Below are 144,179 nucleotides of genomic sequence, written 5' to 3'. Positions count from 1 at the left end.
TAGTAAAACAAGTACAATCAAAAGGGGGCCAGTCTATGATCTCCCATGTGATCCTGGTCACATTTCACTACTGTCTTCAAATTTTATAAATGAAGCAGCCATTATGGGACACAGAAAACACAATAAACTACGATACTATCAAGTCATATTATTACTATGCAATTATATTATCTCTTTATGTACAGTTTGAAAAGAAACAAATTACACACATATATTATTCAAGATGGCGAACAGTTGATTCTTTGACAGAAAGTTTAGGAAGCTGCCTTGGTTAAACCTGTGCTGAGAATTTCACCATAAACTTAATCCATATGCTATATTTGGGGGAGAGAAGTACAAGCCCAAAGTAACAGACTGTTCAGATTTCCATCGTGAGAAAAGAGCCACCTACAAACAGACCAATGAACCAGCTAGAGACGGTGCATCACCGTTAAAGGGGAGCATTTAAAATTCAAGACAAAGAGAAACTAGGCCACAGTCATTCACTTGGTCCTGAGACCTTGATTTCATTCTGATGCTAATATTACAACATTTTCAAAGAATATTCTTCTAACGATTGTCTGCTTATAAAAGTGTCACCGAGTGCCTGCACAATGGTTTCATACCCACTGAATCCTATTGCGGGTGCAGTCCCCAGAGGACACTGCTGGGGTTGGGTCTCGGTGTAGTTCACAAGCACGTCCTGGCTTTCTTCCATTGCACTCAGCCCCGTCTGACCTGCACTGCTCTTCCTTGCTATTCGAAGTACAAGAGTCACAGGGTTTCAACAAACCAGGTCTTTCTCCGAGTTCAAAACCTAGGAGGAGCGATTTAGCCAGAGATTGTAGTTCCTCACAGTCAGCCCGAGGTAGTTCATTTCCACAGCTGCCAGCAGAGCCAGAGAGTACGCTGAAGTCACCATGAAGCTTGTGAGCCAGGCTGCAGACAGTTTCAGTACAGCTTCTGAGGCAGTGCAAGTCACTGGGGCACCCTGCGCAAGAGGGGAGGGAGAAAGGGGGTTACATGTGTCAGCATGTTTTATCACATGACTCCAGTGGTCTTTTAGGAAAAGGAACCCTACACCACAACTCCAGCCTGCTGAAGGTTCTTCTGCTAAGTGCCTCTCGGACGGACAAGCGCTTGGCTTCTCTGACTGTGTGGGCAGAGGTGCTGACTTGTGTTCGGCAGCAGCAGCCAGAGTTCCTACACAGTAACTAATCACCCCGGTAGTTAGTAGTAGAGTAGTGTTGGGTGGACTGTAGTCACAGCTCGGGCCAGGAGAGAAAGGGAGCCTGTCTGAGCCCTTGGATTATACAGGTCTAGGCGCAGGTCCCAGTGGGCTGCTTACCTCTGAGTGCAGACACAGTCATCTCAATGGTCCGCTGCAAGCAAGACTGCAGCTTCAAGAATTCTGATGCAAGGGTCAGGATCTTGGAACCTTGTTGTCTAGAGCCTTCTTGTACTTGAATTCTGAAGCTTTTCTGTATAAACAAAATCAATACTTAGGATATATATAAGAGGCTAAGTGGCAGTAAACTTAGGTCAAAATGATTCTAACTGTCCAGAATTTTATCATTAAAGTAGTTTTTGCTCCACAAGGAAACTACATCAACAACAAGTTACATTGAAACATTTAATTTTCTCACCAGTACATAACTTCATTTCTATAAACAAGATCAAAATATAAAATTAACAATGATTACTTTTCGAGAGCAGCAAGGATTTAATGTTCATTTTAGCCACAGTCCTAACATCCTAGCACATATAAACAGAATGACATAGCAGCATAGAATCAACGCCATAAAAGGCTAAGATTTAATTTCAAAGAATTCAACTTCACGGTATTCGTTTAAATATTTACTTTGCTTAAATATTTCAGCCACAGGCATCGCCCTCCTTTTCCGTGCACGGATTTTATGCTCCACCTATCTTTTTCTATGAAGTGAGTCTGTGGCATGAGAATATTTTAATTCGCCTCTGACACTGTTTGAGCACCTCAATATTAACCGTGCTTTTTAGCTTCTAATGACTTGAGTCAGGCACAAGCCGGCAGCTCCTGCACCGGTAACTAAGAAACAGAAGACGCATTAATAAGCCCCTGTGCCACCATGAACTACCACTAACAAAGGAAGAGTAGAAACAGGCGTGCGTGGCTAGTGCACAGGAGAGCCGGCTCCGGCTGGGGCTGCAAAGGGAAGTGGCTCTATCTGCGAGCGACCCGAACCCGGTGAAAGCCACCCAAGGGCTCTCCTACCGTCCTCCACTTAGCGATGGTGTTTTCTAGAGACCCGGCCAGGTCCACAGCATTAGCTTTCATCTGCTTGGCGGCCTATAGAAATGTTAAAATATTTCATTACACAAGTAATCACCAGGAAACACACATTTTTAGGGCCGGGTGAGACCAGACAGAAAGTTCTGGTCTAGAACCCAGAAGCAATAAAAGTTCCAAGTGTTAGTTACGCAGAAAATGGCTTAAGGGTATTGAAACCATATAGAAGGGATTCCTTCTAAATATATGGCATTGATCTCCATACAGAAAAGCTGAACCGCGCTTAAGTTGCTTGTAGCACGAGCCTGTGGACCTAACGTTGATCCTGGTGAACTGACTCCCCAAAGTTGTCTCCTGACATCCACATATGTGATGTGACACATAGGTCTCCACATGTACACATACACTGAGAATAAAATGTGAATGTAAGAGAGGATACACTCTGATGTCTAACTATCTCAATATGGGCCTTCTGTTTAAATATTTATAGGTGTGAAACTTCTCTCAGAAGAAAGCCAGGGTTTGAATTATCAAACAGATATGAGATGCTCTGAGGAGGTTACACATGTTATGTGTTTCTGAGTCAGGATCTGATGCTGCACGTGGCATCTGGCATCTTACCGACTGACAATCGGATCCCGATGGTGACTGCTAGCTCTCAGAGCGGTCAAGTCCTACACTAAATCCAAAGAGAAGCCTTCCCTGGTCCACTGCTCACTGCTGCCCCCTCAGGTGGAGGCGGGCTTCTGCAAGGGGGCTCTGTTGTGCGCTTAATTGGATTTATTCCTAAGCTCTTGTCTGGGTCGGCTCAGACCTGCTGTGACAGTAAGAAGAAAGGAAGTAGGCCATGGTAGCAACACCTCCAATCCCAGCCCTCAGTGTGAGAGGGACTAGACCCGCTCTCCTGTAAGGTTCCGTCAGGTCAGACAACAGCACGTTCCAGGCCAACTAGGTCTATGTGGTAAGATCTGCTCTCAGAAAGAAGAAAAAGTACACTTAAATTCGTGATTGCATGAACCCAGCTTTGAAATGATAATTTCAGTGCCCTCTATGAGCCTATCATATAATTCTGATTCTATTTATTTTTTATGTGTGGTGTATGGTGGGTGTGTGTGTGTGGTATATGTGTGGTTTGTATATATGTGTATGGTGTGTGTCTTTGTGTGTGTGTATGGTATATGTGATATGTGTATGATTGTGGTTTGTGTGTGTGTGTGATGTGTGGTATGTGTGTGGTTTGTGTATATGTGTATGGTGTGTGTCTTTGTGTGTGTATGTGTGGTATATGTGATGTGTGTATAATTGTGGTTTGTGTGTATAAAGTGTGATGTGTGTGTGTGTATGATCTTTTAGAGCTGGGGTTACAGGTGGTTGTGTGCTGAGTGGGAACAGTCCTGGGAACAGCATAAACACTCCCACCTCTCTGCTCCTGCTCATAAGAGTCATAGGCTCTTATGACTGTTAAGTAGGAAAAGCACAACCAGAAAGAAAACAGCTGAGATGGCGCAGGGAAAGCACTTGGCATGCAGTCACAAAGGTCCAAGTTCAAGCCCATGCTCAGCATGGTGACATGAGCTGGTGACACCAGTGCTGAGGAAAGAAGACAGAGGGCTTCGAGGGCTTGCTGGCCAAGCCAGTCTAGACGCATTGACATAACAGTGAGAGACACTGTCTCAAAAACTGAGGTGGAAAGTTCTAGAGGAACAACATCCAAGGCTGACCTATGACCACTCCCCCACATGCACATAGCCACACATACACACACAGAGACAGACAGAAAAAGGGAAAAAGAATACAATGAATAAAATCCCACCATGTAACAAACTACAATGTCAGAACATAGAATGACAAAAGGAAAGAGAACAGAGTCTACGTGAAGAATCCTCTTTCATTTCCTTCTATTTATGTGGTGTGTGTATATAAGGTATGTGTGTATGTGTGTGTGTATCTGTGTGTGTATAAGGTATGTGTATATGTGTGTGTGGTGTGTATCTGTGTGTGTATAAGGTATGTGTGTATGTAGTATGTGTGTGTGGTATGTGGTATGTGGCGTGTGTGTGTGTGTGTGTATGTGTGTGTGTGTGTGTGTGTGTGTGTGTATAACAAAGCTAACACACACACTTGCTTTAACATTAGGATGAGCACTTCCCTCTGTCACTGCGTCTCCATTCATCACTGTGTGACCCCACACTGTAAACTTGGTGCCAGCAGACATCTTACGGACAGAGCCCCAGCGGGAGAAACAGACGTCAGTGATGGATCCTGAGCAGACCCGGGGGCAGCAGCGCTTGGACTCTGACCTAACAGCCCAGTGCATCCCTCTGCTCGAGGCCCCGCGACAGAGCCCGCATCCCACAGACCCTGATGGAATGACAGGATGGACTCCTTTGGTTTGGTTCATCTTGTGAAACAGACGAGCAAAAATATAAAGTGAGAGAGGCAGACGCATTCAGAGAATGCAGCACATGCAAACAGGACGAGTAATTCAGCATCTCCCAGCTGCCATTCCTAGTTTTTAATTTTGTTTTGTGTGTGTGTGTGTGTGTGTGTACCACATATGTGGCTGCTACCCTCAGAGGGCAGAACAGGGTATCAGATCCGCTGACATGGGAGTCACAGCCAGACCGCTGTGAACTATGTGGGTGTTGGGAACCGAACCTCGGTCCTCTACAAGAACACTCGCTGCAGTCTCTCCAGCCTTCATTTCTAGCTGTAGTGAGATTTTGGTTTCTTTAAAAATCCAGGCATATGGAGGCTGGAGAGATGGCTCAGTGGTTAAGAGCACTGACTGCTCTTCCAGAGGTCCTGAGTTCAGTTCCCAGCAACCACACGGTGGCTCACAACCCCCTTCTCATGGTGCCCTCTTCTGGCCTCCAGGCATACATGCAGGCTGAACACTATAAATAATAAGTCTAAAACCAAACCCAAACCCCAGTCATATGTGACTGTTTTTGTTTTACTCCCAGGTGTGGGCCATGGGGCTGCTTCAGACTGTCCACAGCTGCTAACTGTGATTGTCTCCTGCTCTAGGAGGGCCGTGGTTTTGCCAGCAGTGGAGAGTTTACATTTGGAAGTCTGGGGACTCTCAAGAGGGGATGAGCTCCAAGGGGGCCTGTGGTGGCTGCTACTCCCTGGCCGCTTTCGCTATTGCTGGACCCCTGGATCGTGGAGATCAGAGTCACCCCAAGGAACCTGACACCTCTAATCATTGGGAAGTAGTCTAAAGATGTCTACAGCCCTCTTCTCCCATCTAGTGTTGGTGGGTTGGAAGGGAGGTAGATATGAGAACCCAGTAACGTAGCACAAGAAGATCTCGCCCACAGCTTGTGAGTCAGGGTTAGTCATCGGGAGGGCAGGGCACCCGTAGAAAGTGCTGCCGTCTTCACTGGGCCTGTATGTTGCTGTGAAATCATTGGTGCGAATGCTCCTGGACAATCATTTCGTTCGAGATGACTGGATCAGCAGGTGCTTGCTTAGGTTTTTTTAACAGGTAGAGAAGTAAAGACCTGACGGAAAGGTAGGAAAAGACATGCAGGGAGCGAACGGTAGGTGTCGCTACCACACTCCATATGGCTTAGGAGCTTGACAGGGCACCATCAGCTTCGTCAATAAAAAATAATTCATCACAAACTAAAATACGTAATATATAAACTCACCGCGTTACACTGTTACTTGTACATTTTAAAGTATTTTAGACAAGATACATCCTGAAATAAAGCCATTTTTAAGATCAAGTGTGTAACGGGAACCTTCCTTACCCTTACCTCGTCTTGGGCACTCAGCCTGGAGAGGTCCTGCTTGAGTTCCTGCACCGTCTCCAGCCCGCAGTCTAAGAGACTCTTCATCCCAGAGGCTATGCCATCCTGGAGAGCAGCCACGAATTCCTGTCAGGAAGAATTTCTCACATTTAGCTGGTAAGCTCGGGTTTCACATGTTAACTGTATTAAATGTGTGTGGGACACAGAGAGCAAGCGAGTGTGCACATAGAGGTGTCACAGGTCAACTTGTGCGAGTTGGTTCTCTTCTCCCACCCTGTGACTAAGGGACAGCACTGAGGACGTCAGGCCGAGGGCTGGCACCTTCACCACTGAGCCACCTCATTTGCCTGGTTTTACACTCTTCAAAATAAGATGCTGCTGCTGCAACTCATTCCCAGTTTACTAAATTCAGCTAAAGTCAGTATAAAAAAATCTATCGGGAAATAAGATTAATCACATTATAATGTAGCACTCTACATGTGTTGTGTTGGAAAGAATGTTCATTTTAGGCAGGCCTTTATTTGCTAGAATACGATACATCTTAATATAGCTCTTAGCACAAACAAAGTAGGCAAATATAAATATTCTACAATTACTATGATTTCATATATAGACGGGGTGAGGGACCACGTTCCACAGTTAATGGCAGCCAACAAGACGGAAAGGACATTTTCCTTTAGTTTTTGAGATGGGTCTCACTGTGTAGCACAGTTGTCCTTTTCTCAGTCCCTAGGTACTAAGGGTACAGGTGAGCACCCTACCCTGAGCCCCAAAAGGATTTTGTGTGTGTTTTCTGAGACAAGGTCTCTCTGTCCTGGAACTCCTTATGTAGTTCAGGCAGGTCTCGAACTCACACAGATCTTCTTGCCTCTGCCTCCTGATGTACTAAAAGTGTATCCCACCATGCCTGGCTCCAAAAGGATTGTAAAGATGTATAATCCGGGGGCTGGGGAGATGGCTCAGTGGTTAAGAGCACTAACTGCTCTTCCAGAGGTCCTGAGTTCAGTTCCCAGCAACCACATGGTGGCTCACAATCATCTGTAATGGAATCTGATGCCCTCTTCTGGTGTGTCTGAAGACAGCTACAGTGTACTCATAAATAAAATAAATAAATCTTAAAAAAAAAAAAAAAGATGTGTAATCACCCAATCTTATTTTAACCATTTTTGTTTATTTGTATTTGAGAAGGTTATTCATGTAGGCTGGCCTCAAATTTGCTTTACAATAAAAAATGATCTTGTGCTTCTGCTCCTACTGTCTCTGCTCTGAAAGCTGGATCACAGATGTGTGCTCACAGCGATGGAGATCCAACTCAGGCCTGCTGTGCAAACTACCAGCAGAGGGACATCCCAGCCTTACCTGATTTTGACCAAAAGAAAATTAAGATCGCCAAACTACTAAAAGTACCAGTTATTTTGAGGAAAAAAATGCACTTGTTTTGTCGTTCTGCGGCGATGCTATCATCGGAGCCTCTGATGCCCCCTCGAAAGTCTTTCAGAACTAACACTGTGCATTACCTGGGCACTGGAGATCTTGTTGCTGTTTTCCAGAACACAGAGCTTGCCCCCTTTCAGAACAGCTAGCTGACCCACACACCGAACAGCTTGCCATATAATCTCCATGACTTTGTTTTGAGCCTCTTTTACCATCGATGAAATATCTGAGCTGCATCCCTATGAAGTAAAAACGGATCAGTCCATGTATCTGTCACATGCCTGAGATTTTAAGGGGTGATAAAGCAAAGACAAAGGGGACAATGGGTGAAGTCATCAGGCATGAGGGGCTGGACTTAAGCCCCCAGTAACAGCACTAAAAATAACAAGGGGGCTGCAGAGATTGCTTAGTAGATAAGGGTGCTCTTCCAGAGGACAGAGGTTTGATTCTCAGCCCCCACAGAGCAGCTCACAACCATCTGTCCATCTGTAACTCTAGTTCCAGAGGATGCAACACCCTCCCTCCTTCGGATCCCGAGAGCACCAGGCACGTATGTGATGCATAGGCACACAAACAGACAAAATACCCACAGATCTAAAAGTAAAATTCATATAGTGACCACTGAAGTGCCCGTATGAAACAGGAAGCACCAGCCCCGAAGCTGACTGTTGTGACATGAACAGAATTCAGCCGCCTCCTCCCTTAGATTTAACACAGGGAGACATGATGCAAGGGTGAAGTTAAACCTGAGACAGGATTAGAAGTAGACATCAAAAAGAGACTAGACGGTATACCTTTGACCTTTCAGCTTTAACTGTCCTAGTAACATCCAACAGACAGTTACTGAAACTATACCCTTTCCCTGGGGGGAGGGGAAAGGAGAAGAGGAGGAAAAGTACCCCAGTTACTTTAAACAACAGCCTTCCCTAATGACAGGGGATACAGCTCAGGATGCTCTGAGGTAGAAATGAAACAGAAGCAGTTTAAAAGGTGTGTGTGTATGTGTGTGTGTGTGAGAGAGAGAGAGAGAGAGAGAGAGAGAGAGAGAGAATGAATGGGGTGGGGGGGAGATGGAGGATGGAGCGAGTATATACCCACAAACCAAAACCCACTGTCAATATATGAAAATCTGTGTTTAACTCTATGCCATGCTAATTCGAGTCCTTAGGCAAGCTGCTTAGCTTTTTGAGTCTCCATTTTCCTCCCTTTCTGATACAAAGTAAGCAGAAAACAAAATCGCTTTTCTCACCTCTCTAGCAATAGCTTTGTTACTAATTCAGCGGGAACTGGAACTGAAAGCCAGCCCACAGCCAGAGCAAGACCGCCTTCCTTTCAGTACCTTAACTGGGGGCTTGCAGAGTATAACTGACCAAGACTCTGGGCATTCAAATCCACCCCTATTATCCTATTACCCAGTAGTTACACAGCACTGGGTGAGCCGGCCATTTCCCAAGCCTCTACTTCCTCATCTATAAAATGGCAGGAACATATATCTGGGGGTTGTCATGAGGACAAAATGAACCAGCACCTGCAAACCTCAGGACACAGAGAACACACAAGCCTTCGATCAGTAAACTAACTGCACCCACAGTCTTAGGACCTCAAAACAGGAAGCATCCAGAAATCCTCAGATGTAACTTCAGGAAAGATTCAGGCGGCAGGAAGCTAACAAATGAATTCTTCAAACATAAGAAATCAGCTTACCTGCAAAAACAACTGCAAATAGCCTCCTAGCGTTTTAATATCTTGTCTCAATCCATCTTCAAGCCTTGCCAAGCCGGCACAAGGTGGAAAACCATCCAGCCAGTGTTTCAACAAAACCACAAGCTGCTCAAAGGCACAAGCAACCTGGATGGTAAGAGCCTGCGCTGCCCGGTCAGAGAACACTTGGAAAGAAGGAGGAGGAAAATTACTGCGAATGGTCTCTAATGAGAGAACTCACGTACAGTTGCCTTTAAAGCATCTAACCATGGCTGAGAGATGCCGGCTAGATGCATCAAGTAATTATTCCAGGTAAGGAGCGAAGGGTGGAGAGCCGTCATAGTGGGAGTTGGAAGAAGGAGAGGAATTGCTTACGGTTATCTTGACTTTCTTCATCCTGTTCTTCATGGGCTTTGGAGATGGCAATCACCCCATTATAAAGTTTAAGAAGCGTATGTATCAGGCTATCGGCTATCATTTCTTCTTCATCGAAACTCTGCCCGAGGAGGTCCATTGATGAGCCAATCAATTCTTTGCAAATTCCAGGAAGAAATGATTCTGATGAGTTTGAATAAATGGTGCCTGGTTTTTTCACTAATCCTGTATCAATGGAAAACAGCCAGCGTAAGCCTAGTTTTTTGATCACAATATTTTCAGACAAATGCACGGACGCAGGTTACCGAAGAATCAATGGCCAGTAATTCACACAGGCTATTCTTGTTTTAACGCGTTCTTATTTCTAGACACCACGGTGAAAACACAATTCCACACAGGGACCAATTAACTTCCGACCAGCATGAGCACACAGGCTTAGTCAGTGGCCCTTTACCCTCAGTATAAGTAACTAGAGACTTAAAATATCCCACTTAACCTTTCCCCCACCCCCACAGGTTCTCTCTGTAGACCAGGCTGGTCTCGAACTTGCACAGATCTGCCTGCCTCTGCCTCCCGAGTGCCACCACCCCCAGTTCCACTTAACTTTCCTATACTTGATAGCAATTAATTTTTCCAAACACCTAAGGAACTTAACTCAACCTTCCCTCCATAACGGCTCTTCCCAGGGCCAATCAGAACCGGCTGGAGCCAGCTGGTTGCCTGCAGCTGACAGAGCACATTTCTGGGAGATGAGCTTCCAAAGTTTTGACAGTGCAGAAGTAAATGGAAAGAAAGGTGACCGCACTCCTTCAGATCCTCAGCAAAGAACCACACGTACACTGGAGCATGGTTCCCACTTAACACAGCGTCTCCTGCTCTGGCCCGCAGGAGACTAGAAGCACAATACTATAAAGAAGGCAGAGTAAAGGTTCAGGGTGGGGAGCATTGAACACCCAGAACAGACGAGAGCCTGACTCGAGGGAACAAGAGGTGCACCTGAAGCTACGCCAGCACTGGATATCACGGTGACATGACCCAAGACGGTATGCCCTCTGAGACTGCTGTATCCTAAAATTCAACATTAATATTTTAGATTTCCAAAGCTAGAAAATGTCCTAGGTGCAGAAACCCTTCCCCCTTAGGCTCCTGTTGAATGTACATGGAGCATCTCCTCCCCCCTCCCTTCCTTTTCTCTCCTATCTCTTCCCACTGTTTCACTAATAGCCCAGGCTGGCCTTGAACTAATCACCTTTTTGTTGCAGCCTTCTGACTGCCTGCCAGGATTACATGTATCTGCCACTATGCCCGGCTCCATCTCTCCCACTGGAAAACTCCAAATAATCAGGGATCTCATCTCTGGATTTCTCTTAGAACATTTGTAGAAAATATCTGACTCCCAATGCTAAACCGATTTTTCCTGTGTGTGTGTGTGTGTGTGTGTGTGTGTGTGTGAGTGCTCACGCTCATGCCTATCATGTGCATGTTTGTGCTCACACCACTGTACACGTAGCCAGTGGATCATATTAACAAGTCCTAAGAATAATCTCCCAAGCTAATTTTGAGAAAATGAAACCAAACTTTGAAGAAGAATTTTTATTCTTTTATTCCTGCTCATAGTCCATTAGGACCTTCACCAAATAGACTAATACATCAAATAGTAACTTTCAAGCTTTAAAAAAAATAGATTATCTTATTATTTTATGTATGTAAGCGTTTTGCTTGCATGGATGTCTGTGTACTCTGTGTATACCTGTGTAATGAGGGGGCATTAGATCTCCTGGGATTGGAGTTTGGTTGTGAGCCATCACGTGGGTGATGGAATTTGAACCTCAGTTCAATTAAGAGCAACAAGTGACATTAACCACTGAGCCCTATCTGCAGCCCAGTCACTTCAAGCTTTTTTTTTTTTTTTTTTTTTTTTGATTTTGATTCCTGGTTTTATTATTCAATTTCTTTTTCTACTAAAAGTAGTCTTCAGTGGCTGGGAAGCCTGGCCTCCCAACACCAGAGTCAGTTGGAGCTGGTTTTCTGTTGAGAGGAGTGAGTGTGGGGGGGGGACCCCCGCTCTGCTGGTGGTCTTGTGTGGAGAAGACAAACTACACTTGACAGAGCCTGGGGGGCGGTGGGAGGGGGTGGGGCAGGAGTGACAAGCTGGGGAGGGGACCCACCTCAGTCCCCTGCTTTATTCTCTAACGTTTCTCCACTGGTGGCGTTCTCTGCAGTCTTGGAGGCCTTCGTTTTCTTCTTTTTCTGGGTTTTTCGTCTTGCAGAGCTCTGGAGAAGAGGCCTCAGCTCGGCACCCTGAGCTTCCATCTCAGACTTGTACAGGTCAGGCTCAAAGCGACCGCTGGTTATCCGCATGGGGCCACTGGGCATGAGCAGAACTGTAAATTCAAACTGGGCAACAAACTCACCCTCCTTCTCATAGAGAACATTAAATGGCTGTAGTAACTCATGTTTGGCACACTCCACCACTTCTTCTCACCTTCAAATGCTCTCAAAGTAAAGGGCATGGCATCAAAACGCCTTTCCACCTCACTGAAAAAGGCACGTGAAGTTTTCGTTTTCAGACCATATTGTTTAGAGGGGTCTCGCTTGTAACTGGTGGTCCTCTGTCCTGCATCTTTGGCCTTGCCTTCTCCTGAGCTGATGAGGACATCCACAGCACAAACCTCACGCACCTCAAATTCTGCCTTTCCACGGTCCTTCTGCTGGTCTGTAGGATTCTGGACAATGGTTTTCTCTCCATCCATCACGTGCTGCTTCAAGTGCTGTGACAGCACACCTTCAACTGGTGTGACAGCACACCTTCACCTCCTATTGGCGTACAATTAAACGACTGAGCAACTTTGTTCCAGGCTTCTGTCACTTGTGTGTTCCAGGTTTGACCAGTAGTAGTAAAGAGCTTCAGCACCTAGATGCCTTAATGACATCTGCCTTCCGCCCTGTTACCTGGGTCCCCTGAGCTACACCGATTACAAAGGTGTGAGCCACACTGGCAATGAAGCCGTTCACATGGACCCCCCAAGGTCGATTTTTACCAAGTCATCTTCCTTGAGTATATAGTCCTGGTCACTCTTCAGAGGGGAGAAGTGACACACGGTTATTTACGGAAATGCTGGTAGGAAGGGCAATACCTTTCTTCATCTCCGTTTCCTTCGTGAAGACCTTCCCTGTCTCTTCCATAATCAGAGTCACCTTTATCACACAAGCTCAGCACAGACACACTTGAGCTGGAAGCTTCCACCAAAGATGGAAGCACCCGGTTGGCGATGTCGCCCCCCATCTTATACTTGGTCACGACCAGGTCCTCGGTGATAGTTTGCTCCTGCTGCTCGTCTTCGCCGACATCTTCCCGCTGTCACTACTGCAGCTTTCCTGTTCCCTGAGCTGCGGCCTCCGTCTCTCTTCCCGGCCACAAGCAGTAGCCAGAGTCTCTTCAATCCTCGAGGAAAGCGCGAGCAAGCAAGGGAGCGGGAGGGCGGGCAGAGAGAGCGAGAAGCTGCGAGCGCTCGGGCACACTGGGATCCACTTCAAGCTTTTTATAAGCTACAAATTATATACCTTAAGTGCACACATCTTTATTTTATACTTTGTTCTTTACACATGCCTCTGGTGCTCCCACCTAGATCAACACATAGAACATTTCCATAATCTCTTCTCAACAGGTCTCCCTGCCTTAAAGGCAGCCCAGCCAACAGGGTCTGATGGTACATGTCTGTAGTGAGTAGTATGAGTTCTTGGGAGGCAGACAGGCCACATGGTAATGTCCTGTCTCAAAAGAAAAAGATCAAAATGCAATCAGAGTAGCCCGCCTCCCAACTCTAACCTGCCTGCAGCTCTGTTACAACAGATTAGCTTTGAACTGTTCGTTCTTAGCTCTGGCTTCTTTCACCCAACAGTTTTGAGGGCTCTTCCAGGTTGTACGATGGGCCATTTCTTCTTCTTCTTCTTGTTCTGCACTCTGTATTGGGATTTAGTGAGTTTGCTTTTGTGTTTGGAGTTGGGGGCAGGGTTCGGATGAGGGTCCTATGTTTCCTAGGATGGACCGAAGTTACTCTGCTCAAAGGGACGCTGTGCCTCAGCCTCCTGAGCACTAGAGGACAGGTGTTCACTACTGCACTAAGCTCAGGGCAACTTTTAAACTCTGAATTACCATAGGGAGGTAACCGAATGGTGAAACATCCCTTCTAAGGTACATTAAATAAGAAAAACTGGCTCAAGAGGATCACTCAGGGGGACACTTCTATAAGCTTTAAGTGGTTTTTTTTTTTCTTTTTTCTTTTCTTATGCGAATGGCACTCTGCAGGGTCTTGAGCATAGCAGGACAGTCCTCTACCACTAAGCTCTGAAACAGTTTCTTCTGTTAGAGCGATTACTGGAGCAGGTGCTCAGTGCTACATTGTGTGTCTAGAATTCTTAAAGCCCTGAGTTCACACACACACACACACACTCACATGCATACACACACACACTCACACACACACACATACTCACTCACACACACTCACATGCATACACACACACATGCATACACACACACATGCATACTCACACATGCATATACACTCACACACACACATGCATACACACACACACTCACACACACACTCACATGCATACACACATGCATACACACACTCACTTATACACACATGTATACACACACACTCACATGCATACACACACGCATATATACACTCTCACTTACACACACACACACTCACACACACAAGCATGTACATACTCTCACATGCATACACACATACACATGCATATACACACTCTCACTCACACACACACACACACACACACACACACACACACACACACACTCACATACACCCTAACTCTGCCCCTGTCTGACACATGTTCACAGACAAGCAGTACTCTTGAGCTATCAGCCTGTCCTTTAGAAGGTCTTATTCATCCAAACATCACACACATGCTTTCTTTTTTTCCTTTTCACACACATCACAGTGTATAATATGTACTCTGGTTTAGTTTGCTTTTTTTTTTTTTTTTTTTTTTTTTTAAGCATAAGGAAGTGATTCATATATTACTTTTCTTCTTTCTTGGTTTTGGTTTTTGGGAACAGGGTTTCTCTGTGTAGCCCTGGCTGTCCTGCAACTTGCTCTGTAGACCAGGCTATCCTCAAACTTACAGAGATCTGACTGCCTCTGCCTCCCAGAGTGCTGGGCTTAAAGATGTGCGCCACCACATCCAGCTGGGATACATAGCTAAACATATTTTCCCAGATCTGAATTAGCCACTCAACTAAAAGGCTCTAAAACAAATCAGAGCAGACTTTGAAAAACAGAAAGGCTATCCAGTTCACACCTTCGCTTTATAAAGGAAACACAGCTGCTAAGAAGTAAAGTGGTTTTCACAATTGCCCACGGACAGGGAGGTTAGGACTACCTGCCGAGCCTTACCAGATGAGTGTGAAGACTGCACATTCTGAATTGGACGGATGTCATGCAGACAACCAGAGACTCTCCTGTTCTTCATCAAACTTCTGCTCCTGAACCAAAGACAAGCCGCAAGATGAGTTGCTGTTCACCACAGGAGTGTTAAGAATGCTCCAGCTTCCAACAAACACAATCCCAGCACTCGGCATGCTGACATAAGACAGAGCTTGAGGTCAGCACGACCCACAGACCCAGCCTCGGCAATATTCTCACGCAGGTGTGGATGTGTGCTCTTCCCAACAAGGACTAACTCACTTCAATCTCTGAGCAAGAATTTTCCTACGTGAAGGCATTGCCCTAATATATTCATGAAATGGGATAAGTATTTCTTGTGCACCATTCCTTAGGCTCCTGGCACTTGCCCAAAGGGAGAAGCCTGCCACATAGCTGAGTGAGTCCTACAAGGGCAGAGGGTGCTTCGGTAGTCTGGGCCGTGGAGTTGGCAAGGCCTCTTGGAATAGTGACCCTGAAGGATGACCACAGGTTAGCCAGGCCGGGGCAGACTTGGAAAGCAGGGAATGGCTTCTGAAACAGAGGCATGGAACACAGGAAAGCTTGGAGGGAAAACATGGGAAGAACCAAACATGGCGCTGAGTGACAACTTCCATGAAGTATGGGGGGATGGCAAGAAAGATGGCTGGGCAAGTGCCAGCTGCAGCTTCTTATCTAGGGGAGGAGTTTAAACGGGGAAACGTCTGGGTAGAAAAGCACCTAAGTGACCCCTGCGAGCAAGCCTGTGAAAGCAGGGCCCATCAAGAGAAGTGCCAACGACCTTTCGCTTGGCCTAGAACACCCTAGCTCACCGTGAGAAGGGAACTCGCTGAGCAGTGATCTGCCTCTAAATACAGGAGACCTGTGGTGTCCTCCTAATCAGACTTTCTACTACAGTTGACTTGCCAAAGGAAAATACTACTTCTTGAAGAGTATACTCACAAAAGCATAAATATAAATTCCCCCTGTAAACCCTTACAAAAAAGAAATGAAACCGCAGAAATATGACCAAAGAGAAAGGGAAACTATCACTTTCTAAGCATTTCTTTTTCTACAGATAAAAAGAAAAGTAAGTCAAGCTAGGGAAAGTAGTGCTCTTGCCTCACCGGCATGTTAAACAGTATTTAAACACGGAGATGCTTGTCACACTCCTTTCAGTGAGTTTTCACTCACCCTGAGAGAACAATTCACTTTTAACTGTCAACAGACCATAGGATTTACAGGCAGCAGGAGCAGCCTGTTTTATTGCGGAGCCCTGTGGTCCAGCAGTACCGGCAGCAGCTCTATAACAATCTGTCAGCATTTCCATTACCTGCAGGCATTCTCAGAGTTTGTAACTCTGTCATAAACATTCCCACAAGGCTGAAACTTCATGCACAAGGTCTCAGACTAAGAGCAACTCACTTTAAAAAATATGATATCACTGAATTACACAAGTTCTCCAAGTATCATTGCCACATAAAACACCTGACTTTTTTCTTTCCGTTTTTCTCTTTTCGGTTTCTCTGTGTAGCCCTGGCTGTCCTGGAACTCACTTTATAGAGCAAGCTGGCCTCAAACTGCCTTACAAGTCCTGGGACTAGAGATCCACCTGCCTCTGCCTCAGAAATACTGGGGTTAGAGGCATGTGCCCCCATGTCTGACCTGAAAAACCTAATTTCAAAATCTTGCAAAATATGAAAGGGGATTTTGGTTTCAGGGTCACGTTGTTTGTTTCTTACCTGTTAGCTCAAACTCCAGCAGGCATAGGATGGAAATCACCAACATTCAAAGGGCTAAGGAGTGGTACTCACTGATTCCTGCTCATATTGCGATCCACCATGTATGTATGTATGTGTGTGTGTGTGTATGTATGTATGTATGCATGCATGTATGCACATATGCATGTATATATGTATGTATGTATGCATGCATGCATGTATGTGTGTATGTATGTATATGCATATATGCATATATGCACATATGCATGTATATATGTATGTATGTATGCATGTATGTATGTATGTATAAAGAACTGCCTTCTGTTAAGAAGGTAGTGATCCTAAAACCCAAGAGGTTTCATACATCACTCTCCAGTTTGTTGGTCTGGCTGAAATTCGGGGAGGTCATTATCACTCTAGGTTGACCTACTTTTCTCAAGCCCTATACATCCAGTTCATCAAGTCATCAAGGACCGCCCCAGGTCACGTGAGTAGCACAGCCCAGGAGTGTGTATCTCTCATCCTTAGATCAAACCACCTGTAGACATGACTGTTTACTAGCATTGGATCAGAAATGATATCTTCTCAAGATTGTAATATTTACGAGATTATTTTTGCAGTGCAGAGGATCGAATGCATAGCACCTCACAATGCTAGACGGGAACTTAATCTGAGATGCATCACAGACCTACGATTCCATTTTACAGTACGTTAAAGCTCAGCAGCAGTCAAAGCCCCCATTACTGAGAGGCTCACACACGTCATCTCCAGCCCTTGTGACAACTCTGTAGCATCATCGCACGCTGAACCTGGAGCTCCCCGAGGCAGCCAGGATGGCGGCTGCTCTATGAGGAACCAATGCCTGGAGATGTGTGGTTCTTGCCCAACACTCCAACATTAGGGTCTGTGATCTTTCACTGCACTATTGCAGAGGGTGGAGATATACCTGCTCTCTGCATTAAAGGAGCTCAGGGTCTGTGTGGAGATTCTGTGCTGCACACTTCTCTCAGAACATTCTGGTGACATCACAGCAATTTCTTACTAGACATTAAATTAACATAATGTTGCAAATGCAACAGAAGTAATGGATTGTTACCAAAAAAAATAGTTCTATCTCTGATGATAGAAATAAGCTTAAAACAAATATGCATATATGTCTTGAAGCTTGACCAGCAAAAAAAGTTTGAAACAGAACATGGTCTGCAATGGAAGGAGATGAAATTTAAAAAATTAAGTAGAAGGGGTGGAAAGATGACAGCTCAGCAGTTAGGAGTGGCTGCAGCTTGTCTTATGGTCTGCTGTGACGAACACCATGACCAAAGCAGCTTGGGGGAGCAAGGGGCCAGGATAGGAACTCAAACATGGCAGGCACCTGGAGGCAGGAGCCGAGGACAGGCCATAGAGAAGTGCTGCTTACTGGCTCACTCAACCTGCTTTCTTATGGCACCCAGGCTCACTAGTCTAGGGGTAAAACTACCCACAGTGAGCCAGGCCCTCCCCAATCAACCATCAATTAAAAAGAAAGGACAGACGGATGGGTGAATGGAAGGAAGGAAGGAAGGAAGGAAGGAAGGAAGGAAGGAAGGAAGGAAGAAAGAAAGAAAGAAAGAAAGAAAGAAAGAAGAAAGGACCATAGGCCTGCTTATAGCCCAGCCATGTGGGGACATTTTTCTCAGTTGGGGTTTCCTATTCCAAAATGACTCTAGGTTGTATCAAGTTGACATAAAACTAGCCAGCACACTGCTCTTCCAGAGGATCTGAGTTCAATTCCTAACACACATGCCAGGAAGCTCACATCCTCCTATGCCCTATAACTTCAGTTCCAGGGCATCTACTCTGTCATTTTAGACTCCACATCCACCCCACACATGCCACACACAGACAGACACACACACACACACACACACAGACACACACCACACACACAAATTGAAGCAGAAGGATGGATGGTCCTCGGTCATGAGCACTGGGGACAACACTTGCTACCAGGAAAATCAGGAGCCGTGCATCCAACCAAACTGACTCAGGTGACTGACAACTCGTTCTATTATTAGCTCCGTGACTTTGGACAAGTTATCCGATCTCAGTCATTGTAAAGGTTCGATTTATTCACTTGTAGAATCTGTGGTCATAACAACATCTACTTCAGAGGCCTGTGGTGAGTAATGAATGACACCATCTTATCCAGTATCTAATAAGTGTTCTGTGTGTGTTTTGAGACAAGGTCTCTCTATATAGCCCTGGTTGTCATGGAACTTGCTATGTAGAACAGAGAGGCCTTGAACCCTGAGATCCTCTTGCCTTTGCCTCCTGAGTGCTGCCACTATGCCACGCTTGACTGGTGTTTAAGACAGCATCTTGTCCAGTGGTGGCAAAAGTGTTTAGTCCCAGCACTCAGGACAGGCAGATCTCTCCGAGGCCAGCATGGTTTACACAGAGAAACCCTGCCTTGATAACTCCCTCACTCTACCCCCCAAAAAGGACACACCCTTACTATGCTGCCTAGGGAACCCTCAAACCCGTGCTCCTCTTGGTTTGATTTTCCCCTTGCTGAAATCCCAGGCAGGCCCCACTTCACCAGGCTCCAAAGTGTTCATGTGCCCCTGTGGCGAGGGCAATGCTACTGAGTTGACGCCCTGAAAACTCCCTCTCGCAACACTGCAGACTGAACACATCCTTAACGTCCTGTGGAGATCTCAGTCGTCAGCCAACAGGAACAGCCATCTCAAACACGCTGCTTTCCCCAGCTTAAAACCAGGAACAACCCTGAGCTTTTCACTGCCTCAACCCCACAACCAGCCACTGAGTCCTACTGATTCTGCATCTCAAATATGCGTAAAATGGTGTTTTCTTTCTCCAGTGCCCAGGTCGTGAGGACAGGGAGAATTTTCTTCTCTCTCTCTTTTTTATTTTTTAAAAGATTTATTATTATTTATTTTATGTATATGAGTACACAGTAGCTGCCAGACACACCAGAAGAGGGCATCAGATCCCATTACAGATGGTTGTGAGCCACCATGTAGTTGCTGGGAGTTGAACTCAGGACCTCATTTTTTTCCCCTCACAACTTTATTTTAGAGAGAGAGAGAGAGAGAGAGAGAGAGAGAGAGAGATACATGTACAGATTTTTAAAAGCATTTTGGCATAAAACTATATGAATATATTTTTGTCAGTACTTGATTTTTTTAGAGGTTTGACAGTATGCATTGAAACCTTACCAGTTACCATAAGCATAAAGTACATGTAAAACAAAATGTAACATGGAAATAGTCAAAGTTTTCTTGGTGTGTATAGATTAAACATAATGATTTTTAAATACCAAAAATCAATCTTCTTAGCTCTTGAGTTATTAGTGCTTTAAGGTCTAGGTGTGCCCCACTCTGAGAGGGTGCTATAACACTTGTTTTTATTTTCTAAAAAGGACTGAGGCTTCCACTTTTTGGCCTTTCTTTTTTTGAGCTTCATATGATCTTGTGAGTTGTTTCTGGGGTGTTCAGAGCTTTCTGGGGCTAGTATCCAATTATCAGTGACTGCATACTATGTAGAACTCAGGACCTCTTAACCGCTGAGTCATCTCTCCAGCCCAGAGAGGATTTTCTTACCTGGGATTCCTCAGGCCATGTCCAACAGTAGCAGACATAGAAATATTTGTTTTTAACAACAACAAAACAAAACTAAAGAGCTGGATGTTGCAGGCCAGAGGCTTTCAATACCATTTGCACCTGTACTCTGAGCTTCTAAGATCAAAGCAGAGGCAGGTAGATTCTATTTATGGAAAACCTACTGTGGATGTTTTTATACTTTGGTTTCATAGACAATACTTGCCGTGTACAGGTGTCTTGTATCACAGATTCATTCTTTTGTGGTGCTCATACTAACTTGACTGTATATGTAACTTACATGTATAAAATAAACATGCATAACTTACAATAAAATATCATAGGATAGATTCTTGATATGTTAAAAGCAACGCTATTCCTTTTTTATATAGGAAATTAGATGTATGCTATTCTAGGTTGCTCTTAAAACTAGTATGAAAAAATACTGAATGTTGTTGCTTATAAAGCAAACTGATAAACAATGCAATACTATATGCCCTATAATTTGATCAGTAACATTAAATGTCACATATTTTTTTGGTTCCCCATTACAAACATTATGACAGCAGATCTTCCAAGATAATTTTATGTATGTTATATATATCATATAAATCTGTAATTTATATACTTGCATATACACACAGCACAAGAAAAGCAATAATTAACAACTCACCTCCTTCTAGAAAGGGAAGAAACTGGTGTGCTTGTAATGTCGGGTTCCCATTCATCTCCAGGGTCACAAAAGACATCCTCACCCCTGTTACCACTGTTACTCTAAGAAAATAAAAAATAGCCTTCACATTAAACATGCGTGGAAGATGTTTTACAATTCAGTAACAACAAAATAAAAAGCTTAAATAATTTAATTACTTTAAAATATAAAACTGAGGACCTCCTGAGTCAACTAACCTGGGACAATGGGGCTCACAGAGGCTGAACCACCAACCAAAGGGCATGCCTGGGCTGGACCTAGGCCCTCTACACATTTGTAGCAGGTGCAGCTTGGTCTTCTTGTGGGCTCTCTAACAACTGGAGTGGGGGCTATCTCTGATTCTGCTGCTTGTCTTCCCTTTCCCCTTGCTGGACAGCCTGGTTGGGCCTCAGTGGGAGAGGATGCACTTACTCCTGCTGTGACTGGATATCCCTGGGCGGGTACCCAAGGGGGAAGGCTTTCCCTTTCATTGAGGAGAAGAGGGAGTAGTGGAGAGAAATTTGTGGGGGAGAGACTGGGAGGAGAGAGTGGGGGCTAGGGTTGTAACTGGGATGCAAAGTGAATAGATAAATGAATGAAAAAAATATAAAACTAGTTATTAACAGGTTATCTGATTAGGTTTTTTGGGTTTTTTTGTTTGTTTGTTTGTTTTGTTTTGTTTTTTCAAGACAGGGCTTTCCTGTGTAGCCCTGGCTGACCAGGAACCTGTTCTGTAGACTGGGGTGGCCCTAAGCTCACAGAGATCCATGTGCTTCTGCCTCCTGAGCGCTGGGACTAAACACATGAGCCACCACAACCTGGCTTATCTGATTAGTCTTAACAGATATATTATCAACTAAATTAAAAACTACCTATACAATTATAGTCATAAACGCATGAATGTAGACACCATTATGAAATTAATTAAACTAACCAAAAATAGCAACAGCAACAAACTATGCTCACACGATGCTGGAAATTAAAATAAGTCTCATAAAAACAACAAAATATTTCAAAAACTGTAGCCTGGACAGGGAGATGGCTTGGTCAGTAAAACCCTTACCTTGTCATCGCAATGCCTGAACTGATCCCTAGACCATGTGAACAACGCAGGGTGAGCTGGCACACCTTTGTAATCCCAGTGCTCGGGAGCTGGGGTGCTGGATCTCCAGCCCAGTGTAGTGATCTCCAGGATAATACAGTGAGCTCTAGGACAGTGGGGAACAGTGGACCGTGTCTGAAGTCCGAGACTGAGGCCGACTTCTGGTTTGTGTGCATGCACACACACACATACACACACACGCACCAATCACTTCTAGGTTCAGTATCCTGATAATAATCTATATGTTAGATATTGAAGTGCTCTCAATGAAAAGTCTACTTGATACCACGGAGCTTGATTCAGACGGTACAGCACATGTAACAACTAAGAAACGACTTCAATAAATACTCAATGGCAGGAAGTCTAACAACAAGCTACTGAGCAGGGTTTAGAGTGTGCAATGGCATGAGAATGGTCAAATGCCCTCAAGGCTGTTTTAAATTCACTCAAACTTGATACTGTAAAATCAGAAATTATTAACGGTAGAGGATGAAAGGAAAACCTCCCACCAGCACACCATACAGAGAGACACTGTCACTGCTCTGATGTAAAACTCTCAGGATCTGGGACTTCTCTCAAGCACACTTTGCTGGGGCTGGAAGGCTGGCTCAATGGTTAAGAGTCTTGCAGAGGACCTGGGGTTGGATCCCAGCACCCATGTGATAGCTCACAACCATCTCAGTTCCAATTCCAGGAGACATAATGCCCACTTCTGAATCCTGAAGGCACCAGGCAAGCATGTGGTATGTACATACACACACAGGCAAAACACAGACACACAGACAGACAGACACACAGACACAGACAGACAGATACACACACACACACACACACAAAAAAAAAAAAAAAAAAAAACAGAAGAAGATACTTTGCTTTCCTAGAACAAACACTGATGGCTCATGGTAGAAATGTGTTTGTTTGAAAAAACAAAAACACCAAAGAGGTTCAGGTTTGGTTCGGTGGGTTTCATTTAGGATTTTCCCAGTGTTCATATAAGATTGGTTTGTAATCTGATCATGTTTTCAGCTTTTTCGTTGGTTTTTAGAGGTGGTTTGTGACTTGTCTGTGTGTATTGTTTTGTTTTGGTTGTTTTGAGAGCAGAGTCTTTCTGTGTAGCCCTGGCCGGCCTGTAACTATCGATGTAGACCTCAAACTCAGATCCACTTGCCTGGGACTTCTCCCAAGTGCTGCAGTTAAAGGTGTGAGCCACACACGATTCTTAAATGCTTTTAGTTGCTTTGAGCATCGTAAGATGATTTGTGAAAGGTTCTTCTCACAGAACAGGGCTTCTCTTTTCCCTGGCACCCTGAAAGTGCTCATAAAGTTGACCAGAACCAGTATCTTTTTTATCGCCTATTTAATCCTTCTCACCCCCATTTATTCCTCTGAATTTTTAGCACACATTCTTATGTGTTCAGACTTCTCTGTTTAGCACAGGCTAGCCGGGAACCACTGATCTGAACCTCCGGCTTCCTAAGTGCTAGGATTACAGGTGGGAGCTACAAAATCTGGCTTTCCTACCTTGTTTTTATTTTATTTTATTTTTTCCAGTTCTTCAACTTTATTTGACATTCAACAGTTTTCACCTACATTGACTGTAGATTTCTTAATGTGGTACCAGGCATAAGAGTTACCACTGTGAAGAGCTTGTCTGGCGAATTCTTATCCTCATTACGTTTTCTGCACAAATGTACTCGGATGCGATACGGAACTTTCCTCATTCCTTTGGTCCAGATGGTGTTACTGAATGGGGTGTTGTGCACATCTCAAGCCCCCATCTCCTTCATGTCAAATTTCTGGATTTCTCTGAGTGCCCAAGCAAGGAGCACGCTTCTTGAAGCCCACTCCATGGATGCTCTTGTGAATGCTCATGGTGCACGGTTGGGTCACCGTGTCACTGATGGCACTGAAGGCAGCACGGCCCTTCTCAACACCCTTCTGTGAGCGATCCATTCCGCCAGACCCAAGCTGGAAGAAGCTCCTACCTGTTTTATAAATTGTTTTTAGAATCTACTTCATTTATGAACGTTTAAAATTATTACATGGTTGCCCTTCAGGTGACTCAGCTTTTATAATTTCTCTTTTCCTAGAATGTCTTCTCCTTTCTAGAAGTCTCAAATAAATAGCATAGGAAAGGCTCTAAGGCAACAGCCCATAGAGACACTTCCATAGCCATGTTTACTAGAATATTTACAATATCGCAGTAGCCAGGAGATGGAAAATAGCCTAGATGTCCATCAAAGATGAATGTTTAAAGAAAATGTAATATACATCCACAATGGAATTTTATACACCTGTTTTTTGAAATCATAACAGCTGCAGAGAAATAAACGGAACTGGAAACCATTACATTAACAAAATAAACCAAATTCAGAAAGACAATGGTGTTTAGCTGTTTCCTCTTGTATATGGAAGCTAGATTTGCAACTAGGTGAGTGTGTGTGTTGCAGAACACGGTATCATGAGAAGGGAGGAAGGGGAAGATATGGAACATGGGTGAGGGAAGGGGGCCAGCCACAGAGGCAGAGGCCTGCGAGCCTCTGAGTCTGAGGCCAGCCAGTGGGACGGAATGAGGTCAGGTCTGGGAAAACTAAAGAAGTCAAAGGATACTTTGCCAGGAAGAAGAAGGTTAAACCTTGGCTTCACTAGTTACTAAAAGAAAAATCAAGCAAGTTCCTTAACATTGTGACAATACTTAGAGCAAGCAATAATCGACAGCAAACAAAAACTCATATTTTGCTATTATTTTTTTGAAAATGTAAGGCGAGAAAACAGATGTTAAAAACAACAAAAAGATGGTTTTAGTTAACTGTGGTCAACGAAAGCAACAATTAACACCTAGAAGACAAGAGTAGGAAACTCTGTAATAGCATACATTAGTCAGGCACAAGGAGAAAATGCCAAGCCGTGTGACCTGCTGCTCTGTTGATCTTCCCTGAAGCTGAAGGACAGAGCTGGTGGAGCACACAGCAACAGACAGATTCAGCTCTGAATGGCTGCCAAACTTGAACGACGTTGAAGCAAACCAGAGACTCCACTGACATGCACAAGGAAAGCAGAGTCACGCACACGGCTCATGCTGGGATCTCAGTACGTGATGGGTCCCCTCTTAACAAGAATATGTCACCTCTAGATTTTGTTTTATTTTGGGAGGAGCGGAGAGCTTGACAGTGTTTCCTATAAACCAGTTCGGCCTCAAACTCACTAGTAATTGAGGTGGGCCTCGAACTCCTCATCTGTCTGCATCTCAAGTGCTGGGCTCACAGGCACACATGGCCTTTCCCAGCTGCATTTTTAAGAGTTTATAGAGGAGCTGAAGAAGTTAAGAATACTGGCTGCTCTTCTAGAGGATGTGGATTCAATTTCCAGGGCACACATGGTGGCTCACAACCCCTTGTAACTCCAATTCCAGGGAGACCCAACACCCTCTTTTGGCCTCTGAGGGTACAAGGCGCACATGTTAGACACACAGACAACAGACAGACATTCATGCAGGCAAAAGACACATAAGTTTTTTTTTTTTTTTAAGTTAGAGATTTTTAGTGTCACAAACCTCATAAAGCTCCTTCATTGCTGCAAGTTTAGATTCAAACTTTTCCAGACTCCAGAAAGTTGAGATTCCAAGCTGGAGGTTACGAACTCGAACAGAAGTATCAGTATGGCCCTTGTCTGATGCATCATGTCTGGAGAGAAAGAAAAATGCTTAAGCTAGAACACAGAAACATCCAGTGGGGCTCTTAGTGGCAAAGAGCACATTCTGCTCTTCCAGGGGACCGGCGTTTGCTTTCAAGCAGTCATACGGTCTGGTTCACAAGCACCCGTAACTCCAGTTCGAGGGGCCCTGACACCCTCTTCTGGCCTCCAATGGCTACTGTGGTGCACATGCATATACAGTGTAAATAAGTAAATCGTTTTTGAAGAATTGGGATGTGAGACTGGGTGGTGTGGCTTGGTGACACAGCACATGCAAAGCAGCAAGAGTCCACCAATACAGGTGCAAGACAGAAAGGAGCAATTGTGCTTCTGTGCCCTAAAGACACAACGTATGCATCACAGAACCAGAGCTGTGGGTGGAGCTCCATTGGAAGTGCTTGCCTAGAAAGCACACAACCCCCAGTCCCATCCAAGCACACACACACACACACACACACACACACACACACACACACACACACACACATTTGTTGATGTACAGATCAACAAATGTAAAAGCTACTCACCTGCCAAAAGCATAGTATTTTTTAAATTTGTCACTGATGGCATTGGCTTCTTGAATCATGGTGGAGAGTTTCATAGAGCTCCAGTTTGGCTGAACTAACAAAAAGCATACAGATTAGAGCCAAAATGCATGTCTGACCTCGAGCATTTATCACCAGTTAGAATAATCCCATACTCCTGATGTTAGGGGCTGGAGAGATGGCTCGGCAGCTGAGTGTATTGGCTGCTCTGTTCTGAGGACCCAGGTTTGATTCCCAGCACCCACACGGTAGCTCACAACCATCTGTAGCTCTGGCTCTCTGAAGATCGGACCCCCTCTTCTGGCCTCTGTGGGTACCAGGCATGCATGTGGTGTACAGATATACATGCAGGTAGAACGCCCATACTCGTTAAAATTATGTTAAAAAAATTAAAATGACATTAAATGAATGTTTTTAATCCTGTATCACAAGAAAAGAGCAATGTATGAGTAACTTTTTTTTAATTCTTAAAAGTCAAGATAGTCTTTGCATAAAGTGGGTTGTCTTGTACTTGGTGGAATGGTATAAAGCAGAGAAAAAGGATACTGGAAGAGAGGAACACCGATTACCCTTTTATTATTCCTCTAATATGTTTAGAGGGTGTTTTTCTTTTATACTATTAATTTTTAAATGTTTTATTTATTTACTGGGGCATGAGGACAAGTCATGGGAATCAGTTCTCTCTTTGTGCCTTGTGGATCCTGGGACCTCGGCAGCAAATGCTTTCACAGGCTGAGTGATCTAACTCGCCTCAATTAGTTTTCTTTACTATCGAATTTTTCTAAATCAGCATGTAAGATATACTATAGGTTAATTTATTAAAATCTATACCCCTTTTAAATTGTCTAGACAGATACAAAAATTAAAAATGGTATCTAGAAGTATAGGTCCACAGAGGAAACACCTGCTTCATATAGGGCCTTGGTTTAATAACACACACACACACACACACACACCTTATTAAAAAATAACCAAAGTAAAAGGAGAGTGAGTTAACATGCAGCTCCATTTTTCACCCTGTAAATTAAGGATTTAACTCAGCTTTTCAAATGTCAGGCGCTTTCCTCCCACAGAGTTATAGCCCTCCACCCTAAATCTGAGGTGTTATCATAAATATTTTCTCTATATTATGTCAAACAAAAAGCCATGTGTAACCCATGGGTAATATTCACTATTTGTCTTCAGTGGTGACAAAAGCTTTCTTCTGAAGACCCAGGACGAGGTAAGGAGCCCATTCTTGTCACTCTGTTCAACAAAGCATCATGAGTCCCAGGCAGAGACATTGACAAGGGAAGAAATGGGATCCGAACGGAAAAGGAATAAAATCGTCTGTGTGGAGATGAGATGGGCATTAAAGAGTGCACCAAAACAGGTGCAATATAGAAGAGCAATTGTGCTTCTGTGCCCTAAAGACACAACGTATGCATCACAGAACCAGAGTGTGGGTGGAGCCCCATCGGGAGCTGCTTGACTAGAACACACACAGCCCCCAGTCCTGTCCAAACACACACACAGGCACGCACGCACACCACCTGCACACTGACATACAAACCAACTTTGATGAAAGAAACTGGACATAAACAAAAGACACAGTGTTCGTGCGTTAGAAGATTAAACCTTACAAGAACTGGCTAAAGCAATGTATAGCTTTAATGTTCTCCTTATCAGATTCCAATGGCATCTTTCACAGAAACAGAATATCAACCCATTTCAGTATTAAGACTCTAAATGACTCATTTGAGTATTAAAAACCATTCATATAACTGTATTGACACACACACACAAAACCAGCATCTAGAATAAAGCCTTATTTACCTATTTACTTACTTAACATGTGTATTTATTTGGTGCTAGGGCTTTCTGCATGCCAGACAAATACTTTTTACTAAATGACATCCCCAGCCAAGCATTTTAAATGTGTAAAGGCAGCTAAAATAAGGACATAGACCTTCAGAAAGTATATGTTAACTTCAGGGTATACTCACCGGTGAAAGTTTTATCCCTGTTTCCCCGATTCTCCTGAAGAATTTGTACTTCTTCAGCGATCTTTTGCTTTTCAATTTCTAAAGCTTCTAGGATCCTTGCATGTCGGATTCTATGGTCTTCTAAGGCCTAATGGATATGCATTTGTTTAGATCAGCACAGGAGGATGTGGAGAGAGAGAATTTACAAAGTCAGAGAAGCTGCATGTGTTTATCTGTATCACTGTACTAGCCACACGGTTATTTATATACGCCTTACAACAGTGTTACTTATCTTACATCTACATAAGACAATCATTTTCAAAGCAGGTTAATCCAGCCAGCAAAATGGCACCTGCCACCAACACTTGACGACCTGAGCTTGATCCCCGGGACTCACATGGTGGAAACAATCACCCCCCCAAAAGTTATCTTCTGACTTCCACATACACACCATGACATATACAAAGAAATAAGTGTTCTTCTAACCAAAGAGATTAGTAGAGGCTGGGCAGACAGCTCAACAGGTGAAGTCCTTGCTGCACAGTATGAGGACTGTGTTTGCGCCCCCAGCATCCTCATACACATTTTGGAAATAGGGTTACAGATGTAACCCGAGCACCATGGGAAGGAACCAACAGATGCTGGCGCTCACTGGCCAGCCAGTCCTGCCAAGGACAGCAGGTTCTGGGCTCAGTGAACTATCCTGTCTCAACAAATAAGGCAGAGCAGAGACTGAGGAAGACATCTGATGTCAACCTCTGCCCTCTACATAATCGCCCCTGTGGGCAGGCATACCATGAGTACACATGAGTACAAACACATGCATAGCATCCCCCCAAAAAGATCGATCACTGTAACACTACAATGAAATTCCATCTTACCAAAGTCACTTCATTAAGAACACATGGTTAACATTTTATTAAACACAAGAGTTATTTTTAGCCCTTTCCTGTTCGGCGCGTGCGGTTGAGGCAGGCATTGCTGCCGGTGGTGTCTCGACACTTCTACTGCAAAGATGGTCAACGTACCTAAAACCCGAAGGACTTTCTGTAAGAAATGTGGCAAGCATCAGCCTCACAAAGTGACCCAGTATAAGAAGGGCAAGGATTCCCTGTATGCCCAAGGAAAGCGGCGCTACGATCGAAAGCAGAGTGGCTATGGTGGGCAGACGAAGCCGATTTTTCGAAAGAAGGCCAAAACCTCAAAGATTGCGCTCAGGCTTGAGTGTGTTGAGCTCAACTGCAGATCCAAGAGGATGCTGGCCATTAAGAGATGCAAGCATTTTGAACTGGGAGGTGACAAGAAGAGAAAGGGCCAAGTGATCCAGTTCTAAAACTTGTGTTCTCTGAGGAAAATACTGAAGCAGTAGAAAAATGACCTGCTAGAAAATAAAGTTATTGTTAATGAAAAAAAGTTATTTTTAAAAAGGATTTATTTATTATACTTATGTGAGTATACTGCCACTGTCTTCAGACACCCCAGAAGAGGAAATTGGATCCTATTACAGATGGTTGTGAGCTATCATGTGGTAACTGGGATTTAAACTCAGGACCTCTGGAAGAGCAGTCAGTGCTCTTAACCGCTGAGCCACCTCTCCAGCCCAAACACAAAAGTTTTTAAAAACTGATTTATAAACTTTCTTAATGATTTTTCTCATAAAAAATCATTCTAAGAGTTTATTACTATTATTACTACTATTATTATTATCATCATCATGTCTGTATGATTTTGGGGGGTGGCTGGGTCGCACATGGTGAGTGTAGTTGTAGAAGCTGAAAAACAATTGTGTAGAATGGTTCTCTCCTTCCACCTTTATGTGGATCCCAGGGCTCAAACTCAGGTCACTAGGCTTGTGAGGTAAGTTCTTCACCTGCTGAGCCGTTTCACTGGACCATCACAAGGAACTTTTGATGGCATAGATTAATATTTTTCTTCCCATTGCTAGAAAGTAAAGAATCTGCAGAGGTAAAAAGGGGTGGGGGTGGGGCACTGCTCAAAAAGAACAGCAATTAAGAACATTTGCTGACTCGAGTTAAAAGACATGACGTAAGAAGAGTTCCCGGGGTTTCAGTGGTTTGTTGCACTCCCGATGTCTCCACCCAAGTTAACTGGCAATGTGCTTACAGCACAGTACACCATCGGGGTGTGAGTCACTGGGAGCATTTCCTTCCACCCCTGACGTCAGTCCTGCTCTTCCTCATCCCACAGACTTGGGAAAAGAAAAGAGAGAAAATAAGGCTACTGTGGTGCACTGCGGCGCACACCTTTAAACCAGCAGGAGAGGCAGAACAGGCAGATCTCAACAGATTCGAGACTAGCTTGGTCTACATGTGTGTTCCAGACCATCTTTCCAGCCCCAGAAGCTGCATTTCTAGCAGGTTTCTAGAAGAAACTAATGTTTTCTCACCCAGAAAACACACTTCAAGAACCAGCAATGTGGAGCTGGGAAGATGTCTTGGCAGTTACGAGCACTGGCTGCTCTTCCTGCAGACCTGGGCTTCGCTTCCAGCCCCCACATGGTGGCTCGAAACCATCTGTAACTGCAGTTCCAGGGGATCTGATGCCTCTTATGTCCTGTTAGCACACACATGCACACACATGCACACACACACACACACAGAGACTGATATAACTGACAGGCAGCTGTAGACTGGAGAAAAGAAAACATTAGAATGGAGCTAAGGAAAGAGGGCTATGTGCCTTCTAAAGTGTCATGTGCTGGCACACGAGCAGAAGCTGGACAGGTGTGTGGGCAGAGGGTGACAGTCCCACAGGCTCACCTGCTTTGTGGCCAGGGTCTCCATCTCCAGTCGCCTTTTGTTCACGTACACCTCCTGTTCAAGATGCTGCTTCGCCTTTTCCAACTCCTCTATCTTGTGACTAGCTTTTTGGTTGTTTATTTCCTCCAATCTCTTCCTTTGAGACTCTTCCCTCTTTATTAATTTGTTAACAGTTAATAAGAATTAGCTGAGGCAAAAATGCAAAGACATTTTTCAGAGACAGTGGCCCTAGGGTGTAAAAGTTCCCCTTGTAATGAATGACCAAGAACACAGCAAAGTTGCGGAGCACTCACACGGGATAGGTGACCTAACCAGACTGGAATGTCATTGGTCCAACTTTGGAGTTATGCCCTCTAAAATGGGTTTCTGGGGCTAAAGTGTTACCACTGAATCACCATGAGGAGTCACAACCTCTGTGTTGGGAGAAAGGAGTCTATTTTCTTCTACTAGAGGCTAAGATCTACTATTAACTTGTTACCTGTAGCTCTAACCTTGTTTTAAAACACTTCTCCAGCTCCATTTTAAGTTTTTTCTTTGGCTTTTGGATAGTGTTTTGTCTCATGTATCCCAGGCTAGCCTTGAACTTAACTGAAGATCTGACTAAACTCTCGATCCATCTGCCTCCGCCACTCAGTTGCTGGGATGTCCACCACCACGCCCAATTTATAGATCACACCCACGGGTGCACATATGGTAGAAATCACCCTATCGACTAAGCCCCCTCCCGAGGCTGTTGGAGCTGTCAGTCCCCCCTGAGACCACTCTGAGACGCCCTCAGAGAACGGTGGAGTGTCCTCACCAGCTCGGCCTCCAGAGCCCGGATTTTGTTCTCATACGCAGCCTTTTGGGCAGAAAGCTCTTGCTGGGCCATCTCCTTTGCAATTTGAATTCCTTGCATCATTTCTTCCTTTGCCTTCAACTGCGCATCTTTTATTTCTGCTTCAAGCCTACAAAGAAGCAAAATATTTTTAGTACAACGATTTTTTAGTAAGATGACCTTAAATCTTAAAACGTAATTTCTGGTATTTTATCTACAGTATCTTCCATTTTTTCTCTGGTTTTGAATACATTTTGCACGTACAAAAAGATAGAACAGGATGGAAATATGATCATTCCAAGCTTGGTGATGCCTGCTCTTAGATTAATGTAAGGCATGGAAAGGAATTGTAAAATATAAAATGTCACAGTAAACATTTTAGTAAATATTAGAGGTAACACAGTGAAACAAAACAGGGTATTTTATGGTACGCGAACGGTGTTCCAATTCCATTTTTAGACACAACAGCCTTTGAGATGGCAGCCCAGGCTAGCCTTCAACATGCTATATACGGAAGGTCCGCTCAAGTGCCCCCTTTGCTTGTTTATTCAGCGCTTCAGGGTCTGTGAACTGGGCCGTGTCCTTGTGAGCCGAAGGGTTAGCCTCAGAACCTGTTCATTCCGCTGCATCTTTTGCTCACACACGTCAGACAGTGGTGTCACTTACCGAGATTTCTGTGCCGTGAGTAACTCGTTTTTGGCAAACTCAAAATCTTTCGGACCTTCGCTTGTGAGATTATTTCTACTTGATGGTTTTTTTCCTTTCTGGACTTCAACTGGATGATTAAATCTAAAGTAATGATCTCCACCAAGAACCACCCGATCACCCTAAAATACACACACATACCAAAAAAAAAAAAAATTACAAACCTTTCTTAAAAATGAAAAAAATACATTTAAAAATTTGAGGAGAAAACACTGACCAAGGTTTCCTGTATGAGATAGTTTTATTTTAAAGATTTACTTATTTATTTATTTGATGTATACGAGTGCTCTTTTTCATGTATACCAGAAGAGGGAATCAGGCCCCATTACAGATGGTTGTGAGCCGCCATGTGGTTGCTGGGAATTGAACTCAGGACATCTGGAAGAGTAGTCAGTGCTCTTCACTGTGACATGTGGACCATCTCTCCACCTGTCAGATATAGTTCCCTCTGCTACTGCTTTAACTCCACAGTTCACAATGACACAGTGTTATCGATGACAGACATTAAAACCATAGCAACTGTCACATTTGCTAAGTATTTTCCACATGCCAAATGATGATAATTTACGTGTGCATGTATGTTTGTGTATCTCTCACATCTCACACCTTGTTGGGAAAGAAGGAGGAAAGTAAAACAGACTTTACTGGAAAGCAGACACTGAATACCTCTCTTTGCAAGCAACGGTATAAGAACTATGCATAGTTTTCGGTTAACTCTCCACTACTCTTGGAGAGTAGAGTTCATAGAAAATGACCATTATTCTGCGTTCGACTGCAATGGTTCCTGCTGGTTCTCCTGAGACGCCTGCTGGTGGCACTCTGAAAGTGTCCCAGCCAGGCGGGATGGTTCCATCATCTAAGTATCGTGACAAAGGTGGCGGTACAGGGGATGGGCAGAGCGAGGATTTCAGCCTCCTGTGGCTTGATTCCTGTCTTCCCAGGACACACAGCAGCGAGCCCAGTTCCTGGTTCATACCATTATAGCATCTCTTTGAACAAGGGAAGGCTACTAATGAGTTAGCCGATGGAAAATTTGTCAACTCAGGTGACTTGGGAGAGAAAACATAGATGACAGACATAGATGACTTGCGGGCGCCTAACGGCTCCTGCCGACTCACATGATGCAGTACTGTGGGCTCCGAGATGTGTACCCCATTCACATATGTCTTTGCTTCTCCGGCTGGGACGATGCTCACTGTTCCTCCAAAATTTCTGATAGTGCTGTTAAAATAAAAAGTACATTGTTATAATTGTAGGACACTTTAAGAAGTAAGAAAAAGTTGAGAGGAATACATCTGCTTAGATTGACCCTCTGGTAGTAAGCTCATACCAATTTATAGGAACAATAATTTTAAATTATTTTATTTCTCCCCGCAAATATGCTTTGAGGTTTGATGAACAGCAACAACAATAAAAAATCACCAGCACATCCAGCAATTGTATCTGCTGGTGTGGAGGAAGTTTTCATTATATTTAATAATTTATTAACTCCTGGAAAAACAAATCAAAATACTAAAACAAATGTTTCTTGAAAATGAAAAAAATACACAGAAAAAGAAGTCCAAGGAAAAGAACAATCAAATACTGACCATGGTCTCCTCCAAGAGAGTTTATGTGCTTTGATTTGTCTATGTTTCTGCTTTTGTAACTGACCGTATAACTTGCCCTATAAATGGGCTTTCCTAATGGGAAAGCAAGGCGTCCTACAGGAAGGAGAAGGCAGGGAGACAAAGCGTATCCTTAGCCATCTAACTAAACAGCAATCACCGAAGGGTCACTTACAAACGCCACACATGCAGAGGAGACTTTTATTCAGAAATTTCAAAGGCTGCCTGGACAGAAACAGAAAACCGCAGCAAAAGCCAAGTCCTAACTCTAGACCTTTAGCGCTGATTAGGCTCCGAGATTTGTAATTAGAGAACAAGAGCTCAGTTAAAGCACTCCAAAGTGTCTGAGCAAACCGCTTCTCCACCGAGTGACATCTCTCCTGCCAGAGGCTTAGGCTTAAAGATTCCCCTTGTCCAGCTCCCCCACGTGCATTCACTCCGTCCCCACAAGCCCACATTCCGAGCCCCATGTTTCAGTTTTAACCACAATCTCCTTCACGGGCCACTATGTCTCCATCTGAGGCCCTCCTCACTTAGGCAACCACACCATTAACTGCCCTTCTCTGGGGCCTTCCTTCAGGGAGGGAGCTCCTCTTCCTTAGCAACATCATTCCTCCAACCCCAACTTCCTTTAGGAAGCTTTTCTCTGAGAAGCCTGAGGTGGAGTCCTCCCACCGAGCATGTAGGACTTGACTGAAGAAGTCCCCAACCCAGGTGGGTCAGCGGTGAAGACGGATGGGAAAGCAGCTCGCGTGAGCATCGTGGTCTAGAGAGGAAGGCGCTGAAGCGTGGACTAAACGGACTGGACAGGGTTCCAGGTAAGCAAGAGACTCCCAACCCCACCACTCTTCATGCTTTGGTTTAGTTCTGTATCTTTGCCACTGATGGGAAGATGCTGAACTTAGGTGATACAGAAAGCAGTTATCAGGACAGTAAAAGGGCCTGGAAAACTGTCCTCCCTACTAGATTAAAAGACTCACTACAGTCGGGTGGTAGTGCGTGCCATTAATCCCAATTCCGGAGGCAGAGGATGAAAGGTTCTCCCTGGGAAAGGGAAGTAGAGTTTTCAGGAGGTCTGGGGTAGGTGGGGTTGTTAACAGGGGAGATCAGGTGCTGGGGGAAAATACTAGAAGAAATGACTGGAATTGGGGGGCATTACAGGAGTGAGAGAGAAACCTAGATCAACAGAAACTCCATGGAATCTACCAGTCACCCTAGCAACCCTAGTAATGGGGGACAGGGAGCCTGAACCGGCCATCTTCTGTAATCAGGTAAGGCCACAAGTGGAGGGAGTGGGACACCAACACGGCCGCAAAATCTTTAATCTAGACTGTCCTGCCTGCAGAGGGTTGTGGGACCAGAGCCTGGCAGAATCGTCATCAAAGACAGCAGGGAAACTTCATTTATCAACTGATGGAAGCAGATGGGGAGTCCTGTTCCAGGGAGCCCTGATAGGATCCACTGTTGGTGTTAGTGATGAGTTACGTCCTTACCCTAGTACCCTGATGGTCATCCTCCAGATGCTAGGGATTTGCTAGCAATTAGACTTTAATTAGCAGCTGCTGGGCTCCCCTTTGCATCCTGGCTGCCTTGAGCAAGAGGCCTGTTAGTCTAAACCAGCCAGACCATATCCTATGTTAGCAATTATGGACACTCCACGGACTGAGAACACTTCAGAATGATGACCACTGACTGCCAAGCTCCTTGTGGCGGTTGAATGAACGACCCCTTATAAGCTTATATGTCTGAATTAGGGGGTGTGGCCTTGTTGGAGGAGGTGTGTCACTCACTGGGAGTGGGCTTTGAGGCTTCACAAGGCTCAGTCTGGTTCCCTCTCTTAACTACCTGCTGCCTGTGGACCATAAGGTAAGCTCTTAACTACTGCTCTAGGACTCCTGCCTGCCTGCCTGCCTGCTGCCTGCCTGCCTGCCTGCTGCCTGCCTGCTGCCTGCCTGCCTGCTGCCTGCCTGCCTCCCTGCCTGCCGGCTGCCTGCCTGCTGCCTGCCTGCCTGCCTGCCTGCCTGCTGCCTGCCACCTGCCTGCCTGCCTGCCACCTGCCTGCTGCCTGCCTGCTGCCTACCTGCCTGCCTCCTGCCTGCCTGCTGCCTGCCTGCTGCCTGCCTGCCTGCTGCCTGCCTGCCTGCCTGCTGCCTGCCACCTGCCTGCCTGCCTGCCACCTGCCTGCCTGCCTGCCTGATGCCTGCCTGCTGCCTGCCACCTGCCTGCTGCCTGCCTGCTGCCTGCCTGCTGCCTACCTGCCTGCCTGCTGCCTGCCTGCCTGCCTGCCTGCCTGCCTGCCTGCTGCCTGCCTGCTGCCTGCCTGCCTGCTGCCTGCCTGCCTGCTGCCTGCCTACCTGCCTGCCTGCCTGCCTGCCTGCCGCCTGCTGCCTGCCTGCTGCCTGCCTGCTGCCTGCCTGCCTGCTGTCTGCCTGCTGCCTACCTGCCTGCCTGCCTGCCTGCTGCCTGCCTGCCTGCTGCCTGCCTGCCTGCCTGCCTGCCTCCCTGCCTGCCTCCCTGCCTGCTGCCTACCTGCCTGCCTGCCTGCCTGCCTGCTGCCTGCCTGCCTGCCTGCCTGCCTGCCTCCCTGCTGCCTGCCTGCCTGCTGTCATGCTCCTTGCCACAGAAGTCATGGCCTAACCCTCTGAAACTGCAAGACTCAAGTGTCTCCTTTTGTAAGCTGCTTTGGTCACAAAATTTCATCACAGAAATAGAACAGTAACCAAGACACCCCTAAAGATGCAGCCCCAGTCAGGACTGGTTCCATCTAATTGTATAAGACCGTGTTAGGAACAGTAGCAAACTTTCCCATCTAAGCCAGGTAGAGCATTCTCCTGGTGACCTAGCAGAGCTGACTGGCGCTACAGAAACAGCTGTGACTAGTGCAAACTCATACCCTTCTTTTGGCTATATACAAGCAGGCTCTTCAGCACATTGGCTGATTCGGACGGGAGACATCCCTTCCTGTTTCCTACCCTGGAGTCTCAACAGTTCCAGCCCGTTAAAGGCTTCTCCTCAGGGTTCTTTTCATGTTTACTTTAATAGGCTGGAATGAACTGCTGACAGGAAGCCTGGGAATGACAGCGACAGACAAGCAGTCGGCAGGCCACATGGCAAAAATGGGGAGATGGCACAGAAGATGAGGCAGCTGGACAGTTCAGTAGAGCTGCCGGCACAGGAAGGGCGAGGGGACAGAGACAGAGAGCTAAGGCTGAAGAAGGGTAAAGGCTGTAAAGAGCCAGGGACTGCAGACCCTGGTCACTGGAAGAGGTTCAGAGAGAGCTATAGTCAGGAGCCTCAGACACTCCAGGCGTGGGGGACAGTTACAGTGGCCACTGTCAAAGGCTAGGGAACCCTAATACCTCAGCCCACCCAGAAGCTGCAATGCTAGCTGGGTAAAGGACTATGGCTGTACCAACCTGTACCACTGGAGAGCTAAGGGTGCCACAAGACTGGGGGGTGCCAACCACTGCCAGCCCACCACCCGGCCGCCCGTACTCACTGCTGCAAAGGTCTGCACTAGAAACCCTTTCCCTTGCCTATGGTCTCTCTCAGCAGCCCAAGCGGACCCAGCCAGTCCACTGGTGAGACTTACGAGCACATTAGGAGAGGGAGAAAGTAAAAGCTACTCAAATGTCTACCAAAAACTAACTGCAATGATCTGAGATAAATTCAGGTAATGGGATTCTTCACACCAGTGAAAATGCGACTCTTGAAGTGGAGAATTTAAAATAATACAACATAAAGTAAAAAAAAAAAAAAATGTTTACAGACATTATTATCCCAACAATACACACAAGATCATTCAGTGTAGGTGAACAAATTCACAGGAAACAAAAAATAATTCGTCAATCCAAACAAAAAGTCTTTCATATAAGATGGATAGTTTACTTTGATGTTTACTACTTCAATTCTAAGAAAAGAAATTATCCTTTAAATAGTAGATCAGGTACGCCACAGAGTGTCATCCTGAACCTTAAAGAGAAACTCATCTGTTGTTAAACACATTCAATGTTTTTCCTCCTTTAAAGAGAGGGCTGAAGTGGGTGACGGTGGCACACACATTTGATCCTAGCTCGCAGGAGGCAGAGGCAGGCAGATCTCTAAGTTCGAGGTCTACAAAGTGAGTTCCAGGACAGCCAGTGCTACACAGAGAAACCCTGTTCCAAAAACACACACACACACACACACAAAAGGGAGAGGGTTGAAGAACTAAGAGTCAGTATGAATGAATGAATGCCTTGTATGGACAACACCCCATTAACAAGACAGAATTCTGCTGACAGGAAGGGGCGGTGCCCCGAGGAGACTGACATACCAGTGATCATCAGCAATCAGCACTCCTGATAACTGGATGTCGTGCCCTGAGTTTGGAGTGTGCTTTCCAACTGTAGTCACGCCCTCCTTCACCATGTAGAGCAGCATCTCTGACAGCTGCGGGTCTTCATTGAGATTGACGAGGTTTGGCAAGTGGTTGTCCATTTGAAATGTAACTCCTGCTTTCTGGTAGAAGCGAAAAGAAAATCATGAAATTATTAAAATCACCTAAAAGAAGGTGTCTTAGGGTTTTACTGCTGGAACAGACACCATGACCGAGGCAAGTCTTATAAAAGACAACATTTAATTAGGGCTGGCTTACAGGTTCAGGGGTTCAGTCCATTATTATCATGGTGGGAGCATGGCAGCATCCAGGAAGCCATGGAGCAGGAGGAGCCCAGAGTTCTACATCTTCATCCGAAGGAAGCCAGAAACAGACTGAGCATCCTCAGGCAGCTAGGAGGAGTGTCTCCACTCCTCTTGAGTGACACACTTCCTTGAGTGACACACTTCCTCCACAAGGCCACACCTCCTAATAGTGCCACTCCCTGAGCCAAGCATTTGCAAACCATCACATTCCACTCCCTGGCCCCCATAGGCTTGTTCAAACATATGAGTCTATGGGGGCCATACCTAAACATAGCGTAATAAAAAGTACACTTAGTCCAGTTTCCAAAGTCCTCATAGTATATAGAAGTTAAAAATCCAAAGTTCAAAGTCTCTTCTGAGATCCATTTAATCACTTAACTGTAATCCCCGAATTAAGACAGGCAATGAGTTAGGCAAACTCCAAACTCTGCCATCTCTATGTCCGATGTCAAAGCATTCTTCAGATCTTCAACTCCTTTTTCATCTTTGTTGGCTGCAACAAACTTCTTTCTTTTCTGAGCTTGTTCCACTCCCTATTAGCAGCTTTCCTTGGTATCCCATGGCTCTGGCATCAACATCTTTGGGTCTCATAGGCAGCTTCAAAGTTACAGCTCTTTGTTTCAATGTCTGGAATTCACACATGATCTTCTGGGCTCCTCCAAGGGGCTGGCTTCTCTTCTCCAGCTCTGCCCTCTGTAGCACTTCAAGCTCAGGTTTATCCACTACACCTTTGCTGTTGCTCTTGGTGATCATCCCATGGTACTGCATATTTAATATACTGGGGTCTTCCGTTGCAACTAGGCTTCACCAATAGCCTCTCATAGGCTCCCTTCATGGTGTCAAGCCTCAAATCTTTTGTATGACCCCTTCAATCCTGGATTGTCAACTACAACTGAGGCTGCACTTTCACCAATGGCCTTCCATGGCCTCTCACAGTCCCAAGCCTCATCTGTTCTTCATGACGCCTTCATGCCTTCAAAGCCAGTACCACATGGGTGATCCTTACACATTACCAAGTACAGCTGCAGCATGAGGTACAACCTTGGCTATCTCTGGAACACAGTTTTTTCTCCTCTCAGAAAACACTTCCCAGAAGATTTCACCTCAGTGATACTGGTGTCTTCTTAATCACCACTAATTTCTTACCTCCAGTTAACCAGCATCAATTGTCCCAGTGATTTCCTTCTCCTCTTAAATATAAGGCCAGAGCCACATGGCCGAAGCTGCTGAGTTCTGCTGCTTGCAGGAGCTGGAACATGGCCCCTTGTTCTATTACATTACCACTAGATTCCTCATTTCTAACTCCTTCACTACCTAAGCTTGGCTGTCCTGGATCTTTCTCTGTAAATTGACTTTGAATTTAGAGATCCATATGCCAGTCTTCTGGGATTAAAGGTGTGGACCACCACACCTGTATTTAAGCTTTTCTTCGCCTAGAACTTGCTCTGTTCTAGGCTGGTCTTGAACTCAGAGATCTGCTTGTCTTTGACTCCTGGGATTAAAGTTTGTACTAAATTTCCTAGAGTTCATTTAGCTGGGTGGGGTCTTGAACCAAAGTCCTTACTTCCTCAATTCAATTTAAAATTCTTGAACACAGGATTTAGCTCCATTTCACTTCCTGGTGTCCCTTTAATACTCGAACCATATATTTTGTATTTTTCCTTTCTCAACTTGCTCCTTTTCATTAAAATGCTCTTCATAAGGGTGAACTTTAGTAACCACATGACAGAATTTACACCAGGCTGTTTTGAGACTTCCTTTTTCAAAGCAATTAATCTAAATCTCTTCATCTTAAACTCAGGCAGACTCTTCAGACAAGGACAAAAAGCAGCCATGTTCCTCACCAAAATACTACAAAAACAGTCTCTTGGCCACATACTGAAATTCTCCACTGAAACCGCTTGATCCAAGTCAGCACATTTCAAATCACTCTCAGTAACAAAGTCTTCCATATTCTTACTAGGATAGCCCATTAAGCCCCATTTAAAGCCTTCCACAGCTTTCCAAATCCAAAGTCCCCAAATCCACATTCTTCTAATCAAAAGCATGGTCAGACCTACCACAGCAATACCCAAATCCTGGTACCAACTTCTGTCTTAGTTAGGGTTTTATTGCTGTGAACAGACACCATGACCAGGACAAACAATCACAGAAGGGTCTATGTCAAATATTAGGATCACTTTATAGAGTTTCATTGCATATAACTTCATCGAGATTAAAGTTCATTAGTAGAGTACATGCATGTGAAGCACCCTGGTTTTAATCCCAAGCATGCTCAAGCCCTCACATGTACAAACACTCACATGCACACATGTATATGCTCATGAGCCTACACACATGCATGCACACACACATGTGCACATGTACACATGCATAAACAGTATACCCAGGCACACATGTATGTGCATGTACACACATGTACACACACAGACAGAGACATGCACGCATGTGTGCACACACAGCTCAAAAGCCCTTCTTTGTGGTTTCTCTATGCCTGTCACCATGACACTCCTGAGCTCTTGGTCTCTTTCTACAGAATTACTAGAAAATAAAGATGGAAAATGAAGGGCTGGAGAGATGGCTCAACCTTAGGAGCACTGACTGCTCTTCCAGAGGTCCTGAGTTCAAATCCCAGCAACCACATGGTGGCTCACAACCATCTGTAATGAGATCTGATGCCCTCTTCTAGTGTCTGAAGACAGCTACAGTGTACTTATATATAATAAACTAATTTTTAAAAAAGATGGAAAATGAAATTGACAGGTGCACTTTTTCTATTTTGAGTCAGCTTAAAGAACTGAAATGATACCTGCAACTCCTTTGTCTCTTGAAGTTTTCTTTTTTCAGCTTGTTCAAACTTTTCCTTCCATACTCTTTCCAGAAAAAGAAAACATTGAAGTTAAAAATCCATTTGTGGAAGACTGAAATTAAGAGACCACCAGAGAAGCTTGCAGAATACCGACAACCAGTTACCATCTGACAACCGGTAACAAGCAGCTCGATTCTAACCGAGGTGGTGAGAAAGAATCCGATTCTCTCCCGGCCCCCCCAGTCCCGGAGCAGTGCCCTCCGGGGTGCGGCTCTGCGGGCCTCACCTTTGTATCTCTGCCATGTCTCTCTCCTGCTGGTGCAGCCTCATCCTTAAGGAGGTTATCTCTTGCCGACAGAGTCTGTACCGTTCAGGGTCAATGTTCTGGTTGTTTCTCTGGGCGGCTCTTAACTTTTCAATTTCTGCCTTCAACTCTGAAGATTTGTAAAAAGATGTGAGATGAATGGCTAAGTGTGGAGAAGATTCCCATTTGCTCTTCCCTTAGCCACACTCTTCTCCAACCCTTTCCTGACCCCCTCTCACTTCCTCTCCCTCTCACTGTAGATTTACCTTCCTCCATCACTGTCAGGTTTGAAGCTAGGCTATGTTAGCAAACAGACATGGAAAAATAGTTTTCCTTAAATTATCAACATTAAAATTAGAATTCATAAATGAAACCTAAACTGTGGAATATTTTATCATCAAGAAAATGGGGGCGGGTGGGTTGGGGGGCTTGTTGTACGCTCTTGAGATTGCAAGCGATACCTATGTAACCGCTGGGTGGGCAGAGCAGTCTGTCTGTAACCCACTACTTGCAAGGCAGACACAAGGGACTCCCCAGAGGCTGGCTAGCTTAAACATATTGGGGAGCTTGAGGTTAATTGAAAGAAATTGCCTCAGTGAAAAAAGACGGACTACAATCTAGGGAGACTCCTAACAATCTTGGGCGTGCACGATACAGCATGCAAACACACATACATTTGAACACATATTCAGTGCGCACACACATTTGCGTGTATAATGAATAATATAATTTGAGACAACAGTCACCTCTGATTAGCTTTGCGTTCACGTCCTCATTGACTTTGGCGACGTTGACGATCAGGCGGGCTTGGGTGGCGTATCTAAGCGTGCTCAGTGTCTCCTCTATGTTGCTGGCAGCGGGGCTGATGGTAGCGATCATTGCTGTTTTCGAATTTCCACCCAGGCTTTCTTTTAATAGCCTTGAAGGGAAAGAGAACAACAGTAACAGTTAGACTTTTGGCCTATAACCACCTGGTAGCTGTAACTGTCTAGAAAACACCAGTCAACAGAATGGGGAAAGATTTTTCATTGACTACACACCTGATAGAGGGCTAACATCCAAAATATATAAAGAACTGAAACAAACCCTCAATGTCAGGAAAACAAATTACCCAACTGAAAAAGGAGTTCTTGAAAGATAAACCACGAATGGCTGAGAAACACTTAAAGAAATGTTCCACATCCTTGGCCATCAGGGAAATGAAATGAAAAACTGCTTGGAGATGTCATATTACTGCGGTCAGAATGGCTAGGACAACTAGGCTGTTTCCAGCTCCTGGCCATTCTGAATAGGGCTGGTGGGGATGGGGATCTGCACAGCCACTGTGAAAATCAGTGTGGCAGTTCCTTAGGAAGCTGGAAGTAGATTTCCCTCGAGACCCCGCTACACTGCTCTTGGAGTCAAAGGACTCAGCATTGTGCTGCAGACAAGCTTGCTCACTCTCTCCACGGCTGCTCTGGTCACAGTAGCCAGAAACTGGAAACAGCCTAGATGCCACCGACAGAAGAATCGATAATGACAATGTGGTGCATTCACACAACAGATTAGTCAGCTGATGAGAAAAATGAAATTATGAAATATGCACAGAAATGGGTGGGGTTAGTGGAAATCTCTCCATGTGAGATAATTAGAGGAAATCACTCCATGTGAGCTAATGTGCTATGTGAAACCTCTGCATGTACATTGCAATATTCACACACAAACATGCACACAATCAAGCACACTGCAACATGCACACATACAAACATGCACACTGTAACATGCACACTGTAACATGCACACTGCAACATGCACACATACAAACATGCACACTGTAGCATGCACACACAAACATTCACACTGAAACGTGCACACACATGCCCTGAAAACAAGGAGTCATTTTTTTCCCCTGAATGCTTATCATCTCTCACACCATCGTGAAGCAGAACATTTTCAAGTAAAACTATTGGAGGCTGTGGACTGTCTACATTTGTGTTTATTAGAAGCTGAACATCGAAGGCAGAAGTAAATGTACACTCACTATAAAAACATGGAGGACTCTGTGCAAGCTGCTACATGCTAGGCAAACCGAAGTATTCGATCCACTTTACACACAGAGCAAACCTTTGGTGACACACTAACAAGCTTTCCATTCGGAGTGTCTTGTCACAGCGATGGAACAGTAACTAAGACACAACCTAGGCCCCCAGTGCTGAGGGATTAGGTGGGTCCCAAAGACCAGCCAGACATTCAAACCACAACATTGAGCTCCAGATTCAGTGAGAGATCTTGTTTCAAAACATCAGGTGGAGAAAGGTTAGAAGGCGGCTCCTGAATTCGACCCCTGACTTCTACATGTATACACACAGGCAAACACACCTGTACATGTATGTGCACAAACATGCATACACCACAAACATACAATGAAACCAAAACCAAATGTAATTACTCATACTTGCCATGTGAGAGTGGACTCCCGATAGGGAATAAAAACCCTCTTTCCGTTTGCTTGCTCAGAGAGTGCAGATATGACCTTCCCCAAAGTTAGCAAGGACTTGTTAATGCTCACACCTTCCTGTGCATGAGATTCAAAAATGATTATTTTTCTTAACTTCTCAGCAACACATTTACTTCACAAAATATGACTTTCCCCCCATACAGTTAATGAGTAAATAATATCCTCCACAAACTATCGACATTTTTATGGCTCCACATTAGTTTTCTTTGAAACCTAATCCCAGCGCAGTATGTAAACCACAGCAATCTATAAACTCAAGGTAAAGATGCTTTTTCTGTTGTTAAGTATATTCAATTTGCACTTCCTTAAAAGTCATGTCCTCAAAGTGAGTTTCATTATGAGAAAAGGGAGGGGAACTCTGGGGTACACCTGTGGTCCCCGCTACTATGGGGACTGAGGCAGGAGGGTCACCTGAGCTAAGCTTATGGACACTTCAGTGACACAGCGAGACCCCAGCACACAACAGACAGGGGCGGAGAGAAGTGCCCAGCGCCCTTCTTACCTTCAGTCGCTCCCCACTCGAACGGGCTGTAGAGCAGCGCTCACTGCCGGCCAAGTCGATTAGGTTTATGCGGCTTGTGATCCTGTGGTCATGTTCCTCCCCCTCTACAAACTCTGTCTACAGCCGCATCACAGGAAGATAGTTAGTTATTTATTACATGTAAGTCCACTATCAGTGTCTTACACACACCAGAAGAGGGCATCGGATCTCATTACAGATGGTTGTGAGCCACCGTGTGGTTGCTGGGATTTAAACTCATGACCTCTGGAAGAGCAGTTGGTGCTCTTAACCGCTGAGCCATCTCTCCAGCCCCCAAATTATTTAAATTATTTATTTTTTAAAACTACCTCTTACTGTGTAGATACATATGTATCCATGAGGTGTACTTAAAAACAACACACTGAACAGTGTTTAGAGCTTGACAAATATAAAAAAAAAAACTTCAAAGAAGCTAAAGTCTTTTTTTTTAGGTTAAGTTTCTTTTTTTTTTAATTGAACAACTTTATTTTAAAAAAACAAAGATAAATGTACAGATTTTAAAAGCATTTTTGCATAAAAGTATATGAATACATTTTTGTCAGTACTTGATTTTTTTTAAAGGTTTGATAGTGTGCATTAAAATCTTACTAGTTACAATGAGCATAAAGTACATGTAAAACAGGATGTAACCTGGAAATAGTCAAAGTTTTCTTGGTGTGTAAAGATTAAGCATAATAATTTTTCTTCTTTTTTCTTTTTTGGCCTTTGTTTTTCTTGAACTTCTTATAGTCTGTGAGGTGTTTCTGGGGTGTTCAGAGCTTTCTGGCGCTAGTATCCAATTATCAGTGACTGCATATTATGTCTGTTCTTTTGTGACTGGGTTACCTCACTCAGGATGATATTCTCTAGCTCCATCCATTTTCTTAAGAATTTCATAAGGTCATTGTTTCTGATTGCTGAGTAGTACTCCATTGTGTAAATGTACCACAGTTTTTGTATCCATTCATATACTGAAGGACATCTGGGTTCTTTCCAGCTTCTGGCTATTATAAATAGAGCTGCTATGACCATTGTGGTGCATGTGTCTTTGTTGTATGTTGGAGCGTCTCTGGGGTATATGCCCAGAAGTGGAATAACTGGGTCTTCAGGTAGGACTATGTCCAATTTTCTGAGGAACCGCCAGACTGATTCCATAGTGGTTAGAAGCAAAAGTCTTAATGACTTAGTTATCTCAAACAGACAGCTATGAAAGGGGAAAAGTCGATCATCTCAGCTGTCTAGTAGCAAAACATTTTAAATCAATATAAATGTCTCATGGCAGAGAAAATCCAATAATAATAGTAGAATAAAACTTTAAAAATTAACTCTACAAAGAATTTCTATGGCATATGATTGTTAAAAGTTTTGTGAAATCGGATTATGATTTTAACCAACTGAAAGATTTTTATCTATGTCTACTTTCAGATTTACAGACGTAAATAAGACAAACGCAGGACAGACGCATTCACTCTTGTCTCTGAAAGTCACCACCACCACCAACAGACGCTGGACTAGGATCCTAACCAGAACTGACCTGAAGCTGCCAGGATAGGCAAAGCCACAACTAGTCCTACTCCGCCATGGTGCCTATGAACCACAACGGTCACCAGCAGGCAAGACGCCACTCAGGTGCAATATTAGCACTCCGATTTTGGTGGTGACCAACATCTGTATAAGAAACCCCCCCTTAATAGAAGAGAACCATGCCTTGTAAACCTGGCCAATTACCCGGAGCTCATGAGGGCATGGATCTTAAAGGAGAAACTACTACTGGCGCTTCATTAATTCCTAGCTGTGTCTTAAGTACATATCCTTATAGGCACTAAGTGTGGCTCTCATTCTTCATCAAAGAAGCTTCTCTTTGATGAGAGACCCTCGCAGGAAACAGAGGCAACTAACTGTTCACAGGATGCCGGCCCCAATAGGTATGTGTATGATGCGCTCCTGCACTTAAGGCCGCGGGAACATCTAGGGAGAGGAGGCGGAAAGGCTGTAAGAGTCAGAGGACCAGGAAGGACCAGGAGACCTGCTGTGAGATTTTGACTCCTAAAAATGCCAGGACAGCCTCACTGAGGGTATCTCAGTGGTACAGTTGCCTAAAACAAGACCAGAGCAGGGACAAGACCAAGAGACATGCTAATCTAGAAAGGGGAAGAAAACCTCATGGGACTCCACTGGTAGACCGCAGGCAACTGAGAGGGGCAGAATTAGTGTTCCTCAGGGATAAGACCCATAAGTGGCTATCCAATGCCAGGTGGGCAGCCCCGAGATCACATACATACGAACACATTGAGTATGGTGTGTGTGTGTGTGTGTGTGTGTGTGTGTGTGTAATAATTAAAAGAGGTCATACATTTGAGGAGGAAGGGAAGATCATTGGAGAAACTGGAGGAAGGAAAGAGGTGAATAATATAATCATATTTTCATTAAAACGTGAAATTGAGTTACAATAAAAGAAATACCTTGGTCTGCGTCATCACCAGGGTGAAAACGGAATGAGAGCGGGAGCTTTTGTCGTTCATGCCGGTGGCCGCAGTGGCCCTCTGCTTATTTCCCAGTTCCAGCCAGCTCTAGTAAGAAAGAAGTAGGCCAGAGACTTACTCAAAATGATTAAGTAACAAAAAAGAAAGTGCAGTTGATTTCCACTTTTACATTTACACACATACTTACTTAATTTATAAAAAGAAATTATCTTTCTAACAATTTTCATGGTCACTGCCTCTTTTGATTTTTGTTCTATTTGTTTCTCTCACAGAGACGTGCTCTAGGAAATGAGCCAGGTAGTGGTGGCGCGCACACATGCGCACACACACACTCATGCACACAAACACAATCTTTTTCTATTCTTCTAAAGTGACAGCATGTTCTGAATTTTAGTGAGAAAATCACCTAGTTTGGTTAAAACTTAACATGCACATGCAGTTCACAAGATTTTCTCTTTACTCACACCAATAGTTAAGGAGAAAGAGTCTCAGAAATCCTTATCATGTGTCCCATCTAGTTAAAACAAGATAAAAGATAACCCAACTTACCTGAATATCAGAGTATGAACTGACAACATTCCTGTTTTTAAGAAGTAAAAAGACAAAAACAATTTTACTAACAATTTTATTCTTGTTCAATAGATTAATGATCTTTTAATAACTACCTCTGAATAGGATAATGAACTAATTCACTAGCATTATCCCATTAACTCCCCCTAAGCCATTTCCGTTTTACTAGAAATTATAACTTTTTTCCCTACTAAAAAACTTGGAATCTTAACATTATAATCTCCTACGGCATAACATATCAACTCTTACATACATGTACAATAGGCATATTATTAAACAGAGCTGAATTTATATTAAGCCATTTCCCTTTTTCCTAATGAAAAGCGCTAGAACGCAGAAAGACGGTGACTCCTGGCAGGTGCGAAACTCTTACCCTCTTATAGTAACAGGAGTAAAGGTGAGTTGTAAAGACTCTAAGCTGACGGGGGAAAGAGGAGAGTAAGAAGGAAACCGGCATTTACAGTCAGATTAGTCAATAGCCGGCATCAGAGACTTCGAAGACATTTTGAACGATATCGACAATACAAGAAGAAAGAGCTTGTTTGGACCAAGAGGAGGGAAGTGCGCGGACACGGGTTTCGGCGCTGAGATATGAACGCAGCGTGGTAAGGACCACGGGCGAGCACACTTTCTCTGACTGCTGCTCTCCCTCATGCTGGCTGAGCGACACTTACATTGACAGACTTTCAACATACGGTCCGGAAACAGGATGCTCCCTCACTCGAAGCTGGGGGGAAACATAATATCTTAAAGAACGTGACAAATATTTAGTAGAAAATACAATTCTGAATCTGTTTTAATATATATATATTAAATTAAATATAAATATCAAGTTTGAGATATTTATCTTTACTCTATCCAGAAAGAAATAAAGGTTCTCACAAAATGTGTAAAACACTAAGAAACATCCCCACCAGAAATACTTTAGTTGCATAATGTACAAACAGACTATACATGTCTTTTTATTCTTAAGTTAAATTCTACAGTAGCTATTACACATGCTTTTAAGTCTCTCTAAAATAAATTCATTGTAACCTTCAGAGGTTAAAATATTCACCTATATGGAGCTATGGTGACACACACTCGTAATCCCAGCACTGAGGAAGCAGAGGCAGGCAGATCTCTGAGTTTGAGCCAGCCTGGTCTACACAGTGAGTTCCAGGACAGCCAGGGTTACACAGAGAAACCCTGTCTCGAAAAACAAAGCTTTATCCAAAATTTTAAATTTTATAGAAATCATTGAAGAAAATGTGATTTTAAGTTTCTCAGTGTCACCAATGGCAAACTTGGGAACTTTTTAAAAAAAAGATTTATTTATTATTATATTTATATGAGTACACTGTAGCTGTTTTCAGATACACCAGACACACCAGAAGAGGGCATCAGATCCCATAACAGATGGTTGTGAGCCACCATGTGGTTGCTGGGATTTGAACAGAGGACCTCTGGAAGAGCAGTTTTAGATTTAGAAGAGAAATTTTAGACTTTCATTTCTTTATAAAATTAAAGAAATTTTTGCAGTTTTGCTTTACTTTCTTTTAAACTGAAAATCTTTTTCATAGATGGCTGACAAAGCATCAGATAAGTAGATGCTGGAGCAATAGCCCTGGACGTAGGAAGACCCGGGTTCAACCCCAGGCTGGGGACGTGAAGGCAGGAGACTCACTGAGGCCTGCTGACTAAGCCAGTCTAGCCGAGCTGGTGAGCTCAAGGCCAATGAGACAGCCTGCCTCAAGGGGTAGACAATATTCTGATGACTTTTGAAGCTGTGTTTTGGCTTCCACATACGGGTAGACACACATGCATGTGGGCCCCCTCACATGCATTTTAAGACGTCAATGTATACTCTATAAGAACACTGGTTTTAAAACATCTATTTTTTGGCCAATTAGAAATTCCATATTTGACTCACATAGTCTTTATAAATCATGGGGCCAATATATATATATATATATTGGTTGTATTTGTGGCAGGGTTTCTTTGTCCTGGCTGTCCTGGAACTCGCTCTGTAGATCAGGTTAGCCTTGAGTGCAGAGATCTATCTGCCTCTGCCTCCTAAGTGGGATAAAAGATGTGCACTACTATGCCCTGCCATTTGATAAAAATTTAAACATAAGCTAAATCACAACTAATTTAATTTTCACTCGTGATGTTCAGATTCTTCTAAATAATGCAGTTAAATTGGAGACTCAAAGGATTTGTTATCACATGAAAGTATTTTTGTAAAAACTGAAGCCATGTTCTCAAGGGAACTCACAAATGTATGCAATTACATACATAGAAATAAAAACAAATGATAAATAAGGGCAGATGGCCCAGAGGTAAAAGTGACAACAACCCCCAGTCTGACGACAAAAATCCACACTGGAAGGAGAGAATAGTCTCCATGAACCAATCCCCCTGTCTCTATGAACCCACAGCCACAGCCAGGACACACACACACACACACACACACACACACATACTTTTAAAAATTATTTAAGGACAGGAGAGATGGCTCACTCAGCGGGTAAGGGCACTTGCCAGCAAGTCTGATGACCTGAGTTCAAACCCTGAGAGCCACCTAATTCCAGCTGAGTTGTCCAGACTTCCCCATGCATGAGCCACCCTTGCCCATAAACAAATAAACAAACATAGGGGAAATTAGTTAAAATCTTACTGGTTGCTTTCTCTGTCCATTTCCCCCTTTACAAACGAGAAGATCATGAATTTTTTCATTATAAACTTCAAAGAAGCTCATTTCAAGATGGTAGCTGACCTGGAAGGGAACAAAGTATCCGGTTTACTTTAAGAGTCCTTGCATCTTTGCAAATCATATGCCTAACATGGATACAGATCCAGAATCCATGAAGGACTCTTACTGCCAACACCAAAAATATAATTAAAAATCATGCAAAGAGCTTGGACAGACATTTCTCTGAGAAACACAACTGGTAGAGAAGCACAGATCAACATCACCTGTCAGCAGGGAGATGCCAATCAAAACCACAATAAGGGCGGCTATAAACAGCAGTAAACTGGGCAGGCGAGATGTACCTCCGACAAACACCACCAAGTGAAAGAAGCCAGACACATAAGTTACACATTGCGTGATTCGATTTATGTGACAATTTCAAAGCAAACAAAATCAGACACATAAGCAGATTAGTAACTGCCCGAGTTTGGAAGAAGTAATGATGAGACATGAAAATGTATTATGTTCAAAGCCTTCTTTGGGGAACTACATAGATTAAAAGAATTTACCACCTGAAGCTGGACAGTGGCGACACATGCCTTTAATCCCAGGAGGCAGAGGCAGGTGGATCTACAAAGCAAGTTCCTGGACAGCCAGGGCTGCACAGTGAAACCCCAGCTCAGAAAACAAAAAACAAAAACAAAAACAAAAACAACAACAATAACAACAAAAAGGAGTCTGCCACATGGACCGGGGAGGAGGGTCAGCAGGTAAGGCCATCACTGCTAAGCCTGATGACCTGAGTTTGATCTTAGGGACCCACATGGTACAACTAAGAACAGATTCCCGCTGCTGCCTTCTGACCCCAGCACACTGTGCCACATCTGCCCCACAATAAATAATTTTAAAAATTGTACCACTAAACTGTTCACTTTAAAACGGTTAATGTTCTATAAATTTTCTCTCCATAAAACAAGTTTTCTTCTAGATAAAGTTCTACCAAGTTAACTTCTAGATAAAGTTCAATTCAAGCCTGTAAGTATTTGAAGTACTTACCTACCATGTGTTTGGCTTCAGCATATTGCTAAGGATGTAAAGAAATGAAGTACGAGGCCTCACCCATGTAGAGACACTTTCCAATAGATAATGAATTGTTGAGGAAATGGGAGAAAACCTTGCCAGCTATACATCTGACAGAAGATTCGTGTACAGAACATATATGGAGCTTAAAAGAACTAATCCAAGAAAGTGAACAGGGCTGGAGAGATGGCTCAGTGGTTAAGAGTACTGACTGCTCTCCCAGAGGTCCTGAGTTCAAATTCCAGCAACCACGGTGGCTCAGAACCATCTGTAATGGGATCTGATGCCCTCTTCTGGTGTGTGTGAAGACAGCTACAATGTACTTACATATAACAAATAAATCTTTAAAAAGAAAGAAAGTGAACAACCTGACTTTAAAAAAAAACAAAAAACAAACAAACAAACAAACAAAAAAAACTCTACAGAACTGACCAGACAGTTCTCAAGAAAAAGGACACAAACGCTTTTTTCTCCTAAGTGTTATGTACAATTAGACGTCAAGGAAATGTAAAACACAAATCTGAGATTTCATCTTCCAAAGACAAGCGCTGGCAAGGCTGAGAAACGGGACCTTACTGTTGGTAGGAGTAAGTGAGGATTGGCGGAGGGAGCCACTGTGGGAATCAGTGTGGAGGCTTCTCAAAAAGCTAAAAATGCAGTCAGGCGTGGTGGCTCATGCCTTTCATCATGGCGTTAAGGGGGCAGAGGCAGGTGGACCTCTTTGAGGTAGCCTGCTCTACAGAGAAAGTTCCAGATAGCAAAAAAAAAAAAAAAAAGAGGTGCATGGTATAGAGAGAATCTTATGTGTTGTATGGAAACACCACTTGTCAATAAAAAGCTGATAGTCTATCAGCTGAGGCAGGAAATAGGAGGCGGAAGTTCCGGTAGAGAGGCGGTTCCTGGGATAGTCGGAGGCAGGAACAGATATGCCTCAAACTCACACAGAAGAACTTAAGACTATTTTAAGCAGGATAATTAAGTTCCCAGCTAGTCTGGCTTGAATTGCCTCATTTCCCCAGTGGCATGGCTAGAAAGGCGTGGCTTTTAAAGTGGAGTCAGGGTTCCTACTCTGGCCTCACTGTCCTGTTTTGTGGGGTCCTGTTTAGCTGTGTTTAGTCTGTGCATCTACTTGACCACTGAGATACATACATACACGGGCATTTGTAGGCTGCTCCACAGCACCAAAGGAGAGAAACAAAGGAACCAGGCACGATGGTGGAGGCCAGGGCAGAAGAACTGAGAATTCAAGGGCAGCCTAAGCTACAGACCAGAACGCAGCAGCATAAGGTGGGCTCTACCACCCCCCACCCCCAGGCAGAGTTGCTCCTGAACGTGGAACCTCCTTCCCGCTCCCTCTCCCCCCACACCAAAGACGCGTGATCTGGAAACGAGAACGCCATCTTTTAGACCTTGCCATGGGTCTGGGTGATCATGACTGATTTAAATTTGAACATACCTCTGAGGTTTGTTTTTTGGCTATTTGAGCAAAGAGATCTTCACAAAATCTTGGAATTATGCCTGGTTCTTCATTAAGCCCCATCATCCTAGAAATACATCGTGAACAAGAAGGAAGCAACACTGATTAGTTTAGGAATCTTAAAAATTTTCATTGAGGAAGAAAGGTCTGGGAAGGGAATAGAGAACACAGAAATCGAGATCCATTGCTGATATCTATGACTCTAGGCTCGGGAACCAAACCTGCCTCTTTGAGGCCTTACTTCTTCAAGCCAGAGTCTCACATATCCTCACAGTGGGCCTCAACTCCCTTTTTTAGGGGGGGTTTGGGGAATGGGAGCAGGGCTAGGGAATGAACCTGGAGTCTCACATATTCTATCTAAGCAAGTGTTCTACCATTAGGCTACAGCCCAGGCAGGTCTTGAACTTGGCTCTCCTGCCTTTCTCCCATGTTCTGAGATGACAGGTGTGAACCACTACACAGGTTTTATGTTTCTGAGTTAGTCCTCTGACCTCCCATGTGATACTGAACCCCACTAAACGTCCACTCAGGCCTTAAAATGGGGATGTCAGAAGTGCAGTGGAAAGGTTACTGTGAGAGGTATGAGCACCTTTCTTCAAACCCTCCTGCTTAAAGTCCACATTAAAATATCTTTAAAAATACCCCACTTCAGCAAAATACAACCAGGTACTTTTTTTATGACCAAAATGTCTAGTCATTTAGTGTTTAGCCAGTAATTTCACAGTTGCTTATACTGGTTAATACAAGAAAGATCAAGGTGTCTTGATCTGTGAAACATGAGAAAGACCAAGATACCTTTTTTTAAAAAAAGATTCATTTATTTTATATATATGAGTACACTGTCGCTGTCTTCAGACTCACCAGAAAAGAGCATCAGATCCCATTACAGATGGTTGTGAGCCACCATGTGGTTGCTGGGATTTGAACTCAGGACCTCTGGGAGAGCAGTCAGTGCTCTTAACCACTGAACCATCTCTCCAGCCCCTCTACCCAAGATGTCTTACTATCAATTCTCTTAGTGTATACACACACACACACACACACACACATATACACACATCATCATCATCATCATCATCATCATCATCTTCTTCTTCTTCTTCTTCTTTGGACTAGTTTACAAAAGAAATACAAGTTAGGGCTAGAGAATTGGTTCTGTGGTTAAGAGCACTTGCTGCCCTTCCAGAGGACCTGGATTCAGCTCCTGTCACCTACATGGTGATCACAACCATCTGTAACCGCAGTTCCAGGGAATCTGACATCTTCTTCTGACCTCCTCATGGTACACAGACGTACGTGCAGGAAAAACACTCATACACATAAAAAATAAAATCAGCTGATCGTGGGTGGCTCACACTTTAAATCCCAGCACTCAGGAGGCAGAGGTAGGCAGATCTCTGTGAATTTGAGGCCAGCCTGGTCTATAAAGCAAGTCCAGGACAGCCAGGGCTACACAGAGAAACCTTGTCTCAGATAGATAGATAGATAGATAGATAGATAGATAGATAGATAGATAGATAGACAGACAGACAGACAGACAGAAGTTATAGCGAAACAAAGACATTTACAAGGTGAATTACCTCATGTGTAAACTAAAGCCTAGAGAATCAGTGTGTGCCTATATCTAGATCTGGTCTAGAATAAAAGATGAGTCCTGAGCCCAAATCTGCATGATATCAAAACCATAATCTTGGGAAGGCAAAATGGTTCATCAGGTAAAGGCAGGTAAGCCTGGTGACCCAAGGTCAATTCCCAGAACTTAAAGGCAGAATGAAAAACCCAACTTCACAAAGCTGTCCTCGGCCCTCCACAAACAGGCACGTGTACCCATGCACAAACATGACAGCACACACACAATATCCTTTTTTAATTTCAATAAAAAAAAAAAGCTATATTCTTTCCACAGCCATGATGTTCCTGACAGAAGGAAACGTAAACATATATGATCAATATTACTTACGTATAGGACTTCCCAGATCCAGTCTGTCCATAAGCAAAGAGACAGGTATTGTAGCCTTCAAAAGCTCTGTCTAGGAGAGGTGCTGCCAGTGTCTCATACACAGCTGTCTGGCTCGCATAGCCAGGGTGACATTCATCAAAGGACCAAAAAGAAACATCGTAAATAAAAGAGTAAACTTGTTTCATATCGGGATGTTCCACGGTTATTTCTTCCCCGTTCATGAAGACGACCTGGGATGCTTTCTCAGTCTTCTCTCTGTGAAAAGAATAAAGTCGGGCTCCACACAATACCTGCGAAGCTTAAGGTCTTCATGCCTTTGGGACAAATTCCTTAGCTTTATGTAGAAAATGAAGGAACCAAAATGTACTACTCAAAGGGAAAACAATATTCCAAATACCTTGTACACAGAAAACCCATTTTTAAACTTTTATAAAAAAAAATGTTTAATATTCCCCATCCTATTATGATCTCTGTTTCAGTTAATGTCATTTCTTTAAATTACAAAATAGCGTGGGGATTAAAAAAAAAATCTATATTCCGCTGGCATAAAATATAAACAGAGTCTTAATGGACCTGAAAAGATACGGGAGTGTCCGCTGGATGCTGGCTGTCACTGTTAGTTCAGGGGTCTTTCCTTGCATGGGGTTCCCTTGCTTGAAGCCTCCTGTCATTTGCACCCTTCCTCCCACTAGTCACTTACGCATCAGAAAAAACACCACTGCTGGCCCAGCTGTCAGCCTCTTGCCTGAGAATCTGCTTTAAAATGTGACTTAGTCTCCAACCCGTCTGTGTCATCTACCAGGTGAGTGCAGTCCCATCTCAGCCCAGCCCCATCCTTCAGGGCTCCCAGGAGTCTGGAGCCAGGCCCTTCCACGGGCCTTACTTCCCTGGGTCTTTGAGTTGTGGTCACCCACCCTGGGCTTTGCTCCTCCCCTCCTCTCTCCATGCCTCTCTCCTTCATGGCTGTTTAAGCTTTTGTTAGTTTGACTGTTTGACTCTCAGGACAAGCTCACCAGCATCCCTTTCCCTAATTATTTTTCCCACCTTATTTTTGCTAGAGAGAGAGAGAGACTTTTATAGAACTTATTGACTTATCCCTCACTGAAGTAGTGCTCACCATCTAGGCTACTCAGATGCATGTCACAATAACAACTACTTATCCTTAAAACACTTAAAAGTAATTCTATGTATGTGGGCACACCATCACCCTCTCCTGACACACCAGAAGAGGGCATCAGGTCCCATTACAGACGGTTGTAGCCACCATGTGGTTGCTGGGAACTGAACTCAGGGCCTCTGGAAGAGCAGTCAGTGCTCTTAACCACTGAGCCATCTCTCCAGCCCTTATTTATTTATTTATTTATTTATTTATTTATTTATTTTCAAGATAGGGTTTCTCTGTGTAGCCCTGGCTGGTCTTACATTTAGGGTTCTGCCTGTGACTGCTGGGATCAAAGGCACAGCGTCCACACACTGCTGACTTTTTAACGTCTTCTTGATAATCTGTGACTGTCCCAGCTGCAGTCACTTTTAAAGAAATAGTCCATGCCTTCAAAATCAAGGATCCTATGCCTCTGCATCTATGAGCGCATGCACCAAATGCAGGTGATGCTGCTGCTGACTGCCATTCTGGAACATTCTCTGGGGAAGCTACGAGCCAGCCTGGATCTTTTTAAAGGGGAGAAACAGTCCCCATCACTACAAATCAAAAATCGGAAAGGAGATTGCATTAGGGAATTAAATGACTCGCTCAGCAGCAAACCCCCTCCCCCTTCTCTGGCCACATTAGGCCCAGGAACTTGCTATGTAAACCAGGCTGGCTTCAAATTCAAAGATCCACCTGCCCCCTCCTTCCAAATGTTGGGATTAAAGGTATGCACAATCATGCCTGGCTCGGTTTCTAAAAGCACGGATACAAATAATGATTTTAATTTTCTATCCTATTATAAAAATAACCAGTATAACTACAATTAAGTCTGAATATTGGTGGGCTGGAGATGTGGCTCAATGGTACTCACACATGGGGCCTTGGGTTCAATTCCCTGTACCAAGAGAAAATGCCAATGACTTTAAAGGCACTGGCTTTCTAACCGCAGAGTCTTAAAAACACATAATGACATGGGACATGTGAGAGCTAACACGCCTCGAGCGTACCTTTTGCTGAAAGGTCTTACTCTCACGGCTACTGTCACTTGACTGTTCTCTACTTTCAAGGGGTCTGTTTCTGTAAAGGTATTCTGAACTGTACTTCTTTCTTCGGGAGGCAGCATACTTTCTTGTGAGCTTTTATTTGCAAGGAGAGAACTTTTTGGCCTTGGTTTAACTCGAGGGCTCGCCATCCTGTTTTTCAGTGTGGATAAAGCTGGGCTTTTAGGTGGAGGTAGGTCATGCCTTGGTGTCCATCTGTGTTCTGGAACACATTTCACCGGGGTCCTTGTTCCTGAGCTTCTGAATGTACTGATGTGTTTTCCAGTGTCCTTCCCAGCATTTCCATGGTGTGGGTTTCCCCCTCTTGACACTTGGATATCTGGCTTGCTCTCAATTGGTTGCACCAAGTGTCCTGATCTCATAGCTTCAGTGTGATGCTGAGGACCAACAGGCGCTCTACTGTTTAGGTTCTTAACGGTCACCTTTTCATTAGAGGCACTGAAGGGAGGACACGGGTTTTTAGATGTTGTCAACCCGGTATCATTTGAGTCTTTCACAGAAACTACACAAGACAAGACATGGGTGTCATTATTTACAAGCTTTGCTTCTGCCCTGGCTTCCTGTGAAGCACAGTTACTTCCTGTGTTACCTCCCACAGGACTCAGTATCTCCGGCTTTTCCACAAAATCTGCTCTAGCGTGCCGACGTTGTAACCTAAGACTTGTGTCTGCTGTTCTTCGAGTAGTGTCTCCCAACTCACTACCAAGTAAAGACGATTCTTTGTTCCAAGTAGCCCTTCTCTGAAGGGTCAGTCTCCCGGGGTCAGGGGGAACAGGTGTCTCTCTCGTTTTTTTACAGGCAGAGATAACATAAGTGCTATTTATGTCTATGGTTTTAGCGCCAGCATTCACCAACGGATCATGATTTTCACACTCTGACATATCTGACTTCAAGTGCAGTTCCAGTCGGCTGCTGTGGATGAGGCCACTTGAGGCTGAAATGTTCTGTGAAGAAGAAACTTCCAGGCTACCGATGTTGTGTCTGCTCTGCGAAGTGTGTACTGACATCTTGGCAGCAGGTTATTTTAACAAGGCCGTGAAGAATTTAAGCGCTTCAGACACTTGCTGGAGCTCTGGACAATTTGTACTTTTCAGTTTCCAAAAATAAATATTTGACCGACTATGAAAGAAAAATAAAAAATGGTTACTATAAATGTTAAAGAGAGGGCGGTCTTTCTACCACAGAAGTAAATTCTTAGAGGATGCATTAGACTAAATCTCCACTTCCCATTGCTCCTCCACACAGCTTCCTACCTGCACCCTCAAAGGACTTCACCTGTTACTCAACAAATATCTCTACTGGGGGTTCCATTATGGGCCCCCACAGACACTTCAGACTTCAAAGACAAGACCTCTCATCCCATAGTGTAGGAGGAGCTTATAGGTGACCTTTAGGTCAAGACAAATGAAGTGATTTATGTCAGCCTACTGTAAATACCCCCAGCTTGGCATCACAGCATCTAATCAGTCTGAATACTTATCAGTGTATGCCAAAACAAAGGAGATTAGCACTATGTCACCAGGGAGCCTATTCTCAAGTAAGTACCACAGACATTACACTGCACACATAGCCAGGTGTGATGGTCTGTGCCTGTAATCCTAGCCTTAGGGAAGCTTTGGTGGGAGAATGGAACTTTCAAGGCCAGCCTGAGCCTGTCATCGACGCCCACTCCCCCCTCAAGTTAGACAAGGAGATTATCTGTCCTTTATCCATCATACAACAAGCTAGACAGGTATGTGTTTACACACATATAGGTGAATATAGGCCAACAGTATCTACCGGGCATCATTTAAAACAGAACAGTGCAAAAGCCATTCTTCATCATACACCTTAAATGGACGTAATCAAGTCTTTAAAACTGAATTATCGAGTCTACCTTACAAAATGACACTGATTCAAACTATCTCGGCATTGTTACAATCAAAGAACATCAGAGGCATCGTAGGAAGGAGTCCGAGTATAAGCATCTACTGTTAAACCTTCAATAAAAAATACAGAACCCGCCCATTCTGAGGTGAAATTAAGGACAATAGATCTTTTGTCTTAGAAACTAAAAGCCATCCGCCCTTTGCACGAATCAACAGGATTTTTATTTGCAGAGTTTCGGCCATCAGATAGATCTCCAAGAGAATTGGCAGGAGTACTAGAAAAGTCGGTCAGGACCACAGGCCGAGACTCCTGGCGACTGAGGCAGTCTCGCCAGGCTGTGACAGTGTACCTGGACCCCTCCCAGCTCGCTGCTCCACGCTCCGCAGCGCTGCCCTCGGCTTCCGGGTGGACGGAGCGGCGCCCCGCGCCCCTGGCCCGGGACCCTCGGACTGAAGGGGACCGAGCAGCACCACCCGCCCGCGCACCACGACCCACCGGCTGGCTGGCTGGGCGAGCAACCTCAGAGCCCTCAGCTCGGAGCCGCTTTCCTCTCCCAAGACCCTGGGCACTCACGATTTCTCAGAGCTGGCTCCCGCGGCTGCAGCAATTTGAATGCGCGCCTCGCTTCCTGATTGGTCTCTGGACGCGCGTCAAGCACCGCGCCTTCACTCCTCCCCACCCCCGGAAGCGCAGCTTCTGCGGCGAGACACGCCCCGCCCCATCTCCTAGGTGACGGCCGGTCCCTCCTCTGGGCGGAATTGGAGTTTAGATCTCGAAGCTGGGCGGTGCCACCAAAAGGGGCGGGCACTCTGGGATCCCATACTCAAGTTTGATGTCTTAGACTAAGTGTTTAGGTGAATTAAAGTTTTTCTAATCCTGATTTTTTTTATGCAGTATTAATGGTATGTCAGTCTGTTAGTTTGTGATTGGGCAGACTAGTAAGCAGCGAGTGGTGTGGCTGGAAGTCTAAACCTGTTGCCGAAAACGTTACAATACATTTTGAAACCTGAAAAAAAAAAAAGGTAATCACTACAACAACCAGCCCAACAGAATAATTCTAGCCAAATATTTTTCCAAATTAACAGTATAGAGATAATGGAAATGTATTCAATAAGAGAGCAAAGGAAACCAGAAGTAGCTTTAACTATATGAAAAGTTATGCGATAAAGAAGTCAGTTTTTAAGATATTTTTATTCATTTAATTGTTTTACGTTTTACATTTCTTTCTGTTTTATGTATACATATGGGTGTTTTACTTGCATTTATGTCTGTAAACCATTTGTGTGTGTGTGTGTGTGTGTGTGTGTGTGTGTGTAGGGAAATTCACCTCCACCCCCCAAAAATATAGTTTATCAGATCTATTGAGAAAATGTTTATTCAGTTAGTAGAAAGGGAAAAGATTAATAAACTCAAATAAAAAAGGAATTTTAAAAAATCAAGTATAACTCAGAAACATAAGGAAATATGTAAACTTTGATAGATATGTAAAAAAATCTCAACATATGATAATAATTTTACAATAGATGATAACCTGGGTAAAGATAAGTCATTCAAAAAAAGAATTCACATACATATATGCATACATACATGATTCATATAAAACAGAATGCAAACATTCCAGACATTAAAAAATAGGTATGTGTAAAGGAATTCCTTTTAAATTAATTTGGGGGCTGGTAATTTTGTACGAAAATTCAAAGTCTAAACTGGCAAGTTTCTTGAGGTCAGAGGTCCTGTCTGGTCAGTCAGATCCTCTCTAGTGCTCAGTATATGGCCTGATATATATTAAGAGCTCGATAAATATTTGTCAACGAACCCTTCTAATCTATAAAATAAATATATCTATACATGCAGTAACTGTATGAGAGCAATATATTCTGAAGAAGTTCACAGGAATAGTTCCTATTTTCAGTAGCTCTAAACCTGGCAAAGTCTAAGCTCCCAATCACAGTAGGACACTATGAAACCTTGAAAGATGAGGGGGGAAAGGAACAAATTATAGGGACTGTGACCACCTCAGCTCCATATTAATTGAGTTGGGTGTGGTGCTCCTGTAATCCCAGGAGTTAGATGGAGGCAGGAGAATTGCTACAAGTTTGAAGTCAGTAAAGTGAATTTCAGGGCAGCCTAGAGTAAGATCCTGTCTCAAGAAAGAAAAGAAGATCCTAAAAGGTCACACAGTGATTAAACATTAAATAGGAGCAGGCAGTTGTTAGACTGGTAAGCCATGTTGTGTACGCTTGTGAGCTTGACGTGAAGGAGGGTCTTGTGGCCCTGGTGACTGACAGGGAATCCTCAGGACACTAGCCACACTCTCACTTTCTTCTCTTTACATTTGAAATCCATGACTTAATTCCGCCGAATTATATTGTACAGGGCCTGCCTGCAGACACCCGTAGCTTAGATGAGACAGATTTGGATATTTTGGCCTGTTGACTGAGACATCCTTTTCTCTGAAGATCCTGTCCCAAGCCGGCTAGCAGGGCACTCCAAGTGACTCAGGCTCTTCCTCTGGAAACTGTAGATGAGGTCGCTCCCCATCCTAAAGAGTCATAATGAGGATTAAGTCAGTTAATGTATGATAAGCATAGAGTGCGGTACAGGATTAATGCTCTCCAAATGTTAGCTCTTAAATCATATGGCCTAATGTAACTCTCTAAATTGCTAAAAGCCATATTCAAGGCCAGCAGTACATTTTGGGGCTTTCTAACGATGATGACATATTTATGAAACATAAGGATTATGAACTTAAGCCCTAGAGATAAACAATGAGAAATCTTTAAGTCCTTCTATCATGGACTCACTAGGGTCCCTGCACTGGCTGGTTTTGTGTCAACTTGACACAAGCTGGAGTTGTCACAGAGAAAGGAGCCTCAGTTGAGGAAATGCCTCCATGAGATCCAGCTGTAAGCCATTTTCTCAACTAGTGATGGGGGGGATTCAGCCCATTGTGGGTGGTGCCATCCCTGGGTTCCATAAGAAAGCAGGTTGAGTAAGCCAGGGGAAGCAAGCCAGTAAGTAACATCCCTTCAAGGCTATGCATCAGCTCCTGCTTCCTGACCTGCTTGAGTTCCTGTGGCCTCGGGTGACAGAAGTAATCAAATTCTCTAATCAAACTTGAAAACACAGAGCCTGGTAAACAGCTGCTCTGCTGGTCACAGCGAAAATATCCCTCTAATCTGTCGGAGTCTTGAATGTTGGAGAACTGTGCCATGTCCCCAAGTCAGGTGGGAGAACCCAGGCTTGCGGTGAGTTGGGAAGTTTCAACTGGTTTATCCTACCCATTTGTACTGGTCAAATGTTTCATTTTTTTCCCCTTCAAAGAAACATGCAGGGAACCTGTGCTTCCTAGAAATGTAATTGCACAGGAGCAAAATAAACGAGTAGCATCCGACAGCATTTTCTTGTTCTCTCTTAAGAGACCTGTCTTAGTCAGGGTTTCTATTCCTGCACAAACACCATGACCATGAAGCAAGTTGGAGAGGGAAGGGTTTATTCAGCTCACACTTCCACATTGCTGTTTATCAGCAGAGGAGATAGTTGGAGAAAGTGCTGGGGGCGGGTTTTGAAGTCTGAGATGCTCATACTAGGCTCAGTGTGTTTCACCTGCTCTTCCTGCTGCTTGCAGATGCAGTAATAAAACCCTCAGCTACCTTTCCAGCACCACGTGAGCCTGTGTACCACTGCCTCCCACCATGATGCTGATAGACTAAACCTCTGAACTATAAGCCAGCCCCAGTGAAACGTTTTCCTTCAGAAGACTTACGTTGGTCTCTTCACAGCAATAAAACTCTAAGATGCCTTCTCTATTTTCTATGATGCCAGGGCGGGCAAACTTCTGCTCCACCATGATCCTGTCAGTGAGAGGAAAGTGAGAACTTCAGCGTTGTCGAGGTTCTGCTCTACAAAACTGAACATGTGCCCCACTAATGTCCCCGAGCTGTATTGCTAGCTCCGGTCAAACTGCCCACTGTGATGACCTCTCTGTGACCTCTGTGGTGACCTCTGTGGCATTTGCTGCTTTCCTCTGTTGTTTCTGAAGTATCTTCTCAGGTCCTGGCCTCTTCCGAGGGCTCACATCAATGCCTTCCTCAGATAAGGCAGAGGCCTCGGGACCGAAGAGGAAAACAACTTTGAAGTTGGTTATTTTTATTTTCTAGAAGAATGGAGTTAAACTGCTTGTGTAGATGTCCATTTGGACACAAGGATACCGTGACTGGTTAAAGGCCACACCCTAGGGATGGAAGGCTGGTGGAGCAGCCTGGGTCTCTCACAACAGGAAGATCTGTATCAAATCCTCAGCAACCGATTCCCCGACTTTTAAAAAACATAAACACACATGTCTGCTTTTTTTTTTCCTTTTTCAGACAGGGTTTCTCAGTGTAGCCCTGGCTTTCCTAAACTCACTTTGTAGACCAGGCTGGCCTTGAACTCACAGAGTTCCTCCTGCCTCTGACCCCCAAATGTTAGGATTAAAGGCTTGCACCACTATGGCCGGCTATCATATCTGCTTTTCAAAAGCCTCTTAGGTAAGTTTTTTTTTTTTTTTTTTTAACATGCACACATACACACATGCATATATATGCTTCCCAATCTAAGTAATACAAATTCCATTATTTATAGGGTAAATCAAACTCAGTAGGCCCATGGTCTCCCCAACCCCCACCCCAGTTTCCTCCAAAGCCCTCGGCACTGTGTTCTGAGTACAGCATCTTAATGTGCGTCTTGGTTGCCAGGTAGCAGATATACTCACCTACTTCTGTCCTCCCTGCAAAGACTTCCGCTCAGGCCAGTCAGGTTTTAGGAACTGGGCTGACACCAGATGAACTGTTTTAACTTAGGAAAAACCTATCCACACAAGCATGGTGGAGCACTCCTGTAATCCCAGGATGGGGGAGATTTCTGTAAAGTTCAAGGCCAGCCTGATCTAGGCCTAGCCTGTCTCAACTAAGTGGACAAAACAAAAAAAACGAAACACCTCTGTCCCAGATAATCTGCATAGATTCCCCAAAATAAAAGGAAGCAATTCTTCGGAAATTCCACTAGGGGACGCCAAACGGAAAGAAACGACGGCGCCTAGCAGCGAAGCCTAGATTATTAGCCTTCGTCTGTTAAGACACAAATCTGTCCATTTGAGTCCATTTCACAGTTTTATTTTCAGCGCTGGAGATCAGATCCAAGCCGTTGCTCATTCTGTTCACGGGCTCTATCCCAAAGCTGCATCGACAGCCCTTGCCTTTTTAAAACAAGACTCACTATGCTTCCCCTGGCTGATTCATAACTCAGGGTCTTTCTGCCTCAGCCCCCTAAGTGCTGGGACTGTGGATCGGGCATCAAGGCCAGGTACCATTTTTCACTTATTAAAGTGCCAGAAGAATTTCCCCTTTGTAGGCATCTGTACTTACTATCCTTTAGAGGGTATCACAGAAGATGCATTTGGATGGTGGCTTACAATCTTAAAAGTCCTGTGTTCAAAGGGAAGGCGCCGACGAGCACCGCAGCCTTTGGAGGGACCTTGAGCAGTACCAAACAGGATTACTGCCTAACATAATCGCTTCTGTAAAAACACCGGGAGTCCGGCTAAATGACTTAGATGGCCTCATTAAAAAAAATCACAGCTGAACTCACGAAGACCTCATTAAAGTAGGTGTGGTGGTACAGGCTTGTAATGCCAACATTTACGAAGCTGAGACAGGGGGATTGCTACAAGTTCTGACCAGCCTGGGCTGCAGAATGAGACCTGGTCTACGGTGAGCCTTCTTACAGTTTCCTCAGCTGGGAAACAGAAGGCTGGAAGAATGGCCATGTTAGTAAGGATCGAGTCCCTTCCCGGTGCACTGCCAAAAGTCACCCCGCAGCCTGGTGCGGTAGCTAGCCGTATTTGATGTCCTACAGACGCAAAAGGCTGAGCTCTCCACAAATAGCTCACCTGGTACCTTATGCCTGTTAACCAGGACACCTCCAACTGTCACTTTCTGTATTCCTCATCTTGCCTGGAACAGATGTTTTCAGACTTTCTGGATCCCAGGTTCCTGCAGCAAAGGAGTCGGTACATAAATATGAGTCAAACCGATGTGCGTAACAATACACTGAAAACTGCTGGAGGTGTTGTCTAGTGGGGTGGCAGCTTCCAATTGTTTGCTATAACACACTTGTCCTTTTCCATCTAGTCTGGTGGATGAAGGCTTTGTTTGCTTTTGTTTTTTGAGACACAGTCTCACTCTGTAGCCCAGAACTTGTGGCAATTCACCTGCCTCAACTTCCCTAATGTTGGAATTACAAGCGTGTGCCACCACACCTGGTTTAACGAGGTCTTTGTGAGTTCAGCTGTAATTTCTTAGTGAGGCAATCTAAGTCATTTAGCTGGACTCCCAGCGATTTTTAAAAGAAGCAATTATGTTAGGCAGTAATCCTTTTAAAGACACAAATAAAAGAGTGCAGGGACTAGTAAACGTTACAGAATGCTCTTTTGCTGTTTGAATCGTGGTTAGGGATCATTAGTAGGATGAATATGTATTTTTAAAATGTATTCTTCTCTTATACATTACATCCCAACTGCAGTTTCCCCCACCCCCACCTCCCTTTGTTGCTGTTTGTTTGGTTGATGGTTTGCTTTTGAGACAGGATTTTTCTTTCTGTATAACCCCAGCTGCTGTCCTGGAACTTGATCTGTAGACCAGGCTAGCCTCGAACTCAGAGATCCACCTGCCCATACCTCCTGAGTGCTGACTTTACAGGCATGTGCCCTTACCACCACCTACTCAATTAGGAAGATTTTAAAAATATGCTTAGCCCCAAAGCTTAGTGGGTAACATCTGAGTCTTCAATGAGTTCAAGTAAGAAGGACTCTTGGGGATGTTGTTTTGTTGTTTGTTTGGTTGTTTGGTTGGTTGGTTTTTTCAGTTTTTAAAAATGTTGTCCTTTGTGCATGATGTTGGGGGATCTCCGTGTGTGTAGAAATCAAAAGACAACTTTGTGGAATCAGATCTGTCCTTGAACCTGAGGAACTCAGCACCACCTTGAAGGGCTGCAAGTGTCCTTACGGCTGAGCCATTTCTCTCACCCTAGAGCAACTGCCTCTAAGGACCAGCTGATACCTTTTAGCGGACACCTTCTTCCTCACATGCTTTGCAAGCATGTCCAGGACCATGTCTGACGTTCTTGCTGTCAGACATCATCATGTTGAAGATGTTTCTGACTGTTAGCAGTGCCACCATTTGCTTACTCACATGACAAAGGGCCATACCTCGGGTCACTTTCCTGGCCAACAGATGTAGAAGGGAACCTCGGATAATTTCAACACAGTCATAAACCGTGTGTAAACCATTCACTGTCCCTTGAATAGTTTACGATCTCATTTCTTTATTTGTAACACTCCTTGTCTCAAATGTCGGAAGGCGCGTACAATGACACACACTTTGTTGTGTTTATAATCATGGTTTGATTGTGTGTTCATGTGTCTATGCTCTCATTTAAGAAACATCGTGAAAGGGACTCTGTCCAGTAATTTCCCCTCCCACTTTTGGTTATAAAAGGACAGCTGCCAAGCACGAAGCCACCTGTGTGGCAAAAGTTGGGCATTGTGTCAGCTTTTGTGGAGGGGAAAACAAGATATTTCTTCAAACTTCCAGCTTGTCAAATAATTTTGTATCCACCCAAAAGCCTTTTCCCATTTACACAAGGTTTATTTGTCTATCTTTCTGTCTGTCTGTTTATTTATTTATTATTTAATCTAGACCATAGTCAGTTCTCTGACTCACCCAGACAAGAAAGAAGTCCCCATGGCACGGAGTGAGGCTCAACAGAGAGCTCTGTGTTCTCTCTGCCCCCTGTTCCCTTGGTCTCCTCCAGCAGACAAAGATGAATACCGGATGGCGTGTCTTGGATGATGAACAGTGTCTTCAGAAGCCATGGTGTGGGTTTAGATGAACTGCGTGGGTTCCTCTCAGTTCATATAGTACAGCCAAAGAATCGGTCTCTTCTCCGTGCACTCCAGTTCTCCCAGCTGTGTTTCTTAGACGTTATTAAGTGTCACAAGTACTCACTGATCTCACACTGCCACACTGACCAACAGCTGGCCTGAGGAGTTTGGGTCACGTTTCAGAGAAACGAAAATGAAACAAGCATTTGGCTTACCAGGTGTAGCCCACCCCGCCCCCAAAAAAAGTTCAGGAGAGGAGAGCATGCCAAAAAAAGTTCACGAGAGGAGAGCATGCCCTTTCTATTCTTTGAAAGTGTTGAACACGACCAGCCATGAAAACATGAGCTACAAGCTCACAGCATCCATATTAAAAGAAAGAAAGCATCCTTTCTAAAACATAATTTAACCCAATAGATCAGAAAAGTCATCTCGACGCATGATCCACATGCATTTTCTCCTCCTCCTCCTCTTCTTCTTTCTCCTCTTGTTGCACATGAAATAAAGGCCAGATCTTGGGACGTGGGTTCCCAGTGTATGTAGCCAATCATAAGCCAGGGCAAGAGGCAGAATTTCAGATTCCAATGTCCCTCTGGTTTATATCTCTCCATCTTCCTATCCCTCTGTTCAAGTTTTGGTTGGCCTTAGCTGGTGGAGGTTTAAAGCTACTTCAGATAGAGCCCACCAAGGTCCTACAATAACTAAATCTCAGATACCTGGCTTGGCTCAAGTTAATGTTAAGTTCAGAATTACCCAATGCCCATTCCAAACCAGACATAGTGACACATGCCCGTAAGCAGAGACTTGGGACTTGGAGGTAAGAGGATCAGAGTTCAAGTCCTCCTTTGCTGGATAGTGAGTTTGAAGGCAGTCTGGGATGTCTGAGATTCTCCATTTCCTAATATTCTCAGCTTAACCCCCTTGCCATCTCCCTGCGATTAATCCAAAAGCCTTATATCAAAACATACATCAGTGACAAGTGACAAAATTGTACCAGAGTGACGACAAAGCATAAAAAGAACTCTAGGGCATCTATGTGGCTGGTATTCATGAGCCTCAAGCCAAAGAATGCTTCTCTGTGCTGCACGCAGGAAGAGAGGGGAAATGCAGAGTACTGTGGCCAGGTGTGGGGGTACAACCCTCCAATGGCAGCTGGACGGGCAGAGTCAGGAGGGGTTGGAATCTGAAGTCAACCTGAGCTACACCGTGAGTTAGAAGCATGTCTGTGCTACAGAGGGAGATCCTGTCTCCGCAAACAAACAAACAAACGAATGATCATGCCGTGTTCCTGAGCCCCAGAGCAATCCTTCCTTTTCTTGATTGCTCTCTCCTTAGCTAGATGCTGTTTCTGGGTAGCAAGTCTGGGAGTGCACACGGGTGCTAAATGAGATGTACCTGTTGATGGAGAAGCCATCACCCCCCTCGATTCAAAGTATTATCACCTAGCCCTAGGGCTCCTTCCTCACTCTCTTCTGCAATTCTACCTATTAGAGCACCATCCAAATGTACTATGGGCTCTACCCTCGTGCAAGACCGTACTCTTTGTGAGGCAGAATTTCATTAGCCTCCACTCGGTTCATTTTCCTAAACTGTTTAAATCTTTAGTGATCTGGCCCATTCCAGGAACAAAGCAACTGATACTCTTCATCAGAGCTTCATCTGCAAGCTTAGCTTCCTCCCAGAGGACACAATGAACTCCATTCTCACTGTGTGAAAGGTGCTAGTAAGGGATGGCTGCCCCGGCTCAGAGAGGACAGGACCTGCTTCTCTGAGAGATTGCTATGAGCTAAAGGTGGGGGCTGGGCCTGGCCCCTCTCTGGGATACTTCCTGGGTTCCTTCTACTCTGTGACTTAGAGCGCTGAGGAGGGAGACAGTTTTCAGTCAGATAGTGCTCTCCGATGTCCAGCCTTCTACCCTGCTATCCGTGGGTGTTGGCCCTGACTGAGTTTCTGTTTCCACTTCTAGGAAGGACGAACAAAGGTTTTCATTAAGGAATGACTGAGGCAGTGGTGTGGGTGTTCTCTTCCTACACTGTGTGTGTGTGTGTGTGTGTGTGTGTGTGTGTGTGTGTGTGTGTGTGATGAGTAACCTGATTGGCATGAGGGGCAGAAATGAGGCTGAAGAAGAGGAAGTGATTACCTGTCTGAACCTGAGACCACTGAACAAAACAAAACAAAAGCGATAGCTCAGCATTTAAGGGAGGGCTTTGAGCTCTGATCGTACAGAGGCATAGCGTAAGGGGACAGGAGTTCGGTTCCCAGAGCCAGCCAGGTCAGGTGGCTGTCCACCATTGTAACTCTAGCTCCAGGAAACCTGGTACCCTCTTCTAGCCTGGGTGGGTGGCCTCTCTTCTTCACAGTAGACGTTAAAAGTGAAGTTCTTTCCAGGATTGGTGGCAGGTACATAGAGGGTTCGAGGCCAACGTGGTCTACAAAGCTCCTGAAAAGGAAAAGGGAGACTGAAGGGTGTTGCCTGGGTTTGGATTTCTGCTGCAGCACTGAGCTGCATGGTTTTGCATAACCTTATTAAGCCTTCTGTGCCTCAGTTTCCTCATCTACAGAATGAGGATAATAGTGCCCAGCCCACAGAGCTGTTAGGAGAATTAACTGAGACAGCACATTTGCCTGACAAACAGTATTTAGCAATCCACATTTCCTGTTTCTTGATCCTAAAACTCTACCTTCACCACTTGTCAAAATAGCTAATCGCTCTTGCTGAATTGACTCATCAGTTCTCACGGAGCTGGGGCCAAGTTTGATCCAGCTGGGATGATGGGAAAAAGTGGCCCGAGAAGGACAGGGATGACGGGAATCTAGAGGAGGGAGGAGCACAGAATGAGGAGGGTGCTTGCTCAGCAGGCACTGATCCACGTGTCCAGAGTTCTGAGGAGAAATGCCACAGTACTGGAGAAGCCAGAACACCCACTTGTGTGACATACACAGACACATGCATAGATATAAACACACAGAGAGACACACAGGCATACAGACACACATAGATACATACACACAGACACACATATACACAGACACATACACCCGGGGTGGGGGTAGGAGTAGAAGCTCAACCATTCCAGTTCTCACTGACTGAAAAAGAGCAAGTCAGATCATTGGTGGCTGCTGAGGGGAGGAGTTAGGAGCCACTCTGAGCAGCAGCATCTGGCACCTCGGGCAGCTTGCCTTCCTCCTCACCCTGACAAGAGAGGATAGGGGCAGAAGAGCAACTCACAAGCCACAGCCCATAGCTCGGCTTCCCAAGGAGCTTCTGAGGACAAGGCTATTCTTACAGACTTCGTCTACATGTATCCAAAATGGGGCTTTCCCAGAGAGGTGCTCACCCCAGGCCCCTGTGGACAAATGAGACAACACAACTCCTCTGGAGGTAACTATGTCTAGTTTGTCACAGTTTTTGTTCCTGGTAACTCTAAATGACCTTTCTAGGTAGGTGTGTCTGTTTACGAGCCCCATAAAGACAACATCTGTCTCCTCAGATGTGGTTTGTTGTCACTGAGGAGTTCTTACAGCTAATGTTCAGTTTTAATATTAAATATGTAAAGTCAGAAGTTCCATCTCCTATTTGGTGTTGTTTTCCTGACAAAGAAACACAAGCCAGGCATGGCATCTCATAACTGTGAGTCCAGAGACTGAGGCAGGAGGATCACCACAAACTCAAAGCCACCTCAGATTAATTACATGGTGAGTTTCAGGCCAGCTTTGGCTATGTACTGAGACCTTGTCTCAAGAAATAGGAGACTAAAAAAGACATACACTGTTATTTATAGGGCATATTACATTACTTTGTATGTCTTTCTAATGCGTGTGTCTGATTTTACTCTAAGCCTTGTTCTTTGTAACTATTTCTTAAGTGTTCCCTGGGAGCCAACACTGAAGCAAAGCAGGTACAATGCATCCCAGAAGTCCCAACCCTCCAGCAGACTGCCTAGTTTCCTTTGGGGGAGGTAACAGGGAAGGAAGAAACCTCCCTATCTACAGGTCTCGCTTCTAACAAAGGAAATGGTCCTAGCTTGGAGAAGAAAGAAGAAATATTGAAATGTCACATGCATGGAGTCGGGAGTGTGTATCCTGTCCTATCGAAGTCACAGCTGAGCACAGAGAAGAATGTCTATGGAAGATGTAAGGCCCACAGGAGCCTGGAACCATCTTTGACCTTAGGCAGGAAAAGCTAGCAATGTGGTTTTCACTGCTAAAGTGTAGAAATCTGGTTTATTGGTTTGGTTCCTTTAAAAACAAAACACTGAAGGTGCAGGAAAGACGGCTCAGTGGTTAAGAACACTCGCTGCTCTTGTAGAGGACCTGGGTGCAGTTCCAAGCACCCACACTGTGGTTTGTGACTTCCTGTAACTCTAGTTCCGGGGATCCGATGACATCTTCTGAACTCCACAGGTACTCAACCATGTGCACATATGTACATACATGCATACATACATACATACATACATACATGCATACATACCTGTATACATACATACATGCATACATGCATACATACATACATACATGCATGCATACATACCTGCATACATACATACATGTATGTATGCATATATACATACATGCACGCATGCATACATACACGCATACATACATGCATGCATACATACATACATGCACGCATGCATACATGCATACATACATGCATACATACATGCACACATACATACATGCGTGCATGCATGCATACATACATACATACATGCATGCATGCATACACACATACATGCATACATATATGCATACATGCATGCATACATGCATACATACATGCATACATGCATACATACATACATATAGTTAAAACACTTACACAGAAGATAAAAATAATTTAATTAAACCTGCTAAATGAATTTTAACTTATGTAGATCCTTTTCTCTTAGTAGACAACTGTTATCTAGTCAGAAAGGAATTCCGACTCTATTATCTTACAAGTAATTTAATCATTAGCTTCGCCACAGCCTTTAAATTATGTGGTTAAAAACTGGCCTATTTAAGAAAAGGCAATTACCTCAGCCTCTTCGGGCCACTGCGCCCCATTTGGATTGCATCTTGCTTCCCCCTCCCTTAGGATTAAGAGTAGACAATCAAAAAGAACCCGGCCACCCTCCACTCACAACAGTATCTCTTCAATGTGCTCACCAACCACAGTGCCATTAAATTATTATGTCTTATTAGAAGGTGCCCCCCAAGTGACTGGTGATTGTTTGTTATTATTAAGACTCTTATTAGACCCATAGTGCTGTCTTCATAATTACCGTTTTACACTTCACCCGATGCTTTGAGATGAAACAGGGAAAACACCGTGTCTCCCACCACAGTGCAAACTGCCCCTTCGTCACCGTTTTAATGGAATAAAGCACGTCTTTGTATTTTTTCATGAGAATTCTGCCTCCTCTCAGAAAACCAAAACAGGATCAGACCTTGATGCTCATGAAATCACGAGAAACCTCCGTGTTTCCCTTATTGTCAGTGGCCTGCCCTTTCCACCCACACTTGCCTGCAGCCGCAGGGACTCACCAGCATCCTGGGCCTGCTCAGCAAGCTGGGCTGTGCTGCAAGTGTAACCGGCGAGGGTATCGGAACTATACCCAAGGGGGCTCAGAGAGGCCATGAGGTGGCTGTAAGCCAAGTCACAGCTGCCCAGGCCTCAAAGACTATGGGCATCACCTACTATTTGATTTCTTCCTTCCTTCCTTCCTTCCTTCCAATGTCAGGGTTTTTTATTTGTTTGTTTGTTTTTGTTTTGAAAATTTATTTATTATGTATACAGCATTCTGCCTGCATCTATGCCTGCAGGCCAGAAGAGGGCACCAGACCTCATTACAGATGGTTGTGAGCCACTCTGAGGTTGCTGGGAATTGAACTCAGGACCTCTGGAAGAGCAGTCAGTGCTCAGCTGAATTGCCAAACCGTTTCTCCAGCCCTGGTATTTGATTTCTTAACACAGTGCTATCTTTTCCTCAAAAATAAAGTCAAAACGAATTGTTTAGAAACAGACAATCAAAGTGCTAGCCCCCGTTCCATCTGCTTATGGGAGTCTCAGGACAGGGAGGTCTGGCTTCAGGGAGACCCAAAGAGCTTAGTCTAACCACTGAACTCCAAAAGCAGATGGTAAAGGAAATGGTGATGGAAATTGATCCATTGTGACCCTGTGTGTCAGTGAAGGGGTCAACATGCCCAGCTCTGTCTCCAGGAGGGTACTGCCAGGACTTTCAGGTTAAGCAAGGAAAGATTTGGAGCAGGAGCATGAGGCATAGTTAACCAGTCTTGGCCAACTGTGGTGTTGGAGCTCTATCTCAGACTGGTTCTTTGAGGCTCCGGGGAATCCTTATCACTTACACAGGCAATTTGGTCCCCATCTCGGGATGACTGTTCCCTTCTTTGGGCAGGTAGCTTGTTTCCACCATGAGTCAACCGGTCTTGCTTAAGGGGCTAGTCTTATCATAGGTGGATCTGCCTGCAAGGCTCCCCCATTACTGGAACCCAAATTGACTGCAGAAATGGTGACCTGGAACAAGATGTTGGAAAAGCAGTACCATACCCTGCGGGTCTTGAAAAGACCTGAATTCTTCATTCTCCTTCTCCTTCTCCTCCTCCTCCTCCTCCTCCTCCTTCTCCTCCTTCTCTTCTTTTTCTCCTTTTAAGATTTATTTATTTATTATATATAAGCACACTGTAGCTGTCTTCAGACACACCAGAAGAGGGCATTAGATCCCATTACAGATGGTTGTGAGCCACCATGTGGTTGCTGGGAATTGAACTCAGGACCTCTGGAAGAGTAGTCAGTGCTTTTAACTGCTGAACCATCTCTCCAGCTCACCTGGATTCTTCTTATCTTGTGTCTTCATCCTTGGAAGTTCAGATTCCTGGCTTTAGGTGCTCATTCCTCCTTACATGACTGGCGTGCCTAAGGGCGGTGCCGAGGAGCAACCTGACCCAGTTTTAAGGTAGGGCAGGAGACAGAAAATGAAGGCAGAGAAGCCAAGCTCTGTTTTGCTTTAAATTACCCAGTGGTGATCTGTAGACAGAAGTGAAGGAGGCTTCACTCCAAAAGGATTTAGAGAAAATGGAGTAGCCATTTAATAACAGTCATAAGAAATCTTTGCCCTGTTTCAGTCGACATCCAGAAAGCCTCCCAGCTCCATCCTCCTTACTATCTTCCTAAGAATGCTTTCTTTTGGGGGAGGTGAAGGGCGTTGAGACAGGGTGTGGCTATGTGGCTCTGGCAGGCCTTGAAGAGACAGTGAGCTCAGTGAACAGGGCTATCACGCTGACCTCGAGCTTGAAGAAGCTCCAACCAACCCTCCTGCCTCTGCCTCCTTGGCGCTAGCATCACAGGCCAGCACCTAGCCAAGCATGCTTCTGTAAGACATTATTTCTGCTGAGGAGTTTTCTGCCCATTATATATTTGTGCATCAGTGAAGAGACAAATGACTCTGATTACACAAAAATGTCTTTGAACATTGCAACACTATAACACTGATACATCACCTGGCTTCCTTTTCCCAGAGTACTTTAGTTAAACACACTGTAGGTCCTCCCTATTGTCTAACCCATCCATCATGGCAGGGCCGACAGTGGTAACAAGCTTCTCCGGTTTCAGAACTCTCTCTACTCCCAGTTCTTGGTTCCCACCCAGCACGTAGGAGCTTCTATAATCCCCAAAGTCAATACCCCAGGATTCCAAAATGGAAGAGGGGCATGCAGCATTTCCTCTGTAATTAAAACTGGCCTTCTGTGAGCAGATTCTTCACTTCCCTTGGTTTTGAGAGAGCTCATCAACAACAGATCGGTTCTTATTGCCAATAGTTAATTATTCTTACTATGTTCTCGGAAGTTCTGATGAACTGCCCATCCCTGGGCGGTGGTGATCAGGACTGTTGGAGCATACGGTCAGCCGTGGGAGATGGTTGGAGCTAGGAAGCAGTGGGTAGAAAGATGGGAGGGGTAGACTCGCATAAAGAAGGAGTTTCGGACAGCAGCCAGAAGAGCTCCGACTTGATGCTGTCAACAGGGAGAAGCTAAAGGATTCTGAGCAAGGTAACTCCAGAGAATGAGTTGGAGTAAATCTATGGAATTGTCCTGCTCTGGTTGTCAAGATACTGAACAAGCAGGACTGCCAATTCAAACATTGCTGGAGTCATTTAGTTGGGAGGCAGGGGTCCCGGGCTTCAGTGGCACCATCAAAGTCTGGGCAGTTTGAAAGCAAACCAGACAGGACTTGGTGACTCAGTTGACTTGGAGATTGCAGGGAGGTTATTCAGGGATGACGTCATGGTTTGAGCATGTCTGAGGGAACTGTAGCACCACCAGCAAGGTGGAAGCCAGAAAGGGAACTGGACATTGTGTGAGGAAGATGCTACATCTAGCTTCAGGAGTGCTGAATTTGAGCCTCAATGTTAAAGCACCTTCTAATAGTGCCACGCCCTGGGCCAGGCACATGCAAACCGTCACAAGCTGTATGGCGAAGATAAACAGTCAGGGCACAGGTAAGCAGATGGGATGCAAACAGTGCATATAAAGTGAGCAGCCCTTGTCTGAGAAAGTACAAAACTACCTTCAAGCCATTCGAGGTCTCTCTCACCCTCAAGACAGCGTTATATATGCGTAAATATCCGAAATCCAAAACAACTGAAAACCTTTAGGCAAGGGGCACCCAAGCAGTACATATACATACACAAATATGACCACTGTACCCCAAATTCAACGGCTTTCTCTATAACCACCATCTAGCAGCAACAAGGAGCCCTTCTTGGCTAATCTCTTTCATCTATATTTTATACCTGAAGAAATCTGAAGTAAGTTGGAGGTATGTAAACAGGAATCGGAAGATGTGAACCACAGGAAATAGAGATTTGGAAGGACCTCTGAGAACCATAAAGCAAGCTCGAGATCGGCAGAGTAGTTAATTTATGCTAATTGAAAAAAAATTGGCGAAGCTCTATAATTGGAACCTAATTATCCACAAGCAGTTTTACCAAGTTCTTCTTGGAATGCAAGGAGAAAAATAAAGATAGGTGAACCTTTTATAAACTCAAAATGCATCTTAAAGGTCACTCTGGTCTCACGTCCTTCTTGTGATCTGGTCCAATAATACCACAAATCCTGCATATTATAAAGAAACTTCTGGCACCAAGAGCGGAGTCAGAGAAGTGTGTTTACTTAACTGCCTTTGGCTGGTTTTCACACTTCGGACCTTGGGCCTCCTGGGGTCATTGTGAGCAAGGCCAGAGACGACAAAGAGTCCTATCTGTGTGGAGTCAGTTTACTTCAAGCTGCCAGGAAAGTCACCTTGGGTGACTTGTCCCCTCAGGCACCATACCCATGTTAATAGAGGGAATTCTGTGTTGTTTGTGGAAAACGGGAGTGAAGTAACTAATACGAATCCCAGAGCAGAGCATAACCCAGCAGTATTTACCCGCTGCTGGAAGACAGTGAGGCGGGGTCAGAGCGTGGGTTAGTAAGTTTAGCTTAATTCCTTAGAGTACATCGACAGTGCGGGCTGTAGGTGAGGCATGTGGCAGTGTTTTCTGTAAGATGTATGAAGCCATAATTGGACACACCCTTCGGCTTTCTGAAAAAAAAATTCTGACATAGAATGTGCTTGGTGTTAGAAATACAAAAGAAGGACACTAAAATATCTTCTAAACTGGACACTGGAGAAATTCAAAATCCGAAGGCCCCTTCCATGTAATTAAGATTTTTACTATGGGAAAGCTGTTTGCTTCAATTCTGCAAAACGAAACAACAACAAACCCAAGAAATCAGTTCAGAGCCTTTGTTATATAATTAAAATGACTGTATATAGTCACTTCAGCTAATTCATAGCTTGAACTGTACAACATATTTTTTTAACAAAACTATGAAAATGTGTATAACATAGTACATTCCTGCCGTTTCTTAGCAAGATCTGGTCCTGTACACGCTTCCTTCTCATTTTGCTTGGCATGGCCTTTCTTGCATGAATGCTAATAGTAAGTAGATGGTAACCTTAAAAATATCTGCCCTGCTCTTCCCTGGCTACTGATGGTTTCTGGAAGAAGTAGGGGAGGGGGGAGTCCATTGTCTTCAGCTGTGTCCCACTGGTGGGCTACAGTGGTAAGTTTCAAACCTATAATATCAGAGACAGCCTTAGTTAAACTCAGTGAGCCAAGAAACTGAGAGAATGTGGTGTGGGAAGGAGATTAGGAGGCAGGAAGAGGCTTGGCAGGGGGAAAGGGGGAGAGTAACCAGAAAGCATCATATCATCGTGTGTGTGTGTGTGTGTGTGTGTGTGTGTGTAAAACTGTCTAATTAAAAGTCTTTCTTTAATTGGGGAACATACTAGCAACATTCTGGCCAGTTTTATTTTTAAAGTCTAATGGTCTGCTCTATCGAACAAAGAAAACGCAGCACAGGCCATCCTGAGACTGGAGTAAAAACCGGACTAGAAGATGTGGAAGAACAGGAAACAAACGCATGCTGCCAACAGTTGAGACTGGGAGCAGAAGAGCTTGAAGGTCTCACAGGGAGGAGTGAAGGAGAAACTCACCGGGGGCCCCTCCATGAGGGGGTGCAAGCACAGCTCTCATCAAGAGCCGTGAGTCCTTCCCCCCCCACTCTACCACTCATCTACGTCCTGCAAACCCAACACAATAAGGTGTTACTCTTAAACGGCATCGGCAGGACATGGTTTTACGTCAGCAGACAGCTGAGAGGCCATTTTGAATACAGCAGTGGGACAGAAGCCAAGGGAACTTAAATGACCAATGAGGTTGCATTACTGCTTTGTGGAGACCCTCCCAGAATGATCAGTAAAGTCGGCTTTTTATTGGCTACCCTATTTTCACTTAGGAAACAACTTCGAATCTAGTTTAAAACAAACGAACTGTCCTGCTGTCCGGAAACCAGCAGCACGCAGTCCACCTTCTGTGCAGTGCCTTGAGCCAGCCTTGCAGTGCAGTTTGCTCGATCACTTGGCCTCCCTTGTTCCCCTCACATCACAAGCATATACTCGTGCACACAGAGTCCAAGGGATGCACACAGGCACGCTTGTTAGTGACCTTTCCCTAGACTTGGGGAGGACGCCTTAGCACTCAGGCTAAGTGTCTACATGTGTCTGACATACTACTGAAATTCCCTCACAAATGTCCCAGCTTTAAATGAAGCAAAAGTACAGATGTATAGAAGTGGCATCTCGCCTCCTCCTGCAGCGTTTAAATGACAATGACCCTCGGAGGCTCACATATTTGAAAGTGTATTTTAAAAGCTGCTAACCAAGCCAAAGGGAAAACAGGCAGGGACAAGGCTAAGCATTTTGCACTTTTCAATGCCTCTGAGCAGCTTTCACAGTTGCAACCATTCACCTTCCCAAGCCTGCAACAGTAACTGGTGTGGATGCGCTGCTGGGATGGGCGAGACCTGCTGCGGCAGAGGCCTGCTCTAAACAGTGAAGAATGACAGCCAGAGGAGACAAACTACCTCTGTTAGCCATTTGCCTTCTGATTTTGTTTTTAAAATACAAGGATCGTGACCGGAAATACATACACATACAACATGGCTGTACAAATTTTATTAAGTTTAAAAAGATCTTAAAGATTCTTCTGTTCCTTGTACAAGTTTATTGACTCGGTCATGCAATAGTTACTAGAATTCTGATGATAATACACAATAAACCCACAGGGAGCAGTAGATAATGTCATTTCTGTGAATTGCTCCTTTCGTGTTTCCTAATAATGTCCATGAGGTTGGCCCCCGTGACCAGGCTGTTCTGTGTCTGTCTGTCCTTCTGCTGTTCCTTTCTTTTCTGCTCATGAAGGTAAGGGGAATTTAAGAGCTGTGGCGGGAGAATGGATCCTGTGGGCTTTACTCTTTTCGCAACATCCCAGAAGAGTCTTTTAGAGTTGTTATTGATGAACGTAATGGCGGTTCCATTTTGACCGAGTCTCCCAACTCTGCCAACCTGGAAAAAAACGAAATAAACAAAAACGAAAAAAGACATTTTCAAATCTCATTCATTTCAAGAGAAATAAAAACTGTCATTAGAAATATTTATACAGCTTAACATTTATTCACATAAGGTTTCTATTCTCTTTTGTCAGCATGTATGTGTGTGCAGGTGCACACATATGTGTGAGGTATGTATGTATGTGTGTGTGTGCATGTGTATGTGTGCGTATGTGTGTGCAATCCTAATGGTGTTCTCTGGACTGTGTGTTAGATATATTAGTATGTGGTATATAGTGAATTCAATTTAGAAGGCGGATGCCAACATATGCATTTCTTGCTATCTTATTTTTTTAATTGAATATTTTTTTAATTGCTACCTTATTTTTAATGAAAAAGCACAAGAGCATTGTTTGTTCTAGCCTTTGTGCCTTGAAATGTTGGATTTAAAACATTTTACAGAGTTCTCAGTTTGACAGAATTAAATGAACATAAATTTTTCAAATATGGAAAACCATAGTAGGCACAAACTCTACTTAATTCTAAATTCAAAATGAAAATATTCTGAGAAAGTTTTCAGAAGAAGGGAAACAGAGCCATGGCTAATTTCTGCTCATCAGCTGAACTGTAAAATCTAAGGTCTAAACTTAGAAACATTTAAGCGAGCCAAGTGTGTTGGCAAATTTTTAATTCCAACACTTGGGAGGCAGAGGCAGGTGGATCTCTGAGTTTGAGGCCAGCCTGGTCCAAATAGGGAGTTCCAGGACATCCAGGGCTACACAGAGAGATCCTGTCATAAAAACGTAAAAGAAGGAAGAAAATAGTGGAGTGATGGTCCCTACGAATATGTAGGGAGTGTTAAGGCTGTAAACAAGTTACACAGGCTGAGGTCCTTGAGTGAATGGGACTGTACTGGCATTCGAGGAAGCAAATGCTGTGGTTTGCTCCAGCTTTTAACTCTATCTGATTTGCTTAATTACATCACTGGATTGTTCCAATAAAATAATTAATATAAAAATAGCTGCACCTCAAAAAATAACAGAAACTATTCACAAATCATGTATTTGGTAAAAATACATTCTTCAAGAATATGCATAAAATATTTAAGATTTAATAATAAAGATAATCTAATTTAAAAACTGGACAAAAACCTTACCAAAGAGGACACACGCAGTCGGGAAGTACATGGGAGGGTTCCTGAGGCTCCCTTCACCACTGAGGAAAGGCTAACCGAAGCCACAGTGACATGCCACTTGCTCTTATGAAGGGAGGCCATAACCAAGGAGATGCCTTAGACTGAGTGCTTGCCTGGCAGGGAGGAAGCCCAGCAGGGCATAAACCAAGTGTAGGAGTGTGTGCCTGTAATTCCAGCCAAAGAACCAGAAGTTCAAGGCCATCTTCAGCTGCACTGATTAAGGTCAGCACGGAATACACAAACTAATGAAACCTCGACTTCAAAATCAGTTAGTCAGAGAATGACGACAGTCGGCAGATGGAGAGGAGCTGTTACTCGAATATTGCTGAAGAACATGTAAAAGCTACTTTGGAGAACAGTCTAGCAGGTCCTGGAAATGCTAAACAGACTTCCTGTGGAAATGAACAGTTCTGATCCTAGGTACTAGTCAATAGGAATAAAATTCTGTGGTCAGAAGAATCTGTATATGAGTATTCACAGTAAGGCCGCTGATATGAACAGTAGCCAAAAAGTGAAATGCATAGTTAGTAAGTGCACAGAGGTGGTATGCCATAATTAAATATTTTGGGCAATATAAAATTAAACAATGTATAACTATGCATACTACCAAATGAGTAAATATTAAAAACATGCTACGTAAGAGAAGAAAGTTATAGAAGGCCACACATGGCATGATTTCTTTTATTCAAAATGACCACAAGAGCCGAACCTACAGAGGTAGAAAGCAGAGTGTGAGCAGTTACAGGAAGGAGAAGAAACAGAGACCAAGCAGTTGCATGGTTATGCGATGAGGGGGTTTGTGTATGATCTGGAACGGGGAATGACTGCTGATAATGTGGGTCATCTTTTTTAGGGAGGTAAAAATTTCCTAAAACTGACTGCAGTTATGTTTGTACAACTGTATGAACATATTAAAACATTTAATTGTTTGAATTCACTTTAAATGTGTGAGTTACAGCCAAGTGGCAATGGCACACACCTTTTATCCCAGCATTCAAGAGGCAGAAGCAGGCAGATCTCTGAGTTTGAGGCCAGCCTGGTCTACAGACTGAGTTCCAGGACAGCCAGGGGTACACAGGGAAACCCCATCATGAGAAAACAGATACAATCGCCCAAAACAACAGCAGCAACAAGAGAATGAGGTGTACTATTGTGAGCTGTAGCTATTGATAATTTGGAATACAGAGCTGCAGCAGGCAGTGGGCATGCGCACCTGTAATCCTGAGGACTTGGGGCACTGAGGCAAGAGCACCACAAGTTTGAGGTTAGCCTGTTCAACTTGGAAAGACACAATCTCAACATTTAAAAAGGAGGCCAAGGATATGGCTTAGTCATTCAGTGTCTGCATACAGCCTTGGGTTTAATACCTGTCACGCCCAACATCGTCCTGCAAGGAAAGACGCAACACGGCCAGGTTCTTCTCTCAGCAGTTTATTCAGGATACCTTTCTTGATGCTTTTTTGGATGGGGGGGGGGAACCCCCGGACCTGGGAGGTTCTCTCCTTTTATCCTCATCATCCGTTGGCTTCTGAGGTGTCGTAATATGATTGGTCAGTAATGTGGCGTGATATAGGCACATGCGCTCTTGGGGTGTTTACTAGTTAGAGAGGGCGGACACCGGCGCCATCTTAGGGTGCGGCTCTTTGTCCCAAATCCAATACGGCTCCCTACAGATACCCAGTATAAAACAAAACAACCTCCAATATTTTCTGAATGCTAAGGTAGCTGAAGTTGATGCTATCTAATAGCAAATTTCTTTTCCCAGGAGCTTTCTACCATTGAAAATAAAACCCAGACACACGGGGATTTCTTCTACACTTGTCTTTGACTTAGCACTTCCATTTGATTTTTTAAACATAGTGTCTTGCTATGTAGCTCAGGCTATCCACAAACTTGAGGGTTCAAACAGTCCTTTTGATGATTTGAACCACAGGCTCATGGCCAGAGGAACTCACTGTATGGTAACACTCAGAAAAAGATAAGTATGTGAAAGTTACTGCCGCATTCTTTAAGAATAAGACATTAGAGACGTAACAATCAAGAAAGGATCTGTTAATTCATAGTACATTCATACAACACAACATCTTGTAGCAGTTTAAACAGGACAAGCCAGGTAGCTTAGTGAAAACACTCAGGAGCCTGGCCACAAAGTAAGTGTTCTCTACTATGAACAGTTACTAAGTGGTACCTATTACGAATGCTGATGAGAAAACACACCTGAGATATATTTAATAAAGCAAGGCACACAACAGTAGGTACGATGTGGTCTCATTTACATGTACTGATATACAAATATGCACCTATGTGCATGTGTATTTATAATTTCTTAACTATTATTTATCTGCCCAAACTCAAAGGTAGAACATATCCTGTGCACATGTAGTTCAAGAACTGAAACAATGTAAGACTTAGGCACAGAAGAAGAAAAGCAGCTAGCTCTAGAGTCATCCGAACAGTCAAGAGACCTTCCATATTCACTGAGCCCAGAGGTCATCACCATGTTGTAGTGATGAAGGCTGCAGAGTGAGCCTGGGAAGGAAGGTCAAATGACTATAATCAGCACATTCTAAGAGGCAAAGAAGCATCTCAGTGGTGTAACGTTTCAGAAAAATGTCTACCCCGAATTATGAAATGCTTGAAAGAAAGCATTTCATTTGTTCCTACAATCATCTCCTGCAGGAGATTTAATTCCCGACCAAGTCTAAGTAAAACTCGATGCAGCCACACAGTGCAGGCACTGGAAATGTAAGTCACTGTGGCACTGGGAGGTGAGCCCCAGCGCATCAGAGAAAGGCTGCACTTGAGGCGTGTAAGCGATGCCGCAGAAGGAAGCCAGGGAGCAGGCTGGGAGATAACGGCGCACCAAGCAAGGCTCTGTTTCTGCCAGAAAGAAGGGCATTGTCACTCTTGGCAGCAAAGGAAACAAATGAAACTTTAAAAGGTGAAAGACTAGGACAAGTAAGGATGTGAAGAGAAGACACGATTTCTAAGACAACAAGCATTTAAAAAGTATCACCTTTACTCTGGCCACAAACAGCAACTCAAAGCCACCTTTTAAAACAGCTTTCTTTTCTAAATATAAGAACTATCTCTGGGCTCTCTGAAGGAAAAAAAAAAAGACATGGAAGCAAAAATCAACTAATACTTTAGTGCCTGAACTGGTTTTTGAATATTTGATTTATTTCTAATTTCTGTGTATGAGTATTTTGCTGCTATCTGTGTACCGTGCACGCCTAGTACCAGCAGAGCCAGAGGACGGTACATGGTCCCCTGAAACTGAAGCTGAGGTGCTTTTAAGCAGCTCTGTGGGTGCAGGGAACTGAACCAACTCTCCTGCAAAGCAACAAATACTTTTAACCACTGAGCCATCTCTTCTGCCCCCTGACGTTAAAAAACAAAAAACTTCAACATTTTAGGTTGCTCACTTCCATTGTTTAACATACTTTAGTTATATGGTTTTTAGAACCAAAATTGTATATCTAAGCATATATATTAATTTTTTTAAGTTTTTAAAAATTATTGTATGCGTGTGAATGTTCTGCCTGCATGTATGTATGTACACTACGTGCATACCTGAGGAGGTTAAAAGAAGGGGTCAGAGACCCTGGGACTAGAGTTATAGATGCTGTGATCCACCATGTAGGTTCTGGAAATACAGTGTTCTTAATTGTTAAGGTAACTCTTCAGCCCTAACCTTATAGATGTGTGTGTGTGTGCGTGTGCGTGTGTATGTATATGTGTGTGTGTGTGTGTGTGTATATATATATTTATTACTAAAAATATATAAAGTTTTATGTTCTGCTTTTTAAAAATGTTTTCTCACCCGGAAAATGGCGTATTTAATCAGATTCAACAATGACTTGGCAGGATAGACACCCCTTACCTGGTGAACATACTCGTCCATACTTGAAGGCATATCAAAATTCACAACCAGCTTGACGTTAACCAAATCTAGGCCTCGGCCCAGGACCCCCGTGCTCACCACAACTTCATAGTCTCCTTCCAGCAATCCCTTGCCAATAAAGAAAAAAAAGTTCATGACTCAGGCCGGAGAGGTGGTGCACATGGAGAACCCCAGCACTCGGGAGACAGAGGCCTGCCTGTCTAGATAGAGTTCTAGGTCAGCTAGGGATACATAATGAAACCTGTCTAAAACACAATAAATAGAACTTATTTTATATGGCATTGTGTAATTCTGGCTTCCCTTCCTCCTCTTCCTCTTCTTGACCTCAGTATTTTGCTGTAAGTCTTTCAATAAACAAGTCTTACTCTTAAAAGATGAATGTAGCTAAGTTCTCTCTAACCGCCATGGAATTTATTCTACTAATTAACTCAAGCAAATCTCCTCTTACAGAGAGCTTCTGCTCTTCCCTGGACCAAACTGACCTGATTTCAGAAAGGGCCGACTGGGACTAGCTATCCATTTAGCACACACCCTCTAGAGAGCAGGTTCATTGCTCCCACATACAGGAGCAGGAGGAATAATGAGGTTTATGGTCACTGTTTGCCTTGGGTTCCCTGTCACTGAAAAGGTCTGTTTTACACATAACCAGCTGGTACCAGGCCATCTCTGAAGTCGCCATAAAATAGAATAGGAAGGCAGAGGACACGGAACACCAAGCAGCCACCTTCAGTATGTCCCTCCTTTCCACTTGAGACTTCTCTGAGTGGATGGCTGTGCTGTTCAGACCTGTGATCTTCTGGACTGCCTCACTCAGCAGATCTGCGCCCAGTTTGCAGTCCACAAACACTAACACCGGAGGCTTAAAGAGCTTCTGGTCCTGGGAAAATGAAATAAAAGAGTAAATTACTCATAGAGCAGACATTAGATGGCAAATGACCCTGTAACCATCAGTATGAGCAAACTACTGAACAGTTTACAAATACTGCTAAAAGGAAATCAAAATAAAAATATATTCTTCTAAAACTAATGTTCTCATTTAAGGATGTACAGCCTTCTTGTCTCATTTTTTCATCATTAATATTACAAATATATTTAAAATTTTTGAGGCCCATTACATAATTCTTTTTTTTTTTTAGATTTATTTATTTTATGTATATAAGTACACTGTAGCTGTCTTCAGACACACCAGAAGAGGGCATCAGATCCCATTACAGATGGTTGTGAGCCACCATGTGGTCACTGGAATTGAACTCAGGACCTTTGGAAGAACAATCTTAAGCGCTGAGCCCTCTCCAGACCCCCATTACATAATTCCTACCCCTGATCCCTAGTCAGCACAGGCTGTCTTTAACTCAATGCTGTATTTGTAAGTAACTGCCGGCATATATTGGGCACACCAACAAATTTGCTTAAATTAGTTCAAAGAGTCTCAAGGGCAGAACAGGCAAGAACCACTTTGATAAAAAGGTATGTAATTTTTGAAAGTTAAAATATTGAGGATTTATGAGTGTGTGAGTGCATGCATGAGTGTGTGTGAGTGTATGCATGAGTGTGTGTGAGTGCATGCATGAGTGTGTGTAAGTGCATGTGTGATTGTGTGTGAGAGAGAGGGGATCATATTCTGTAGACCAGGCTCACTGGAGCTCAGTTTGTAGTCCTAACTAGTTCCAAATATTCTTCTGCCTCCGCCTCCCAAATACTGGGACTACAGGCATGAGCCCCTGTGCCCAGCTCATGAGGAACAAACCTCAAATTTACATATATTTGCATAATAAGGAAAAGAAAACAGATTCTGAGCGAGGAGGGATGATACACACACTGCATGCCTAGCATGCCATGAACTGAAGGAGGGTTATGGGTTCCAGGCCAGCTTAAGAGACCTCAAAGGAAAACAGTGTATCTCCCCTAACACCTAGACACCTCTACAGCATATTTTCAGAAATGAAACTTTGAGCTGGCCATGGTAGCAATACCTTTAACCCCAACACTGAGGAGAGGGAGGCAGGAGTGTTATGAGCTACACTGTGTCAGGCAAGCCTGGAGTACATAGCAAAAGCCTCTTCCAAACATCAGAAGCAAAATTTAATTTGGTCCTTACAGGATTCTGATGTAGGTAAAGGGATTTACACAAATACCTGCACCAGACTTGCCCCAGGCTGCCCTTAAGTGTCGCTCTCCCTGCAGCTGTGGGAACACAAACACACGTGACAAAACATGGCCAACAGCCTGAACACTCACATTCAGGATTTCAAATAACTTCTTCTTTTTGGCTGGGTCTTCTACCCAGAGGATGATCTGGCGCACGCTGGAGCAGGGCAGGTTCTTGTCCCCAGTGATAATCCTCACAGGATTATGCAGAAGCTGGTCTGCGAGCTGTTCTATGCTATCTGGAATTGTGGCAGAAACCAAGATGGTCTGACAGTCACTAGGAGTGTGTTCCAAAACATCGAGCACTTGCTGCTGAAAGCCCATCTTCAACATGGTGTCAGCCTGAAATGAAGGCAGCCTACAGTCAGGCTTACTCAACCCTAAAACCCAAAACCACCCATGATAGGACTGGGTGAGTAAGAACAGGAAAAATTAAAAACACAGAAAAACAGATGATAATGTCAAAAGGTCAACAGGGAAATGTTATGTAAAATTATCAACTATATAACTTAATGATATGGATTATTATTATTATTAATAGCTGTAAAAATAGATATCTCACATGCTTATCAATAAAGCACTTTATAATTATGGCAACATATAGTACTGTGTCATTATAAAAAATGACCAGAAAGTTGTTTACTGGGTAATAAATGATTGCTCAGAGAAAATAAACAAACATTGTATGACACAATACTATTTATACTACAAAACAGTGTAAGCAATATAGTCAAGGAATAATTAATCATGGTGGGGGGGACAGTTTACACTGTGAGTCTAGCACTCAGGAGATGAAGCAGGAGGACTGAGTTCAAGGCCGGACTGAAACATTAAATTTGCTGCCACGGAGCAGCCTAGAGAGTTGTCCTGTGAATGGGACCCGGGTGCTTATTACATGTTTGCTTTTCAGTGCTGAGAATTTAATCCAGGTCTCTGCACACACTAGTGTCCCGTTATTGAGCTATATCTGTTGGCCTTATTTTGGAGACAAGATCTTGATATGCAGGCTGAACTGGGCTTGAACTCATGATCTTCCTGCCTTAGCCTCCCCCCCACCCCGATTTTATTTATTTTATGTATGTTTGAGTACATGTCACTATTTTCAGACACACCAGAAGAGGGCATCAGAACCCATTACGGATGGTTGTAAGCTACTATGTGGTTGCTGGGAATTGAACTCAGGACCTCTGGAAGAGCAGTCAGTGCTCTTAACTGCTGAGCTATCTCTCCAGTCCCTCCTGTCTTAGCTTTCAAGTGCTAGGTTTATTGGTATGGGCCACCATGGCTGTTAGGGTTCACTTTTGGTTTGTCAAGAGTTCTATTTTCTTATAGTCATGGATATGTACTATATAACAACATTATTTTAAATTAAAAAAATTAATGTTGGGGATAGTTATAGTTTAAATGTTGACTGTGGTTCAAATATTGGTATTTCTTCAAAATTCACCCTGAGACTTTACCACTAGTGTGTGTTGGTTGTCCTCTGTCACAGTCTGTCACCAGAAGTATTTTTATCCAGATCTCAGCATAAACATCACCTTCCCAGACAGCCTCTGGTTACCAATGTAAGGAAACCCAGGGTTTGTCCCTGCCATTCTGCATGGATAGTACACTCGCCACAGCTCCATGGCAAAGCTCATAAGCATCCCTTTCCACCACATCCGATAAACCAACAATCGCTGGCATGCCAAACGCTCCAGTGAAAGGAATCCTGATTCCTTATGAACTCGTGGGCAACTTTAACTCTAGGCATTAAATGAGGCTAATTATGTAACAAACAACGCATCAGTGTCCCCCCATACCGCTCAAAATCTAGGAATCACCTGGAGCGAGTTTTTCAAGATCCCTGGGCTGCCCAATCAGACTGTCCGAGTGAGAAAGCCAGACTAGATAACATTTGCTGGGTGCACCAGGCAGTTCTTATAGTTTTGTTGCCTTGTTTGCTGTTTCCTTTTCTTTGGAGATATGATTTCCCAGGCAGCTCAGGCTGGCTTTGAATTTATTTTATGTGTATGAATCTTCTGCCTGTATGCACTCTGTGCTCCGTGTACTTGCCTGGTCCCTGTGGATGTAAGAAAAGGGCGTTGGATCCCTTAGAACTGGAATTGGGAATGATTGTGAGCCACCAGGTGAATGCTGAGAACCAAACCCAGGAACTCTGTCAGAATAGCAAATGTGGGCTGGAGAGATGGCTCAGTAGGTTAAGAGCACTGAGTTCAATTCCCAGCAACCACATGGTGGCTCACAGCCATCTGTAATGTGGATGGGATGGCTCTTCTGGTGTGTCTGAAGACAACTACAGTGTATTCATATAGTTAAAACAAAAAACAAAAAGAAACCAGCAAGTGCTCTTAACTACTAGCCATCTCTCCAGGGCCCTCAGACTGGCTTTGAAGCCACCCTCCAGCACCAGCCTGCTAGGTGCTGTGGTTACGGGCCAGTACATACTATCTGCTCCTCAGGAGGATTTTATCACTTGGGCAGACCTGTACTTGGTTACCGTGATGCAGCCAGCTTCACGGTACAGAGAACACACAGTCTGAAGCCTGTCCAACAGAGCACAAGGGAGAAATCCGTATCCGCAAGTGGAGGGACAGTGCCAAAGTCCCTCACCTGAAGCAGAGAGGAAAGATCAGGATGGGATGGTGGGAGTATCCTAGTCCACAGGGAGGGCCTGAGAAGAGACACAGGTGTTGCTGTGGAACAGAGGCTCCATTTGCAAGGGAAAAGCTGAGGCCTGGCCCTCCTCCTGACCCACCCCTCCTCGGAGTCTCACTCTCAGTTCCTGTCACCCTGCTGACTCAGCTGCCAGCTTCACTTGTCAGGCCCTCAGCTCCTTCCTCTCTGCCCACTTCCCTCCAGCCTTCTCATGGAGGACCAGATATCACAGACTCAGTGCACTCCTGTGCACGGGGGGTGGGGGGGAGTTCCCGTTCGTCTACTGTCCACAGGAAGGCCAACTCAACAGCATTACCAGGACCACACACTTACTCAGTGCCCTTCCAAAACTGAAGGCACAGCTATAGTTTATGCAGTCACCTCTCCAGCTGCCTTCTCTCCCCATATGCTGACATCAGTAGGCTCATAAATGGTAACTTTACAGTGACTCTCAGGTTTAACCCTTCAGTTCCCGGGTCTCCACCCTGCCCTTGACCCCTTCACTCTCTAGCTGGTTTGCTGGCTGCCTGGCCTCTGGGTCTTTGCTCTTTAATTTCTCATAAACTGAGCAGGGGAACAGCCTCCCCAAACCACCACTTTTACCATGCTACGCCCCAACTCAATTTAGAAAGCCTCGTTGTCTCCCACATCAAATCCAGAAGCTTCTGGCTCCCTTCAGGGCCTCTATAATTTGACTCCACCCTAGCTACCCAACTCCACTTCCGGTTGCTGCTCAGGAAGAATTCCTCAAGCTCTTGGGTCTCCTTCCTTCTCCTCCACAAGTCATTTGGGCTTTCCGACTGCTGATCTCCTCAGTGAAATATTTCATTTGTCTTCTAAATTTTTCCCCATCTTCTGAGGAGCAGCTAAAATCCCATTAATATTTTTGATAGCATCAAAACACTCTCTTAATTCTACTCTGACATTAATTGTCCTGAACAATTAGCATATCATATACAAAATACGGTATCTTATGTTATAGCACTTTCCCTTCTAGTTGACAAATTATGGCTCTCAAGGCAAATTCCAATGTTTTGTGGAAACCAGTCACCTTTCTCTTCTTCTAATACACTTTTTAAATGATGCAACAGATAGAACCCAACATCATGCAAATGCTAGGCAAGTACTTTACAATCCAATCATACTCACAGTCCTTTTTAAAAAAGATTTCTCTTTAGTCTATGTGTATTGTGTTTGTCTGCAGGTATGAATGTGGGTACCTGCTTGTGCACAAAAACTAGGTGTCAGATCCTCTAGACTCAGTTATAGACAGCTAACAACTCCTATGTGGGTACTGGGAATCGAATCTGGGTCCTCTACAAGTCTCTCCTTCCCTTGATCCTTGGTGTTTTCAATCAGAGTATCTTTATTTAACTCCTGCTGCTCCTGACCTTGAGATCCTTCAGTCTCTGCTTCTCTGGGTGAGTGCTGGGTTTATAGGCATGTGTACCTGTGTTTATGTGTGTGTTTGTGTGTGTGTGGTGTTCATGTTGACAGACCTGTATACGTATAGACATGTATGCCTGTGTGATGGCCGCAGGACCAACTCAGGTGCCCTTCACCCTGGTTTTTGAGACGGGATCACCCAGTAGCCTGAAGCTTGTCAAGCAGGATACACTGGCTGGCCTGTGAGCCCAAGTTCTGCACCTCCACTCCCCAGTTCTAGGATTACACTGAGTGTGTCCTACCACGTTCAGCTTTCATTTACAGAGGTTCTAGGGGATCAGGCTGACTAGGGTGTCTTCACTGACTGAGCTCTCTCCTTGGCCCCCATATCTGGGTTTTATTGTCTTAGTTTTCTTGAGGCCCAGTCTTGCTATCAGCGTAGCCTAGATTGGTCTTGACTTTATGAACCTCCTGCCTTTGGCACTGCTGTAAGGTATGGTAGAGGAACAGCAAATGACTCTGGCTATTTTCATACTGCTGCGGTTGACTGATTAGTTTCAAAAAATCATACTGGTCCCCAAAGCCAGAAGAGATCATCAGATCCCTTGGAACTGGGGTCACAGACTGTTGTGAGCAACAGTAGGTGCTGGGAATTGAACCTGGATCCCCTGGGAGAGTAACCACAGAGCCATTTCTCCAGCCCCCCACCTGCTGTTTAAAAAAAAAAATTAGGGGCTGGAGAGATGGCTCAGTGGTTGGCACCGACTGCTCTTCCACAGGTCCTGAGTTCAATTCCCAGCAACCACATGGTGGCTCACAACCATCTGTAATGAGATCTGATGCCCTCTTCTAGTGTCTGAATATACATAAAATAAATAAATAAATCTTTAAAAAAATTAGCCTATTATTGGACTACACTGTTTATCTAAGTACTTTTTTTAAAGTAAAAATGTTGTTTATTTATTTGTGGGGCATGTGTGTGTGTGTGTGTCTGTGTCTGTGTGTGTGTGTGTGTGTGTGTGTGTGTGTGATGTCTGCAGGTTACAGAACAACTCACTGGAGTTTGTTCTCTTCTTCTACCATGTAGGTTCTGGAGACTGAACTCTGGTCACCTGGCTTGGCAGGAAGTACCTTCCCCTGCAGAGCCACCTTGCCAGTCCTATTTGAATATTTCTGTATCTCAGTGGACAGTACAATGTTCTGGCCTTTATTTCAAGTGTATGTCTTTTTTCTCAAAATTGCAGTATTATGTAGGTTTGAATCACAGTGAAATACTTGTGGAATGCCATCTGAAACACCTGGAGTTGGTTAATCTGCACATAGACAGCATTCCTGTGCCAACTTCTGCACAAACAACCGATAAGGCTGTCTGCCAGCTCATTTCCCTTCTGAGCTACAAAGAAACCACGTCCTTTAAATTCTGAGGCACGCATTCTGGGGTGGGCAGGCGATTCAGACACTCCATACACCAATGGATACTTCTGCATTATAATGTTCCATGATGGCTGACAGGCCCTAGAACCCTACCTGCTGGAAAGAAAGGAAGGAAGGAAGGAAGGAAGGAAGGAAGGAAGGAAGGAAGAAAAGGAAGCTGTGAGGAGGTAGGAGAGGGAGTCCACCCTGAACTTTACCAACGTCCGTCCAAGGAGACACTGACGTAGCAGATCTTTCAAAGGACTCAGTCATGTTATTTTTCATTTTTTTTGGACCATCTTGGTCTACAAGGCATTGCCCAACACTGCTCAATCGCTCCCACTGTGTAAGATTAAACAACATGCCCAAGTTCTCTCAGCTGCTGGCTCAGACAGGTGCAGACACCCACAGCCAAACAGTGGATGGAGCTTGGGGACTCTTAGGGAAGAATACGAGGAAGGGTTGCAGACCCAGGAGGAAATAAGAACCCCACAGGAACACCATCAGAGTCAACTAACCTGGACCCATGGGGCTCTCAGAGTCTGAACCACCAACCAAAGAACATACACAGGCTGAACCTCGGCTTCCTACACATATGTAGCAGATGTGAAGCTTGACCTTCTTGTGGGTCCTGAACAACTGGAGCAGGGGCTGTCCCAAAAGCTGTTGCCTGTCTGTGGGACACATTCTTCTAGCTGGACTGCCTTGTCTGGCCTCAGCGGGAGGGGAAATGCTTAGCCTAACAGAGTGAGTGCTAAGTGGGGTCATACCCAGGGGGACTCACCCACTCAGAGAGGGAAGGAGGGATGGGAGAAGGTTTGTGGGAGGGGGAGACCAAGAGGCGGGGCAGAGAGTGGGATGTAAAGTGAATAATATAAAAAAAATTTAATTTAACTTAAAAAAGTGTTCAAACTCTGGCCTTGAGGGTTTGAACTACATTATCTCTACATACCTGAGGGTGTTCCCCTGATGTTTACTAGGACAGGGCACACTAGGTGATCACTGGTCAGAGCCCAAAATCACACCTTTACCACCAAACCTCTGCTGTCACTGCTAGTTGAGAACACAAAGAAAAATATGTCCTGGATGCAAGGATGGCATATGCCAGGTTCTCATGCTTGTCTGCATGATGCTATGTGGTAGAGTCTGTGTGATGGTGGTGGTGGTGGCGGCGGCGGTGGTGGCGGCAAGATACAGGGTACAGGCATTTGCAGCAAAACCTGGTGACCTGACTTCAATCCTTGGACCTCACAATGGAAGGAAGGAACCAACTTCTAAAAGTTGTCCTCTGACTTTCACACAGGTGTCATGGCATACATGTTCCTGTGTACATATTCACACACGTATATACATGCACATACACAACAGTAGTAGTAATAGTAATCTATTTTAAAACGTTGGGCCGACAAGATGGCTCAGTGGTAAAGGTGCTTGCTGTCAATCTTGAAAACCTGAGTTTGACCCCTGAAACCTACATATGGAGGACAGAACCAGCATCTACAAGTAGTCTAACTTTGGCACTTACACATGGCAAGTACATGAGCATGTATACACAGCAAGTAAATACACACACATACGCACACACAGACCTTTATCATCATAATCATCATCTCATGGACTATACCACATAACATCATGCAGGCAAGCATGAGAACTGGGCATAAGCCATCACATCCAGGGCACATATACACAGCAAGTAAATAAATAAACGTGTGTGTGTGTGTGTGTGTGTGTGTGTGTGTGTGTACATATATAATAAACAATGTTCTTACTTTATTTTATACTTCAGAGCTATAAAATGCCTCTCTGATATATTAACAACAAAAATTTCCCAACCACTATACCAATGCCCATAGAGAAAAAAGACCCATCACTCAAATACCATTGAAATCACCACTGTGACCACTTCTACAGTTCCCGTAAATTATTGTTGTTGTTATTGATTATTTTAGATGTCGGGAAGCATACAGCATTGTAGACTGGACAGGTAGCTTAGTGGGTGCTTGCTTATTATACAGAAGGTCTAGGGGCCAATCCCCAGAACTGCAAAACCAAACAGCATACAATAAAAGCCCACAACCTTGTCTTGGAGATTATAGTACCCACTGAATTTGGGTGTTCTTCTCTCAGAAAAGATAGCTGCGGTTTAACTGATGACTCATGCCTTAGCTTAGCTGTGGTGTACATAGATGTCACTTAAGACCCAGAAGAGTACACTTTCACAAGTCCCTGGATCTTTTGTCATACAGAGAAAATGTTCTGAATAAACAGTGATATTACATAGCTACAATACACTTTTAAATAAATTATGCAACACCAAATGGCTGTAATTTTTTACTGTGTATGTGTAGTGTGCATGTGCTTACAAGTGCACACACAAGTGCATCCACATGCACGTGATGGCCAGAGGTCGACAGTGACCATCTTTCTCCGTGACTTTCCACTTCGGTTTACACACTGATTTTGCTATGCGTGGGCATGGCGGTGTGGACGCATGTGTGGAGGTCAGAGGACAGCCTCGGGGCTGGGTCCTCACCTTCCGCCTCTCTCACTGTTTGTTATTGCTGCTAGTGCATCTGGCTTTTACAAGGTTCCAGATCTGAACTTCATGGTCAGGCTTGAATGGCAAATGCCCTTACCCACCCAGCCACCCACCTATGGTCTCTAACTGCACCCAGAGCTCACAGACCAGCTGGACTGGGTGGCCAGTGAGCTGCAGGGTCCCACTGCACTCCGAGCACCGCAGTTTCAGACATGCACCTCCATGCCCAGACTTGGTCTGAGCTCAGATCACACTTGCACAGCCATCGCCCACTCCTGACTGATGTTCTTTAAACACTGCGACTTACTTCGTCTATGACGACAATTTTTATGCCACTGAGCGATACGGAGCTCTGCTTAATTATATCCAGAAGTCGTCCAGGAGTTGCTATGATAACCTGAATAAAAGAGCAAAGATGATATTCATTCATTTATTTATTTAATCTTTGTTGGTTTTTTTCCTTTTTTCTCTTGAGAAAGGGTCTCACTACATACTCCAGGCTGGCCTTGAACTTGCCATCCTCCTGCCTCTACCTTCGGCATCCGGTGTGCACCATCATACCTGTGCTTTCATTCTATTTTTACTGAGTACCTAGTGTATTTTATATGCTATGTGAAGTACCACAGTGGATAAGTCGCACACTGTTTCTGCTCTCAGACAACCTGTAGTCTATTGGAAGAAGCAAATAAAATAAGTGTCCTTGTGATACATACAGTATATAATAAAGGAGGAGCCTGCCTAGTACATAAAGATGAGTCTACAGGATCAATGGGAGGAAGGTGAGTGGTTCAAAAACAAGCAGGGCTGGAGAGATGGCTCAGTGGTTAAGAGAACTGACTGCTCTTCCAGAAGTTCAATTCCCAGCAATCACATGGTGGCTCACAACCATCTGTAACGGGATCTGATGCCCTCTTCTGGTGTGTCTGAAGACAGTGACGGTGCAGTCACATAAATATAAAATAAATAAACCTTTTAAAAAAGCAAAAACAACAACAGAAAGTACACCCAGACCAAAGAAGATAGAGATGTGCCATTTTACTTTTTTTCCCCCCGTTGTGGTAATAAAATATCCCAGCAAAACAGCTTAAAGGAGAAAGGACCTGTTCTGGGTCTCAATTCAAGGGTACTGTCCAATACTGGCAGGGAAGTCAAGTGGTGAGAATTTGGAGCAGGCTCTTAGCGATGAGGAGACCTAGGTTCTATCTGCTCTGTGGAGGACAGCAGACAGTGTAGACCTTCCCAACCTATCTCCAGGCCTCCGAATAGTGTTACAACAACAACAACCACAATCACGGACTTGGAGCAGCTGCTCACACCACACTCACAATCAGAAAGCAGAGAAAGAGAACCACATGCCAGTTAAGATGGGTCTTCCATATTAATTAATATTATCAAGATAATCCCCCTGGGGGCATGCCTAAAAGCCCATCTGTCAGATGACCTATGGTCCTAAAGCAGACAGCACTAACAATCACACACACATCCACAGACAATAAATGATCCTGCTGTACCTATTTATCTTTCCGATGTCTACTTTTTAACATAGGCTTTTACACTCCAGCCCAGGATGGTGTTAGCTTTCAATCTTCATGCCTCAGAAGTCCTAATGCTAGAATTAGAGGCGTTGCCACTACATCCAGCTTCAACTGGATTCTTGTGCTAGGGGGTCAGGTATAAGAGAGAGTGTGTATGAGGAGGTGGGAGATGATTTCTGATCTACACTAATATGTCAGTGTTAACTTCCTGAGTCTAGAATTGTATTATGGACAGGCAGAATAATGTCCTTGGTTGTAGGATTCACATTCTTAAGTATACAGGACAGATGGTGCATCAAGTCAGAAACACAAGTTTCTTATACTTACCGGCTTCTTTTGTTCCAAATTTTTAAAAATGTATAATACTGTATCCAGTCACCTAAGTATCTGAATACTGAAATCTGGAGATTATCATCAATGTGTTAACTATTTTTTTTCTAAGAATGGTGCCAGCTAGATGGAGCCGGCTCAGCACCCAGAGGCCTGAGGTAGACGATCTGAAGTTGGAGGCCGGCAAACATACATGAACTTGTCTTGAAAAACCCAAAAAGGAAGAATGAACTCCAAGGCCAGCTGTTTAAAGGTGGTTAAAACTGCACCCACATATCTTTATGCATCATACATAATGTTCCAGTGCTGTGCAGTATGAGACTTATATGAGTTCTACTGACCCAATTCAATGCTCATAAAATGTTTTAATGGTTTACTTTATAAATATATACTGCTGAACTTATATTTTTTCACGAGTAAAATATTACTTTTCCTTTATTTTATATAGTGGAGGTCTACAATGAAAATCAATGATCCAACTCCCTACTAATTACCAACTGGCAATATTTTACAAGTGTATTTTACATGTTTTAAACCTGCCAAACACATCTAATGAGACCTATTATAAGTAAGGCAGGTACTGACAGAGGATTTAATACTTAGTGTCCTCGTACCTGTTGTCTTGTCTTAACACGGTGCTCCCTGGCATCCCAGCTCCTCCCTTGGAACTTCTTAACCTCCCTGCCATCTCAGAAACCTGGGCTACTGTTTACCTTCCCTACTTGGCCCCTGTGCCAACCTTCTCTTAAGCTGAAGTGATAAGCATGTACCACTACTCTTTTTTTTTTTCTTATAACTTTATTTAAAAAAGAAAACAGAGATACATGTACAGATTTTTTAAAGCATTTTGGCATGAAACTATATGAATATATTTTTGTCAGTACTTGATTTTTTTAAAGGTTTAATAGGATGCATTGAAATCTTACTATTTACAATGAGCATAAAGTACATGTAAAACAGAATGTAATTTGGAAATAGTCAAAGTTTTCTTGGTGTGTAAATATTAAACATAACGAGTTTTAAATACCAAAAATTGCCACAAGGCTATCTTCTTATGTACCACCATTCTAACTCAAGAAAACTGGGACTCACCAAGCAAAGTACTGATGATACTGTTAGCAAGTAACAAGGCTACAATTAGGTCACATGGCTTTTATGTATCAGAAAACACAGTACACAGTACAGAGAAGGGGCAGCAAAGCCGGTTAAAGGAAGGTTCTAGTTGGGCAATTATTATTTGCTGAGACAAACTCTCACTCTATAGCACATACTGGTCTAGAGCTTACTCTGTAGCTCAGGCTGATGATAAACTCTCAGCAATACTCCTGCTTCAACCTCTAGTTCTGGGATTGCAGACTAGACCTGGTTATAAATTATCTTGGGGGGGTATAAGACTTGGGCAAAAAGCTAAAAACTAAAATTTCACCTTCAAGAATATGCATGCACACATACACACACAAACACACTGGTTCCTCTATTGCTTACAAAACCATCAAAGGTCTTCTCCCAAGCAGGAGCTTACCTTAACATGCTGCCGTAAGCGATAGAGCTGTGGGGGTAAAGGTAAGCCCCCCACGAGAAGTACCGTCTTCATGCGAGGCAGACCACTCATCAATTCCTTGGCCTGCCTCTCTATCTGAATGGCTAATTCTCTTGTCGGTGTGAGAATGAGTGCAGATGGGGTTTTATCCTGAAGAGAGGAGAAGAACAACTTAGAAAACCCAACGGTTCATTTCTGCTGACACATACTATGCCCTTTACAGCGACACCTTCAGCCTCTGAGAGGAGCCTTTTGCTCACTCCATGCAAAAATGATCATAATGTAAACTCATTTCTTACCCAATGTACAGCTAAAGACCAAAAGCGAGGAGGGCATACATAGTAAGCAAGGCGGGAGAGGTGTACTCAAATCTCTAGCAATCCTCCTGCAAGGCAGAAACCCCTGGTCACTGTGAAGACCCACGCCTGGCACTTCGGTACTTGAATTCTTCCCTCTCGGCTCTCACATATCTCCATCTTTTTTTTTTGGCCAAAGGACTGAAGTTCCTGTGTGGATGTGTGAGAGGCGTGCACATCTGACCTTCTCCCTTAGCACTGTTTAACCATCCTGCGTTTGAGCTCTGCCTCAGAGTACTTTTCCCCCACCATTTCCTCCACTGTTCCTTTTCCTCCTCCTCTCTCCTTGCACTCCCCACTCTTCTTACCGCACAGCCCACAGGTTCACCAGGGCAGGTTGGAGAGCCTCAATCAAGAAGTCTGAAACCAGAACACCCTTAAAAACCAAGACTTCTAAGCACCAACATGACATTCAAAAGTTTCAGATGCTGGGGGCTGCAGGGAAGATCACCGGCTTCTCTTGCAGAGGACCCAGGTTTCATTCCCAGCACCCACATGGCAGCTCACCACCTCCTACAACTCTCCAGCTATGAGACATCTGGTATCCTGTTCTGGCCTCCAAAGACACAAGGCACATATGTGGTACACTGACATATATGCAGGGAAACACCTGTGAGCTTAAATGAAATTATAAATATATATTTATATATATTTTATATACATATGAAATATCTATATTACATATAGATATTTTAGAGATTCAGAGTCTGGAGCACTTTATATTTTGGATTTCAGCCAGTGAAGTCTATGCAAATATTTTAAAATTAGAAAAAAAAAACCTCCCAAATCTTAAATCCTTCTGGTTCCAAACCATTTCAGATGATGACTCTTGGCATGTAGTAGGAGAAAATAAAAATTCAGTATTTGTGAAATTGTGTGTGAAAACGCTTTATACACCATTTCTCATTTTGTTTTGCTCAAGATGGGGTCTTACTATGTATAGCTTAGGCTGTCTACAACCCAGTCCTCCTGCCTCAACTTCTGGAGGTCTGGGTTATAGGCCTATGCTATCAGGTCCAGCAGGACTATTTAAAGATGAACCACAGGTTATACTTAAGAATATACTTTAGGGGCTGGAAAGACAGTTAAGAGCATTGACTGCTCTTCCAAAGGTCCTGAGTTCAATCCCCAGCAACCACATGGTGGCTCAAAACCATCTGTAATGGGATCTGATGCCCTCTTCTGACATGCAGGCAGACATGCAAATAGAGCGCCCATATAACTAACTATATCAATACTTTAAAAAAAAAAGAATATACTTTAATATGCTGTAACTGTATTATAACTTTAATATGCAATGCCCGTTCCTCCAAACCCCAAGAGGCTTAGCTGACATAAACTGCAGCTCATCCATCTGGTACACAGGGTTTTTCCTGCAGATCAAAACTTTGTTCTTTTATAGAAGAGCTGCTAAAAATAAAATGTCTTGTAAGGAAATTAATTTTAGACCTTCCTTCCAGAAAGAGATCTTTGGTTCAACAATAAAAAGAATATTCTTTGAAATTATGTTTTCCCATATGAAGCAAAGCAAAATCATCAGCACTTTAGTGACTTAGTTTACAAATGCTAAGCTTTTACATTTATTTTAAATTTGCAAATTTATCAGTTACATACAATGAAACTTGGTAAATAGTGTCTGTTTCTGAGAGGAATACATGTCAAATCGGTAAGTTACCTCACATAAAGCTCGGATGGTGACAGGCAGGAGAAAAGCAGCTGTTTTTCCCGAGCCAGTGTCTGCACTGGCCAGAATGTCTCTTCCCAGAAGGCCCACAGGAATCATCTGCATCTGGATGGGAGTTGGCACTTCGTAGCCTGATTTCTTCAAGTTCTGATTTAAGGTCTCAGGGAAGCCACAGTGCTCGAAGTCAATAATGGGCCTGGCAACTTCTTGTCCTTGAACTGAGATCCCTAGCTGCTGTTTAAGGGTTTCAATCTGGTCCTCCCTGAGGGTCACAATAAAGGGGTGCTCTTTGTAGACATAAAAGGCATCCACTGAGGACCCTGGCTCGGAAGCAGCTCTCTGTGGGCTGCTGGGTTTTAACAGCCCTTCCTCTTCCTTAACGTGCAGCAGATGCTTTGCCTTGCACTCCAAGCTGCACACGTCTTCGTCGGTCTTGTCACAGATGTACTCTCCGTAACGACCGCAGACAACACAGACGGGCTCCCCGGGCTCTGGCCACCTCTGGGTTTTGGAAAACGACTTTACAGGCTCTTCAGTACGGTGGCTGTCCTTCACACCCTCATCAGGACCTACGGAAGAAACCTCAGCCAAATGGCCAGATGGACTGGACGCGCTTGATACACTGCCGGGCCCGTCGGCCGTGACAGCGTCCTTAGTAACTGACGCACGGACCGGAGCATCTCTGTCCCCCTCCAGCCGAAGGCCTTCTGTTTCCGGCTTACTCTTTTTAGCTTCGAAGCTTTTGAGTTCATCGTTAGAATTCCTCTTGATTTTCAAAGATCTCGGAACGAACATCCTTCAACATTCTGTTGAGGAAATTGCACCATGAGATAGATATAGCTTACCCTCAGTTAAGCTCGCACGTTAGCCCCATACAAAGTTGTGTGAAAGAATTTTACTCAGAGCAATAGTGAAGACCATCATGTCCCTACTTAAGACAAACTTTTCTTCCAGTTTCCTCCTGGGGAAGGGATGGCCTCTTTCCTCAGACAGGGGCGTATGACACACTACCTGTAGGTCCCTACAACCTTGCCCATGCCACCTGTCTTTGTCGAACGATCACTTGTACTTTTATGGAGCAGATATTATAAAAATCCTACTGCATGCCCTTCAATTGCATTTCCACAGAAGGTACTTCACAATTAAGAATCTTTAAAAAATCAAAACATCAGCTCAAACAGGGAAAAATGCTATACTTATATACATAAGAGTGCTCATTCTGTTACTTTTTTGATAACTTTCACAATCTGTGAAAGCACGTCACTGCAACCCTATATTCATACATATAAATTTATATATAACACATACACATATATATGTATATATATACATGTATATGGACATATGTGTATGATTGGGAATGTATTTCAATGGTAGAGTGCTTTGCTAACATGTGAGGGCCTGAGTTCTACATTGCAAAGAAAAACACTGATACACAGACCGATACAGACACACACACACACACACACACACACACACACACACACACAAGCAGATGAAGAATCCAGCCACCTAGGAACTAAGTTTGTTTATTCAAATAACAATTCCTAAGTGTTAGAAACCAAGTATTCTTGCTCTGGAGAACAAACAAATTAGTGACTGGGGAAAGAATGCTTAACATTTTGGGACTATGAAATATACTTAATTTTCTCAAAGATAAGAAAAACCCCCCAAAACTTAAGAAATCACTAGCTCCCATTTTCCATTAAGAAAACAAGAAATATGGCACCCAAACCGCCTGGAGCCTCTGAGGAGCGGGAAGGGGTGGGGCGCCCCGGGAAGCCGAGAGCCCACAACCCACTCCTGCTCAGGGCAACGCCCGCATCCCGCGCATTCCCGCCCTCCCCATCCGCCCGCGGGCCGCGCTCCAGGCGCGCGCACGTCACGAGGACGCCGGTGAGCGGCGCGAGGTAGCCCGCAGCCGCCGTCGAGCGCGCAGGTTACGGAGCATGGGAGCGGGAGCCGGAGGCCCGAGCTGCCAGGGCGGCGCACGCTCACCCGCGCGGACCGGGCCGCGTCCGTTCCCGCTCGGGCCGCTCCCTTCCAAGCGCTGGGCCGCGCTTCCGGCCGAGGAGCCGGGAAGCCCTGCGAACCCAGCCAGGGTTTGAGGGCCCCGCGCCTGCGCGCGGCGGGAGGCGGGTCTCCGTCTGGCCACGCCCCCGCGATGACGCGTGAGGCAGGCGGCGCACAGCGTAGCGGGCGGATGTGGGAATCCTTTTGGAAGACTCTAGCAGGGAGTAGGCTGGTGAGAAAGAATTGCCAGGAAGGGCGGGGGCCGCCACGCTTAGAAAGTGGGAAGTTTGAGTGGGCCAGAAAACCTTCTCCTTTCAGCTGCCGAGAATAACTCCAGAATCCAAGCAACTTGATATGGCGCAGTTGATATGCCAAATATTCATTGCTGCCGCACTCTGCCTGGCGCTATGCAAACCAAAACCTAAACAAACAAACAAACAAAAAACCTTGATGTCTTCCTAGTCCCAATGGGTGGCCTTCGCTTTGCGAACTTCTGGAGCAGCCTGACAGGTCCCTGGACTTGCACTTCTGTTGGGATGGGGAGGAAGTAGGACAGGAGAAGCAGGGAAATAGAGGCGATGTTTTGGGTGTCAAGTCTTTTTTGTTTTTGTTTTTTTTTTAAAGATACATTTTGATCTAATATTTGATGCATACAAAATTTAATTTACCAGCTACGTTAAGTGTGAAAATACTAATAAAGCAAAACTCTGACTTCATGTTGGCATTAGTAATTAGTTAATGCTAAAGCATTTATTTCTGTATCTATGGGATTCTACTTGCTTAGTTCTGATGTGTGTGCATGTGTTGGTGTGTGTTTCAGCTTGCCATTTTTGGTAGATACATTTTGGCTGACAATGTTCACCTTTGAGCGTTATAAAAATACATACTGTATATTTTTTATATATGTATATGTATTCCAGCATTTGCTTTTATTAACTTTTTTTATGACTCGCTGAAATGTATTATAAAAATTAACCTTAGTGACCAGATAAATGGGATATTGTTCCTGTCAAGAATGTATTTAGTTTCATAACACATGTGAATATGGAATCACTTTACATCCTTTTTCTACAGGAAGTATGCTAAATGTGCATTTTTCTGAGTTTGAGGGTTACAAACTTGCAATAACTCTTAACTGAGTTTGCTGACATGTAATTTGCCTTTTCCTAATATAAATAAATACTCATTTTGGGACTTAATGTTTCTTCATAACTTTATCATTTTTTTTCTTACTTTGGTCTTTTAAGAAAGGGCCTCATATACTCCAAAGATGCTCCAACATATAATAAGGACACATGTTCCAACCATGTTCATAGCAGCCTTATTTATAATAGCCAGATGCTGGAAAGAACCCAGATCTCCTTCAACAGAGGAATGGATACAGAAAGTGTGGTACATTTATACAATGGAGTACTACTCAGCTATTAGAAACAATGACTTTTCAAAATTCCTAGGCAAATGGATGGAACTAGAGAATATCATCCTGAGTGAGGTAACACAGACACAAAAGAACACACATGATATGCAGCCACTGATAATTGAATACTAGTCCCAGAAAGCTCTGAATACCCAAGAAATAATCCACAGACCTTATGAAGCTCAAAAAGAAGGAGGGCCAAAATGTGGAAGCCTCAGTCTTTCTTAGAACAGAGAACAAAACACTCACAGGAGGAGGTACAGGATCAAGTGGAAGAGCAGGGATTGAAGAGAGGATCTTTCAGGGGCTGTCTCCCCTGCGGATCCACCTCATATGCAGCCACCAGGCCCAAGCACTATTGCTTATGCTGGGAGGTGCTTGCTGGCAGGAACCAGATAGGGGTGCCTCCTCAGGGGCTCTGCCAGAGTCATGTAGCTGTGAATGCTTGCAGCTAACCTTCAGACTGAGCATGGGGACACCAGTGAGCGCAGTGGGGGAGGGGGAGGGGATGAAGGAGCTGAAGGGGATTGTGGCCTCATGGGAAGAGCTGCCACCAGCCCAACTTGTCCATGCAACTCCCTTCCCTGGTGGTTTTCTACCGCCTGTTCTCTGCCTCTGTCCTGGGATGTTTCTCTACCCCCAAACCCCACATAAATGCAACTCTACAGCCCGATAGTTTTTCATACAAGTTTATGTATTCAACTCTAAATCCACAAACCCTCTATACAACATGATTTCATCGAATAGACAAAGGTACAAACTGCCCTTCTATATGTGATATTAGACCTGTAAAATCCTTAATGTTCATAGCTTTTTAACACCAATATCACCTGGGTCTAGCTGGTCCTTTGGGAACTCCATGTTGTCATGGCCTTCCCCCTCTGTCCTCTGACCTCCTCAGCCCTCTCAGGGCCCTCTACCTCCCTCGCCCTGCCCATTGGCTAATTAAAATGGGAAGGGTCAGTTGGAGTCACGTGACTAGGCAGCCCTTCTTGGGGAACTGGAGTTAACATTAAAATACAAACAGCTTCAGGACAATCTACAGGTCTGGGAAGAGCAGAGAGAGGGAGACCAAGATCACAATATATGGCATGAAAAATTATTTTCAATCAAAACAAGAATCTTTTTTTTTGTTTTGTTTTTATGTGCTTTATTTGCATGTATGTCTGTAGACCACATGTGTGCAGTGCCCACGGAGGCCAGAAGAGGATGTTAGACTTACTACGATTGGAGTTACAGAAAGTTGTGAGCTGCCATGTGAGTGCTGGGAATGGAATGTGGGTCTGAAAGAGCAGCCAGTGTTCTTAATCACTGAACTGTCTTCTCCAGACTCTGTGTTTTCAGATTTAACATTGACTTTGAAAAGAACCAGACTCTGAAAAGTTTTTCCGGATGTAGCATTCATGTGTACTGTATATACGCTCCTCACATGGACACAGTCCGTATATGTGGAACAAGAATTTGTTGTTGTTGAACAATTCAAGAATAAATCATAGCATCTCAAGGCAAGCTATTCTTTTACACACCCACAGAGCAATGTTCACATTTCAGTAATTTAGCATTGAAGCAATACTAACAGTCAACACTCAGTCTTTATTTAAAATTTGCAGGTCGTAATCCAAGGCAGGATCTCACTCCCCAGCCCAGATTGGATTGAAACTCTAAACGCTGAGATGCTAGGCCTATTCCTCCACACTGGGTTCTCTTCCTGCTTTCTTTATGCAGTCTTTTGATGAGTAGTTACCAGGTTTAATGTACTTAAGTTTGTCAATCTCTTCTTTGATGTCCAAAATGCCTTGAGTACCCTAAAACGAAGATTTTTTTTCCCTTAGAATTTTTGGGAAAGTTTTAATTTTCTCTTTTAAATTTAATCCATGGATCCACATTGAAGTTAATTTGTGTTTGCTATTAAATAGGAATCTACTTTTTGATTAGAATGGAGAGAACTTGGACTTCAATTGGCCAACTAATGTCTGAACACCATTTATTAACTAGAATCTTTTCTCAAATGCCTGTCGCTGTTGTATCTGGGATATATCGATATTTCAAAATGCACTAGTACGTTTCCGGGCTCACTATTCTTCATGCCTTATTATTATAGCATTATTATAGCTTTTGCTAGCTGGCAGAACATGTTCCCCCACTTTGGCTTTCTCTAGGAGTTACTTAATTATCCTTAATTAATCTTCAGTATAGCTTTTAGAACCAGCCTGTCCTTTTTCATTGTCTTGATGTGATGATGATGCTTGGAAACACATCATTTCTTCAGAATGGTGAATGTAGAAAAATGGGAACTGGGTCTGACGGCTTACCACCGTGATCCTGGCACTCAGGAGGGTAAGGCATCGGGCCGGGGGCCAAGAATTTGATAGGACAAACCTTTTTTTCTTTATTTGAATATTGATCTTCAGATTTGTTCATCTGATTGCCTCAAGTCCATCAATAGTTAAAAAATAGACCAGTTGCTTTCTATAAAGATGAGAGATTTGTTCTAGCTCTTTACTTTTATAAACTTGAAGATCAGTAGTAGGAAAGCAACTTGAAGGTTCATATGAATGTTTTAGGACCGTAGATTTGAGCGCAGTCATCCCATAAGCTCCACACCCGAGCAGGAGGAATGATTTGATATCACTCTGCTGCGTGTTCAACTGACTTTAAAGCAGGATCTGACCTTCCAGGGCACCCCAGTTCTTCACTGAAGACATTTTTAATTTTTAGTACAATACTATAAGGTAGAAAATGTATCCCCATTGTACTAATGAAGAAACGGGTTCCGGTATGTACACAACTTCCCCAGGGTCACACAATCCAAGGTTTGTGTCCTAAACTCATTAGACCACAATGTCATGCTGGTTAGTTTTTGTTACCTGGCCACAAATAGAGACACTAGGGAAGAGGGAAGCTCCATTAAGGAATGACCTGCATCAGACTGGCTTGTAGGCTGTCGGTCGGGGCATTGGCTTGATTAATGGTTGATGTGGAATGGCCCAGCCCACTGTGGGTGATGCAAGAAAGAGAATGAAAGGATTTTAGCCTGGAAGCAAGCAAACAAGCCAGTCAGCCGCAGTCCTCCATGATCTCTGTTTAAATCCCTTTCCCCGGGATTCTGCTTGATTTCTTCCCTGACTTCCCTCAGTGATAGACCCAGAAGTGTCAGTCAAACAAACCCTTTCCTCCCCTGAGATGGTTTGGTCATCATTTTATCACCACAACAGAGAATCAGACAGAGACAACCACTTGCAGGTTCTTTCTGTTAGATTAGACCCACAAGCATACCTCTTGAGTGTTAACCAGGGGGCGTGGTTCTAACCACCATTTTTAGTGTTCCCAGCATTTCCCAATCCTTTTGGAAGCTTGGAAACAGTAAAACCCAACCCTAGAAACACTCACACCTACGTGTTCCCCGGCCCTGCCCAGCTTCCCTTGGATTTTCCCACAGATGCCTTGAACCTGTGCCCTGAAGTGCTCATATTTCTTACTGTTATCTTGGAGGCAAGGGTGGGGTGACTTATTCATCACTACCTGCTGAGCTGCAACTCATTTCTGAGTGGGTAAAGCCAGCTTAATATTTAATATAAAAAGCCACTTTTCTGGGCTCATAAGCAAAACCTTAGGACCATTCCAGTCTTAGCTCTGGCTCTGTCCCTTTGACTTCTCTTGAATGAGAAGCTCCAGTTGGGATGTCTTCAGAGATCTCACCAGAGAACAGTCTGATTCTATTTTCGTTTTCACCCACACAAAGTCTTTACTGAGATGGATTTCTGGTGGTCTTTCAGTTGTCAGGCTGTGGGACACACTACTTGTAATAGACCCCATGGACATCACGGATAGCATTACTAATGCTGTGTTATTATGCGTTCTGCCTTATGTCAAGGAGGGGCAGGAAAATTCTCAAGGATGACTCAATTAGACAAGAGTTGTGGAATGCATGCATCTTCTGAATCCATCTTAAGAGTTTGCCTTAAGCTGAACATTAGACCAGGAGATGTTGCAATAGTCTGAGCTGACCTGAGTGTTGTTCTCATGTTCTGTTGAGACACGCACAGAAATAACAATGCTGAGCATTCTTTCATGTCAGAGACCTTTAGCCTCATACCTATAGATTTATAGCTACCCCCTTTCTCTACAAGCTCGCAAAGCCTGTGTAAATGTACAGCAAGGCAGGCTTGGAGGCGTAATCGACAGTAGTGGATTTGTCTGGGTTCCCCTCACTTGTATCACCACTGTGAATCAGACCAGGACCTCTGTTACTTTAAGACCTTTCCCTGACACTTAGATTTCAATTTCTATAAGTTGAATTATGAACCCATTTAGTAGACTCATGACCTCTACCATGAGCCAGACCTGAGAATATAGTGATGAAAAAGCAAGTCATAATAACTTCTGCCCTCATTACCCTGTGGGTGGAAGGGAGGAGATGCGGTCAGACAGCAAAGGGGATGCTATGGGAAGTCGGGATGTCCTGGGACTTGCAGGGTGGTACGTGTGGTGGACGCGGGGCATCATGGAATGCTTTCCAGAGAAAATGACATCTAAAGACTGGATGTATGTAAATGTAAACAATCAAAATAGGAATGAGAGGAGGAGAGGGGAGAGAAGGAGGAGCAGGAGGGGAGGAGGGGAGGAGGGAGAGAAAAAGCCCAAAGTGTTGCTATAGCACATGCAAAGAGCTAACGGGAGTGGATTTTAGTCTGCTTAGTTCAAGTTATGTTTCATTAACAGATAACTGGAAATGCCAGTGACATGCAGCAGTAAAAGTGGCTCATGCCACAATATGGAAGAGAGTCTGGGGGACACATGAGGAATTACTGATAGGGGAGTCTGAGGTAGGGAACCTGGTAAGGAGCCAGTCTAGACAAGCCGTTCTGAGTTAAAGCAGTGTGAGTCAGAGGCCAGAGGAGCGCACAGAATCAGGAGACACACAGAAAGCAGGACTAAGCTCAGTCTACAGCTGTCCCTATGAGGACCATAAAGCACGCCGGGATATAGATAAAAGCTCTCTTGTTGTTTGTGAAAAGTATCCCTCGATGTAACTGGCTCTCCTGGAACTCACTACATAAACCAGGCTGGCCTTAAAGTCAGAGCCTGGCCAAGCTCTGCCTTTGAGTGCTGGGATTTAAAGTGTGTATCACTATGTCCTGTTTGATAAAACACTTATATAGATGAGCTTAATACTTACAATAGCATGACTGATCCTCATATATAATAACACAGAATTGCCTTCATACTTATCCTGGCGCTCTTGCTGGTCAGTGTTATTCTATACTATCTCGACTTGACTCCCACAGATCTGAGGATTCCCCAGCATCCTCCAGGTTACAGGTCTATTCACAAAATTATGTACCTCTTAACAGTGAAACTTCTGAGAGGACAGATCAGGAAATGACCAATTCATTGTACGTCTATTTTATAGCTCCACAACCAGTAACATCATAAATTTTGCAGCGATGCCATTTGAGGGTTAGGAAAAATAGACTGGTAATGAACTATAAAGTCTGCTTTGATACACTGTATCAAATGGGAGGCCATGCGCAGGATTTACTGGATTTTACACAGTGAGGTCATTGAAGTCTGAAGACTCCACAGCCACCATGTTTAAAGTGCATTGATTTGTCAGACACAAAGGCTCTGTGTTGGATTTGTTTTTTCTTTCAAAATTAAGAATGTGGCTGGGGCACTACATCCTTTAAAAGTTAAAAGAAATATTACATTTAAAACTTACAAGGGTGGATCTTAGATTTCTATGGTGGCTCTAAATTTTTTCAGCAGTGGATAGAGAGAAGCAACTGTATTCTCCAGGAAGTGCTGGGGGTCGATCCCTGGCCCAACACACACTAAGTGAGCAGTCTGCCATTGAGCCACATCCCTAGCATTCAAATATATATTTTTTTAAATCTGGAAACAGTGTTTTCATCCAGCATTGCTTATCCAACTGGAAGATTCTGGTTGTTTTCTAGCACATTGTGTGTGAGCAAGGGGTAGCATTTATACATCTATACATTTCAGTTTATTTTGTTCTTTCTGAAATGTTAATTGTTCCCGAAGCTTTCGGGGTTTCTTCAAGACAGTCTCAAAAGTCTTTGATAGTTTCCTTGTTTCATACTAAACACACACACACACACACACACACACACACACACACACACACGCATACATACACACTCACACATGTACACACTTACAGACACTAAGCTGATCTGCAAGCTACTTTCCTACCTCTGCCTCCCACATCACCCTAGGAATACTAGAATTACAGCTGGGTGTTATTTTTTATGTGAATTTCAAGGCTCAAACTCAGGTCGTAAGGTTTGCATGGCATGCCAAGCGCTTTTGTCTACTGAGCCAGCTCTCAGATGCATCTTACATATTTTTCTATCTGGAACTTAGGTTTCTGGTTTCCTTTACCAGATATTAATTGCTATTAAGTTTGTTATCAATTCTAATTCTTCATAATGGACAGACCTAAGATTTCTCCCACCCCCCACTTGCCTCCCCTGTCTCAAAACTCATGAATTCATTCAATTCAAATATAGAAACACAAGGTTTTTACTTAACTTTGATTTTATTTATATATAATTTCTGTTACACTGATTGTTCTGGCTTCTAAGACTATCAATATACTTCTTTTCCTTAACTAGAAAAACCAGAATAGGGCTGGAGAGATGGCTCAGTAGTTAAGAGAACTGACTGCTTTTCTAGAGGTCCTGAGTTCAATTCCCAGCAACAATATGGTGGCTCACAACCATCTGTAATGGGATCTAATGTCTTCTGAAGACAGTGACAGTGTACTCACATACATAAATTAAACATTTTTTTAAAAAGAAGAAAAACCAGAATAACAATTATTATTATTATTATTATTATTATCATTATCATTATTATCAAATTATGCATACCTATACAATGTAGAGTTCTGGATACTTATGGTATCAAAAGTAGTTCAAATGTATTTGTTGGTATGTTCCTAATTCCAGCTATATTCTAGTGAGGATATATAGTCAAATTAGTGCATTTTAAAGCCAGGCAATATAAACTTGCTGTGTATGATTGAGTCATATGTTAATAATGACTCAATGTGAGCTCAGTTGTTTCCACTAGTTTTTGAAAATTTTAGGATTACTCTTCTATTTTTGTTTGGAAAGATTTGAAATAAAATCCACTAAGACAATATATATTCTGAAAAGTCTGCTTTCTATTCTCCATCCTTCTATTTTTATTCCTTCCCTTCCCATTGATTGCTTATAATTTTTTTAAGATAATTAAAACATTTTGTTTCTCATTTCAGTTTTGAATATATAAGCAAAGACATGTATATATAAATATGTATACACCCACCTTGCATATAAACAGGCGCATCCTACTGACAATTTTCCCCCACCCTTTTTCCCTTAGCAGCATGCTCTGGTTATCACAGCAGGGTATAGAATTAGTTTTAGTTCTCCTGCATTCCACTGGCTCTCTGCAGATCCAATGGATCTCACAGATCCAGTCTTTTCCCAGAATTAGCTGAGCTGATTCCTGGCTACTGTGGATTTGCAAGTGTAAAGTCCTTCAGCAAGCTTTTATATCTTGAGCACAATTTACTAAATTGACTGCCTAGCGTACGTTATCATTCTTTGAAACCCTAAGACACAAAATCACCCTAGTAGTCAATTAGCATGCTTACCCACTGTAAGACAAATTTCAATTTCAGAGAGACTGAAGGTGCTTTTAATTAAGTGAACATTTAAACATTTAAGACACTAGAATCTTTTATTAAATTCATAAATCCCAAGAGAAAGTTTCAACCATGAAGCTTTTTTTTTCTTTTGGCCCCATCTCCAGCCCCTGGCACATACTTGGCATTTAAATATTTGTTAAGTAAATTCCGAAGTTTGAAGTTTAACAAACTTGCCTGAGGTTAGACAATCTATACTGGCAGAGCCTGGGTTTGAACCAGGAAGTGACTCATCGCTGCCCTCCCCATCGCACATTCAGAAGCACCCGCTATAAATGCCCTCGACAATCCATTGTGGTTCTCAGGACAGCTTGTATTTCCAGATACCTTAGCTATATCCTCAATACACTTAAAGCCTCAGGGGTTTCTCCCCAACTCCCTCCTCCTCAGAAAAGCTAACCTGGTTTCAGCAGGACACCATTGGAAACCTCAGCTTCTTAATCACACAGACCTTTCCACCAGTGCTGCCACCACACTCCAGCAGATTCCTCCACAGGGACTTGGGATTCGGTTCCACTGACTTTTCTGAAACCCTCACACTAGTGCTGACCCACTTCTGCCCTGTAGTCTCAAACTGCCCATCTCTCTCAGGCAGGATTAAGCTTGATGTCACATAAGGAAGAACCCCAACCTATTGTAGTCTTTTCACTCTGTTGTGATTATTTAAAATTTAATTTGTCAGTGTATCAAAATTAAAAGGCACAGACTGTTCTCCATACTTCAGCTCCCTTGTCCTCTGGTGCTTTTACACCTTTGGATGCATAAGTGGCTTACTTATGCATTTGAATAGTATTGGAACTGTTGGAGACTGTGGGGACTTAAAGGGCTGGAGATTGGCTCAGCAGGTAAGAATTCTCACTGCTCTCCGGAAGACTTGAATTTGAGTCTCAGCACTCATTCTGGGTGGTCCACAACTACCTGTTATTCTAGCTCTGGGGGAATCCAACACCTTTTCTGGCTTCTGTGGGACCCTTCACAAGGGTCCCATACACTCCCACAGACATATATACAAACACTTTAATTTAAAAAAAAAAAAGGACTACAGTACTGGGTTTGAACCAGGAAGTGTACAGAGAGAAGAGGGGCCCTGGGGTGGCGGTGGGGGGCAGGCAGGGACAGACTCCACACTTTAGCATTAGAGATGAGCAGGAAGAAGCATCCACAAAGGACCTGAGAGTAGATTTTTATGGAACATGAAAAACCTAGCGATTAATTTTCCCAGTGAGCCAAGGGGAGAAAACACTTGGAGAAGGAACAAAGTCTGGTCTGTGGAAGCCATTTTTAAAAATTTTTGTTCTAAAAGAATATTTAAGAGTTTGCCATCTATCTATCTGTCTGTCTATCTGTCTGTCTGTCTATCTATCTATCTATCTATCTATCTATCTATCTATCTATCTAGTGTGTGTGTATGTGTCTGTGTATATATGAGTGTCTGTGCCCTAGAAAGCCAGAGGGATCAGGTCAGATGCAGACTGTTGTGGTCCTGTCTAAGTGGGTTCTGGGAACCTAACTCAAAGTCCTCTGTCATAGTACATACTCTTAACTTCTAAGCCATCTCTCTAGAGGCTCTCAATTTATCATTTCATTTGATATTTATTTATGTGTGTGGGGTGAGTTTTTGTGTGAATGTCACGTGTGTGAGGGCACTGGATCCCTTGGAACTGGAGTTGCAGGCAGTTCTGAGTCACTCAGAGCAAGCATTTGCAACTGAACTCCCATCTTGTGGAAGAGCAGCATGTGCTCTTAAGTGCCAAGCCATCTCTCCAACTATACAGTCATTCTTGGCACAGTCAGTCAGGAATGGACAGACATCCTTGGCACAGTCAGGAACTGATAGAACAGGAGTTCTGGAGAAGGGGCACCAGGGGCTTGTTCTCCTCAGAGATTGAGACCAGAGGGCCAGTGGTTCAAAGCCAGCCTTAGTTGTACAGCAAGTTGGAGACCAGCCCAGGTTACATGAGACTGTTCCAATGTCAAACAAAATAATTTCCATGTAAATATTCACAACAGCACTCTTTCAAGGCCACAAGCCAACATTCACAACACAGAAAACCAAACTGTATTAAATGAATACAATGAAGTACTCAGCCAAAAAAAAAAAAAAAAAAAAAAAAAAAAAAATTATCAAGTACTGATACATACAGCAATGTAGATAAGTCTTAAAACCACTAAGCTGAGTTAGAGAAATCTGCTCCTAATGATCAAATATTGTGTTCACATTTGTATGACATGCTCAGAATAGGAGACAGAAAGATTAGTGTTTGTTTAAGGTTAAGGAAGAAGAAAGTGTGTGAGGAAATATGAGAATGATTACAGATGAGCTTCTTTTTGGGGTAGTAACACGGTCTAAAATTAGATGCAATGATAAAACAACTTGGAAAAACAGCAAGATGTATTGAAATTGTGCCTTTAAAATTGTAACTCCCATCATGGGTCTCGATGTTAATAGAACAAGTTTCTAAATAATGGGTATATGGAGGCTTTTCTTTTCATCCTTATCGTCCACAATAAAAATGTATCCCTAGTTGCAGAAAAAGAAATAAAAGTACTGGTTTCCGTGCTTAATCTCCACGAGATAATCTCTTAGACTCGCCTGTAAAGGCTCCTGGGTTTAAGAGCTGCTTTAGTTAAATCATCATTTCAGGAGCTCAATACTGGGGCTTGAAAGATGGCTCAGAAGTCAAAAAGCACTGGCTGCTCTTCCAGAGGATTCCAGACTGATTCCCAGGACCCACAGGTGGCACCCGAAGTCTGTAACTCCAGCTCCAGGGCATCTAACACCATCTCCTGGCCTCTGTGGGCACTGCATACCTGTGGGGGTACAGACTACATGTGGGCAAACCACTTACACACATAAAATTAAATTGACTTTTTTTTTTTTTCTAAAATGAGCATTCTCCTCCCCCCCTCCCACACGACTCCTCTCTCTGGTAAAAGCAAGGGAGCTTTTTCTTTTTCTTAAAATGACAAGCCCGTGGGTGCTCTGCCTCTCTGCTGTGCTGACTCACTGCGGCTGAGTCTCCAGGTCTGAATTCCCATTGTTTGCTGCCTCACAGAGACGCCTGTGCTCTGCAGCCTTTGCTTGGATGGTAACAGGTTTAGTGTCTTTCTGAAATGGAGTTGAGTACTTCACTTTCACACTGGCGTTCTAGCTCCTTGCGTTACCTGGACAAGTCAGTCATTTGGTTATAATCACCCGACAGTTATTTGTACAATAAAACCGTAAGTTCATGTTGCAAAAAAAAAAATCTTTTTTTTTTCATATTTTATCAATTATTTGGGAATTGAACCCTGAGCATCCTCAATTCCCAGTCCTCCCAGGTCTGTTTCCCCAGACCCCCCACCAAAATAAATAAATAAATATATAAGGGAAAAAGAAGGAGAGGAGGAGGAAGAGGAGAACAAGCCTAATTTGTGTTATCTATGCTCACTGGAGCATGACCAAACTCCTGTTGACCAGCCTCTTAAAGAAAACTTGGTCCTTCCCCACCTGCATCCCTGCCAGAAGCCATCAACTGCGGAGAGCTACATTTCAGCATCCTTACCAAAAATTTTAGGAGCTCTCTTATGGGGCTTTCTGTCTAGACTGTTACTTTGGTGGGGGTCGGGGGATGTTACTTTGGTGGGGGTGGGGGATGTTACTTTGGTGGGGGTGGGGGATGTTACTTTGGTGGGGGTGGGGGATGTTACTTTGGTGGGGGTGGGGGATGTTACTTTGGTGGGGGTGGGGGATGTTACTTTGGTGGGGGTGGGGGATGTTACTTTGGTGGGGGTGGGGGATGTTACTTTGGTGGGGGTGGGGGATGTTACTTTGGTGGGGGTGGGGGATGCCACAGAAGGCTCCTATGCTCCTCTTTCTCAACTGTAAGTCTGTGGGGTCATTAACACCGTGGCAAACGTTGCTTCCTTACCCTTTACAGTCATCAGGAGCATGGATCATAGGCTTACACAAAGTTTCTGGCAAGTGTGGACCATGGACACCCACATGATCTCCAGCATCAGTGTATGTGTGGGCCTCAGCATGGTGGCAGTACTGACTACAGGTATCAACACAGCCCTCTGCTGCTGCCCTTGCCGTAGACATTATCACAGCCCTTGGGGGCAGCACAGGCCAGGGACATCTCATTGACCTTCAGTGGGGCACAGACATCAACACAGACTCGTTGGCAGCACAGGCTACTCCCATCAACACGGCCCCTTTAGGAAGCCCGGTCTGAGAACATCAGGATGACTTCGAGCAGCAGCCCAGACTAAGAACCTCTGTGTGACCTTCAGTGGCAACTTGGACCAGGGTCTTCCACACCACTCCCAGATGCTAGGGACTCTGGGCATCTACATGAACCTCTGGTTTCAACACAGGCTGGGGCAGCAGATATTGGGGGTTTAAGGACTGTAGAGGTTTTTTTGAAAAGATCCAATCTAGAAAATGAATCATTCTTCATCTGGGACATCCTGTGGTTGCTCAGAACCAGGTTGATCATGAGGCTGGGCAGCATGTTTGAGGGCTGAGTCACAGTGCAAGCTCCAGGCTGCAGCATGCCACCCTGTCAGCCCTACCAGTCCCCTGTCCATGGGGGCCCTGTCACACCTACCAAAACCACTGAGTCTCTAGTTCCGCCTCTCCATTGCTCCCTCACCTCTCCGTTCCTCTAGATTCCCCACTCTCGGCTGAATATTTGTTTGTAGCAGTGGCTTTGGAAATCGAGGTGTGTCAAAATACAGATATTTGCCCAGACAGCTTTGCATGCAGATATTCATCGCACAGAGTTGTTGGTCTGGTTCAAGGTTTCTTGTTTCTGAAGCACTGGACCATTGTAGAGCTTCGTCTTAGATATCTTGTTGTTGTCCAGAGTCAGAGTGATGTTGCAGCTAGGCAGGGCATGGGGTGGGGGTGGGGCAGTTTCTGTATGAGCTCCTGGCTGCCTTGATGTCTACCATCCCCAGGTTTGCCAGGCCCTGTAGCCTGTGAGCTGCCCTCTCAGTGTCCCACAGGGCAAGCAGCTGCACCTGCGGCAGCTGCATGTAGACAGCCTTGCAAGTCTAGAGCCAGCCCTTTTCTGAAGTGACTTGTTTCTACTGGAGCTTCAGGGAGCCACACATCTTCCCGCTATTGATGCCTTTAGTCCATCAGCTCATCAGGAATGACTTGGGGTGGCAGCCTCCTGGTTGAGACCCAGCATCAAGGGGTGTCAGTCCTTCGCCATTCTCCGTGCATGGCTTTGGCTTTGTTCTGCCATCTTTCCTTCCAATCCCATGAGTCTGCATTTTAAAATCATCTTCCCATAAAACTTGCCTTTATTTTATTTTGCTTTATTTTACTTTTAGCTGCTCTGGAGCCTTTTCAGGCCCTGCAGACTCCTTTTCTACCATCGTGTCATTCCTCAGAGCCCCCAAGGGTCTCTCAGACTCTTTGAAGTCAGGGGCTGATGGCTGCCATCATCACTGTTTTCTCTGCACATTAGAAAAAAAAGGACCTTAAATGTCAGTTGGAGGGTATAATATGCTATGAGAATTACAATGAGTGCACTGAGTTCATATACAGGGCTGGCGAGATGGCTCAGTGGTAAAAGCACCAGCTGCTCTTTCAGAAGGCCCAGGCTTGATTCCCAGCACCCACATGGTAACTCACAAACAACTGTAACTCCAGATTCTATGTCCTCTTCTGGAATCAGTGGGCACCAGGCAAGTAGAGAGTACTCAGACATAATATAAGCGAAAAATATTTTTCATACACATACAAAAATTTTTAAAGAAAATAATAAGATAGATTATATGCAGCCAGAAAAATTACATAGAAATATACCAAATTAGGGCTTGTCTCTCTATTACAAGATACATTAATATATCTGTGGTGATCTGAACGAAAAGATGCCTGTAGGCTCTTATGTTTCATACTTGGGCCCAGTTGTTTGGGAAGAATTGGGAAGTGTGCGGCCTTGTGGGAAGAAATGTGTCACTAGGGGTAGCTTTTAGGTTTCAAAAGTCCACACCAGTTACCTTGCATATTTGTTCTCTTCCCCCTCTCCCCACCCCTACCCCCTCCCCCTTCCAGTCTTTCTTTTTCTCCTCACCTCTCCCTTCCCCCTCCCCCTCCATTCCCCTCTCCCCCTTCTCACCTCTCCTTCTCCCCTCCCTCTCCTCTCCCTCTCCCTCTCCTCACCTCTCCTTCCCTCCCTCCATTCCCCTCTCCCCCTCCTCACCTCTCCCCCTCCTCACCTCTCCTTCCCCCCTCCATTCCCCTCTCCCCCTCCTCACCTCTCCCCCTCCTCACCTCTCCCCCTCCTCATCTCTCCTTCCCCCCTCTCCCTCCCCCTCCCCTCCCCTCCCCCTCCCCCTCCCTCCCCCTCTCCTTCTCCTACTTCTCCCCCTCCTCACCTCTCCCTTACCCCTTCCCCTCCCTCCCCTCCCCTCCCATCCCCTCTCCTTCTCTTACCTCTCCCTCCCCCTCTTCCCCTCCTCACCTCACCTCTCCCCTCCCCCCTCCCTCCTCCTCTCCTTCTCCTACCTCTCCCTCCTCCTCTCCCCTCCCCTTCTCCCCCAAGTGCTTCTGTCTCAGTATGGAAGCTCCCAGCTATGTCCCAGTGCCATGCTGCCATACTTCCTGCTGTAGTGGCTTTAACCCCCTGAGACCATATACCTCGAATAAACTCTTCCTTCTATAACTTTCTGTGGCTACAGTGTCTCTTCACAGCAATAGGAAAGTAACAAAGACAATATCAGTTGATTATAGATCAATCAGCATCTGATAACTAGTCAATTGTAACTGCTCAAAAGGCAGAGGGACTTAAATATATGTGTGGGCAATTCACACACACAACACTGAATATCAAAATATCTTAGATATATACTAAAATTAAAATTGCAGAAGACACAGCCCACTACCATCTGAGATAGTCAATGGGAAAACACCCCAAAGAGACGGAAAGCATTAGAAAGGCTCTTTGTCACTGTCACATAAAACAAGAAGGGCTGTTCTTAAAGACTTGAGCATAGCTCCATCCAGGTCTTGCCTGTTATGTTTGTCCTTGATGTCTGGACAAATAGCGTGAGTTCTGTGGAAGTAAGTGGAAAACAGAGGAGGGAAGACATCTTCAGTTTTACACCAACGGCTGGTTTCATTTGATCTGGGCTGAAAAAGAAAAGTTTAGAAACATCAACAAGAGCTTAGGTTCATAAAAGTTCTTCAGTTGTGACCTGCCCCTGAGTTTTACAGTGAGGAAGTGAGGCCTTATATGGTGAGGCAGGCAGATTTAGACCTATGTCTGGGCTGTCAGCTGGTCCGTCAGAAGCTATGTGATTCATCCTCTCTTATCCATGAGAAATGTGTTTTGATGACCAACAATGGACGCCCCCACACCAGAGTACTGAACCTGTATATATATCTGTTTTCCCCTATACACATATACATACCTGCAGTAAAGCTTAATTTATAAAGTGAGCCCAGTAAAAGATACCAACAAGCAATAGCGTAGTATATTGTAAAGGTTATGTACACCTTCTCTCTCTCTCTCTCTCTCTCTCTCTCTCTCTCTCATAATTTTCCCAATTAAAACTCATTGAGTCACCAGGATAGAAAAAAAAATGAGGAGGAATTAGTTGGGAAAAGGAGGCAAGTAGAAAGAGTAGGAGGGAGACAGGGGGACAAGAGGGTGTTAGAGGAGAATATGATCAAATATGTCATATACATGTATGAAAATGTCATGATGAAATCTATTATTGTGTACAATTAATAATGTCTAGACAAACTAAAACAAGAATACTTTTACAAGTATTTTAAACTATGTGCCCATTTGCGCATGAGTGCTGACCCCCACAGAGGCCAAAAGCTTCAGCAGTTCCTGGGGCTGGAGTGATAGACAGGTATGTGCTACCTGACATGGGTTCCAGACTCAGTTCCTCTGCAAGAGTAGTGCTTGCCTTTGGCCTCCAAGTCACCTCTCTAGTTCCCAGCCAAAGCATCTTAGCTCTTCATTGCACCATAGTGTAGATTGTCCTGAAGCTGTTTGTATTTTAATGTTAATTCCACTTCCCCAAGAAGGGCTGCCTAGTCACGTGACTCCAACTGACCCTTCCCATTTTAATTAGTAAAATAAAGGAAAGCCAGTGACTGGGCAGGGCGAGGGAAGTAGGAGGGCTGAGAGGTCTGAGGAGGTCAGAGGACAGAGGAGGAAGGATTGTGGCAAGATGGAGTTTCCTCAAGGACCAGCTAGGTATTGATTGATAATATTGATTGGCGTTAAATAGCTATAAACATTAAGGATTTTATAGGTCTAGTGTCTCATATAGAAGGGCAGTTTGTATCTTTGTCTATTTGATGTAATCTTGTTGTGTAGAGGGTTTGTGGATTAAGAGATGAATATATATAAACCTGTATGAAAAGCTATCAGGCTGTAGAGTTGTGTTTGTGGGATTTTGGGGTAAAGAAACACCCCGACACAGAGGTGGAGAACAGGTGGTAGTAAACCACCAAGGAAAGGGAGTTGTGTGAACTGAGTGAAATCTGGGTGGTGGCTTGGACTGGATGCACACAGCTCCGTATCAGGGTCGGGCCTGAGGAGTGAGACCTCAGGACCAGTAAAGAGATAAAGTGATTATTATTTTTTAATATTTACTGTAACACCATAGTTCTATTTTTAGACTGTACCCAACTTCAAGGAACTCCAACCATGAAATCAAACAAAACCAGGCACTGCCGTCAATAAATGTTCTCTTCGTTTTCTTGGAGAGCATTTTTGAGTGAAAGTCCGAAAGTCTGTGGATGGTTATGGGTTAGCCTTCTAGTGGCCATCTTCTGCAAAAACACAAGCTACACAAAGTTTCTCCCCTGTGTTAAAATGTAGCAGTTCCTTCAGAAGAACAATGATCCTCTGTGGCTTTATATTGTCCCTCAATGTCTGCCCTTTACCCTATGTCACCTGTTCTGACATGAAGTCTCTGAGGACAGATTGAAATGTTTATTTATTTCTTTGCTTTTGGGTCATCAGAACTTTGGTAACAACTGGCACATTAAACCACTTAAATTACTCACAAGGATCTAACCACCCAGCTATCTCCCAACACAATCATAGATACGTGTTTTTAAGTCAAGGCAACTGGTAGACCTTAAGCCGTTTTCCTGTACTATTCTCGGATTCCCTTAGACACAAACATAAGCATGGGGAGTTCCTGACCCTCATTACTCTCTCTCCTAAGCAGTCTTGTTCCTATGCCCAGTGTTAAATAAATGCTTTTATGAACTGGGTCATACGTAAGCTGATAGCGCAAGTCTGGTTAGCCTGTTTTTCTAGAAGGTTCTAGATAGGTGTTCTATTCAGATTATTCCTAAAGTAGTATCTAAAACATTAAGATGGTTTTAGATTTTGATTAGACTTTTACAAACCACGAGTATGTTTCCCCAGGTCAAAATTCACTCTGAATATGGTTTACATGATGTCACTTCATTTGCTTTCATTAATAGAATGTCAAATTTTCTGTCTATAAATTTCCCTAAGCTTATATCTTTTATGTTGCTCCTAAAAACATTCAATGTTTAGTTTTCTTTTCTATTACTGTAAAAATTATCATGGTGGTTGACAATATAGAGACAGGTAGACTTTGGCCCGAAAGCTCCTGAAAAATGTCATGGAGACCTTTTATGAATTGTGAAAGCTTGGCTTAGCTTAGCAGACTCTCAGCTAGCTCATTTAAGTAAACCTGACTGTCTAGCTCTGTGCCCCCCCTTCCCCTTTTTTTTTAATGTTTCCTCCTCTGCTCTGGCTAGGGCATTTCCAGCCTCAGACTCTTTCCCAGAGTTCCTAATTCTGCCTGGAAGTCCCGCCTATTCTGTCCTGCCTTGCTATAGGCCACTCAGCTCTTTATTAAACCAATCAGAAGGTGATAGAGAAGATGTTTACAAAACACCAAATCAGGTAATACTTGATACAAAGACAACCATTACATACTGCACAAGGAATTATCCCAACAACAGCAAGACAGGCTTCCTCTCATATGGAGAAGTTGAGTGTCATCCATTACAATGTTGTAGGTAAATTTGACAGTTACTAGAAAAGAGAAAGAGAAGGAAGAGGAAGGGGGAAGAAGAAAGCAGGGAAAAATTGTCCATGGTTAACTCAGAAAGATGCTGGAAAACTAACTTTAACAAGTAAAAACCAAGATGCGACTATCTCTCTCATACAAGCTGTACCCCAGGATAACCATTAGTGGACGACCCCTTCCATTTCTGTTCTAGCTAAAACGTACATCAGGCATGATGATTTAGACTACCACAGCGCTGTTTGCTCTGAATGTGAACAAAGGCCATCTGCAACTGCTAAAAGCATCAGGGAAAAAGCTGAGTGAGAACTTGGCAACTTCCCACTCAGCACAGCAGGGCTTGACTCCGCCCATCCATCCCAAACAGTGCACAGAAAGAGCCAGGCAGGTAGCTTCTGGCTCTGGATGCAGGCAAAACAGGAAACTTTTGTCTCTTTCCACGTGTTCTAACATGACTGAGAGTTTAGAGGAACAGTATCTCCAGACAGATCATGAAGCTGTTTTGTGAAAATGTTTCATTTATTATTATTATTATTATTATCATCATCATCATCATCATCATCATCATTATAGATGATCATGAGTGTGCATATGTGTATGTGCACGTGTACATGTGTGCGTGTATACATGCCATAGCAAATGTGGATGTCAGAAAACAACTCTCGGGAATTAGTTGAATCAGTTTTCTTTTCTTTTCTTTTTTCTTTTAAGATTTATTTATTTATTATATATAAGTACACGGTATTCAGATTCACCAGAAGATGTCAGATCTCATTACAGATGGTTGTGAGTCACCATGTGGTTGCTGGGAATCAAAACTCAGGACCTCTAGAAGAGCAGTCAGTACTCTTTTGTTGTTGTTAAACTGAAGGATTAAAAAAAAAATTTTTTTTTGACCAAGAGTCAGTGATCAAAATCAATTACATTCTCCATCCACCACACCTACTAGACTCGCTCGACATGCCCCACTCCATTCTTGCCATAGATGTTCAGCTTCCACTGCTGTAGTGGCTGCTGTTCACTGCTCCTCGGCTACCTATGCAGTGTTTGATTGAAAATCACTGGAGTTTTCCTGTAAAACTTGGTCATATCTGCTCATGTTGCTCTGGCTACCATGGCCACCTCCAAAACCACCACTCAGCTGCTGGCTGGTTTGACAAGCCCATGCCTCCCATCCTCTGGGAGAAGCACCACCGCTCGCCCCGGCTGTAGAATTCAAGACGAGTCCTACACGTCTGTGTTGCATATTTGCTTTATCTTTGGACATAGCTGCAACATCTGCTTCAGCGGTTACTCTGCCACCAGGTCCAATCTCAACATGTCCTCTCACAGGGTTGAGTGGCGACAAAAAAAAATTATTGATGTCGTTGTCAATAGCTCTGTATGGTCATCCCCGCACGCGCACTCAGTGCCCTGTTGGACTCTGGAAAGCAGAGCCACCGTCCCCGTGTCTGTGGTCAGACATTCCTGAAAAACAGTAATTGAGGTCTCTCCCTAATCTATCCGAAGCAAATCCAGAGCCATCATTTATCGCCATTACAACCATCACAACCTCTGTAGCCGCCACCGTAAGCACCGCGTCCTCCTCTGCCGACGCTGTTTTCCCCCGCTGCCAGCCCCAAGCCTGTCATAGGGACCTGGCCGCTGCATGGCCATTAGTTTCCGTGGTGGATCGTAATGAGTTCTAACTTCAGCTCGACTGCTCTTAAATATTTCAGTGTACCTGTGCCCTACTTTTTCCTTTTGCTTCTTCTTTAGCACCTTTTTAGCTATTTCCTGCGTAGCAAACTGCACGAAGACTTCCCCTGTACTCCTCCCCTGGAAGTCCACTGGCAATGTTATGCCATTTGGCACGATTTCCAACCCTGAGAAGAACTGAACAGTTTCTTCCTTGCTACACCAAAAGGGAGCCCTCTAAGCCACACAGAGCCACCACTGACCGTGTCAGGACTATTTGGACCAGAATGCTTCGACACCCAATCCATTTCAATTGTGTTTGACTTGAATACTTCAACCTATCTGCGTCCCATAGTTTCTCTGTCTTTTTTCAAGGCCACTTTGACTTCATCTTCTGATTCAAGGTCAACAAAAGCCTCACCACTCAGTCTGCCTTCTCTGGTGTAGATGAAATGAATACCTTAGGCCCATTTTGATTTTTGCAGTCAGAAAAAACAAAAACAAAAACAAAAAAACAACCAACCAACCAACCAACAAACAAATAAAAACCCCGCTGCCCTTCATCCACCGGGTAGGACCAGGGCAAGCCCTGGACCTTCACCACAAAGCCTTCTGCTCCCGACACCTTCATCTCTTCGCTGGCCCCGGCACCGAAACTGACTGCAGGACTCTACACAAAGCCTCGGCGTGGCTCGCAGTCAGCGCTCTTAACCACTGAGCCATCTCTCCAGCCCCCAGGAACCAGTTTTCTTTCTCCACCTTGTTTTGAGGCAGAGTCTCTCTTGCCGTTTCGGCCATGTTGCGTATCTCAGGGTCGTTGGCCTGTAGCTTCTGGAGAGTCTCCTATTTCCACCTCCCGTCTCAGCGTTATCAGTGGGGATTACAGGCGCACACGTTGCATCCACTCAGCAAAGCAACAGTGGCAGCTTCCCCACTGGGGTCTATGACCTCTTCAGCCATGGGCTTCTGACCACATTTCATGGTACCTAATATGGATTCCCTCCTGGTGAGAAAGCCTGGACTTTGACCAGAGAGCGGCCATTCAAGCCCACAGCAGAGCTGCCGCTACCACACCTGTGTGCTCAGCTTACCTGCCGAGGCAGTGTCCAGCAGCGTCCACAGCTGAGCAAGGCTTGATACCAGTTCTCCCGCAGCGGTCCACAGAGCACCTAGCATCACTGTGAGGGCTACTGAGCTTCCAGCTCAGTTCCGGCTCGATTTCTCTGTGTCCTTGGGACCAAAGTGTGTGATATTCTCCAACAATATTAGGGCCGGAGTCCTGGTGGGCAACCAGATGAAGTGGAAATTATATAATTAAGGAATTTTTGTACAGTGTCTAATTTCTTCATGTACCTAAATGGATTTGATACTATCACGTAACAAGGAAATATAAAGTCTGATTGTTGGGCTGCACTGCTGACATGTTCATTCCCAGGCCAGAAAGATGATCTGTAGGTAAAGGCACTTGCTGCATCTTCTGGCCTGAGAACTCATATGATGAACTTAGAACTCAGGTAAAGATGGGTGGAGAGAACAGGCTCTACAGAGTTGACCTCTGACCTCCACGCACATGCTGTGGCACATATGTGCACACATGTATACATATATATACATGTGCATACATATATACATAGTATATATAGTAGTGTATGAGATGTATATATGCATATGGGATATATATACATATATACACAGATATAGATGTATATATGTATATACACATAAGTGCATATATATGCATATACACATCTCACACACTACTATCACTGCTACATTAAATCTGCAAGGCATTCTTCATCCTCCATATTGCTAAGTAACCATAATCTTAGATTTAAAAGTTAAAATTTTGGTGACAGTCACAGTTTCCTTTCTGTTCCTGTGATAAAATACTCTGAGCAGCTCAGGAGGCTTACACATCCAGGTCACAATCAACCTTTGTGGCTCATCAGGACAGGGGCCTTGAGTCTGGAGCTACAGAGGAACACTGCTTGCCTGCTTGCTCACTGGCTCATCCTTAGCTAGCTTTCTTATGCAGCTTAAGCCCCCCTGCCCTAAGAATGGTGCCATCCACAGTACGCTGGCCCTCCCCCCCATCACTTACAGTCAAGACAGTACACGGCGTTGTGCCCTTGGACAAAAATGATGGAGATACTTTTTCAGTTGAGGTTCTCTTTTGTCAGATGACTCTGGGTTGTATCAAGTTGACAAAAATAAAATATCCCAAAACTAACCAGCACAGCGACATCAAAAATGTAAATTGCAAGGCTGGAGAGACGGCTCAGTGGTTAAGAGTACCTGCTGCTCTTGCAGAGGACCTGGGTTCAGATCCCAGCATCTATATGATGGCTTACAATCATCTGTTATCCAGCTCCAGGGGTGTCCACTTTTCTAGTGTCGGGGCATCATGTTAGCACATGACAGACATACAAGCAGGCAAACACTAATATGCATAAAATAAAAATAAACAAAGCACTAAAGCTTTTTAAACAAGGAATTCAATTAGATGAAGCAGGGTGACAAATAAAGCCTAAACAGACATCAGTCTAGTTTTCTTTCTTTAAGCGTCTTTTCTAAGCACCAACTCTCCTTCCATACACAGCCTAGATCCTCATCCTGTAGTCTTCAAGAGCACAATAGCATTTTTTTTTCTTATCACTTAGTGAAATTAAATCATTCAGTGCAACACAATCTCCAAAACAACACAGACTAAACCAAGCCTCCTCCAGGATCCTTTAGAAACTAACACCCTCAGAAATAAAACAACAAAACCAAAACAACAATAAAGAAATAACTTCAAAAGAACACGCTGACGGGCAATTTTGCTTGCTTGCTTGCTTTGAGACAGCTTCTCCCTCTGTAGCTCAGACTGACCAGAGTTTCACTATGTAGCCCAGGCTAGCCTCGCAGACACAGTGCTTTCTTCCTGCTCCACCTTCCAATTTCCAGGACTTTAAAATAAAATGGTCTACTTTTTCTAACAATATAAAAATAATAATAAAAATTATCTGTAGTTGGTGCTTTCTGTTTGGAAGAGTTTCTTTCTGTTTTTTTTTTTTTTTTTTTTTTTTTTTGCAGTGGCACAACATTCCCAGAGCTGGACATTGTGTAAGAAGTGGAGATCTCTGGCACCAGAATGTCCTAGAAGCAAGGACTTTCTCTCTCTTTGAAGAATGGCAGGAAAAAAGAAAGAATTCACTTTCCCTATTGGAGTGAATTTTAGTGCAAACCAGTCCCATAAGAAATTTCTCAAATGTGTTTCTTTCAGCCCTTGCTCTGAAGCACCTCGGTGTTCAGTGGAAATGACAGTAGCCAGTGACGTCGTACGTCATCAGTATGACAGTCCTTCATAGGCTCTGAGGCCTGTGACGTCCTTCCCTTCCTTTGAACAAAGCCTGCAGCCAGATTTTACTTGGTTCCTTTTTTCCCACATTTAGCCATTTTTCTTTCTTTTTCATTAAAAAAAAAATGCACATGTCTTGTGTATCCCAGGCTGTCCTCCAATGCTTGTTTTTGCTGCCACAGCCTCCCAAGTGCTGGACTGACCTCGAAGCGCGATGCCTGGTTGACTTCCAGATTGTGCTGTTTCTTAAGTCTGAGTGAATTTACATGTTCTCTCGCCCATCGTCACGGAAGATTAGTGATTACTTTCAATTCGGCTCCTTTTCTTCCCCTGCCCATCTTGGAGGCCACACTGCTTTGTTTGTATACAATGTAATTATGGTCATTTCATGTATGATATACATAGTCATACACACATATATAATCATTGTACATGTATGATATAGAGTTTATGTAGCATGCTAAAGGCTACTTGGTGTTGTTAAAATGCAAATGTTCGTATCTCATTTCTACTTTATCATGTTACATAAAGAGTCTTACAATAAAACAGTTTGGGCTGGTGAGCTGGCTCATCAGGTCAGCATACTTGTTGCCAAGCCTGATGAGCTGAGTTTGATCCACATAACCTACATGGAAGGAGAGACCTGATTCCTACAAGTTGTTCTCTGACCTCCTCATGTGTGCTGTGACACACCACACACACACACACACACTATAGTGTGTGTATATAAAATAAAAAATGTAAACTTTTTTATGATACGTATTTTAATTCTTTTAACACAATAGCTATCAACTAGAGACGAATTTACTCCTAAGAGACTGTGATGGTTTGTATATGCTTGGCTCAGGGAGAGGCACTATTAGAAGGTGTGGCCTTGTTGGAGGAAGTGTGTCACTCTGGGGGTGGGCTTAGAGACACTCCTCTTAGCTACCTGAGGATGGCTCTGTTTGTTCCTGGCTTCCTTTGGATGAAGATGTAAAACTCTTAGCTCCTCCTGCACCATGCCTGCCTGGATGCTGCCATGTTCTCACCTTGATGATAATGGACTGCACCTCTGAACCTGTGGACCAGACCCAATTAAATGTTGTTATTTATAAGACTTGCCTTGGTCATGGTATCTGTTCACAGCAGTAAAACCCTAACTAAGACAGAGATCAAGTGCCATTTGGTAATATCTACAGTATTCACTCATTCGCTCACTCACTTATCTTGAGACCGAGATTCACTGGCCCAGGATGAGTTGGTCTTGAAGCCAACAGTTCTCCTGCCTCAGCTATCTAAGAGCTGGGCTTATAGGCATGAGCTACCATGCTTGGCTTGTGGTCATTTCAGGATACTACTGCTAGAGAGGAACAATTACTAATTTTTCTTTCCAGACTGCAATAAGCATTTGAATTTTTCTTTGAACAGCCTTCAAGTTTACATTATCTCACTTCAATTTGAAGCTGTGAATTACATGGGCCTGACCATTCATTCCTGAGCCTGAAGAACAGAGCACTTGATCCTCTCCCAGGCTGTATACTTACTAAGAAAGAATCCAGAGGGTGCAGTCCTGCAGGAAGGGTAGAGCCATGGACCTCAGTGTACAGTTGGCTGCACACATTCTGAGTGCTACACATATATAACCATCAGAACATCCAGGACCGAGAGCAAAGCACAGGAGTTAAGGGCCTGGGGTGGGAAGGAAGATCTGTCTGAGTTGGAGCTGCAGAATGAAAGTCATTGTAAGTAGGAGGGGAGTTTTCGAGGCTCTGAGACCCTCAAACTATCAAAACGGCCCACCACAGAAAAGGTGGCCCCACTTGTCACACTTTGGCCTCAAGACATGTATTTAAGATGACTTTGGTGACTTCTTAAGTTTTTTTTCAATGTTTGTTTACTTTTATCTCCCATTTGTTAATAATTCGGAGAGGTGACAATTCTTAAAGGCACAGGCCTGTGGGCAGATGCAAAAATCAGCAGCAGACCCAGCCACAGGGATCACTGTGGTTGGGGTTGGGGGTGGTCTAAAGAAAAGCTGGATTGGGAGAGTCAGGGAAGGGAACAATCTAGGAAAAAAATCTCTGAGATGCACAAAAAGAAATTGGGGGTTCAGAATGGGTTAATGTTTGAGTTGGAAAAAGTGCTCAGGGGGGTCTCAGGGCTCAGATGGTGAGCTGTGTGTTATACACAGCCTCACTCATGGTAGAATTTAATGCATGGTTTCCTGATTTTTGATTAGCATTTTGCTTCTAACTACTGCTCTTAAATTCAAATTATAGCTTTTTGGAGGATACAAAAAGAAAAAAGAAAAAGAAGAAGAAATATGCTGACGTTCGCATGAGATCAAATAACCATTTCTTTCTAAACCCGTAGATCCTGCCATGGGTTGGGTTTCTGTGCCAAGTCTGACATTTTCCATGCTTGGTATCTGCATATAAATAATCACATCGGAGAACCTGAGCAAACCCCTTTGCTTGGTTTGAGCTCCGTAAGGAATATGCAAATGTTCCATGAAATTCTGTTTCCCAGTGCATTTTATAGTCACATGGTTCATAAAGTCTTATTTCACACATTACCCATTTAGAACAAAAAAGGGAATCCGGATGGATATATAAATGAGAGATATTAAAATAATATTAAATATTGTAGGATATATTATTTATATATTAAAAATACAGATATCAATTTCAACTTTAAGCAAGGGGCAGATGGCAGTTAATGTCTCCCATCCCATCTCAACTCCATTCAGTACAGCTGAAGGAGGATGGTTCATGTCCTTGGCTGAACTGAGGGTAGGGAGTTCCGGTGTAATGACAGAAGAAATGGTGGCTGCTGGTAGGTTGACTCCCTCTGGTACAATGAAGACCTGTCTATCTAAAGCCTGTATGAGTGTGCAAATGCTTCCTGACCTCCAGCTCATGGCAAAGAAGCAAACGGAGGCCTGAGGACTCCTCTCTCTTTTTCTCTCCTCTCTTACTGCTTCAGATTCATCTGCCACCATAAAGACCAGAGTCTACTGTTCCCGCCTGTAGACTGCTGCTGACATACGCGGGCTGCTCCCGAAGTGTCCAAACCAGAGGGAGAGTGATGGGCCGAACAGCACAAGCCCCTGGAGCATTGCTGGAAGAGACAAGCGACACATTGATAGCAGGAGATACTGGGAAAGTAAAGAGCCCAGAGCAGAGCGCACGAGACGCTGGAGAGAAACATAAGAGCACTAAAGAGCCCTGAGCACGGCTTAAGAGACTCTAGAGAGAATCAGTTGGCGCACCGCATCACTCTGCTGATTCCAAAGCTGGATATTAAATACAGTCCGCATTTGGAAAACAAGAGTTAGATTCTACCTCTGAAGGAGATGTTTGTAAATAGTTTAAGATATTTGTAAATATATTTTAAGATCATCATCTAAAGTAAAGCTAATAGAAAGGCAAGAAAATCCTAACAACATTTCAATTATGTTGACAAACTTCACTATTGATTTGCAGAGTTAGACAAATACATTTAAAAGAAGGAGTGGCTTCTTTTTAATACAGTTCAGTGATGTAATGTGTGGTTGGCATGAGTGAGGCCCTAAGCTCTGGGTTCAATCGACAGCCCAAAATCAACAACCAATAATCAAACAGAAGAAACAAAACATCGCATTATACTTACTACATATACACAAATATCTTACAACTCCCCAAAGACATATGTTCTTTTTTTAAAAAAATTTTTATAGGTTCTTTATGAATTTCACATCATCCACCCCAATCCTACTCATCTCTCCGTCCCCTCATATCTGTTCTCAGCCCATGCAACGCCCCCAAAGAAAATAAAAAAATAAAACTAACAATAAAACCTCTCATTCTGGAAACTGTGGTGGGACACACAGTACACCCCTTTGTCCACACATCTCTCCTTGCAAATGTTCATTACAATGAGTTGTTGGTCTGGTTCAAGGCCTGTGGCTTTTGCTACACTATCAATATTATATCCTTATGGGGACTTCTCTCAGATACTCTTGTTGCCTTGTGTCATGGAGATCTTGCAGCTTTGGATCTATAGGGCTTGTCCTTTCATGACTCCAACAGTTCATGGATAGGGAAGATGCTGGGCTGTGCCAACACTGGTTCTGGGCCTGGGTAGCAGCTGAGTTGGTTAGCCTGCCAGTTCTTCTGCAACCACACCATCAGGGCTGCCCCAGCTGGGTCACCCAAAGCTAATGCTCTCCCAATCTCACGCCCTTGGCAGCTCACCTACTTCCATGCACCAGGGCCTGATCTATTATGCTAACCAGGCTGCAGCCAGTGAGGGATGTGACCAGCTCTGCACAACCCTTGGACAGCTCAGGTAGCAGCCCAGACTAGGGACACATGCATGGCCTTTGGAAGAGATACGGGCCATGGACCCCAGCTGCTACAGGGCCATGCATCCAGACATGGCCCTCAGCACCAGCATGGGCTGAGACTTTACCATGGCCTCAGGTGGCATCCCAGGCTACTCACTCCAGGATATTCCTCTCTATCCTCACATCTCCCATTAGTAGTGGTCCCTGCTGGGAAACTCGACCTCCTCCCTGATTTCGATATCCATTCTTATATCATAACCCATGAAACAAATGATAAGAAAGAGATATCTAAAATAAGAATATTCAGTAATGGCTTTGTCACCATTCTGTATCATCAGTTTATCTGGACGCCAGGTGTTGTTCTAAGTACTTTACACATACCAGTTTGTTAACTCACTACCCAGACTCATGGATTAGGAATACACAACCACGTGCAAGTCAATAACATCCAGGTTGGAGAGACGGCTCAGTGATTAATAATACTTGCTGCTTTTTCAGAGGACCCAGGTTTGGTTCTCTGCACCTCACTGAGGGTCACAGCCATCTGTGACTCCACTCTCACACTGAGGGTCACAGCCATCTGTGACTCCACTCTCACACTGAGGGTCACAGCCATCTGTGACTCCACTCTCACACTGAGGGTCACAGCCATCTGTGACTCCACTCCCAGAGCACCAGGCATACACACGGTGCACGTACATACATACAGGCATCACTTGGGTGAAAGAATAAGTTCTCATTCTTTAAGACATGCAAATAAGACAAGGTAGCCTCCTCCGACTGGTAAAGCTCAGCATAATACTTGAAATTAGAGTCAGTGCCATGGGGTAGAAAGAACTTAAAAGCATAAGTTGGAAAAGAGGAAATACAATCATTCCTATTTATAGATGATAACATTTTCCACATTAAAAAAACCTCAGCAGCAGCCAGGTGATGGTGGCGCATGCCTTCAATTCCAGCACCTGGGAGGCAGAGAGAGGCAGGCAGGTCTCTGTGAGTTTGAGGTTAGCCTGGTCTACAGAGCTAGTTCCAGGACAGCCAAGGTGAAACCCTGTCTTGAAAAACAAAACCAACCAAACAACCAACCAAACAGACAGACAAACAGACAAAATCCCAGTCACTCTACCCTCAAACAAACTTTCTAGAACCAATAAATGACCCTAACGGTAATCTCATGATGCAAAGTCAATACCCAAAATTAACTGCACATGTGTATAGCAATAATGAACAAACAAGGGCTGGAGAGATGGCTCAGGGTTTAAGAGCACTAGCTGCTCTTCCACAGGACCCAGGTTCAATTTCTAGCACCCACATAGCAGCTCTCAACTGTCTATAACTCCCGTTCCAGGGGATCTGACATCACACATGCAGGCAAAACACCAATGCACAGTGAACAGATCAGCCAACAAAATGTAAAGGCCAGCACTGTTGGCAGTCACTCCAAACATGAAGTGAAGCGGTGCTTAACAAAACTCATGCGTCATCTTTGCACTGATGCCGATCAGAGAGACCTAAGTAAATGGGGAGACATGCTATGGTCCTTGACTAGGAGACTAGACAAAGTGAGAATGTCATTTCTCCCAAACCATCTGCAGATTTAGTTCAGTTCCTATCAGAAGGATAAAATATCTTTAAGGCATGGTTTAATATTATATTGAAAGGACTCCATCCTAGAACAATTAAAATAATCTCCAGAAAAAAAAAAAGATGGGGAAGGATCACAGTGCCTGGCAGAGGGTCTCATGATGTACTTTGCACTTTGCGACAAGGGTATGGTGTTTGTGGGAGCAGAGACAGAATGGAGAACCCACACGTGGAACCATGCAAATGACCACCAGGGCAATGGGGAGGCAGTACTGTGGAGGAGGCTGGCCATTCAGTGGTGGTGCAGAAGCAAATGGAAAGGGGGAAAGAAGAAAAAAAAAGGATGTAAATCTTACACTTTATGCAAAAATCGTATTGATGGGCTGGAGATGTAACTGTAAAATATAAAACTTTTTGAAAAAAAATTAGCGAGAAGTCTTTAGGACTTAGGGCTAGACAGAGTTCTCACATTTAACATTAAAAAATTGGATCTCATAAAAAAATATGAGAAAAGAAAAAAGCTAATCAACTGGATCTCATAAAAATTAAAAGTTTATTCTGCTAGAGACCGTATAAAGAACATAGAAAAATCAGCCAGACTGGGAACAAAGATTTCCAAACTCCCAATCTGGCAAAGAGTATACAAAATTCCCTGTACATCCAACAGTAAAAGTCCAGGCAGAAAATAAGGAAAGACTCCCATTCTGGTAAACAGACTGTGGACTGCAAATATGGGAGGTAGTTCAAAGCAGCTCGCCTGGCACTCCAGAGGCTGAGGCAGGAGAATTCCCCTGAGTCTGAGGCCAGCCTGTGCTGCGCCTGTTTCAACCTGGGTTACACATTGAGACCTTGTGTAAAACAAATATAATTCACTACACTGGCAAGGGTGAAAACAAAAGGAAAGAAAAGAAAGACAAAGAAGAAAGGAAGGAAGGAAGGAAGGAAGGAAGGAAGGAAGGAAGGAAGGAAGGAAGGAAAAAATTTATTGCTGGTATGAATGCAAAACAGTATAGCCACCCAGGAATGGACTTTCTTTCTCCCTTCTTTCCTTTCCTTTTTTCTTTCTTCCTTTCTTCCTCCATTCCTTCCTTTCTTCCTTTCCCTTCTTTTGCTTATAAAACTAAACTTGCAATTACCATATATATTATTCAATTATACTTTTGAACCTCTCTTCTAGGGATTTGAAAGACATAAATGTTCACTCAGAAATCTGTAAGAGAATGTTTATTCCTAATGAACAAAACAACCCGAAGCCTGTGTGCAGCTAAGATAGCCTTCAACAGCCAAATGCTGAAATAATCATCACTATGGAATATACCCAACTATAAAACTGAAGAACAAATGTTAACAACCACCTGCTGAATTACCAGGGAGTTTTGCAGAGGGAAAAGGCCAGTCCCCAAAGCTACATGTAATTCCATGTGTTTGACACTTAAATGATACAATGTTAGAATCAGAGATGGGATGGGATCCTTAGGGCTAGGGGCTAGGACTGGGGCATCTAGGAGAGATACCAGAGAAGAGCATCATGGGAGGATCTCATTGTGGCGGAAATTCTTGTGTCATCTTGAACATAGTAAACACATGGTCCCACAGATGCAGCATCCGTGAAGCCAGATGGCTGGGCACAAATGAATGTAAGTAAAACTGGTAGAGGTACAAAGTCAATATTCTCATGCTGGTGTTGTATTCAAGTTGTACAGTGTTACTCTTGGGACACATGGGTAAAGCATAAGTGATCTCTTCAATTCTGTGTCTTTTTGAGAGGGGGTCTTATGTAGCCTAGGTCCATTACAAACTCCCTAGGTAGCTGAGGGTGACCTTGAACTTCTGATCCTACTACTCTCACCTCCTAAATACTAGAATTACAGATGTGTACTTACACTTCACTCAGCTTATGAAGTGCTAGGGATGGAAGCCAGGGCTTTGTGCATAGTAGGCGCATAGTAGGCAGACACTGAATCAACTGAGCTCTCTCATCCTCTTTGTACTGGTGTGTGTGTCTGTGTGTCTCCACCCAAAACCTGGATCTCTCTCTCTCTCTCTCTCTCTCTCTCTCTCTCTCTCTCTCTCTCTCTCTCTGTGTGTGTGTGTGTGGGTGTGGGTGTAGTATGTTGTGTGACCATGTGTGTGCTCTTGATTTGAGTGTGTGTGTTCTGGTAGGTGTAAGCCACTGAGTACATGTAGAGGTCAGCTGAGAAGTTTGGGTGTTGGTCCATTTGAGACAGGCTTGCTTGCTCACAGCTGTTTGTGCAGATGTCTCTGGATTCTTTTGTTCCTGCCCTCTATCCTGCCATAGAACCACAGAGATCACAGATGCACAAGATTGTGTTCAGCTTTGCATGGATTCTGGAGATTTGAACTCAGGTCTTCATGCTTGCACAGAGAGAGCTTTACCTACTGAGTTATCTCCTCAGCCCTCTACCCTCTGTGTTGTTGTTTTTTAAATAACTACAAAGAAATCAGTCAGTAACTTAATAAAAATTTTTAATAAAAAACACAAGAGCTTCTGACTTTTTTTTTAATATTTCAAGGAAAACAACAACAAACACTGCCTTTTATGTTTTAGGAAAGATGTGATCACCCTCTTACCCCCCAAAATTGTCTGGCATGCCTGGCTTCCATCTGCAAAAGTGTATAGGTGGAGCCTGTGCTATACTATGGGAATCACACAACAATAGCACCCGCCAAGACTCGGGGTGTGTGTGGGTAGCTGGAGAAATTCTCAAATGGTTAGAGCACTTTTTGTGCTTTGTTTACTTGTTTGTTTGTTTGTTTGGATTTTTGAGGAGTAGGGGAGTTGAAACAGGATCTCATTGTGTAGTCTTGGCTGGCCTGGAACTTGCAGAGATCTGCCAGTCTCTGCCTCCCAAGTGATGGCATGAAAGGTGTGTACCACTATACCCAGCTACATTTGCTGCTCTTGAGGAGGACTGAGGTTTAGTTCGATCCCACACAGTGGCTCACCACCATCCAGAACTGTAGTTCCAGGGAATCTGACCCGTTCTGATTTCAGCCAGACACACCTGTGTTACAGATGGGCATAGAGGCAACACACTGATACAAATTAGGTGAATAAACCTCAAAAAACTCTCCCATAACATTACACTACAAGATACGAACTCAAAGCAGAAGACCTCAACTAAGGTAAGAAACCTAGATGCCACTTTTTCTTTTTCAAGCCATATTTGACAACACAGACTTTTGAGTTGTCTTGAGTAAGACTTTTGAGCAGCAAACTGCAAACCAAAGATTTTTAAAAAAATTTCAGCAAATAAGAGATAGAGCAGGACATATCCTCAGTGATTACAACAGGAGAGCCTAGTGTCTGCACATGAAAACCCCAACTTAAAAGAAACCAAGAGCAGAGAGACAGTGGAGCAAGCAGACACTCTCAATATGTACAAGAAAGGACTAGTATCTACATATATAAAGAACACAAACTATGGGAAAGGAGCCCATACCAAAATGGTCAAACAATGAATCAGGCAAACATTTACAATGCCTGATATTGTAGGTATATTGTCTACAATATGTATACATCTCTAATAGAAAAGGAACCCATGCCTGTTCTAAACTGGTCAGAGACCATATCATGTACAGAAGAGTCATAAATGCCAAGGACCACAGGTGATTATAGTCGGACTTGCTGGTATTAGGAAAATACACTTTAAAACAACAGACTACACCTATTTGTCCATTAGACTATAAAACAACAACAGTGGCCATGTTGTTTGAAAAAACCATTAAGTACCTTTTTTGAGTTCCTTGGATAGGGAATCTATTACTATCAATTTAAAGCCACACACATGTCTTCAACAAACATGGTAATCTTTCTGGAAATTTGTTGTTTAGAAAGAAAAGTTGTGAGATATAAGTGTAATGCCATTTAGTACACCTTAGGCCCCACAGAGACTCTATTTCAGAAAACAAGGTGGCTGGCTTCTGAGTAACAACATGTGAGGTTGGCCTCTGACCTTCATGTGAACACACTCACATGTGTGCATGTGAACCCACAAACACAACACACCCACATAAGCAAACATATCCCAACTTGTGTACACACACACACACACATGAATATTGTGTAAAATATAACCCAGTTTTTATAAATTAGCAATGATTTTTAATCTATAACCATAGTTATGAATCTGGAGGAAAACAAAACTATATCATATTGTAGATGCAAATCCTCTGCACAAGACAGGAGTGGGTAGACGATGAGCACAGGAGTGGGAAGGAAAAGTAAACGATGGAGAAAGACAGATTGACGATGGAGATGATAGTGGATAGACAACAGATAAACAGACAAAACCAAATGAGCCCGCTCTAGGAGAGATGGCATTAACTCTCATGAAATACTGTGTGTGTGTCTGTATGCATGTGTGTCTGTATGCACGTGTGTCTATGAATAAGAAAAACAAAGACATGGAGAAAACATAAAGAGTTATTAGAACCAGGCATTCATGTCTGGAATTCCAAAATTTGGGAAGTTGAGGAAGAAGACTTGTAATGAGTTCAAAGCCAGCCTGGGCTAACAATAAAACTGTCTCTTAAACAACAACAAAACATACAAAGAAGAAGTTAAAAACATTATAGATGGGCTGGAGAGATGGCTTGGTGGTTAAGAGCACTGACTGCTCTTCCAGAGGTCGTGAGTTCAATTCCCAGCAACCACATGGTGGCTCACAACCATCTGTAATGAGATCTGATACTCTCTTCTGGTGTGTCTGAAGACAGCTACAGTGTACTTATGTACATTAAATAAATAAATAAATATATTAAAAAACACTATAGATCCCCATTTACTATTTTTAGAAGTATTTATGATGATCTGACAAGCGAAAAACTAAATTGGGCTGAATGGATTTGAATAAAAACACTTGTAAGACTGTTGGAACTGGCATGTGGCATCCCAGCATGCAGCAAGCTGAGGCAGGAGCATTACAAGTTCCATTCTGGGGAACAGAAGAGACCCTGTCAAGAAAAGAAGGAAGAGAAAGGTGGGGAGAGAGGAGAAGGGAGACTATTAGAAAGCATTAGGAAAAGAAGAAAAATTGCGACACAGTTTGGAATCTTCAGAAGCCTGAACCTATATGAAGTTTGATTGTATGTCTTTGATGACCAACAAACACTTCTCCAATGCGTCTGAATGTGTACTTGAATATTTAAGAAAACATAGGAGCTAAAATGGAAAGACACCAAGGCGGTTGTTAATGGCAGCCTGGACTGTTAGAAGTCAAACGTGGAGCTTCTGAGAGAAAGCCCGCCCCTTTCACACTGTGGTACAGATGTGCATCCTAGCTGCGTGGAGAGCACATGCCACACACTCATTCTGAGGACAGCACATAGGGACGATGGGCCTAAAATAGACATTAGAAAACAATGTAGCACCATCCAAATTTGGGTGGACAAATGCATATTTAAACTTCTCGGGAAAATACTATAAAGCGACTGATAGAAAAGAAAGCATGCGGATGATTCCCTAATGCAGAGTTCAGAGAAAGGCTGACTCAGCACGACTGGAAAGAGGCTGTTCACAACACAGGCAAAACCACAGCCTTTCAGGCCTAAGACCAAGACTCAACTCAGTTTAGGAAGCCAGAGAACCAGGCAGCAAGCCAAAGCTGAATTCAAGATGCTCTGCAAAGGCCTATGGGAAAGGACCAGGACCCCCCGGTCCCAGACCCCAGGGCAGAGGTCAGCCAGCTCCCTAGACTGTATTCTTTCCCATCTATGAATGTTGTAGCCTCGTCACGGGCAGGTAAATTGCGAGGTTTTTTCCCCCTCAAAACTTGAGCTTAAGCCTCAAAGCTGTAGACAATAGGTAACAAATGCCCCTATGCTCAAACGAAAGACCTAGAAACAGCCGCGGCGGCACACTGAGAGTGATCAGTACCATCACCCATTTCCGGCTTCCGGAAGAAGAGATTCCGCTGTAAGATTCTTGGTAGGCAGAGAATTGTTGTGAGCAGGAAGCCTTATGTTTTCTATCACACCAAATCAAAGGCGGCCTCTTTTGGAAGGGGACCAAATGACCTGATTTAGGCATTGGCTCTCTAACTACAAGAAGGGAGGGCTGCTATCTCATTTTCCGGCTGGAAGCTGGATGCCCCACTACCACAATGGACCACATAAGCATTCGGGGCAGAAAATGTTTTCAGGAAACTGGATCCTATGGGATGAAAGTTGAGGCTAGAGCCTCCCTCCCTCAGAGCTGGAGCCATGGAGGAAGAGAGTTCAGTGGGAGCAGCTGCTAGCCTTTCCATCCAATAACAGAGTCCTGTACGAACGCCACACGAGGGAACAGTATCATATTGAACACAGAAGGTGTTAGCAAGTCTTTACTTATGTGCGCTGTGAAGCAGAGGTATTCAAATGCCTGCCAAGCACGGGCTACCAAAGAAAGCTACAGATGTGACCTTTGCCTCTGTCCCTCTCCGCCACTGTCCCCAACCCTAAGGAGGCTAAGAGCAGTGGCAAGGAGTGGGGGTGAGGTGGAGCAGACCTCTTACCCAGTGCTGGTTCCAAACCCCATAGGTCTTGCTTTCCAGGGCAGCTTAAATTGGAAGAAGGATTGGAGTGTTCTCACCCTAAGATTGTTCTGAGAACTATGGATCTTGCTCAAAAAGGTGACCTAAGAAGCAGAGACTAGTAATCTCGTTTAGAGTAAGCCTGGTAGGAAGTGCTCAGCAGAACTGCTTCCTAATTCTGCCGATATCAGTCCCTTCAGTCCTGGAGTTACATCTTCAGTATCATTTGCCTTGGCCTGTGTGAACTGTCCTGGACCACCTGGACCTGAGGTACTCTCCAAGTTTCTTTAATCTTTTCCCCTCCGTTCCAACAGAGCCTTACATGTGACTCCCAGCGATGGTGACATTTCCTCCTTTTGGAAAGAAAGTGCTGCTGGCTGCCTTCCTGGGCCCTGCTCTGTCTAAACCCCACCTCCTTCACAAAGCTTGCCTTGCTGGCCGGGATTCATAAGAAATACTGTTTTCTTTGCATTTCATATTGCTGACCAACTGGCAATGAAACCGTTTGTTCTACCCCATAATGACCTTTCAGCCACAATCCAATATTCATGAAAAATGTAGGCACTGCATCTCACCTTTGGATATCATGTTGGGAGTCACCTTCATGCCTTGGCCTGTAACTCACCATGGCCTCTCTGAGGGCAACATGGTTATTAGCTTTTTTCACCGCTATCCTCATCCTGTTTCCAGTGATGGATTCTGGGTAAATGTTTGTTGTGGGTGTTTATGTTGCTGATGATTCTGGCTTTGCTTTCTTCTCTGTATCAATGTCTCACTTCCTGGGGCCTCTCTCTGTGCTGATTGCCCGTAAGTTGTTTTCTGAATGGACTGGGACCGAGCCGTGAACCTGGTGCTGTGCCGATGTTCTGTGGACCAGGTTCCGAAAGGGGTCTGTGCCACTTTCTCTATTTTCAAAAACAAGAGGAGCAACAGTGTGTTTTTCTCCGCACGATCACTAATTATATTAGCAGAACCAAACAAGATGACGTTAATTATATTTCTCTGTAAACCTGATTATGTATCATTAGCGCCCTGCAGGATCATTTCTGGGGAGACACAGAAATACCTCAGCTAAGAGGATACTGGCTTTTCAAAGGACTTCCACTCTTATCCTCTTTTCAGTTTAGAAATGAAGATTTCAATCCTGTAGGACCAGAGGAGCTGGGCCACAAATCGGTTGTAATTTATCTCAATTTCCTTATGTGCGAAACATAAGGAAAACCTTACCTCATCGCTCATGCTCCAAAGGTTAAAAAAAAAAAAGATGACAACCTATTTTCCATTTCCTGACTCTCAGCTAGTCCCAAGGAGAAGTTCACTGGGCCCTCCATCAGCCTCAGGTAGTAACAAAACTACCTAAGTGTTCTCAAGGAAAGCCAAGTGTCCTATTTCATCTGCAGATGAATATGTGCAGAGAGACTGAGGGGAGATGAGATCATCTGGTGCTAATTCCCTAAATAACCCAGCAAAACCAACCCAGCAGTTAAATTACCTAACTCACCTGCCCGCATCTGACTGGGTTTGCTGATTCTGCAGACTCATCAACCAGGCCCCCGCCTTCCCTCAGTTGCTTAAAAGTAGAGCAAGGTAGTCAGAGTCTTAACTGCTCCCCCACAAGGGGGGAGGAAATACTATTGTAAGAGACTAAGGGCTGGATGTGTATCTCAGTGGTCAGCTATGCTTGCCTGGCTGTTTGAGGCTATAATAGGTTTCAGAAACAAGGCTAACCTGACAGCGAGAGCGTGTGATGGACAGACGCTGCAAATGGAGACGCTGCTTGCCTAGAATGTGCAAGGACTTAGACTTGGCCACCAGCACTCCAAACACAATGACAGTGACGACAAGAAATGGTAACCAAGACTGAGAGGAATGGCAGCAGAAGAGGCTGAGTGAGCATTTGATCTATGGAATCGGGAGGGCTGGGGTGGGGTGGGGAGAGTTTGATCCCTGAAGTGAAAAGAGAGAACACACACCACTAAGTTGTCCTCTGATCACCACATATGCACCATGGCATGAGTGTCCAATCACACAAATCACAAGCTCACACACAATAATAATAAATTTCGCTTTTATTTAATTATTTATTTTTAGAGACTGGGTTTCTCTGTGTAGTGCTGGCTGTCCTGGAGCTCACCCTGTAGACCAGGCTGGCCTTAAATTTAGGAATCCATCTACCCCTGAGAACTGGGATTAAAGGCATGTACTACCGCATTGGGCAAACTTATTTATTTATTTATTTATAAGATGTATATATTATATAAGTACACTGTCGCTGTCCTCAGACACACCAGAAGAAGGCATCAGATCCCAATACAGAAGGTTGTGAGCCACCATGTGGTTGCTGGGAATTGAACTCAGGACCTCTGGAAGAGCAGTCAGTGCTCTTAACCACTGAGCCATCTCTCCAGCCCAACTTACTTATTTTTAACTTGTATTATTTTTTAACTGTGCGTGTGTGTGTGTGTGTGTGTGTGTGTGTGTGTGTGTGTGTGTGTATTCAGGTTTGTGAACATGGCTTCTGCAGAAGTTAGAGGTGTTGGATTCCCCTGGCACTGGAGTTACAGGTAGTTTTGAGCTGTCCTATGGAGGGTCTGAAAATCAAACTGGATCTTCTGCAAAAGCAGTACATGTTCCTAACCACTGAGCTATTTCTCCAGCATCTAAATAAACAAGAAATTAAGAAAAATACTTAGCAGTATTATGGAGGGACACTGATATTATTAGTACAAGTAATGAGAAAATTTGAATCGATTGTTCTTCCATAAACTTTGAAATTCTGTACTGGACAATGCTTCTTCTTTCTTGCTTTTTAATATAATAATAGTACATTTATTGGGGACAGGTAAACAAAGTGTTCAGAGGACAGTATTGCTCTTCACACACTTTGATATTAACATATGAAGAACCTAATGGGCTAAGAGGGTCTGAATGTTCTTCCACAATGTTACTCTTGTTCTCGTCTATTATGTAACATGTTAGGTTTATGACTGAATATTACTTACTGTTTGTACCTTTGCAAATTCTTTCGCTTCGTAAATTAATTCTTTAATGCAAAGAAAAGTTGGTTCTAGCAAGTATTCCGATTTGGGATTTTTGAGAATGCAGTCAAAACATTCAATGAAAAGAAAAATTAGTATGCTTCATCTTCTTTGAGCTTTCTTGCCTTGGGTTGGGTCTCTCATGTCTGGCATGTTGCATGTAATATCAGCATGTGTAAGATGTAGTCAGGAGAGGCCGCAAGCTCTAGACAAAGAATGTGATTCTGAGCAGTCAACAGTATCCACCAAGCTGGCCTCAGTGATCTACTCACAGGAGGACAATGGTAGGGTCTATTATAGAGGTCGATAGAAATCTAAATGGGAGAGTGTTAGTTTGGGTTTCATTGCTGTGAAGAGACGCCATGACCAAAGCAACTCTTATAAAGGAAAACATTTAACTGTGGCTGCTTTACTGGTTCAGAGGTCCAGTCCATCATCATCATGGCAGAAAGCATGACAGTGAAGGAGATGTGGCATTGGAAGAGCCGAGAATTCTACATTTTGACCCAAAGGACTCCAGGAGGAAATTCAGCTCTGCACCTGGAGGATCTTGAGCATAGGACCTCAAAGCCCACCCCCACAGTGATGCACTTTCTCCCTCAAAGCCCACCCCCACAGTGATGCACTTTCTCCCTCAAAGCCCACCCCCACAGTGATGCACTTTCTCCCTCAAAGCCCACCCCCACAGTGATGCACTTTCTCCCTCAAAGCCCACCCCCACAGTGATGCACTTCCTCCCAAGAGACCTGGCTACTCTAATAAGGCTGTACCACATAATAGTAGGCTTTCCCATAACCAAACCTATTCTAGCCACCACAGAAGGCAATTTTCTGATGAATTAAACATATTTCCAAACATTTTTAATCTATATTTGCTTTATAAAAAAAAAAACCTACTTTTTTTTGTAAAGCAACTTCTGCTCATTTTCCTTTTACTATCACATTGTCAGACACCTATGGTGTGTTTTTCATACAGGCGTTGCGCACGCACACATACACACAGATTTTAAGAACCCACATTAATGACAGAGGGAATAGAATAGAGTGGTTCTTGTATCTCTTCCGAGCTTTATTCCACACTTGCGTGTACTAGATCTGCAGCTAACCGCAGGACCTGTGGCCGGTGGAAACACAATGCACAGGAAGTTGGGTGCTCCTGTAGTTTCCTCTCTATTGCTGTCACAGAATACTTGAGACAACAACTTAAGGAGGGAAGAGTCCATCTTTGGTTTCTGTGAAGGTTGCCTAGCTCACTGCTGTGGCCCTGTAGCCAAGTGTAACATGGTACACCGGTGGGCGGAGCCAACGGACTGAGAGATGCAGAGCTTGAGGGTCTAGAAAAGACAGGCCCTAAGAACCCACTTCCCCAAGTCAGGCCCCCTGTCACAGCTCCTACCACACCCCAAAATAGTACATTCTCTGTAGCGATCGCCTATCTCGCCAGCAAGAAAGATGCGCCACAACAGGATCCTTCTACAGGCGTTTATTGCGAAAGACCCCGAGCCCAGAAATCAACCCTCCTTATATATGCTTAGGAGGAATGTGTCGCTACCTGATTTGTGCATTCTGTGTGTCCTAAGTAGCATACTCGGGACTAGAGAATGAGTCAGCATGAGTCAGCAAAACAGGCATATGTGCATGCGCACCTAGGTTGTTTATCTCAAAACTGGCCACCCTCCCTTTGGGCTGGGTGCCATCTTGTAATGGTGAATTCGGTGGCTTCCCACACTGTCCCATCCCTCTTCTCTTCTTCTTTCTTTTCTGACAAGGTCTCATCTAGTCCAGGCTGGCTTCAAACGTACTGTGTTGCCAAGGATGGCCTTGAACTCTGATCCTTCAGGAATATGCCACTATATCTAGTTTTATGGGGGTGCTAAGGATGGAACCCAGGGTTTTGTGTATGTTATCACACTTATCAAGCACCCCACCAACTTAACAACTGAGAAATATTCCCAAAACACTCCACCCCCCCATACACACACACACACACACACACACACACACATACACACTGGAGTCTCACTAAGTCTTCAGGCTGGCTCAGAACTTGTTATGTAGTCCAGGATAGCCTAAACTTGAAATCTCCCTGCTTTAGCCTCGGGGATGAAAATATCACAGACAAAACTGGGGATTAGAAGTGTGTGCTACATTTTCTGATTCAGGTGTCTACTTTAAGTTCCTGTTTCCTGTTCTATATGCTGGTTTATTATGGAATGTTCTTTACAATAAGTCTAATTACAAACTTACAATAAGCCCTCTATAATTTTTTCAGGATAGATTGAGGAGGCTTTTATTATTTAAACATTAAAACAGGGGCCTGGAGAAATGGCTCAGTGTGTAAAGGTGTTTGCCACCAAGCCTGACAGCCTGAGTTCCGTCCCAAGGATCCAGGCGATGGAAAGAGAGAGCCAACTCTACAAGATGTCCTCTGACTTCTATTACTGTGCTTTGGCATGTGTACCCACCCTACTGCCCACACTGAAAAAATAAATATAATAATGAAAAAATTAACCTGGCAGTGATGACACACGTCTTCAATCCCAGCACTCAGGAGGCAGAGACAGGCAGATCTCTGAGTTTGAGACCAGCCTGGTCTACAGTGTGAGTTCCAGGACACCCAGGCTACACACACACACACACACACACACACACACAC

At 43.9% G+C, this 144,179-nt stretch overlaps 3 protein-coding genes and 1 pseudogene across 4 annotated transcripts; 1 reads left to right on the top strand and 3 right to left on the bottom strand.

Moving 5' to 3' along the window:
- Positions 1 to 599: 599 nt before the first annotated feature.
- On the bottom strand, positions 600 to 58,453 carry KIF14 (kinesin family member 14; the record flags this gene model as incomplete). The annotated part of the gene is made up of 29 exons (XM_080917736.1): positions 600 to 970; positions 1,328 to 1,460; positions 2,234 to 2,308; positions 6,013 to 6,132; positions 7,524 to 7,679; positions 9,145 to 9,326; positions 9,517 to 9,741; positions 14,952 to 15,040; positions 20,951 to 21,051; positions 25,624 to 25,753; positions 26,291 to 26,384; positions 28,294 to 28,420; positions 31,053 to 31,205; positions 31,852 to 31,999; positions 32,536 to 32,696; positions 33,693 to 33,795; positions 38,497 to 38,681; positions 41,674 to 41,737; positions 41,960 to 42,107; positions 42,724 to 42,896; positions 44,416 to 44,531; positions 44,977 to 45,093; positions 47,457 to 47,564; positions 48,027 to 48,057; positions 48,722 to 48,774; positions 50,707 to 50,805; positions 53,258 to 53,345; positions 55,239 to 55,493; positions 57,393 to 58,453. The coding sequence occupies 29 exons, from the start codon at positions 58,451 to 58,453 to the stop codon at positions 600 to 602; spliced, it is 4,866 nt and encodes a 1,621-aa protein (XP_080773862.1).
- On the top strand, positions 29,268 to 29,605 carry LOC308421519 (large ribosomal subunit protein eL42-like; the record flags this gene model as incomplete). Its single annotated transcript, XM_080917920.1, has 1 exon — positions 29,268 to 29,605. The coding sequence occupies exon 1, from the start codon at positions 29,288 to 29,290 to the stop codon at positions 29,603 to 29,605; it is 318 nt and encodes a 105-aa protein (XP_080774046.1). The 5' UTR covers positions 29,268 to 29,287.
- A 20,388-nt stretch (positions 58,454 to 78,841) lies between the features above and the next one.
- On the bottom strand, positions 78,842 to 101,973 carry DDX59 (DEAD-box helicase 59). The gene is made up of 8 exons (XM_080918469.1): positions 101,863 to 101,973; positions 99,856 to 100,670; positions 97,807 to 97,974; positions 94,727 to 94,816; positions 86,511 to 86,762; positions 84,997 to 85,149; positions 84,252 to 84,380; positions 78,842 to 79,189 (listed from the first exon to the last, which is right to left on the bottom strand). Exons 2-8 carry the CDS (start codon positions 100,657 to 100,659, stop codon positions 78,926 to 78,928), a joined length of 1,860 nt encoding a protein of 619 aa, XP_080774595.1. The 5' UTR covers positions 100,660 to 100,670; positions 101,863 to 101,973; the 3' UTR covers positions 78,842 to 78,925.
- Positions 101,974 to 122,079: 20,106 nt separating this feature from the next.
- On the bottom strand, positions 122,080 to 122,699 carry LOC308422138 (heterogeneous nuclear ribonucleoprotein H-like; annotated as a pseudogene). Its single transcript has one exon. The product of its transcript is annotated as a heterogeneous nuclear ribonucleoprotein H-like (transcript).
- Positions 122,700 to 144,179: the final 21,480 nt, after the last annotated feature.

This window comes from Micromys minutus (genome assembly GCF_963924665.1).
Source record: "Micromys minutus genome assembly, chromosome: 6".
NCBI classification, from domain to species: domain Eukaryota; kingdom Metazoa; phylum Chordata; class Mammalia; order Rodentia; family Muridae; genus Micromys; species Micromys minutus.
Note: the sequence above shows the minus strand (reverse complement) of the source record. Positions and strands in the feature narration are given on the sequence as shown.

Bases quoted from the DNA above. Each gene is read 5' to 3' on its own strand.
- DDX59 (XM_080918469.1), bottom strand. From the start codon at position 100,659: ATGTTCGTTCCGAGATCTTTGAAAATCAAGAGGAATTCTAACGATGAA. The intron at 84,381-84,996 runs GTGGCTGCTTGG...TTTATTGGCAAG, and splicing joins AAAGGAGGGACATACTGAAG to GGATTGCTGGAAGGAGACTA. The intron at 79,190-84,251 runs GTAAGGGGTGTC...GTTTTTTTCCAG, and splicing joins TGGACGAGTATGTTCACCAG to GTTGGCAGAGTTGGGAGACT.